Here is a 144,179-nt window from a genome sequence, read left to right as displayed (position 1 = left end):
TTTTTCTTCATCAACAAGAACACAAACGCACTCATTCGAAATATTGGTTTGAATAGGCTCTGTAACACTTTGGTTTCCAGTGGATATATCAGATTCAAATATCCTTTTGCGTTAAAATTCCTCTGGCAACATTAATCAGCCAGTAGCACACTCGAAAGAAACGAGAATCTGTCCCACCTTGAAAGTAGCTTTCTTGACTAGTTCACTGTCTTTCTCTGATAACAAGTCATCACCTTCTTCCTCATTGCCTTCAGTAGCCTTCCTCCCAAATTTTTTCTTCTCTTTGAATGACTCTTCCATCTTAGATCTGCGCTCAGCCGCTTTTTCTCTCAACACACGTCGTTTTTGGATCCGAGACAGAGGTTTTGGGAACTTTGGATGTTCTACATGCTTCCATACACCGTCGGGGATTGCTCTGGGAGGAACAACAAAACGGGATTTCTTTTCATATTTTTTATCGGTGTCTAGAGGTGGTGGCCTCTGTATTATCTTCTGGAATGATTGCCGGTCACTTCTTCTATCGTCGGCCTCTGTATTATCTTCTGGAATGATTGCCGGTCACTTCTTCTGTCGTCATTCACCGACCTATTAAACGAGCCCCGTCTGAGGTACTGGTTCTCCGGCATTTTGGCCATGGATCCCCCACCGTACCTCATATTCCTCCCCCAATAATACATATCATCCCCACTGTGATAACGATTTATTCGCTGAAAAGTTTCTGTTTTCTTCTCCTTAACCTCAAACATCATTTTCTAAGGCACCCAGCACTTTTTTATAGTAACTCCTGGCCAGATGGATCTGTCCTCACCTCCATTCCTTCTTCTTTCATTTATCAAGAAACGCAAATCGGTACTGCTCACATTCACATTGGCCACCATGGGAAAAGGATCTTCATCCATTATCATCGTTTCTTTCTTCTCGGGAAATTTCAGAACTCCCTTGTTGATTCTTTCCTGCAAGACGTTTTTGAAAGCCCAACAAGCATTAGTATTATGGTTGAAGGAATTGTTATACTTACAGTAATCTCTTCCTTTCATCTCTTCCCTAGTGGGCAGCTTATGATCTGGGGGAATTTTTATAAATTGCTCCTTCACCAACTGATCAAAGATTTCCTCCGTATTTGACGCATCGAAAGTATAAGGTTTTTGCACTGGGGGAATGTTTTTCTTGGAGACTTCTTCGCTCTTGCTTTTCAAGAAAGGAACAGTACGTGACCCAGAATTTATCACTTATGCCAATGCGACTTTCTCCACTTCTTGGAAGTAAGAGCCCACTGTAGATTTTCTTTTATGACTTTCTTCCCGTAACAATTCCTCATATTCTGATACTTTGGCAGCAAGCTCATAAAAATCACGGAATTCCATCCCTTAGAACTTCTTTCTAAGTTCAAAATCAAGCCCTCGTTGTGCCATCTTCACATACTCTGATTTAGGAAGGAACACTCGGCATCTACTTCGCACTTTCTTGAATTTATAAATGAAATCATTAGCGGATTTCCCCAATTTTTGGACCACCTTTGACAATTCCGCTATACTGATCTCAGGTACTGTTCGGAAGAATTGTGTATGGAATTGACGTTCCATATCATGCCAAGTCATAATAGAATTTCGAGGTAGCGTCGCATACCACGTGAAAGCAGTGCTAGTCAGAGAATTGGGGAACAATCGTAACTTGTAATTAGAAAATTCTCCAGATTTGCTAACTCCCCACACTGGATTGTAAACCTTGCTACATGTTCCACGCTAGATTGACCATCTTCCCTAGAGTATAAAGTGAAGTCTGGAATGCGGTATCCTCATGGATAAGGGTTGTCACGATCAACAATGTCAAGGTATGGCTTGTGAAACTCTGGTCGGTTGATTGGCCTCACTCATGGGCCATACAACTCTTGAATTCATCACGTACAGTCTCAAAATCTAACACTGGAGTATGTTGTAACTGGTGTGGAGGATAGACTGCCCCCCGGGCGTTATTCCCCGAATTTGGTACTGCATACCCCATATTTTCCCATCACCATACATCCCTGGATGCAAGTTAGGAGATGTCACAGAGAATATATTACCGGGCATTTGTTTACTGTTACTACAATTATGGTATTTCAACCCCAATTCCTCGTCCCTTTTGTGCGGAGGAGTGTACCTTCCTTCCTTATCCAATTCAGGAATTGGTGTTTTTTTCAAGTGGCGATTTTCACATGCTTGAGAAATCCCTGATCCCTAGCCTTGATCCTTAAACAGTTTAGTGTCAACATCTTGAAGTTTTTCATTTTCTGGTGCAACAATCTCGCCTTTTGCAGACTTCATCCATTCCTTCACTTCTGCCACAAACTCCATCATGACAGTAGCGAAAGCTTGGGTTATTTCTCTGAGATCACTACGGATATTTTTTTCCATGATCAACATGAAGTTTTTTGAAGGTCCGTCGCCGCCAGAAATGACAGCTCCTTCCTTCATAGTCTCTTCTTCAAACTGGTGTACAAGTCTTTCAACTTTTCCTCCATCTGCATCAGTTTCTTCTTCCTATGAGCGATGGCCTTTCCCCTGTGATGGAGGAATTCCCTCAGTCTTCTCAGTACGGTTTGGAGGCATTTGGTCCCACTTGGCGTGCCAATTTGTTTATCACGAAAATTGCGGGGCGTGCCAGGCACGTGTTCATGCCAAATGTGAATGATCTGACTTCGTTTATCAAGCGTTGCGAGTCTCGATTCGACCGTTATTTATAGTTCTTTCGATATGGCTTCAAAGCTAAACATATAAATTGAGGAAAATAAAGAAATTATAGGGAGAATCCATAGGCAACATCAAACTTAAATATGCTGTTATGAATTTTGACCAACATTCTACAATAAAGTTGAAGAAATTAGGAAATAAACTGCTTGGAAAATGGAAAATGGAAAATGAGCGAGAAATTGATGAAAGAATTCTGCAGAAGTTGGTGCAGATTTTTTGTGTTGATTTGTCTATCTTTTTTTCTGATTACTTGTTGGAAACTTAATTTCGGCTGTTTGACAAACAATTCATCTACGGAACCAACTGATAAAATTTCGTATTAAGCAACTGAAGTATCACGAGAAGTATCTAGGCAACCGAATCCAGCTGAACTGAACTGTCGAAGTTAACTGACTGATTAGTTAGAAACTGATCAGTTGCACCTAACTGGATTCCTGGAGACAGCTGACTGATCAGTTGGAAACTGATCAGTTGATTCACTCAGCGCAAGCTTATCAGCTACTTTCATTATCTGATCGCTCAGCCTTAACACGTCATCAAATGAAAGGGATGTTCAACCGACATCAGTACAAGCAGACTGCAACTTGTAGTGGAACACCGCATTTCAGAATCTACAGTGTACGATTGTCAGAAGAATATCGACGTGGCCAATCAACAGATATAAAATTCAAATATTATATCAAGTTACCGTTGGAAGAGATGCCTATAAATAGGCGAGCAGAGCAGCTGAAGAAATATACAAGAACTACTATTTTACTCAAGCTGTTACTCTGCTGAAATGAAAAGCTCACTCTCTTACTAAGTTTTATCTGTAGCATTAAAGGCTACCGTCTTTGAGCTTGTTAGCATACTGTAATCTCTGCTATATTATTAAGTTGTGCTAAGATCAGTCACGAACTAAGAGTTTCAGTTGTGGCATTGATAAGACCAAACTGAAGTGGGTCAGTACAAACAGTGTATTCGATCAAAGTCTTTTAGTAGAAATCCTATCTTCGTGATAGAAGGGGTGACGTAGGAGTTATTCCATTCTCCTAACATCCAGAAACAAATTGCGTGTTTTTTACTTCAGTTACCTTTTGTTTTAGTTATTCTATCTTTCATTCAGTTTACTTCCGCAACTGTTTCTCTGTTAAACTGATTGTCATTGAATTACGAGATATTTAGTTTCAGTTTATCATTAAAACTGAACTCAACTTTCGAAAAACGAACATAATCTTTGAGTGCTTATTCAACCCCCCTTCTAAACACATTTCACTTATTAACCGATCCTTTCATTACTCCTTCTGCCTTTGTCACACTCCACGGGAAGTTTCAACCGCATTCCACGATCACTCACGTTGGTTCATAGCTCAACTCCAAACATCGTGCTTTTCTTGGACCGAACTGAAACTCTTCTTGGGCTTTATCCGTAGGGCTATGGCTTGGAACTATATGATTTTATCTGTTGGGTTGTGGCTCGTGGGCTTCAAGAATTTTGGCTAAACAAACTGCCCCCTAAGCCAAGTTGGGTCATTGGCAAATTAATTGGGCTAAACACATACTTTTATTTAAAATAGCTTTTGAACATAAATAAACCATATAAAATCATTTTAGCATAATTAAATCATAAATGGTAAAATCATTTTAAAATAACTTTAAGCATAAACAAATCCTTTAAAACTCATTTAAAATAAGCTTTGAGCATAAATAAATCATTCTAAAAATAACTTTAATCATCATCATGAATCATATATCATAAAATCATTTTTATCATAAGCTTTCAATCATATATCATTTTGGGTGAAGTTTGATCTTTGAAAGTGACTAGCTTTTATCCTTTGGTCGACTGCAGTCTTAGCTCCACATGGTCCATGGGGTTGTGCACTAGGTTCCACCGTGGAAATACGATCGTCAGGGCTCTCTCGAGGGCTTTTTCCCATAGACGGGCTCCTTCTGGAGCCTTTTTCCATAAATGGGCTCTCTCTGGGACCTTCTCCCGTAAATGGGCTCCCTCTAGGGCTTTTTCCCCTCACGACATCCACACAAAATCATACATCATATATCATATCTTTCGTCACAGTCAATTCACTAGCATTTTAAACAGTATAAATTGCACAGCTTTACCATAAATTATAAAATACATATTATCATCCAAAATCATCATTTTAAATCATATAATATCATTTAACATGTGTTATGCTCGTTCGGGACGCTGCCAAGCTTTTTCGTATTTTCTTAAGTGTAAAAAGACCGTTTTGCTCCTGGACGTAAAAATTCTCGAATTTATCTTTTTCTCACTTTTAATGACATGGGATTATTCTAAATAATTATTTAAGTTTAAATATAATTTTCATAATTTTATAAAGTTTAAAACTAGGCTTTTCAATTAATTCTTTAATTAACGTTTCGTGAGGCGATAAAATCCTGGATAAATTCAAAACTTAATATTTTGATCCCAAATTTTAAGCATAAAATTTTTATTATTTATTCTACCCTTCCAAGTCATGAGCCACACCCGTGGACCCATGGATTCAATTTTTGCCTTTTAATTTCGAAATTGACCCTTAACCGATCAACCTGAGCCATCTCCTAATTTAGTCGAGCCACGCCCGAGCCACCTCAAGCCAAACCCTAACAAACCCACCTAGGCACCCTTCTGAGCAAGACCAGCTCATAGAACTAGCCTCTAAGTTGTGCACAAACCCAGCAACGTAAGCACCAGATTCTGCGCGTGACCCTTCTACACGACTAGGACTCCTAGCCAACTAGGAGACTTCCTGCCGAGCCACCACCGAGCCCACATGACCCTAACCAACCCTGGACAATGCCCAGACCCCTGGACCCACACACGAGCCACCAGAACAGCAGCAGCCGCGTGCCCCCTCTCCAAACGCGATGGAGTCTCCTTCTTGCGTGGTACTCCTTGCCTGAGCCACCACCGAGCCCGAGCCTCACTGACCCTCCCTGGACATTCCTAAGGCACCGACCAGACCCAGCCTAAGCCCAGCCCAGCCCCTGAACCCCTGCAGCGAACCACCTGAATGAAAGAACAACAATCCTGCACGCTACGGCTCCCTCACGCTCCCTCGAGCCAGTAGCCAGCCCAGCCACTCCAGCCCCTAGCCCAACCCTTGCCCATCATCCTTAGACCCTATAAGACCTACCTAGCTCGCCCAAGCCCCAGCAGCGAGCCCCCTTTGGCTGCTGTCAACTTTCCCAGCCTGCGCGAGGAGTCCCTACTTCATGGGACTCCTCCAATGCTGCACGCGAGGGGTCCTAGCCATGCTTGAAGGGGCTAGGACCCTTCCTGACCCACGTCTAGCACGAGCCCTTCTCGAGACCTGGTCGAACCCCTAAGCCCCATGCATAGTGTTCGAGCCACTTGAATATTGCACCACTCATAAAACTACGGTTCTTCTTTCTGAATTCTTCCTACGGTTCCAGCTTCTTCTTCCTTTAAATTTATCACGTTTCATCCAATTTTCATTCATATAGCATCCTAATTTGGCAGCGTACTCGTTGGATTCAAAACGTTTTTCATAAAAGCTCAAAAACGTCGTATTAACGTTCTACCGAAAAAATTATCGAATACCTATTTTTTTTCATGCATAAACAATTAAAACACACATATTATGATTTGTATGATGTTTAAAAAGGTTTAGAAAATGTGTCTTTGCGTTTATAACGCTCGAATTTTCAATCGTCGGCGAGGAAGGACGACTGGGCGACGAAGAACACAAGCTTTCCTTCTCCTTATTTTTCGAAAGTGTGGTGTGTGCTTTGATGTGTTTCACGGCTGATGGAGGTTGGTTTGTGGTGATTAAAAGACCTTGGTTGCATATTTATAATTTAATTAACAAGTTAAATGTGCTTTGGTTTTGGACTTGCATGCTTAAGAATAATTGGGCCTACTTAATTTAATTAAATTAGGCCCAATAACACTTAAGTAATTAAATAATAAGTTTATAAAATTATTTTCCATAAAATAATATTTTTGATCTTTTAAAACTCCTTATTTGCCCAAAACCGGCTTCTCGGGAAAAATCGAGCTCGACTCGTAAAATAATTCGAACTCCAACATTTTTAGGAAAAATTAAATCATTTTTAAATCATATTAGGAAGCCTTGACATTATTGTTAGAGTATGTGCACGTCGATCCAAGTGTTGGCCGAGTGTTCACAATGAAACTCTATGTATAAGCAATCTTTATTTTAATAATATTTGAAATTATTGTTTTGGCACATCTTTATCTATATACCCATGCTAGTTGCATAGATAAAGCCCTTGAATATACAAATAGTAGAAAGAATATGAGATGCTCATATGATGAGTATCATGAAACTCATATTTGGAATACTGTATATTCTAAACGGTTCCTAGTCGATTCAGCCGCCGCTAAGAAGGATATAGGCCGCTCGAGCTTGAGACTAGTATCTGCGATGTGAGTACCATGTTTCATTGGTAGGGGACATTGTGATGTCCGAGCATGCAGATAGGTGCTCCTGGTAGAGTGCACTGAACAACCCTCCATTAAAGGACTTTCCAAGTGGTTCTCACTTATCGAGTGGAAAAGTCCTAGTTTATGGTTGTACACCATTAGTCCTTATGACCCGGGACAACATTGAGACTCTATGTGCTAGAATTACACTTTGACTTGTTTACCGACTCTCATGGGGTCATCAGGTGGCAAGGTTGGGTGTTCTGTCGAAACATATAGGAGTCGATGCATTGTAGTCGGGGATTCACCGCTTACCTACGGGTATGGATATCCTATGTGTTTTTCATGTATATGTAGTTTGAAATCTCTGATCAGAGTATGGTGGTAATTATGAAAGGGGTTTCATAGATTACACCATCGATGCAACTACGACATGACACATAGTATCGATTCATTGACAACTCTCGATAAACCAATGGTTGTCGAATCGGTCGGGATATATGAGTTGAAGGGACCGTACTGTACGCTAACCATAATTGAATGGTTCTTGCAGGCACTATCATTTGATACCTAGGGAATCATGTAAGCGATGCTGCTAGGCGTTTAACATGATTGGTTGGGTACTATCAGACTTGAGTTCTGACGTTCTTATTATCAAGGAGTTGATAAATAAGAATGGAGCAATTGGGGTATGCTCATATAAGGACATGTTTAGTCCGAATCACATGGAGATGTGAACCCACGGCTAGTTGTATCAATGAACCATTGAGGGCCACACAAGTACTAGCTTTCTAGATCCCGTTGAGAAGTAAAATAGTTCAATGTGTTGAACGGCTTATAAAGGAGTTTATAAGCGTAAGGAAAATTAGAAGTATGACTTCTATAAAGGAGAAAATAGTTCAATGTGTTGAACGGCTTATAAATGAGTTTATAGGCGTAAGGAAAAATAGAAGTATGACTTCTATGAGAGAAATGTAAATTTTAATTTATGGAAGTGTTCCTAAATTAAAATTTGGCCAAGTGAATAATGTATTTGAAAATTGTGATTTTCATAAACATTATTATGGACTAAATTAAATTAATTCAAGTGTTGAATTAATTAAACACTAGTGGACCTAGTAGAGTCCAAATAATTAAATTAATTCAAGTGTTGAATTAATTAAATCATATTGAGTCTTGTAGAGCTCAATTTAAATAATTATTTAACTAGTGGGACTTGAGTAAATTCAAGTAATGTTTAATTAGTCTCAAATATGTTTGAGATAATTAAAATTAAGTCCATGGATTTTTAATTGTTAAAAATCAAATAAAACTTGCATGCATGGGAGGTGAAAGGTTGGGAGACAACTTTTTGTATAACCAAGGCTTGGCATGCAACTTTTTTACTTTAACTTTTCCCACAACCAAAAAAATGTCTCTCCTTCTCTCCTAGCATGAATAGTGGCCGAAAATACTATTCATTCTCTCCATTTTTTTTGTTCTTCAATGGTTGGAGAAAACACTCACTTCTCAAAGAAAAATCCTCATATTTTTCTAGTGCAAAATATGAGGGGATCTACCTAGTTGGTGGTGGGCTTTATTTTAGAGCAAGGAGTGCTCTTTGGAAGCTTGTAGAAGTTCTTGCCATACAAGAGCTAAGGTGTTTACACCTTAGTTGGAGCCATACATCAATCCTTGTGATTGATAGGTACATTTCTTAACACACTATATATGTCATTTTGTGTTTATTGTGTTTGCTACACCAGAATGTTGGTGGCCGAAAATTTTATGCTAAAATCAAAATTTTTGTGCTTCCGTTGCGTTTCCGGTCACCGTAACCGATCCCCTTTCAATTATTTAAGTAAAAATACATATTCTTGTCTTGGTCGTCCCCAGTCTCTTTTTCCCTGCCTATTATCGAATATTTGGGTAAAATCCTTAATTTCATTTAATCATGTCATATAATCATTTAATCATGCAATTATACATTTAATCATATAATAAAATATCATGCAAGCATTTAAAAACAATTAAATAAACCAATTAAGCAAGTAAAACAATTTTTTGCATGCATGTGGTTTACGTAGGTTGGTTTTTCGGACGTTACACACACTACCTCGTTTGAAGACTTCCAAAGCAATGGTCATCTTTCTTTTCAAAGTTTTTAATCTATTTTGCACGTTATCTTTATTTACTTTCATAGTGAATTTGGAATTAATAGCTTCGATAGCAGCATTGTACGCAGCTTGAGAAAAATTTCTATCTGATTTTTGTCCTTGATTCTTTTGTTCAAGTAAAAAATAAGCAAAAACCCATCCATCTGTTGAGTCCAACTTTTGTAGTGGACAACTTCAATAGCTGGAGCATCAATACTCATTTCCTAAGATGTGATAAACATTACAAAACTCAAATCATAAAAAAATAATTAAAATGTCTAATGATAAGACAATTAGGCAATTAGTTTGTTGAGTAAAACAATAAAAAAAATATAAATTCATAAAAAAAACAAATTTTACATATAAATCAAATAACTTTAATATTATTAAATTAAAATTATAGGACGACCAAAATATTCTAAGTAGGACCACACGCATAATATTCCCACATTTCTTGCGCAATTCTATTTCTTATCATTATTCCACGCCTACCACTTTCAGATCTACCACGAGAAGTTGTATTTTCTTCAGTCACAATATCTTCATTTGTTAGTTCACTATCGACTTCAACAATCAAGTCTTTCATCGGATCTACTCCCATGAGAAAATTATGCAAAATGCAGCATGCTAATATAATTTCGGAATGTGTCTCTACATTGTAGTTAGGCTCCGCACCACTAGCTAAAATTGAAAATCTCTTCTTTAAAACACTGAATGCTCTTTCAATGGAATTTCTCAAAGATGCATGTCTGTGATTAAATATTTATTTTTCGGATTCTGGCCCACGATTAGTGTATTCTTCTAGATGATATCGAGCTCTTCTGAAAGGAGCAATGAAACCATCTCTTAGCATAAATCCAGCATCGACAAGATAAAATTTACCTACAAAAAAAAATTGAGGATTAATAATATTTTTATGTACCATTTTTACATTTATTAGTATATGTATGATGAAATACCATTTGGAACTTTTAGCTTATCTTCTCTTTCGAGTGCATCCTCAAGGACACGTCCATCAGCTGCAGAACCTTCCCATCCAGGTAACACATATGTAAACCTCAAGTCAAAGGTACATGAAGCCAACACATTTTGTGTCTGGAAATCTTTTCTTCCTCTATATCTTGCAACATGTTCTTTAGATACTTAAACACGGAAATGTGTTCCATCAATTGCACCAACGCAATCCTATTATATGTATCAAAATTAAATTATTTTTTAATCATGTATGTCTTAAATTTTAATAAAACAATAAAAAAAAAGTTTTATCTATATATTTTACCTTGAAATATTGATAGAATCTATGATTATGAAAGATTTCAGGTGGGACCTCATTTCCATCAGGTTGTATAATGAATTGATCTTGAAGAGATATGATCGCCTTCAAGATATTGTGAAAATGTCGACTGATGGTTTCTCCAGATCGTAAAAATATAAATCCCATTGAGCGAGTACTTTCATTTTGCCCAACAACATACAAAAATTTTGCAAATTGTTCTTCTATGCTGCTATAAATAATATCTTTGAGGAAACTTTTCTCTCGTGATAGTATAACAAATTTCATAAATGTTGTTGGCCCCATACGAAGCACCCCATGAATTCTTTCATCAGTTTCAATACGATACATTAACTCCTTCCTAACTACATCTCTTTTTGAATCTTTTTCTGATATGATGCTACTTATGTAGCTCTTATTTTTATGAAATAACATATTCAAGTGAACAACACAAGCTACTATTGCTACAACCACAATATGTGATCGTCGAGTTGATTCTTTGACTCCATCCATCTATAAAATAAATTTTTTTATACAAAATAAAAGAACTATTGCAAAAATCCAACATATATCATAACCAGAAATAATAAAACAGTAGCACACAAAAGCTGTTAACAAAAATATAACAAAAACAAAAAAATATTTACCAGTATAAAGATCAAGCAACAAAAATTGATTTTGGACATCAACATGCACTCTATTTCATTTTTTTTAATCATAATCAAATTTCACCATAGGTCAAACGCATGAAGGTGATGAAATTTGTAGTCAAACTACAAACTTTAACATGAAATTAATTATTAAACGTAAAAAGAGACTTTGATAATTACTATAATTTTTATCATATCATAATAAATATTATATATTAGAATCATTTATGTTTTTTTTAAATCTATTTATAATATCTTTATGCTTTTCCCCCTGAAAATAGTTGAAAGGACGGCCAAATTTAACAAGAATACATTTTAATTTAAATTATAACTTTATTTTTTTGAGCCAATAACTTTATTTTCCGAGTCCACGTAAAGTTTATATTAAAAATAAAAGCCACAAAAACGCACTACGACTTTATGGTTTCGTAGATCTTTCATCAAAAGCGTGCTGAGGAACATTTCGGTGGTCATCTCTGAGCTTCCCTTTGCAAAGAGACGGCTTCAGCAATGGCGTCGGTGGTGAGAAGCTCTCTGAAATCGATCAGAGAAAAAGGTGTCAGAGGTTTCTTCCGTGAGCTTAAAGATGAAGGATTCCTGTAAGTCTCCATTCCCGTTTCTAATTGTTAACAAATTTTCCTTTACTTTTTTATCTACCTTCGCAACGATCGAAATTTTTTGGATCTGGGTATAATAACAAATTTTTATGTATTCTGAGTTCTTTCCTGTGTATTTTATTTGTTGATTTTTGTTTCGTTTTGTCGATTTGTTATTTAGTTAATTAGTTCCTAGGGTTCATGATTTAAAAATTCATTGCAGTGGAAGCGTGTTCAGCTGAAATCAATTGCTATATTAGCTACGCCTGGTTTTATGGCAACCATATTATTGAACCTGTGATTTGATGCTTTGTATGTTTTTTATTTTTACCCTTCTCAGCTTGAAATCTGTGATGGTTACTTATGTACTTATTTTGTTATTAATTATTAATATGTTCCACTGAGTTATGTATTCTTGCTTTTGTTCTCTGCAGGAGCGCTCTTCTGGATGGAAATCTTATGTAAGTAGTGTTCTGGGACCCTATCTTCATATGTAACTAGGTACTCGGAACATGCAATTCTTGCGAGTTATAAATAATTTAATTTGAGTCGTAGTTTTTATTTGATATTTATCCAATGGGACTGATTGAAAATTGTAATAAATTCCGTAAAATATTATTTTAGTTACTATTTTTTATGATGATGTCTAGAAAACAAACTTCAATTTCCAACTCAATCTAGACACTCTTTAAGAAGGATAACATTATTTTCGAAAATCGATTTTTTGACGCATCATATAGACAAAATTTGAGGTGCTCAAATTAAAATATAGTATTGATAACACAAACTTTGCGACAGTGAAATATATTTAGTGAAATAGTCTAATTGTGTGGTGCATAATTAATATCTGAGTTATTGAGATTATCCTGCTGACTGTTAGTCTGTAGATATTTCTTTTGAGTGTAATGGATTATCAGTGTTATGCTTTGATAAGAAACAAATTTCATTAATGTATGTATATTTATAAAAGTAATGTTTGAGGATAGTACATCATATCCAATTTTCAAAGATTAAAAGTGAGAACCAGCGCCTGGACCTAAACATTTATGTACATGAGTGGATCATTTCGGTCTGTGATAGGTTCTGAAGTGTGCTTTCGGTTTACTGATTGGGCCTCTTTTTTATGAGCATAAATAATTAGATTAATTGTTCCATATGTGAAAAGGCTGGATCTGAGGTTTGTGTGAAGCGACAGATTAAGATTGTCGTTTTCTTGTCATGTGTATGATGCCTACAATGGCCAAAATATATTTTTGTTCTCTGAATATTTAGGCTAGCAAGAAACTGAAAAATATATTGTCTAACCTTTTGACGACGAGAGATTGTGTGTAATTTAGTTGATGGATAACCTGAGGCATTGTATAATTGTCAGTTAGGAAAACAGCATAGAAAAGCCGTGTTCTTTGGGACATTTCCCCTAACTTGGTGTCTAGTCATCTGTAATCTGAACACATTTAAAGCAAAGTAATATTTCACACAGCTCAAATTCTTTTTTGAACTACTTTTTTTTATATAGCTCAGTCTTCCGGAATAAACAACTGCAATCGTCATCATAAAAAGAAGAAATTGTGCAAGGAATCAGATTGTACACAACACATAACGACTCATTGTATGCTTTTCAGTTTCCATGGATCCTGATTCCCGGATCCTACTTGTCGCCTTCACCTTATTCTCCTCGTTGGATTTTGAATGTTATTTGTTGTTCTTATCTATCAAAATTCTTTCTGGTCATCATACATGTTGAGGAGGCAAAATTATGATATGTGAATATCTGCTTTGTGATTTCTTGTTTCTTTTAGTGACATACTCTTATGGCATTTAAATTTTCACACCTCAGTTGTCTTTTTGGGGAAGTTGTGGCTGAAATCTTATGAATGTGTCAAATGTAGGAACAAGGCTAGTGATACTCTTCAAATGGTTTTTTATGCCCTATTCCTCCTTTTTGACGTATTCGCTTGTACCTTTTCTTTAGAACTGAGCAAAAATTGGCATCTCTTGTTTGTTTCTCTGAAGGTTTGATGGTTAGCCATTGTTATTTTTATTTATGCAGGCAGACAAAGATTCACAATATTGGAGCAACACTTATAGGCGTTGATAAATTTGGCAATAAGTACTATCAGAAACTTGGAGATACTCAATATGGTTAGCAGCTTTTTCTGTGCCTATCCTTTCTGCTAATTCTTTTCGTAGAGTTCGGTTACCATTCTCATTGCTCTATTTTGAAGCTCCACTTATCGCAAAGCGTACATGCTTTAGGTTATTGAGATAACTATTTTCTGTGGATGTAATTGCATTTGTTGCTCATGCTGAGAGCTCTCGAAGCTATATCTTGCAAACTGATTATTTATGCATATTACTCGATATTAGGGAGACATAGGTGGGTGGAATATGCTTCTAAGAATCGTTACAATGCTTCTCAAGTCCCACCGGAGTGGCATGGATGGCTTCATTTCGTAACTGATCATACTGGAGATGAGGTTAGTTAGCATACGACCATAATCACTGAATTGAATTTACGTATACGCAGAGAAGCTGAATTAAGAGTACATTTGATGTAGCTGCTCTTATTGAAACCGAAACGATATGGAATTGAGCACAAAGAAAACTTTTCCGGAGAGGGAGATGAATACATCTATCACTCCAAAGGACATAGCCTTAACCCTGGACAAAGAGATTGGACCAGATTCCAACCCTGGCAACCCAAAAAGGACTAATTCTTTGTTATGTTTCAGAGCCAGCTCCAACTGGACCCGGAAAAATGTGCATGGATATGGCATCCTCGTTTTCGTCAATAAATTTATCCATGTACTTGTTTTAAAACATGTGTGATTATCTCATCTCATCCTCAAATTGACAAGCTCACCGTATCGGTTTAATTTTTATAGTCTCATGGTTTCATCGACGTTCCTCCGGCGGAATGTATGTTACGACATGAAATAACTTTCGGGAATGACTTGATATGCTCAATAGGTGATTCAAGAAGTATCATTAGCGAATAACTGACCTTGCAATTTCACACGCTTCGTGGTTAGTCATCCATAGGAAGTTCAATATGTATGCATCCTTTAGGCGTGGAATCTTCTGCTCCAATACAAGTCATGTTTGACAACAACAAAAAAAAAAAAAAACTTATTAGCATGTGAAATAAAACTTGTCAAATTTTACCCAAATATCCTTCTTAAGATTCATGTGTTTACAAAAATAAAATATAATAAAATAAAAAACTTGAACACAAACATCCCACGAGAAACATTTTTTACAAAAATTTAGAATATTTGAAATTATTTTGTTATATTAAAATTTAGTGTGAACTAGTAACACAAATCGTTCAAATATTTTACGTAATGTCATGGACGTGAGCTGTATAAATCTAGGTATTAGTGATATTAATCTGAACCAGCCCAACTTGTTTTTGAGTTGGGCCCAGCCCAATAAGAGAAGACTCCTCCCGTATCAAAATGAGAATTTTAGGGGTTGGAGAAGAGGAGAAACTGAAGCTTGTGGAGATGGCCAAGTTCAACGAGGTTCAGAAGCGGCGCCGCGCTGCTGTCGCTATTTGGAAGAGGAAGGTACACGGGGATCCCTTCACTGGAAAGCTGCAACAGAAGCCTCAACCGCTCTCCATCTCCGGAAAACGCAAGCGCAAGCTCTTGAAAAAATGGCGACGGGTCCGTAAATTAGTTTAATGAGTGATATTTGTCTTTTCAAACTCTATCGTTCATCGATTTATTTATTTATTTTTTTGATACAGGAGCAAAAGGAGGCAGTGGAGAAAGGATTAATCACGATGCAAGATGTAGAGATGGCTGTTGCTGATGGTACGTAGTTGATATTTTCGATGTTTAATCCTGAATCATGGTGACAATTATCTTGCTATGTCGATGATGAGCTGAATTAGCTTGTTACTTTTTGAAAAATTTTGCTACCTATTTGCTGTCAAAACGTTCGCCTTGCTAATGTTTTGCCAGCGTTTGAATTCTTGCAATTTATTCATTCTTTGTAATGCTGTTTATCGTGAGAGGTTTTGAATTCGGTGAGATTGCATGATAATGTATAATTTTTGGCTTTTAACCTGAATTCGAACAGATGTCACTCCCCTAATTCCTTAGATTCTTGGGCACCTTTTGACTCTTGGGATGTCACGACAGAGGATTGGATGGACATAGCTATTTTTGAACTCTAGTTATGGTAAAACTTGAGCCAAACAAGGGATTATACAAGGACTTTGAATCTCATTCTTCACACCAACGATGTCTTAGTTTCAGATACTAATTGTCTAAGAATTAGAGAGATCCTAATGAAGTCTAAAAGTCTAATCATGTTAGAACCACTCATCTTCCTAATATTTTGACGGTCTCTGTGTACTCTACTTGAATGGTCTTTGATAGGATGTCTTTTGGTTTTGGTGGATTTTATTTCAGGGACTTCAAAAGATGCCTCGAAACCCTCTGTTAGATTTTCCATGAAGAAGAGTGCTAAACTTAAAGTTAAGCAATTGAAGAAGAACAAGAAAGGTGCGGTGATTCTGTACTTTACAGAGAATTTTTCATTTGTAAATGATCATTACTTCTTGTTTCTTGAAGTCATTCTCTTCATTATTTATGGCTTATTATTGGAATTGATCAGCTCGTCTCGTCAATTTTGTGATCCTTTTTACAGTTAAGAACACTGTAAAATCTCAAAAACCTGCTGGAGATGTTTCAAGTGATGCCATGGTGGAGTAAATGGGGTAAGCAGAGCGCATTCGAATAACCATTTAAGGGGATGCTATTTCCGTTTTGTACCGTGCTGCTATTTTCTAGTGTTCAATCAATTTTCAGAAATATATTAGAAATCTCCACTGTCGCATAAAGTTTTTTCAGCGATCGAAATGGCCATATGCTCCCATAATAAGTTTTCTCGCAGTCTCAAAATTTATATTGAATATTGGACGATTTAAAGTTTCTTAAGAATGAATCCGGTTTTCCCGAAATATGAAAATTTAAGATTACTCTTTATTTAACAGAACACCATTGATTATCTATGCTAGATCCCTTTGATGTATGACAAAGTGCCTCTGGAACCTCAAGGTGCAATTTGTAAGAAGTTCTATGGTTGTGAATCTGGTTTCAAATGGTTCATGTCATTTAATCAGGAATTAGTCTATAAGTTTTACTACTTGGCAAACACTGTCTTCCGTTAAAGAAAATTGAAATCTTTTGTTGACGTTGCATTGTATTTTCTGGATTCGCTTGCAGTTCACAAATGTGCAAATCGAAGAACCTGATTGTAGGACTTATACCCCTAGAGGGCTTTATAAGCAGGTGGCTGTGCTCATAACACGAGACCACCACTGTGTTGGAGTGGGAGCGCAAGCAAACTGTAGCCATACACAAGCTTTTTGCGTCAATTTAAATATTATTAGTTTTAGCTCAAGACAAAGGACATTCAAAGTAAATTTTAGCATGGATTAATTTGATGGTTTGAGTAACAAATTTTAGCTATTATTCGAATGATTGCTTGATAAATTTTCACAAGGCTTCAAAAGAGCTCGGCTCCAGTTCGAGAAGCCTTATTTTTCTAAGAGGAAATTATAGTCGACGTACTTATAGTGTTTATTTTAAGATAGTCATCCTTGAGAAGCCTTATTTTCTAAGGGGAAATTATGGTCAATGGACTCGTGTTTTGTTTTCTAAGACAAGTACACAGGATGGCTATTTTTTGACAAAGAACACACATAAGATCTTAAAAACTGTCCCATTTTTTATTTTTGAGCTTACAAAATTTGAGTATGCCCTTGACTACGAAAAAATTAACTACTATTCAACTAGCTTGGACCATGCAAACATAAGTTGGTGCTCCTGAATCCATTGATAAATAAAAGTGTAGACCTAGTTTACAAGAAAAAATAACAGCATCTCTGTTTCCGGGCACGCAGAAACAAAGCTACGATTTCCTAAATAGGCAAGAGCTCTTAAGTGTCGTGCAATAATCACCAACTGTTGGGGAGTTCTTAATGAATTCCCATATCTTGGCAGAATTCTTCAACCAATCACGTTCAGATACGGTCCTCAAAAATGATGGGCCACTCATGGACAAAACCTGCAAATTTTAGTGGGTACTTTCTCTAAAAAAGCTAGAAAGGGTAATGCTTCGATTTAGTTCAAATATTTAAGTTTGCATAGTAATGAAGATTAGAGATAGAGTAACCTGATCCCTTATTTTCCATAGAGCGCACATATAGCTTTCATATTGTGGCCTTGAGGAGTCATCTTTATCTTGGGATGGCACAAGAAACAACTTCAGGTCCGAACTCGAATCTTTGAGATTTTCAAAAGCTGTGGCTGAGGATTGAGACTCCTTAGATCCATCTTTCTGGCCTTCTGATCTTAGGAATGAAGAAGAGCGAAAACACTCCGCAAGCGCCTTTTTCATTTTTAGAAAATTACGTGGGGTGATATCTCGGTCACGAATCCTACGAACAAATGAAATGAGAAATATCTTAATCGATGTTTATCCTAAGTCCAGATCAAAATACCGAAAAGAAACGCTCACATTTGTTGTGAGTCGGTTATCTTGATTGTTATTCATTTGCGGCAATGTCTGCAAGTGGAAAGAGATTATATCAACTCACCTCGTGTGTACAAAAATTGGAGTGGCAATGTATTCTTCCCCACCATGTGGAAGTTTATCGAAGTTGCTCGAGCTCTGTGGATGTGAATGCATCACACAAGATGGGTCTGGTATGCCATGTTTCAACAAATCCACCTAGATGAAAGCAATGACGTTACTTAATCATGCCAGTGGATCAATACATCAAAGGATGATGACTAACTAAATTTATAGCCGTAGACAAACTCCCGTAAATATAAACCAATTCTCAAACGATAATGGCCAACTTATGATAGAACAACAATCACCAGAGAACTGCTAAAAAAAATCACCTGAGAAAAAAAGTGCATTTTCACAAAGTTAACGATACAGAAATGTGGAAGAAACGGATACCGTTAACATCAAGCGCCACATGCTAGCATCACGAACTCCATTGGACACCACGATGATTACATGACAAATAGATGCGAGGAGAATGCCAAGCTACAATAATTCCTTGCAGCAGATTAAACAAAAATGTTCCCTTCAAGATCTTTTCAATGAATTCAAAATAACTTAGCAATGCTGAAGATGCCAAGCTGGACTTGAGGAAAATAGATCAAATAATGCGTTATGGTACAAAACTTCCTAAGTGGAACATTTCAACATGATTACCTGGATACTCATCACTTCATGAGCTAATTCCGCAGATAGAGATTCTCCACTGATTACAGAGAGCGTAGACGACCCATCGGGCCGAATCATCTCTGCTAAAACAGAGGGACTAAATACAGGCTGCACAAGATAGATAACCGTAAGCAGCTAATCACACAATCTCTGAAAATGCAACTCCTGACAGTCTATAAACTTCGTGCAATAAAAAAACTAAACCCAATGGAAACAACCAATTTCTCAACCTGTGTGTCAAGAAGTATAATCCTCTCCGAAGAAATCCTCGGTTCGATCCCGACAGTACAATGCCTTGCCATTGCCCTTGTTTCCTCTGATTCTACCCCAAAAGGAGACATCATACCTGCATACAAATTACTCAAGCACGAGCCACAATTTGCATTAAATATCAAATTACAGTAGCGCTGCCAAGATTCAATGCAAGAGACATTGATTATCCCGGAAGAACAACACTACACACACATACCAGGTGAGGAAGAATCAGAACCATATATTTCATTCAAAATGGTCGATTTCCCGACCCCGGGAGGACCAATCACACCCACCACAGTAAACTCCGCGTTTTCCGTCAGAAACTGCACAATAATCACAAGGCCCCAAAAAATATCAGATAAAATCGAAAACCCACCCACGAAATACTACTGCGAACCGAGTGTGTTTTTGAGGAAGAAAGAGAACTTACTGGTAAAAGTCGATCGATCTGGAGATCCCAGGTATCTGACAAGAGGTTGAGTGAAGCAATAGAGGAAAGGCGCGAGCGTAGCGCGGCCTCCTCATCTGCGCCGCCGCGGTTAAATTTTCCGGAGGTGACGAGTCCGGGTTTCGCTAAAAGGATTTTGGGAGCAGGGGAAGGGTTTGCAGAGCCGTCGGCGGCCATTGTTGCTCTTTCTTAGCTCTAGCTAATGAACAGTAAGGTGCAAAACAATACGAAGAGGAATCAGAAATGAGTAAAAATTAGGCAAAAAAGGACTATATTGTGATTTTTTTAAAAAAAAAGATTCATGATTAAAATTATCTGTACTTACGTTTTAAGTTTAAAATCTCTAAACACGCCCATTTTCCCTAATTATCCCCGATTAAACATCCATAGCTATTTTCGAAAAAAATTTCAAAAGCTCTCCGACCGTTCCCATAAAATTCTCGAAAAACCCTTCCCTCAAGCCGACGCTTACTCAATCGAAGGAATGACAAACGAAAATGTGGTAAGATTCGCGTTTATTTCGATTTGTTGCTTCTGTGTTTTTGTCCATTTTTGTGATTTATGTATGCTGTGTGTGTGAATCGACGGTTTTTTTTTTTACTTTGATGGTCGACGATGAAAGGTCTACCATAACGTATGGTCGACCTCACATGGTCGACCATCCAAGTAAAAAAGCCAATAGATTATGGTCGACCACCCTTGTTTGTATGGTCGACCATGTAGTCAAATGGTCGACCATAGGTTATGATCGACCATTTTGCTAAAACTCGTTACAAGGGTGAATAAGTGCATTATATATGACTTTAATGATTCCTTGATGGCTGCCTGAAATTATCACCAATTCATCCTCGTCTGGTACTATTTCTAACAACTTCGTCAAAAACAAACTCCACGAAGAAGTACACTCGACATCTACGATTCCCCACGCCAAAGGATATTGGTGATAATTTCCATCTTGTGCCGATGCCACCAGTAAAACACCATTATACTTGCCCTTCAACCACGTACCATCAATTGATACAACTTTCCGCATATTTCGATATCCTCTGACGCATGCACCAAAGGCAAGAAACATATACTTGAATCGATTTTTCTCGTCGACAAAAATGTATGTTACGCTTCCTCGATTCATCTGCTCAACCATGTGCAAATAACAAGTCAATAAAGCAAAACTCTTCGTAGGATCACCTTTCAACATATTGTCTGCTAGTTCTTTCCCTTTCCAAGCCTTGTAGTATGATATATCAGCATTCATACTATTGCGCATCATCGCCATCACCGCTTTTGGTACAATTGGAACTGGATGACCTTGGAAATTATCCACCAACATATCACGAACAACAGCAGAACTCGTTCCACGGATTCTTTTTCGTCTCCCAGTCAAACCACATGTGTGTGTATTGCAATATGTCCGAACAGAAAATGCATGTGAATCATTCCTAATCTTTGAGGTCCAGATTCTCCACTTACAATCAGACACTACACATTTTACAGCGTACACTTTTTGACTACTTTTAACCGTCTCAAATTCAAAGCAAGCTTCCAAACTTATTCTAATTATCTCTTTTTTCACTGCTTCTCGGTTTGGAAATTCTTGACCAACAAACAAGTTTGAACCATCAGTGAATGAAAATGAGTCATTATCAATATTTACATCCGCAACCAAATTTGCGGCAACACTTGCAACAAGATTTGCCTCGACCTCGTTTGCGTCATTACATGCTTCATCATATAACTCGTCTTTGTTACTACAATCCACATGCATGGCATCCACGTTATGTGCTTCGTCGAAAAAGCCAGTGCTATTATTACCATCCACAGAAACAATATTCAAGTGAAAATAATCATCAAAATGTATCTGTTCGATAAAATTGCAATTGCTTTCGTGCACATTATCAAAAACATTAACAGAAGCAGCACGTTCAATTTCAACTTGAAGCACTGGCCTACTTCTCGGACAACCAAGATAAAAATATGCTTTCAAATCATGGTCATTCTCTATGTAAATTTGTTGAATGTTGCACGGCAAATCTAGAAGATAACTCATCCTCAAGATGACATTATCTTCTAATTTTTCAGCTCTATATAGTTCACTTTTTAAAATTTCAAAATCACAAATATCATCGTCCACTGGAATAGCAACAAACTTTGCATTGGGCCATGGATTCCATTTATATACCAGCTCCTCGTTTTCCCATTTCCCATCGAAATGAACAACAATAACTGTTGGCATATCTACAAAATTCACCAAAACATATGATAATTAGTCAACAAAACATATAATAATTAGAATGGACAAAATTTATTAAATTATAATTATAAAAAAAAGACAACATTATGTCCACCCGAAATTTGTTCGGTCGACCAAGAAGAATACTTCTTGGTCAAGGGTAATTCTTCTTGGTCGACCAAACTCCATTCTTGGTCGACCAAGAAGGAATTCTTCTTGGTCGACCAAGTTGAGGAAAAAAATTCTTCTTCAACGACAGACTTAATTTTCGGCGAGGTTAATTTTGGTAGATGGCTACACGAAGAAAACAATGAATGGAGTTCAATGGAAATGGAGAAAACTTACTGTGTTTTTTCTTCAAAAGGAGACGACTTGGTCTTCAAATACAGAAGAATCGGGCAATAGATGTAGATCTAGATCTGAAGAATGAGCAACAACAGATTGTCAACTTCTCTTTAATGTAATGCGGCAGCCGTTGATATGGTAGATGAGGTTTTTACACTATTTAATTAATGTAATGCGGCAGCCGTTGATGTGGTAGATGAGATTTTTACATTTGGACAGCTGGTAACCCAAATTTCCCAGAAACGAAGAGGAAGAAGCGGGTCGACTGAGAAGAAAGAGAAAAAACGAGAAGAGAACAATTAATTTATTAAGTTGACAGTTCAATTAAGGTTTAATATAATAATCAAGAGTCAACTCCTTCTTTTTTTTAAAAAAAGTCAGAGTCCTTCTTTTTTAAATCTTTTATGTATTAATCCTATTTTTTTAATTGTTCCGTGATTTTCACTATGTTTTTCCCCATCCAATTATAATTAAATTTATAATAAATTGCTATTTCATATATGATTGTATTAGTATTATTTTTTTAATCTAATATTGAGTTTAATTATTATTTTTTTAAAAGGCTAATAAGTGTGTTTGGGTGGAGAAACTAACATATTAATTTTTTTTTAAAAAAAGTGTTTTTATTAGATAACATATTATTTGGTTACAAAAATTGTTTTCTAAAAAATACTTCATTAAAAGTTAAAATTATGGTTTTTTCTTATGCTATATTTTTGTTTAAAAATAAAACAATTTCTTTTAACATTTATCAAAATTAAAAACTGTTCTTAATTTTTCTTAATAAAACATTTTGAAATTAAATTTATTTCTCAAATACATATGGAGGCGACGGTGGCACAATTTCGCAAATGCAACGAGTTTCCATTGAACAATGTTTTGAAATTGTGTTTTTTAATGGCGTTTTCATGATTTATTCAGGGCATCTCCAACCCTGCACGTCATTTTGATGCAGGGAAACCTTCTCCAACATAGCTTCATTTCCTCTTCTCCTCTCTTTATTTTTTTTATTTTTTTTGTTTTTATTTATTATTAATATTATTTAAATAATAATATAATATTATTATATTATTTTAATAATTAGATATATTTAAATAATAGTATAATATTTATTATATTATTTTAATAATTAGATATTTAATCATAAAAATTAAAATATTTAATTAAATATATATTTAAATATATTTTTAAATAATTTTATAATTAAGCATCAAACACACAAATTTATTGAATAATATTTAAACATTCAAGCACACAGTTAAAATAAAAATACGAATTCGAATTCATTTAATTTAAATATGAATATAATAAAAGATAAAAAAACAAAATCATCAATAATTTGGAAAATCGGATCTAGATCCAAATCCAGATCCTTCAAAATCACCAAAATATTTTCCAAATGCGCTGCCCTCATGTTGACGACGTTCTTCATCTCTTTTTTGCATTATTCTTGCTTGTTCGTTTTGAACAATTTGACGCATTTTTGGATCGCCAATTGTGCTTAGATTAATGTACAGAAAACTTTATTCTCCTCTTGAATTTTAGCCAATTCTATTTGTTGTTGACGAATTTCTAGTCTTTTTTGGTCATTTTTCAATGCTAACATCTTAATATCATAATTTTGTTGGATATCGGTAGATCCCTATTGCAATACATTGATAAGCTCGCAATGTCCTTCCATCATCGTAGAAATCAATTCCGAAAAATTTTCTTATCTTTTTTTCTTTAATTTGGATTTTTTCACTCCAAGAGGTCGTTGAGATGGAATTCCAGCTGCATTCTTATCACTACTTAAATTAATTGAAAATGAATTTACTGCAAGCGAACCTGATATTGGAGATTCTGGTTCTTGAGTATCCGACTGTGATGAATCCAGATTTGTGACATGTTGTTTGGATACTGGCATCGGTGCACTGTCATTGGCCGAAAATTTCTCCATATCTTTCATTATAGGCCAAACATGATCAAACTTGAATACTTTAATGAATTTTTTTTTTATCTTGCATCGTTAAATCTTTTGCCATGTTCAACTGCACAGAAATATCTTATTCCTATAAAAAAAATAGACTTAGAGTTTTCATGTAAATAAAATAATAAATAATTACAATATCTTCTTCAGATGCATCACTCGGCTTCATCTTTTCAATTATACTAACACATCCACATAATTTCTAACAGGACGGAGGATAACTTGCATGCGACATTGCAATGATATGATATTGTGTACTTGCATGTTATTCGATTTTCCGGCATTGAAAGCTTCTTCAATACGACTCCAAAATCGATCTTTGGATTGGTTTGTACCAAAAATAGGATTTTGCAAAATGTCAAGATAAACATGACACAAGAGTTTATCTTCTTCAATAGCGTAATTATTTGTTCAGAAAGTGGAGTCTATTGAATTTCTTTGAACAATGAGATTATTTAGTTGTAGATTGTAATGTTTATGATTTAATCAACCAACAAAGAAGGTTATTTATAGTGGGAAGGTGACCTACCAGTCAAAAGCGCATCTACCAGTCCAAACTCATATGTCAATCAAAACTTATCTACCAGTCCAAACTCATCTACCAATAAAAAACATATATACCAAACTCATCTACCAGTCGAAAATGCATCTACCAGTCAAAAACACATCTACCAGTCCAAAATGCATTTACCAAACTCACACACATCTATCAAACTCATATACTAGTCAAAAACGTATCTATCAGTCAAAACTCTTCTACCAGTCAAAAACACATATACCAAACTCATCTACCAACTCAAAATGCATCTACCAAACTCATATACTAGTAAAAAAACATATATATCAGTCCAAACTCATTTATCAGTCCAAAATGCATCTACCAAACTCAGCTACAAAAATAACTCATCACCAATCAAAGGCACATCTATATAATGTAACTATAGTATCATATTTTCCTACAGATTTTACCTTCTTTCTAAGTAAAAAAATCAATTCGTATTCTCTATTTGATGCAAACTCATCTAGCTCATCTTCATTGTCAGACAATGATGATGATATTCAATTTGTTGAAAACTTTGAAAATAGAAGAAGAGAAATATTGTCAACTATAGCTGATATGAATCCTCTTACGCAAGAAAAGCAAACACGATTAAATTCGAATCACATCCTCAATTCAATAACGAACAAGGATATTTGTTGTGTGTCCATACCTTTTGAATCAAGTATTGCGCAATCTTCACCCCTAAACTACGTGGTTTAATAATAAACGATCACAAAGAACAATCGGCATTCAAACGAACCTTCAAAGAACTCGTCTTTGACAATCCGTGTAAGAAACGAGCGACAAACGCCACAAAGTAAAACTTTGATAAGTTTGATTTTGAAAACAAAACAAAAGCATTGAAAGAGTTAAGAGAAAACTCAAAACTATTATATAAACTCAATGAATAATTTGAATTATCTTCAAAATTCGTCCAAAACATGTTTACATACTCAAAAAAATATCAAATCTAGTTATCAAATAATTAGGACTCTAAACAAGGAAACAAAGATTTTTCTCGCAGCAGGATGCGCTCAGGCGGTAGGATTTGACCGCTCGAGCGTCGAGTGTTCTGGAGTTTTGGCGCTCGAGCGGTAAGATTTGGTCGCTCGGGCACCGATGCTTCTGGACTCCTCATCATTTATCGCTCGAATAACGTTCCTATGACTCCCAAACTTACTCTCATGCATCACGAACCCTTCAACACTTTGCACCTCGCTTTTAAGCCCTTCCTGATTGCTCATGATTCTAAGAAGTGCCTCCTTGAATCTCTTTAGTCGTCCTCTCGTAATTGGTCCCTCCGACAACTGTAAAGGATCCCATGCATTACTTGGAGCTGGACCATCCGTGATCGCATCATCTTCCCTTCTTGAAAAGGATTTGTCCTCAAATCTTGTTCATCGCCTATATCAAACAACGAAAGATCACTAAAATTAAAAGTAGAACTGATATTATACTCACCTGGCTGATCGAGTTTGTAGGCTTTGTCATTGATCCTTTCAAGGACTTGAAATGGTCCATCACCTCTAGGTAAAAGCTTCGAACGTCGCTTCTCGGGAAACCTTTTCTTTCGCAAGTGTAGCCACATTAGTACAACTTCCCCCATTTATGATCATGTTGCAAACCTTTTGATTTACGAAAAACCTAGTATGGAACAAGTTCTCTCTTTGTTTAGCCTCCTCTTCCTTGACTTGGGCACTCATGATCCGCCTAGTCACTAGTGCTTCACCTACAACTGCTTCGCATCCCTCATCAAGATCCTCTAATGCAGGCATCTCATCATCACCACCCTCATCATCACTCTCACTTTGAGAATCATATTCACCATAGCCATTCAATATCATTACCCTCTTATTAGGACATTGGCTAGCAATATGACCAACTCTTGACACCTAAAACATTTAATATCTCTAGAACGATTAAGATGAGTTTTAGATTTACCTTGTTCTCCTTGTTTAGACGTCTCTTGCTTGGTCTCAGTCTTGGGTTTGGTCTTCACCTTACTCTCTTCACGTCTCACCGCATTTGGTCGCCAAGAAGATGACGAACTCCTAGTTTGATTGGTGCGGTCAACCCCTCGCCTCTTGAATTATTGCTCTACCTTTGTGGCCATTTGCACCATCTCGTCTAGATCCAAATAGTGCCTAAGCTCTATTTGGTCTTGAATCTCTCTGTTCAAACCACAAAGAAAACGGGCCCTTGTCACCTCACTATCCTTCTCTATATTTGCCCTAATCATGACTACTTCAAACTCTTTATAGTAGTCCTCGACACTCTTTACTTCTTGTCTCAAAGTTCGTAGCATCTTAAACATTTATCTATAGTAGTGACTGGGTACAAACCTCTTCCTCATGACCCTCTTCATCTCATCCCAAGTTTCAATGGGTCTCTCATTATATCTCATTCTAGTGGTCACTAGTAGATCCCACCAAATGAGAGCGTAGTCTAGAAATTCAACCACCGTCAACCTAACCTTTTTTTGTTCGGAATAGTGGTGACATTCAAACACAAATTCTATCCTCTTTTCTCACTCTAAATATTCCTTAGGTTCAGAGTTCCCATGGAACGATGTAATCTTCATCTTAATACTACTTATGTTACCAACTTCCTTATTCCCAATATCGTATCTACCCCGTACGGCTTCTCTTCTTCCTTTACCAAACCCTCTACCTCGTTCGTTCCTACCCCAATTCTCGTTTTGGCTCTCCTCGTCTCCCTCCAAATCATATCCCTCCTCTTCTTCTCCTTTAACCAAATCTTTAGGCTTAGATTTATTTCCACAAGTACTAACTTCAAGCCTACTCATCCTCTCATGTAACGGCTCCAACTCGACCCTCATCATCCTAGTGAAATGGCCGAACAACGCTTCCATTTGAACCTTAGACAACAATTGGTTTAAACTATCTCCTACCTCCTTCTCAATTTTTTCTTTCGGACATTGTACATGCAAGAAAACATTAGTAGAAATAAAAGATATTCCTCACTCGAATACTCACGGTCACTCCAAAGAAAATTCGCTCGTCTATCCTCTCTATTTTTTTTCTCAATGCAAATACTCACCGTTCACTCCAAATAAATAATGCTCGCACTCAAGTGTTTTCACTCGAATTTGATAGTTCTCTCGAAGGTGTGCTCAAGCTTTGTATTTGTATATATCAAACAATCAAGTTAAACTCGCGAACAATTGTGATCGACTCATTTGGACTGTGTAGACGAGAAATTTGAAATTTTTTTATTTTTACTCTGAGAGACACTTGAATATGACTCATAAAAAGGAATAGAACAAAATACTAAAACAAATTTGTAGCAAATTTTCGGATTTTTTGTATTTTTTTTATTGGCACAACGGTGATTGTGCAACTCGAAAATCCCAAGAAAAAAATTCACAAAATTTCGAGAATAACAGATTCACGAAAAAGACGAAAAACGATAGACAAAGCAGATCTGCAAACAAACGAAGGAATTATACAGATTTGAAAATTTAAGAACAAAATACTTACTTGAATTCAATGATCCAAAACTCAGATACCAAATGATATGAATCCTCTTACGCAAGAAAATCAAACACGATTAAATTCGAACCACGTCCTCAATTCAATAACGAACATGAATCGTTGTTGTGTGTCCCGACCTTTTGAATCAAGTATTGCGCGATCTTCACCCCTAAACTACGTGGTTTAGTAATAAATGATCACAAGAACAACCGACACTCAAACGAGCCTTCAAAAAACTCGTCTTTGACAATCCATGTAAGAAACGATCGATAAACGCCACAAAGTAAAACTTTGATAAGTTTGATTTTGGAAAAAAAAGCAAAAGCCTTGAAAGAGTTGAGAGAAAGCTCAAAACTATTATATAAACTCAATGAATAATCTGAATAGTCTTCGAAATTCGTCCAAAACATGTTTACATACTCAAAAAGATATCAAATATAGTTACCAAAATAATTAGGACTCTAAACAAGGAAACAAAGATTTTTCTCGCATTTATACCAATTTAGGTATCACATTTTAACTTCACAAACGACACATCTAAAGTCACTCAATATTACTTGAAATATTTTTTTATATGCCAAAATAATCAAAATTGAGTCTTCAAATGGTAAAATCAAGTATGCGTAGGATCGAATTAGGTACTATTTATATCAATTTAGATACCACATCTTTGTATTTGTGGAATCAAATTATGTCTTATTTGTATTAGTTTAGGTATCAAATTTTTTACTTCATTAATGTCATCATAAGTGCCACTCAATATTAACTTCAAACTATATTTTGACATCCCCAAATAATTGGATATGAGTATCTAGGGAGTAATATCATGTATTTGTTGACTCTAATTAGATACTCTTTGTACCAATTTAAGTATCACATTTTAACTTCACAAATGACATAATCAAAAGTAACTTAATATTATTTAAACTCGAGTATTTTCTTACACATTTGAAGTATTCAGATACCTAAATCAAATATCTGGAACCCAAAATAGGTATTTTATCGGTCAAAAAAAGTAATTTTCTAATTCCATGATTAGTGAGAAACTGTGTTTTTTTAAAAATTAGATGACATGAATAAGTCATCCTAACGCAATTTCAATGCTCGAAGATCCAGTACTTTCTTACGAATTTGGAGTATTCAAATAGCCAAATTATGCATTCGCAACTCTAAAATAGGTACTTTGTAGGTCAAAATAAATATATATTCTTATTTCATGATAAGTGGTGAATTATGTTTTTTTTTTTTAAAAAAAAATAAAATGACATGAATAAGTTATCACAATTCATTTTTCACGAAAAGACCGAAAATGACTGAATTTGTGGTGATTACTCGAAAATATAGTATTTTCTTATACATTTAGAGTATTCAAATAGCGAAATCAAGTATCCGAAATCCCATAATAGGTACTTTGTATGTCAAAATAAGTATTTACTCTTATTCCATGATAATTGAGAAATAAAATTTTGTTTAAAATTATATTTTAGATGAAGAAAACATGTGTAATTTTTGTGGATAAAATTATATATTTTTTAAATAATAAAAGGGCAAAATTGTAACTTTGTGTTTGTAGGGAGTTAAACTAAAATTATATTATTGTCAGGTACTGATTCTTAAAAAATTGTAGTGATATATTGAATTTTAATTAAAAAATGTGCAGATGGATTTTTCACAAATTTACCGTTATATTAATATACATATATTATATTGAAGATGGAACAAAAATTTACCTACAAAAACACAAAAAACTTCAAGTTAATTAAAAATTGCCGTGAAATGTTGAACAAAAAAAAAAATAAAAAATTTACGAGAATTTACGAATTAAAAGATGAATGAAGAGGAGAGGATGAAAAAATTCTATGCACAGCTATTCGATTTATAGAGAAAGAAAAATAGCAGTACATGTGTTTACTAATGTCACTGAATAATTATTTAGGCGGTAGTCTTATCAAATCAATCTTATTGGTGTGATACTTTTAGTTTCATAACACCTACATTTCAACTTCATTTTATTAAATCATTAAAATAAGTACCACAAACTGTTAAAAAGCCCTCATATCCTCATTGAAATGTGTTGTTTCTATTCATTTGAGAGTTTGCGATATTTTTTATTGTAGAAATTGTGATTTATATTGCTATTATTATAAGCTGAAGCTGAAGCTGAAGTAGTTGTATCTTGGGAGAAGATTATCATGACACCTTGATGTGTGCTAAGACAATTGTCTTGAATCGATGAGACTTGATGGCAGATCAATCGTTATATCTTATTGGAATGGATGATGGACGATTATTTTCAAAGTAAAAATAAAAAAGTAGAAAAAGAAAAATGATGTAGTTAAGTGAAAATAGATATACATTTAAATATTTTTAAAATAAAATAAAATTTCATTTTCGTTCCAAGTGAATTACAAGTTCTCATCATATCTATAAAGAAGATATATTTTAAATTAGTTTGTATATTGAAGTTTGAAACACTCCACACCCATGACATTTAAACTTAAAGAAATAACATGCACGTAAGCATTATTTTTTAAAGGAAAACATAACAAAATGACCTTCATATTAACAAAACTTAACTAAACTTTGATATAAGCATTTTTAAATTTTAGCACTAAACCATAATTCAAATATCATCAACAAAATATATAAGTCATTTCCCAAAAATTTGCATACTATAACACCTATATCTATCCAAAATTCAACCCAATAAAATAATTTTTACGTGCCAAAAGTTTCCCATCTTCATGCCATATGACTTCTTCCGCCTGGACAACCCATTTCATTCTTTCTTGTCACGTGCATCACATGACATTAACTGGAATGAGATAAAACTCAGTAAGTAGAAAGCTGTAAATAACAAATACATATACATAGGCTTGACTTGAAACATGGCTATAGCAATGACAATGAAAATTGAATGATACCATCTTCAATGAAAAATAAATATCAAGGCAATATAGATGGTATCTCGTGACATGAATTAAAGAAAAGGAATTGATAGTTCTGTGACCTGTGACCTGTGAGTAGTATCTCTATGATATAAATATCAAAACTGTGAGAGATACTCATAATCATAAAATTGGTCAATGACATGCATGTAATTACTATTAATAATTGGCTTTAATTATAGGGACTTTAATGAGGCAATTGAACAAACACTTGATAGACACAATGGATTACTAGCTCCTTTATCAATGAATTTAATGAAAATTCTTGATCAATGGATACATAACAACAATTATATCAAGAACATAGGAACTAGGCATCAATCAAAATGACTTTTGTACACACACACACACACACACACACACACACACACACACACACACACACACACATATATATATATATATCATGTGAGCACAATTGAAAGTTTCTACTTACAACCCAACAAACACTTGGTTGCTAAAATGATCTTGAAGGAATTCCTATAATAATACACATGAATTCAACCATTAATCATCACCAATAATTATAAGAATCCATCAATCTCACTTAGACCTTCAATACCTCAAACCCTTAACAACTCCAAAGATAGAATCCTTACCTTAGAGCTTGGAAACTTAGTAGAGGAAGCTAAGAAATCTAGCATGCTTCTTGAACTTGAAGTGTAAATGGAAGGAGAGAAAATCTTTGAGGGAGGTAAGCTTGAATCGATGGAATAGAAAGGAAAAGAGTAGGAAGTGAGTAGAATATTCTAGACAAGGTATTATAAAGCCTCTCCAAAGCTTAAAGTCGCGTTATCAAATAGCAACTTCGCCCAGACTAGCACCGCAGCGCTGGCAGCGCCGCGCTGCCTCTGCACGCCTAGCAGTGCTGCCCCTCCGGCGCTACGCCTGCACCACAATATCATCACCAACACACCTAAAATCCTTCCTCATCCCATGCCATGCAATACCAATGAAATTAAACATCCAAATACATCCTCAAATCATCCACAAAACCATTACAACAAAACTCATCCTCCTCCATAACCATCACCAATTATAAAACAGAACTCCAAAACAATAACCATAATTGTACCATTCTAATAAACATAACCATAACCATTCTATTACAATTTCAATAAACATCACCATAAACAATAACCATTTTCTCATAAACTCAATCACCAATAGCATATAAAATTATCATAATCAAAATAAACCATAAACATTCAATAATCATATGCTCTAACACAAAATCATATAAAAACATCAAAAACAATAACATGATAAAAAGTTGGGATATTACAAAATTAATTTATGACAAGGTATATATTTTTTTAAAGAAAACACTTCCTTTCATCCCATCAGAAGAGCAGTTAAAAATCAAACCCGTTTCAAATATTTTTGTAAGTTGCGGTTTTCAGTTAAAACATAAAATTAACAATATAGGTGAATAGTAAATACAAAACCTATCAATTTACATAAAAATAACAAAAACAATGAATCTCTAAGAAAATATAATAGAACACTACGATTATATATGAAATGAACGATTATGATTATTTAAAAAATATAACAGCGGTATTGTAATTTATTTTTGGGAAAGATGAGAAGCTAAGAGAATTTTCAGAGTTAGAAATACAAGACGACTAACAAAAGAATTATAATAACGTGAAAGTGATTTTTTTAGTAACTTATATATATTTTTTGGAACCACGTTTTATTTTTAGAAAATTAGATATAATGATATGATTCGATTTGGTTTGATCATTAGGACTAGGAGTGAGAAAAAATATCGAATTTTCGGTATACCAAGATTACCGTACCGAAAAATGTCGAATTTATCGAATTTTCAGTATACCGAAGATTTCGGTACGGTACGGTAACAATACTGAATTTTTCGGTACGGTAACGGTATGCAATTTGAAAATTTCGGTATATATCGGAATACCGAAAAAATATACAAAAAGTTTAAAATATATAATATTTTAAAACAATAAATTTATAAAAATTTTAAATTGTAAGGTTTTTTTCGTGATAAAACGGTATATATCGACGTCATACCGAAATCTCGGTATACCGTACAATTTCGGTATAATCGATATGCTAGTTATATGTACCGAAATTTTTGGTATAACGAAAATCGGCGTACCGAAATTTTCAGTACGGTATCGGTATGAATTTTCTAATACCGTAATTTTCAGTACGGTATACGGTATATGATTTTCGGTACGATATCATACGGTATATCACCCCTAATTAGGACAGTTTTTGAGAAATTTTGATCACCCCTATGCACCAGGGATTTTTAGCCCTTTAAAATAACGAATTGGGTTAACTAAAAAAAAAAAAAACGTATTTTGGTCAAATTATTTTAATTTGGCATCGACACACGAACGTTACATTATATATTCACATAGCATACTTTTCAATCTTAAAATAATATTTCATAATATATAAAATACTAAATTCTAAGAAATAGTTTTAAATTATATATATGTTACCAACATTAGAAAATATAGCTACACATATATTAAATTCCACAATTATTTATCAGAATATATATATAATTTTTTGAAATTATAACTTTTGTATCTTTTATTAGTACAAGCAGCATCAATAAAGTTTTATTCTAATTACCTTTCATTTTCAAATTCGGAATATTGATTAATTATAAAATATAATGTAGTTTGTTACACACACTTACGTATATGGACGATAAAATTTTTTTTTAAAAAAAACATAATGTGTTATAACATATCAGCTATTTAAGTTTATTCTTGAAAAAAAAAATAAAATTGCAAAGAATGATATTTAAGTGTATCAGTTAAAAATTAGTAAAATAACTAAAAGATCCAATAAAAATATTAAATATCCCAAAATCCTAATAATCACAATATCAAAATGTATGACTTATATAGGTAAAAAAAAAATTTGTATGACTTGTATTCATGTTTTTCATCTAAAAAAACAAAAATTTTGCAAGAAGATGTTAATTAAGTGGAATGTTTTTTCTTTTTTTTTTTAAAAATAATTCAATATATACACATTTATATAACAAAAAAAAAATCCGTGAGATGATTTCACAAGTTAATTTTTTAAGACAAATATTTGATGCGACATGAATCATGAAAAAAATAATATTTTTTATATAAAAAATATTATTTTTTTATTATAAATATGAATTGGATCGATCAGTCAAACGAGTAAGATAACTATTTTTTATAATTTTTTTAGAAATTAACCTGATTATATCATTAAATTATATTTAAACAGAATTATGTCATTTTTCTTGATTAAATTTCTTTTGTTAACACTAAAATATAAGAATTTAGTTGTGGTTTTAAATTGATTTTATACTAAATGTACATAATGATTAATGAGCATTTCTGGGGTCGAGATATAATTACTCAAATTTGTTGGTCCAGAAGTGCAAAATGTTATATTTTATTATTATTTCCAAAAAATTAAAATGAATTCCAATTCAGCATATCATTCATAAACAATCTGCCTGTGATCTCTCTTTCGCGAAGAAATTAAGAGCTGGAATTTGGATCAATGGCGGCCTTCGGGAGAAAAAATGGGTTTACGGCGGCGACGCAGCTCTTGAAAAACCTAACCGGGTCCTCCAATTCTCGGAGTCTCAGTGGCATCGTTGACAGGGAGGTTATCACCTCTCACACCGCAAAATGGATGCAGGTATCTGATTATTTTTTTCGATTACAAAAAATCAAATTATTTATCGTAGAATTCGCAGATGAGACTATCTACATATATGTCGATATACTTTTTATTATTATTTTTATCTGTATTCGAATCCCCCGGTTTTTTTTTGGGGGGATCGAGTATGTGAATTATTGGACAAGCAGTAAAGATGATGTTATCTGCTTCTCTTAATCGATTCATCTATTTGTATCACATGTCATAAAATATTTGGTGGTTAACTTTGCTATCCTCCCATGATTCAATGGAGGAGCTACGATTATGAAGTTGGGGAGAGGTCCAAAGCTTAAACTTCCATAAGTCTAGTGAAAATAAGTACACTATAATTTACAATCAGTACCTTTACAGTTTACAAGTGATCAAATTTGTTGAGATTATTATTTGTTACTTCAATTTTCTCTTGGCACCCTTACCGAATATCTCCATGTTATTTTATTCTGGTCTTGGGATTCAGTAGTTGTGACAGGCAAATCAGAAGAATAATAGATCTAGTTCAACTTGCATCCGAGGAAGACGAAGAATCCTTTAGCACTGGGTATTGACTTTTATATTAGTTCCTTTTCATGAATATCAGAGACGACAACATATGAAGAAAGTTTATTTCGTGAACTGGAGCAGACTATTTAGTATTATCCTGGGGCAAGCCATTAAGTTAAATACCATCTGTGAGTAACAAGTGTAATCAGTGTTTACATGCATCTGTTAAGACGTATAGTCCAGAGCACCTTGAAGTGCAGTTATAATAGATGAGATTGCAGTTTGCTAGCTAATTATTAAGGTACATATAAGAGAAATGATTTCATGTTCAATCTTGTCTGGTATGATTTTGGAGAACAAGACTCGCAGAGTAACCATACTTTCAATTTTGTACAATACTCTTAAGTCGTATTCATCCCTTGGGAGTATAAAATTTTTCCATGTCAAATTATTTGGTTTGACAGTAGGAAAAATTTGGTCCCTCAAGATACAAATCGTAACATATTTAGTCATTTCTGCTAGCCAACTCTTAAAACTAACATACCAAATGTTCACATGCAAAATGAATTATAAGGCTAATATATACATGCTCACCCCTAAAATCCCAAATTAAGTTGAAAGAGGATAAGCCCTGACTTTGAGAATTTCTATTTAGGGCTCAAATCGATTACAGAATTAGTGAGCAACAACTATCATTAAAAAAATAATTTGTTGATTTCCATGTATCTTTATGTTATGATATGTTTTTTGTACTTTTTAATCAGTTTTTGTTGATATCGATACTTTCCATAAAGTTTCCTTTGTCTTTCACGGATTGTTGTGTATATGTTACCAAATTGCGCGCTTAATTGAATTTGAAGAATTTCGATCAGTTAGTTTCATGATTATTGAAGAGCAACACAATAAATAAATATGACAACTTGGAAGAAGAAATGATTTTGGTGCTTTAAAAGAGGTAGGAGAATGGTGGCTTCAAATTCCAATGATAGGTGGAATGTGAAAATGGTGGAGATGACTTGTAGTGGTGATGCGTCAGGTGGATGTACAGAACTCAAAGAGTGCAAGATGAGGATAGGGAGCAACTTGTGATTGTTGTAAATAATGGCGATGCAAGACCATTAATACAGTGTTGGAGGAGCAAGAGTGGATGGGATAACAAATAATAGCCTTGAGCCGAAGAGTAGGCAAACAAGGGATTAGTATCTCAAGTTAGCATATAATTTAGATTGTAGCTGACTCTTTTAATTATATCGTCAAAAGGATTCTAGTGATACTAAAGTAATCATAATGTTTTTTCGTACTTGTTTTTTAATTGGTGATTTAATAAATTTTATTCTTTATAATCTCTCATTTGTAATGCATTCTTTTTCATCCCTTCATTTTCTTTTGGGTGTCCAATGCCTGATATTTTGTTTTCAAGATAAGGAATGGTGTTTGACTATGCATTCTTAGCTTCATAAAGCATGAGAAGATATTCTGCTAATATGAATTTGAGATCATTTTGAAAATGTACATTAATTTGATAATTGATTTTTTTTTACTTTGAAAGTTGTAATCTTCTCATTTTTTGAAGTAGTATATAATTGAGATTTGCGACCAAGGGCCAAAGCTTAAATGTTATACTATAGCTGATTTTGGTACTCAAATGGACCTAATTATTCCTTCAATTACTCCTACCGATGGTTTCTGATGGGTGACAAACATCAAGGATTATACATGTTTGATATTCATTCCTCGAGGTGCCCTATTGGTCAGTGGTGAAACCTAAGAGAGCGGTATTTGTTTCACTTCAAATTATTGGGATGAAAATTGTTTAGTGTCAAATTATAGTAACACAAAATGAAATTATCTTTAAAGTTTAAAATAATCTTCCAAGTCTCAACAGCTACTTCGACTTGCGTACTGTTTAGACTCGATGTAGGTACTTTTCCATCTGCCAAACCAACCATTATTTGTTTTACTTTGTTGTGGCTAGGCTCAACAGTCGTATCTTTCTCATAGTGAGACACATGTATGTTCTTATCCTGATTACTGTTCCATTCCACTGATATAGGACACAAGTAAGAAGTCCCCGATGGAGTTGATCAACGAAGTTCCACCTATCAAAGTAGAAGGCCGAATCGTTGCATGTGAAGGAGGTTAGTTTGAACAAGATCTTGGCCCCCAAAGTTCCCATTGAGTTGAAACCATTTTTCCCCATGGCAGAACTTTGTAATTATCCACTTCTGCTACCAACTACAATAAACACCAGGACAGTAATTTCTCTGTTAAAATGACATTTACCTTTAATGTTATCGTGGCTTCTGTTTTCACTTTGTTTATATCATCGTCCCCTTTGGTTGTAGACGATAATCCAGCTCTTGGGCATCCAATTGAGTTCATCTGCCTTGACAAGGACGAGCCTACCATGTGCAAATATTGTGGACTGCGCTATCAGCAAGACCATCATCACTAGATGATAGCTCATATCCTGTCATGTTTTTAGGACTGATCATACTGTTGGTCTCAAGATTCAATTCAGATAAGATATGGTATTACGGCGTGTTGTTTGCTGCCATGTTCATTTCAAGGTTAACAATAAGAATCATGTCTAATATTCAATCACATGTAACGATGTCGCAGCCTTTTTTTGTTTAACCATACAATCATGTTATTTTGCAATGAATCATACTTTCTGGGACTAGTTCCTCAAAAGTATATGGGGTTAAGTTAACCACGAGTATCTGTCGCTACAATTTATCAACTTAGAATTTAGGGTGGGTTACAAAATACAGAGAGAGATAATATGAAATTATTTGGTCTAGCACAATCGATCAAAATTGTCCTCCCACTTTCAAGAGGGAAAATAAATACGCATCCCCAGAAAGAAAAAATCTGGGCCATAAATGTAAAATTCCTACAAAAGCACATTTGAACTTCTCCCAAAAAGAACAATCAGTAAACTTATTATTCGCTCAAACATTTTCACTCGCGGCAAGTTTCCTTCTCTGTTGATGCTCTGCAACTTTATAATCTACAACTTCGCGAAACAGGTTAGGATCCAATACACAGTCATCACTACCATACACTGCCGCTTGAACACTGGCCATAAGCTTAGCTATCTCTCTACCTGAAAATCCATGAGTCTTTGCAGCTGCTTCCTTTAAAATATCGTCATTCACACCCTTTACCTCTATTTTCTGCTGCTGTTTCTGAAACAAATGTGAGAATAAGCCAGGTTTTCTTGCCCCAGCTTGCACAATGTACTTGTCAAGATAGAGTTTAATCAGCTTGAATCGCTCATCTTCACCGGGTAAAGGAAATTCTAAGACTTCATCAATACGGTCCGCTACAGCTGAATCAAGATCGCCAGGTCGGTTTGTAGCAAGGGCAAGAACTATATCCTTGGACTGGTCACCAGTTCGAAATAGGAGTGCATTGAGGGCACTTCTTTGAGCTTCACTCATATATGTTTTATTCCGCCTGAATTAACATATTACCGTTAGACGTCATTTTTATTTAAATAAGATCTCCATCAACAGTGCACGCACTAAACTGGCTACAAAGTTTTGAAAGCAAACAATAGAAATATGAATGTGAATTTCATATTTTGCCATGTTCTCTTTAGTAAGCCATCAACCACCCCTCCCCACCCCATCTATTACGCAATATAATTTGGATGGATCGAAGGAAGTGTGTTTTTTCAGAGATGAAAATCCATATTTGATTTTAGAGAAAACTCAATATCCGCCTGTACGTACACTCCATTTTTTAAGAAAACAATTTCATTAACACTGCCAAAAAGAAGCATTCTCGGAGGCGTTCAAGTGCTATGCGCTCCATCAGGTAATAAAAACTTGCATTTAAGACCATATCCTAATGAACCAAAAACAGTCATTTCCTACTACTTGATTTCAACACCTAGGGACGCAGCAATGACTTACAAAACATCAACATCAGCAATCCATGGTGCTAGAAAGATACGGAAGTGTAATCAAGGTAATTTAACTTACTCGCACAAAAATGCATCAGCTTCATCAATGAAAAGTAACAAACCCTTTTTGGACTTCTTGGACCAGTCAAACAATTGGTGGATCTTTGTAACAGCCTGAGAGCCCAGGGGAGCAACATCTCCTCCAGTCATCAACGCATAGTCAAGGCCCTAATAAGCATAATGTGTAATAAAATGATATTAGAGAATCATGTATTAAATTCCCTGTAAGCATAAGATAAAGCCACTCAAAGCATACAATCAATTGGATATTGATGTGATTCTTTTCGATTTTTAGGGTCATTACTTTAAAAGCTGAAACTCAAGAAGTTACAAAGGGAACACCTAGGTGTTGCCAAAAATATTAATGTCTAATCGTTGGGGAGGAGAAGCTTCTCATCAATTGACAGTGAAAACTGCGAAGCAATCAAGAAGGGGAAGAAGAACAGAGTTATCTAATTTAACATCCCATCCGTTGAACCTAAAGTAGCCACCACCTATTTAACCAGCTCTTCGGTCAAATCCTAGCACCTTAACCATTCAAGATCATTCCACTGTGAGAAAAGGTATGATTACTATTAGTAAGGACATCTTGCTGGCCACTTACTGAAGAAACGAATATAAAAAAAAAAAATTAACTCCAAATCAGAAATAATAGTTCCATGATGAGCAAGAAGCAAGGATTCATACAGATTTACGGGCGAGCTCCCTGGCAGCCATTGTTTTCCCTGTTCCTGGTGGCCCATAAAAAAGCATGTTTCTAAATGGAGCCTGATGAGCTTTTGTATTCGCAGTTGCATTTGCCAACTGCTCAATCCTTTTCTGAAGAGAAGGGTGTAAAATAACGTCGCCAAACCCATTTCCATTTTTGGAGCCAGAACTTTCGGTGGCATTACGAGAGAGGGTTCTCATGGAACTTGAAAACAAGCCAGACCATGGGTATTTCCCTCTGGAAGATTCTCTGATGAGAGATGGCTGTCCTAATATTCGGTCCACATAACTCCATATCACCCTAGCACCTTCTCTGAAATCGGAAAGGTAAATTTGCTTTAAGTGCTGAAAGAAGTACACAAAATAACTAGGTATGACGAGAGATAAATCAGAGACTTGTGGATCAATTAACAGCACACACATAAACACACAATGATATAAAATGCAATGTTCATATTAATGAAGGTCGATAGCCACATAGTTCAGATACGACTATATAAAAAATCAAAATGTCAAATGCTAAAAGGAAACCCATCAAATAAACAACTTGAGACATTATCACGTGTGCCCAATAAACAAATTTGTTGGCCCCTAAAGCAATTGAAGCGTGAGAGGAAAAAACATTATAGATATGAAAGGAGACCAAAAAAAAAGATAACACATGAAATTGCAAATGGATGAAAACCGATGCATCCTATACCCATGGAAAACATACTCCCATCACTCAGTTCGATATTTAACACTTTAGCCTTTTAAATACACCTTTTCAATGTTGCCTTACACAAGAATGTTTTCCATCACCACAACTGAAAGAAAAATAGTTTTTTGAAGTTTTTACCATAAAAATGACTTCTACCGAAAAACTTCTGCAGTATTGACTAAACAAGAATAAGTAAAATCCTCTCCATGTTTATCATTTGTTTCTACTTCCCATATACTATTTAAATAAAAAAACAATTAGCCACATGTCGCATTTTGCATATGACATGAAAGCCATTATGGTTCAACACCCTCTGGGGAGTGCACAGAAATAGCACAGCCTCTATTTTTAAGAGAGAGATCCGCGGTCATTTCCCTAATTGTAAATCTCAAAAAATTCAAGTCTCAAGTTTGACTAATGGACTTGTAGTTTGACTAATGGACTTGTGGTCTGACCCATTCCAATTATTCAAAATCGTGTTTATGCCTCAGTTTATATTCTATTTCACTTGCCCCGCCCCAGCCACTGTAAACACTGAACTCTACAGTCATTGAGATCTGACAATGATTGACAGCACACTGATATATTAAATCGTTGTGAAAATGCCTGATTCTACGGTATCAGATTGAGTATAATATCCATCACGCATGATCTAAAAAATGGATTATTAACATGTAAAAAAGCAATAAACTTGCCAAAAATGAAACTGTACCTAGTAGTGTATACACCTGCAGCAAGAGCTGTTATGCCTCCTACAGCTACAACCAGCTTATTTTGGTCGGTTAGAATTGCTCTCAAACCACCTGCATTAGATGGACAAGTCAGAAGGCGACTAGGTGGAGCCAAGAATTTAAATGAAGGTGTGAGAGCCATGGTTGAGAGAATAAGCCACCACCCTCTATTTAAATATTCAGTTAAGAGCTAAACAAAACAATGGAACATGGCCTATAACCATTGATGGGCAAGCAAATGTATATTAAAATAAGCTATCAACTAAGCCCCAAGTCTATAATTTGAAAGAAAGATATGGGTTATTGAATAAATTCAGAAGGATATATTTGAACACTTTCAACACAGACAATTTATAAAATTACATATAATGCATATCTGCATGAAAACAAAAACCAGCAGAGTATCAGGATGACATATTGGAAATCACAGTCAGCTTTTACATACACCAATGCAACAAAATATGTTGAATTTTAACATTAAACTATCATTAGAAAAAGAAAACCTCCAATGTGATCAAAAGTTGTATTAATAGCAGCGACCCATTTCTCTCGCTCTGCATTTGCACGATCAACTAACATTCTTCTATTAACATCTTCTGCAAGCTTTGCTTCATGGGCTCTTCCCTCCGCCTCTGCCAAAGCCCTCACCTTGATAGTCTCACGTTCTATTTCAGCTTTCTCTCTTTCAGTCTGACGGCGTTGTGCTTGAATTTGCTCCTCAGTAGCTCGTCTAGCCGCTTCTTGCCTCATAGCTGATTCCTCTTGCATTTTTACAAGCTCTTGATTTCTTGCTCTTTGATGTTCATTTTCTGCCTGCAAACTTGGTACTTTATTCACTGGAAATATCATTGCTACATTAATATGCACCAAAGGATTACACACCTGCATCCTTTTTCTTGCCAATTCATCCTCATAACGAGCCATCTGGGATTTAATTTGTGCTTGTTGCTGAGCCAGCTTTTTCTGTTCTTCATATACCACCTTTTGTCTCTCCTATAGTAACAAGCGACTTGTTGATTTTCAAACATAGACTTACATTATTTTTTCTAAGAATCTAATAAAAATGTCAGTTTCCATACAATCTTCAATCTTTATTCCAATAGCACATGTTATTGATATAATATACCATGCTCTGTCCCAACTCAACAACTGTTTTAAGCATTAAAATGATTTTCTGAACAAAAATGAGAAACTAACACCACAAACCAAATGCTTCAAGATACCAGAGGAAGCACACTACAACTACCGTTAACAGGAACTTCAAAACATAACTATTTAAGGTTTCAATATCAAGAAAAGTCTCATTTCAGATTCTCATATTGCATACGATTGAATTCAGTTGTTTGGTCCATAAATTATGGGACTGCAACTCGAGTTTCGATGTGCTTGGCCACAGCTCGCCCGCCCATGAAATCTTAATACATGTATGGAAAAGTGAGAGAAATTCAACATACACATCAAGCAATTATGCATTACAGTTATCCTAATGTAGTAATGTACTAGTATTTAACAATATCATAGGGCTAGCAAACAATCGCATAGGCAGCCAGAGAATGAAAGATCCTTTTTCCCATGTTACAACTTACAGAGCATAACATCTAAGACGTCTAAATAAATGAGTGAGATACCACATTCTTGGATTAAAGGTGAGAATAAAATAGACAGGAAAAAATTTATTCCAATCAATCCACAGACGTAACACGATGAGTCTCACCAAAAACATACAACTTATAACAATGTTGACAGAAATAGCTGTATTTATACTGCAATATACTGAACTTTTTAAGAAGAAACTCCATCTTACAGTTTCAGCTTGAGCTTGCAATGCCTTAAATTCTGTCGCTTTTACGTTCAATTCCTGCTGCCTTGTTTCTTCCTGCTTTTTCATCACTTCAAAAGCCTACACCAATAATGTTTTAGCTTCAGAAAATTCCAACCAGTCTGGTGCAGATACTTGGATACATACGACAGCACAATATATTCCTTGAAATAATGTCATAAAATTCATTCATATATGATTATCCAACACCAAGACGTAAACTTTATTGGTCTAACCATCCATATTGTCCAAAACGTACCTATGCACATCAAAATAGGCAGAATGGAAAAAAGCCCAACAAAAAACATCTCAAGCTTAAATCTCTTCGCAAACCTTCTCCCGCATGAAAATGAAGGTCATTAAAAAACAACAAAAACGTAAGTTTCAACACAGCTACTACAGAATGAGTAAAAACATATCGAAAAGAAAAAAAAAATTCAGCATGTGTCCCGAAATGGGTCATTACAATACCATAATCAATAATAGTCCCCCAAAATCCTTACCTTCTTAGCATGGGGAGAGCTATTAAACTCTCTCAAAGCCTTAGCACCCCTCTCCAATGCCTCAGGGTCGAACCCCGCTGAGGTCGTCCTCGGATTATCATTCCGAATCCGCGGAGCATCGGCCGGAGCAGGAGCAGCCGACTGAGTTGGCGAATTATCTGGTTCAGGAGCCTTGGTAGAAGCTGAAGAAGAGCTATCAAATGGCGAAAATTTGAAGGGTCCATCGGCATAAGAATGTTGTGCACCAAAAGCTGCATAAGCTAAGGCCGCTAAAGCCCCTGAGGCACCACTCTTAGCCATATTCGCAATGTAAATCAGGTAAACCCCAATTGACAGATAGTGATACAGATTGTAGGGTTTAACAATTCAAAAACACGAGAATTGGAAGGCCAGCAATGGTGGCTTGAGGGAGAAGAAAGGGGAAAAAGACTTCGGAGGAGGGTTTATGTAGGGTTTGTTGAGGCTTTTTTTACTTATTATTATTATTATTATTATTATTATTATTATTATTATTATTATCATCATCATCATCATCCAACATTTTTTCTCAAGTTTTACGATAATTAAAGTTGGAAAAATAAGTTATCCTTATATTTTAATTTATTAACACAATTGTAATTGAAACGTCTCATGCTAAAATTCTACGGAATGTTGTAACCGAAAATACACACAATCATAAACATTTAAATAAGTTACTAATGCGTTTTAAAATTCATCAAATCACTGACTAAAAATAACTGCAGATACACGAAATCTTAAAATGTAATCAATCTCCTAGTTTCTATTTTAAAAGAGAAACTCGAGCGTAATATCAAAAGTCTGACAACTCAACAACGTAAAAAAAGATTCAAAATCATTTTAAAATATTGCTTAAACCATGTCTCATTATCATATTATGCGGAAGATATGCAAGGTCCTCGGGTTTTCACGTACAGCGTCAGCTCAGTCTACTCAGTCTTCAGCGCATCCAGTGTCTACATCATCATGCTCACCTGCATCATTCACACCTATTGAGTCTAAAGGCTTAACACACCCGAAATGTGATAGCAAGTATACATACATCACATGTAACAGTAAAAAGTACTGTAATTAAAATACCTTTCATGATCTTAAAAGCATGAGTGTAAACATAACGTGTCAAAACATAAACGTGTCCATAATATATCTCATCATGTCAACATACACGTGTTCATTTTCTTTATTTGAATTCCGATAATTAGTTGTGACTTTCGTATCAGCTCTAATCGATAGATCCATCTACGTATAACCACGGTACTCGATAGCGGGGACATCAGCGACTGTTTTACCCATCCTGTTGGGGATCGATATAGAGTTTAGAGGGGGGAGGGGGGTGAATAAACTCTTTCCTTTGTTGGGTGATTTTGCAAAGGGTGCTAGAATCCTGTTAGAGATTAAAGCTGATCTTGTTCGAATGTAAGTCCAGCAGATCACAAAAATAAGTGCGGAAACGATCCGATGGAGTACGGTGAAATACAATAAAACAGTAGGCAGTAGAACAGTGGTTGTTTCTGGAAGTTCGAAGATAACATCTTCTACGTCTCCCCTTCTTATGTTTCCAGAAGGTATCACTAAAAGACTTCGGATATTACAGTACACACCCACTTCAGTAGGGCTTACCCTTAGCCTACTGAAACTCTTAGTTACACAACTTAGTAAAACAAATACAACAAGGTTCTGGAAAATACTCTTTCTCAAAGATATAGTAAAGTATTTAGCTTGAAGAGATTTAAGAAACAGCAGCACAATATGATCTCAGAAGATCGGATATTGATAATAGAGCATGTGCTGCTTTTCTGAATGTTGAGCTTCGAAGATAAGTACTTGAAGATAGCTCAAGTTCACGTTGGAATAATCGTTGTGTAGATAATGATAATAACGTTGTTTTCTATATAAGATTGAACCTAATATATATATAGAAAACTTGAGTCCAACGTCTATAATAAAAAAGGGCTTTTGAAACTCCTGAGCAAGTTCAGCTTTAGTACCTAAAATGGGTCCTGCAGAAATCTATGAAACAATCAGTCTTGTTTCCTACCAAAACTGGTAAGGAGCGTTAAATGTCTTTGTTCAACATTAATGATGCATTTAATACTCGTACTAGGTAAAATAACGGTAACATTTAATATATCTACGATATGTTCTGATCTTGTAAAAGCTAAGTTATGCTTCTGTTTATCTAAGCTGATAAGTACTCGAAGAGTACTGCTTTGTTAAGGCGATATGAGAACTTCTGCTTTTGTACTGTCTTCTGGTTTTACTAACGTCATCTACTGGTTTTGACTCTCATCACCACAATTAAATTAAGTCTAACAATTTCTCTTTTTGCGGTGATGCCAAAACCTAGAAGTTAGTATCGATGAATATGAAAGCATATAGAAATTAAAACCAAATAATCGATAAGTAAATAAGCAGTAAAACAGAGTTCAAAAGAGTATTAATTCAAGAAGTTTAGTCATCAGTTTCGATATCCCTGAACAGTGTATCCTCATCCTGAGGATATTGGCTTCTGAACAAAGATTCTGCTTGATTATGTCCTCCAGATCTACCTTCTTCTGTCTTTCCTTCTATCTTACCTACTGCTTCCCCCTTTTTGGCATCAATACGAGTGAGTAATTCATCCACTCGTCCAGTAAGATTGATAATGCTATCATTCATCATCTCCAGAAATTGGGCTTGATTCGAAACACGATCATTAAGGGCTTTAAGAGATTGAGATTGGGACTCAATCTTGGCATCAATGGTTTCAAGTTTCGAATCAGTAGCTTCAACTTTAGTTGAGATTGAGCGAAGAGACGAGTCATGATCTCACACAGTTCGAATAACATCAGATTGACTAAGAACGATGTTGGCGTGACTTGTTAAAATATTTTTCTTGAAAAGGTTGGATTCAATTTCAAGCTTTGCCAACGATTCTGCCGTGTTAATGACATATTTCGTTATGCGTTCTCGGAAGAATTTTGTGGCATCGACTTCACCACCATGTTCATAGGATAACTTCTTGACGATCTCTGAAAGTCTGTCAATATTCCATCCCAATGTATCAATCTCAGATTCAAGATTAAAGTGCTCTTCGTTTGGGGATGGACTTCTGGCAAGTTGTCGCTCTGTGATTTTAGCAAGATGGGCAATATGAGCAATGCGAGCTGGTGAATCAGTAGGAGGGACAATCAAGGTAGTAGAGGAGACAAGTTCTGTTGGAGCAGTAGTAACAGCAGTGGACTAATCAGCAAAAGTTCCTGCAGCAGTAGTAGATGGTTCAGGAGAAGCACTTTCTTCTGGTTCAGCAGCTTCCATGGCATCCAGTTGCTTAGCGGCTAGAATGGATTCAGATTGAACATTCAACATAGCTTTCATTTCCGCTTGATGTTCAGCAGAGAAAATCTCTAAATTCGATAGTGATTGAGACGAGACAGCATCTGATTCTGCCATGAGTTGGTCTACTGGTTGAGCTGCTGGTTGGGCCACATCATCAGCCTGAACTGCTTCTGGTGCAGTAGAGACAGTAAGAGCAATAGATTGAATGACTTCATCCACTGAAGCCAATTCTCGAACAGATAGAAGAGATGAAGATTGAGTAGGCTGCTTCGGAGATGCAGGAGTACTGAGAACCTTAGCTTATGAGGGAGCTACAGTCTTTTCCTTAAATGGCTTAGTCTGAATAAAGTCTGGAACGAAGCCTACTTGATATTGTACAGGTTCTTCAAATGCCTGTTCTTGAGCAAGAAGTTGCTCATTCATTATTCTCAATCTATCGGTCAAAATTTGGATGACATTCTGATCTTGAGCAGCAGTAGGAATCAATGAATCAAAATTAGACTTAAGAGTCTTTAATACAGATTCCAGCTTCTGACCATTCAGCTGCTCAAGAATGTAGCTTCGTCTTCTCATTGCTTCAATTACATTGTCAGTTTTGGCAAAATCAAAAACCTTCTTCTCATTCTTCACCATTTTTCCAAATACACCTGGTGTTCTAAAATATGTGAGAGGATGGAAAACTCGAACCTTATGGCAGTCATCAAAGAAAGTCATGCTTTCACTGGCAGATTTCTCAATCTCCTCCATGTGAAGCTCAATACCAGTTAAAACGGATGACTTGGCGCCGTGAAATTGTGGTTCGGCAACGAGTTTCCCTTTGCCTTTATCTGAAGAAGATACAGGCAGCACAGGTTTAAATGCAGAAGACCCTGCAGTAGATTCCGAATGACGACTCCAGATAAGGGTCTGAAATTCGGAGCAGTAGTTGAAGTGGTGGCAGTAGAAGTGGTTGCTGGTTTAGTGACAGGGATAGATTTTAGTTTGGAAGATGTGGCTTCTAGAAACACTTGTCTCAAAGGGACAGTGTCTAAATCAACAATGGCTGCTGATTTCTTGATGCGGAGAACCGTGCAAGTCTTCTTCTTGCTAAGGGTGGCAGGGAGTGATGCTTTGGTAGGAGCAGCAGACTCCTCAGATATTGTTTTATCTGAATCAGTGGAGATAACCACTCTTTTCCTTTTGATCTTCTTTTGAGGTCCTTGAACCTCAGTCTGAGCATCTCCAACCTCCTTCTTCAGGGCAATAAACTCAGCCACAGTTGGCTTGGGCCTCAAGGCAAGTACATTGTCAGCATCGGCCATTGTTACATAAGAAGTGTCCTGTTCAGAAGTGAAAGGAAAACCAGCATCCTTAAGCATTGTGCTGATCTGAACAGAAAAGCCAGTACCCTTCCTCACAACCATTTCCTTCATTATTCTAAATAAAAATCGACTCCAATCAACCTTAAAATCTGAAGTGATAGCAACCATCACTTGTACCTTTTCTTTGGTCAGCCTATCAAACGTACCGGCTTTGACCAATAATGCCTTTGCCACAATATCGGCAAGCACTTGATATTCCATCTTCAGAAGCTTCTTGAAGCATGAGGGAGAGAGTTCCTCTCCAGAAGCTGATAAAGAAGAGAAAGCAGTAGACATCTCTTCCTTAGAGATACCCGAAAGTTCAGAAGTACCTGAGAATGGGAGAAAGAACGTCGATCCCAAAAGTGCAGTATCAATGGAGATAGATGCATCTCCCTGAGAATAGATGATTTTCCCATCCTCAACAATTGCTTTCGCATAGAAATCGAGAAGGGTAGATTTGTAGATGACAACAGGTGAAACGTCTGCTATTCATTTTCTTTAATCGTGCTAGAAAATTATTATTATTTTTTCAAACCTCACTAAATCGACCGAGATGCATAATCACATGCATAAAATATTTTGTAACCATTTTTAAAAAAAACAATCCACTATATATTTGAGAAATACAGCCCCTACTATAATCTCTCAAAAACCTCTCAAAACATAAATAAAAAGTCGTAAAATATTTTTAACATAACTTGAAATCATAAATCATAACTAGTGCGGAAAACTAGCGTCGGTCCTCGGGTTATGTGCACTTTCAATCCAGTCAGATCAACCATCAAGACCTCCATAAACATAATCGTCCTAACCCCTGCATCAATCACACCTAGTGAGTCTACAGACTCAACAGACCGTAATCTTGATAACATGTAATACGTATAAAATCACATGCAACAGTGAAAAATACTTTTACTTAAAATAACATTTTCATGATAATGCATAATCTTTAAACCATAAACGTTTTCATAAACTTTTCATAAACATTTTCGTAGCAACATAAACATATTCATATTCATCGTAAACATATTCATATTCATATCCATATCCATGTTCATATCAACATATTCATATTCATGTTCATATTCATATTCGTGTTTGTTGAATTTCGATCGTGATTGTGACTCGTATTCTTAAACGTATTGGGCGATGGATCCATCTACATGTAACCACAGTACTGGATAGCGGGGACTCCAGCAACACTCTTATCGGTCAACTGGGCCTTGGCCTTACGTATTAACATATTCGTGTCATTGGAAATACGATCGTTGGGCTCCCTCTGGGGCGTTCTCCCGTAAACGGGTTCCCTCTGGGGCCTTCTCCCTCACGATATCTCTAATCTTATTCGTATCAATAGAAATACGATCGTCGGGCTCCCACTGGGACCATAACCCTCACGATATCTCCAACATATTTAGTCCCAATCCCTTCACGTCTTTCAACATTTCGTATTTCCATCACTTAATAAAAACATGCATATAATATCGTTTTTCTTCTAAACCAAGCATGCAACATATCTTTTAAATGTCAATGTTAAATCATAAAAATTCATAAATATTTAAAATAAATATTTTAACATATAAAAATCATAAAAAGCCATAACGTCTTAAAATCATCATTTTAACATATTAAATTATAAACATTTAAAATAAAAATTTTGACATAAAAATCCTTGAACATATAAAATTGCACAAACATTTAAAACAATCATTGTAACATATAAAATTCCATAAACATCAATAACCATTGAAAATAATCATATTAGCATATAAAACATCATTCAGAGCAATGCCATGACGTTTACTAATTTCTAGGTTTAAAAATTTTACCCATGGACGTAAAATTTTTTCGTATTTATCCTTAAACCTCGAAACGACATCCCAATTCATTCCAAACTTAACATATGACCTTAAAATACACCCATAATTATTTCTTAGACGTAAACTTATGCCCTCGACTAATTTCCCAAATCGCTTTTAAAACTTAGACGTACATCCCAGTTTTGACTCGTATGAACCCGAAACTTAACCAAATTTTCCCCAATTTGAACCAAAGCTTAATAACACCTAAATAAACTATTTTCAAGCCAATACAAGCCAATTAAAGCCCCTGGACAGCCTATGCTACCTACTGAAAATTTCTGCACAAACCCTATCCCATACTTGGTTTGTTTCTTGGCTTGCCTCGCCTCCAAACCCTTAGCCTCCTGTCCAGACCTTCACAGCCCCCTTCGAACCATCCTACAGCCTCTTTTTGTCCACTTAACACATCCTAACAACAACTAGTACCCTTGGCCCTTAAAGAGTCCTCATCGAAGAGTCCTTGCACACAAGGACTCTATTTTCGAGCAGCCCCTTCCTACCCCATTTCTAGCCCTTGTTTCAACTTGTCTAGGACCTTAAACCCCCTCAAATTCATCCCTTCTCACAGCCCTATGATGGCAGCCCCTTTATGCATTAATATCACAAGTTTTAGAACCTAAAAACATGAGTTTTTGACATGCTATGAAATAAAAACGAAAATAAGAAAAAGGCCAACATATTTATATGCACACATAATTAAAACATGTAATATGATGTGATAGATGAGAAAAAAGAGATTTATGGCGTGCCTTTGCATTTAAAACGCTCGAAAGACGAATATCGTAGCGGTGAAAGTCGGCGACTAACGGAGGACAATTTCTATTTTTTTCCCACCCTTTTCTCTTGTCAAAACTCCACCAAAAACCCACCTTGGGATGCACGGGAGTCGGTGATCGTTGTTGGAAGGAAGAACGAGGAAGAAAGTCAAAGAACGAAGGATTAAAAAAATTCAAAACTACTTTGCCCCAAGAACTAAAGTCTCGGCCGATTCCTTCTTCACTTTACAATTTACATAACTTTTAGTGTGTGTAGGTGATTAGGTGTGTGTGTGTGTGTGCGGGTTTAGGTATAAATAAAAAAACAAAAAGACTTTTTAACTCTTAAATTAATAGGCTTAATCAACACTGGTTTTTTTAATTAATAATTTAAGCGCATTAAAATTAATAAAATCATTAAAAAACAAAAAGGCTTTTTAACTCTTAAATTAATAGACTTAATCAACACTGGTTTTTTAATTAATAATTTAGGCCCATTAAAATTAATAAAATCATTAGGCTTAAATTAAAAGATTTAAAATATATAAATCGAAAAATCCCTTATAAATTAAATAAAATCCCTTGTTCCTACAAATTAATTTAAACCTGATCTTAAAATGCTAAAATTCTTAAAATATTTAAAATAACTATTTTCTTAACTAAAAATAAAATTTTAGCTTTTAAAATTTTAACACCTTAGTCGTCTCCGTTCCGGCCAACCACAGATATTCGTCTGAAAATCTTTAAACCATGAATCAAACAAAATTACACAATTAATCATTTAGTCAATCAAAATAGATCATTCATGCATCTAAAATCATTTAATTAAAATATTTTAGCAATTTAATAATTTTCATACATGCGGTCTGCGTGGACTGATTTCCGGACGTTACAACAGGTGCTTCCAGAAATCTTCTAATCCCTGATTTCTCGATGGCTTTGAACATCTTAACAAGATTTTCATCCTTGATGGTCAGAACCGAAGCAAAGTTAACTTGATATGCATTGAGTGCGTATGCTCCAGCCATTTTTGCAAATAGAATGAGTTCGAAGTAGATTCTGTAAAAGATATGAGTGCGAGAGAAAGCAGTAGTTAGAATCAAAAGTCTGGAAACGTAAAAGTGAAACGATATGGAAGAGGCGGTTAATATTCAAAAACGTACAGCCGTCAGTGAAACATAAGGACACGTGTCAATATGTTTGCGGTTGAATTTGAAAAGTTTAAACAGAGAGTGTCAGGTACGACAAAATTTTAAAATACACTAAAATAGGCGGGATGTCCGAGTAGTTATTAAGGAAAATCAGAAGAGGATTTGTCGTCTTATGATAATATCTACTGGAAGTCATAAAGTACTGAAGTATAACCAGCACTTTGATAAAAACCAGTAGACACATTGTTTTATCGAAAAGACAAACCTCCTTCCGCTTCTTACAAAACAAGCGAATATCATTCTGAATAGAAAAATGTTCCCCTTCGATTAATTCAACTAATAAATGCAAAGATACGAGATCTGAGGGAAAGACATGTGACTCTTGATATTCGTGCAGGATGAGTAGATGGATGTCTATCCGCTTCCCCGAGGCTTTCTATAAATACCTGCAAGTTCACAAACTAAGTCATTTACACAAATAACAAATCAAAACAAATGGATGATGCAAGTATTCTCTCGGAGTCTTCTCCAGAGTCTGATTCAGCAGAAGAGTTCCAAAGGCAACTTCCAGCTTCTCGTAAGATGATGTTTGAAGACATCTTTTTTCAAGATATGAAGACTTGTAAGAAATTCCTTGACCTGTAATCTGAACAATTAGTTAGATTGTTCAAAATTAGAAGGATTAAGATGCGGAATAATCCCTTTCACAAACCACGATCATGTCAAGAGAGGGGATTCCAGCAGATCTTAGTTAGATTCCTGCTGAAGTACTCAGTACTACTGAAGTACTAAGTACTGCTGAAATCAACAAATGTAGTAAATAAAGACAATGTAATGCATCTGGTTTTATGAATGAAAAGTCTCATTTTGGCATTACTCTCGTTTATATACTGCTTTTACTTAATGCAAATAACAAGAAGGGATAAAAAAAAAAAACTCAGTCTGAGTAAGTTGGAAGATGTTTCGGTTGACTTGAGACTCTTCATCTCCTTCATCATTAAATGTAGCATGTCTATAAGTAAGATAAAAAAAATTAGATAACAACAATTCAATATGTCTTGTTCAAGCAATTCCGATGCCTGCAGCAGTACACATGTTCAAGTCACAGCAGATTGAAATCTTGCACAGATGCAAATAGCAAACATAATATCAGGTCTACTGACAGTAAGATATAACAGTGGGCCAATAAGACCCCGATACCGAGTTACCTCTACTGAAATTCCATTTTCATCCTTGTCAAGTTTAGTAGATGAGCTCATAGGAGTAGAAGCAGCAGAGCATGTTTTCATGCCAAACTTTTTCAGTAGTTCCTTAGTATACTTAGCCTGATTTATGAAGATTCCAGTATCAAGTTGCTTGATCTGCAGTCCTAGGAATAATGTTAATTCTCCCATCATGCTCATTTCAAATTGTTCCTGCATTAATTTAGAAAACTTTGCACACAATTTAGGGCTAGTTGACCCAAAAATAATGTCATCAACATAAATCTGCACTAACAGGATGTGCTTATTCTTAACTAAAGTGAACAAGGTCTTGTCTATTGTGCCGATTGTAAAATCATGATTGACAAAAAATTGTGAGAGCGTATCATACCAAGCTCGAGGTACCTGTTTCAAACCATACAGGGCTTTGTGTAATTTAAATACATGATGTGGTAAGAAATGATTGGTAAAACCTGGAGGTTGTTCAACTTAGACCTCTTCTTGTAGTAGACCATTTAGGAAGACGTTTTTCACGGCCATCTGATAAACTTTTATGTTCTTGAAAGCAGCAAAGGCTAAAAATATTATGATAGCTTCAAGTCTTGCTACTGGTGCATAGGTTTTATCATAGTCTATTCCTTCTTCTTGTCTGAAATCGTGAGCTACCAGTCTTGCTTTATTTCTGACTATAGTGCCTTCTTCAGTTAGCTTGTTTCTAAATACCCACCGGGTTCCAATAACAGCTTGATGAGATGGTCTAGGTACAAGAAACCAAACTTCATTTCTTTTAAATTGATTTAACTCCTCTTGCATTGCTTCAATCCAACTAGGATCCAGAAGAGCTTCTTCAATCTTCTTTGGCTCAACCTGAGAAATAAAAGCAGCATGCATATATTCATTAAGCATTTGTCTTCTGGTTCTTAATGGTGATGCTGGATTACCGATAACCAAAGATGGAGGATGATATTTTCTCCAAATAAAAGGGTTTAGAGGGATTTCTTCCTGGTTTGAACAATTTGGGTCATGCTCAGGTAAAGCAGTAGCAGGTTCTGGAATGTTCACTTCTGGTTCTGGTATATCCTGCATCTGAACAATTGGTTCTACCAGAGGAATGTCTGGTTCTGGATTTTGAGCATCTTTAACACTAGGTACTGCATCATCTTCACTATCCAGTTCCAGATGAATCTTGTCTAACATGTTACTTAGATTTGACACGTTAGAAATTCCAGGAGCATTGCTATCTTCATCAAAAACAGCATGAATAGATTCTTCAACATTAAGAGTTTTATTATTGAAAATTCTGAATGCTTTGCTTACTGCTGAATATCCAAGAAAAAGTCCAGCATCTGATTTTGAGTCAAAATTAGACCAATAATTTTTACCGTTATTATGCACAAAGCATCTACAGCCAAACACATGAAAATAAGATACATTAGGCTTACTCCCTTTCCATATCTCATATGGAGTCTGATTGCGTCTTTTGTTGATCATGGTTCTGTTCTGCGTATAGCATGCTGTGTTGATTGCTTCTGCCCAAAAGTGCTGAGAGATGTCTGCATATGCTAGCATTGTTCTAGCAGTTTCTTTAAGAGTTCTGTTTATCCTCTTAGCCACTCCATTTTGTTGAGGCGTTCTGGTAGCTGAATATTCATGGTGAATACCATGTTCATCCAAATATAACTCAAGAACTTTGTTAGTATACTCAGTGCCCCGATCACTTCTGATTTTTATGATAGAAACTATTTTTTTATTTTGAATCTTTTTCAGAAGCTTAGTCAGGAGGCTACTAGTTTGATCTTTTCCAGCAAGAAATATTACCCAAGTAAATCTAGAAAAGTCATCAACAACAAGTGTATACTTCATTCCCCCTAAGCTCATGATAGGGATTGGACCAAACAATTCCATATGCAATAATTCCAAACACCTTGAAGTTGATTTACTACCTTTATTCTTGAAGCTAGATCTCACCTGCTTACCAAGTTGACATGCAGAACAAAGATGATTCTTAATAAAAGTAATATCAGGCAAACCATCAACTATGTTCTGCTTCTTAAGATTATTGATAGACTTGAAATTCAAGTGATTCAATCTCTTGTGCCATAGCCAATGTTTATCATTATGAGAGGCAACTAAACATGTAGTAATATTAGCATGATCTTTATTCCATGAAACTTTGTATGTGTTGCCTTCTCTTTTTCCAATTAATACAGTAGACTCATCAGCATTTTTAACTGTGCATGTGCGCTTCTGAAAAGCTACAGAGTAGCCATTATCACACAGTTGGCTAATGCTAATTTAGTTGTAACAAAGATTTTCAACCAAGAGTACGTCATTTATAGTAATGTTACCATGGATAATCTTACCCTTACCCACAGTTTTACCTTTTGAGTTGTCTCCAAAGGTTATTTTTGGTCTAGTACAACTCATTACTTCTGAAAGTAGATTCTTTTGTCCAGTCATATGTCTGGAACATCTACTGTCTAGATACCATATGGAGCTGCTGATTTTTGATTTCTTCTCCTGTTCCTGCAAACACAAATTGTAGTATCTGGTATGCAATCTATTTGGATCCAAGCCTTATTAGCCCTTTAGGAACCCACATTTGTACAATTCGAGGTGACCTTGTACTTCGGGTATCTAAAGAGGTGTGTGCAGCAGAAGGTTTGTTATTTCTAACAGAATGCATCTTAGAATGATGTTCTTCCCTTCTGTTATTGTTGTCTGGCCTGTATCTCTTCTTAACAGGTCTAGAATTATGGTACTGATAGTTTTTAACCTTCATAGGGGGTTGTCCTCCTGAGTTGAATCCTCTACTGGATCTAGAACTCTGGTGGGCTCTTCCCTTAGGTTCAACATATCACAACCCATAATGCTTCCTTCTGTTCGTCTGATCTATAGTCCTTTCAACTCGAACAGTTGGTACTACTGGTTCATATACCACACTGGATTTGACAAAGTGAATGAGTTTCCCTTTGCCTTTATCCAGTTCTGGCTTAGTACTTGTTTCAGAAGTGTTTTCACTATTGCTGAATCCGAGACCACTTCTGTCACCGAATTGCTTCTGCAATTCTTGCATCTTCTTTAAAGAAACAGAAGACTTATTTCATGCATTTACCAGAGCCGAAAACTTCTGATTCTCAGACTTCATTGTCTGGTAGCTTGCATTTACCCTGTCATTCTCAGTTCTTAACTTACTCATCTCAACTTTGAGATCATTGCAGCTGTTTTCTTGCAAGCAAGTAAACTTACTGATTTGTTCTTTTATGTTTTGATTTTCAGTTTTGAATTCCTCGAATGACTGAGAAAGTCTCGAGTATTCTTCCACCATGTCATGCAGTGCTTTAACCAAATCAGTTCGTGTAAATTCATTCGAGTCAAAGTCAAATACCTCTCCAGATGTCGAGGTTGATTAAGTATCTGCCATGAGACATTTGATCTCTTCTGCATTGCTATCACTGGAATGACTTTCTGAGTCAGAAGACTCAGAACTTGAATCCGCCCATTTAGATTTGCTTTCTTCTGCAATCATCGCTTTACGATATCTTCTGGAGTTCTTGTCATTCCTCTTGTATTCCTTTTTCTTCTGATCATCTTTCTTTGGCTTTGGGCAATCAGCAATGAAATTTCCAACTTTTCCACAATTGAAACACGCCATATCACCAGATGGTGAATCTTTGTTAAAGCTTCGGTTAGAACCCTAGTAAGCTCGATGATTCTTCTTCATAAATCTGGAAAACTTCTTCACAAATAAAGACATTGCATCGTTGCTGATCTGTTCAGCAGTTCTTTCAGGTGTGCTTTCAATGGCAGTAGCAGGTGATGCACTTGGAACAACTGCAGCAGTAGCAGTAGTAGTAGCAGTAGTGGTAGCAGTGAGAGCCTTGGTAGGTGGATTCGTTGAGGGCTCTTCTCCACTTCTCACTTCAAGTTCAAACTCATAGGCTTTTTAAGTCTGCAAACAAGTCGTGTAGTTCTAAGTTGTTCAGATCCTTAGATACTCTCATAGCCATAGTTTTTACATCCCATTCTCTGGGAAGAGCTCTCATAACTTTGAGTGATATTTCTCTGTTGCCTTATTCCTTTCCCAGAGCTGCTAGTTCATTCACAAAACTGTTGAAACGTTCATCAAACTCGCTTAGAGTTTCTCTGGCTTTCATCTTGATATTTTCAAATTTTTGCATAGCCACAGACAGCTTGTTCTCATTCGTCTATTCATTTATTTCACAGATTTGGATGAGTTTTTCCCAAATCCCTTTTGCAGTAGAACACATCTTGATCTTACTGAAAGTGTTTTTGTCGAGAGTTTTATAGAGAATGTCCTTCGCAACATTATCAAGATTGGCTTTCTTTTTATCTTCGCCAGTCCATTCACTTCTGTGCTTCTCAACCATCTGGGATGCCCCTCATTAACAGCAATAGCAGTGTTAGGCTTTAAAATCTTTAGTGGACCATCTGTGATAACAAACCACATGTCATCGTCTTGAGCTACAAGGTGAGCTTGCATCTGGATCTTCCAGTCATCAAAGTCTTCTTTTGAAAACATGGGAACCTTGCTGAAGTGTGCCATATCTGTTGTAAATATTGAACAAGAAAAATCTGCTCTGATACCACTTGTTGGGGATCGATATAGAGTTTAGTTAGGGGGGGGGGTTGAATAAAATCTTTCCTTTGTTGGGTGATTTTGCAAAGGGTGCTAGAATCCTGTTAGAGATTAAAGCTGATCTTAATCGAATGTAAGTCCAGCAGATCACAAAAATAAGTGAGGAAACGATCCGATGGAGTACGGTGAAATACAATAAAAAGTAGGCGGTAGAATAGTGGTTGTTTCTGAAAGTTCGAAGATAAAATCTTCTACGTCTCCCCTTCTTATTTTTCCAGAAGGTATCACTAAAAGACTTTGGATATTACGATACACACTTGTACACACCCACTTCAGTAGGGCTTACCCTTAGCCTACTGAAACTCTTAGTTACACAACTTAGTAAAACAAATACAACAAGGTTCTGGAAAAGACTCTTTTCCAGTTTACAAACTCTTCTCAAAGATATAGTAAAGTATTTAGCTTGAAGAGATTTAAGAAACATCAGCACAATACGATCTCAGAAGATCGGATATTGATAATAGAGCGTGTGCTGCTTTTCTGAATGTTGAGCTTCGAAGATAAGTACTTGAAGATAGATCAAGTTTACTTTGGAATAATCGTTGCGTAGATAATGATAATAACGTTGTTTTCTATATAGGATTGAACCTAATATATATAGAAAACTTGAGTCCAACGTCTATAATCAAAAAAGGCTTCTGAAACTCCTGAGCAAGATCATCTTTAGTACCTAAAATGGGTCTTGCAAAAAGCTATGAAACAATCAGTCTTGTTTCATACCAAAACTGGTAAAGAGCGTTAAATGTCTTAGTTCAGCATTAATGGTGCATTTAATACTCGTATTAGGTAAAGTAACGGTAACATTTAATATATCAACGATAGGTTCTGATCTTGTTAAAGCTAAGTTCTGCTTCTGTTTATCTCTAGTACTGCTTTTGTAATGTCTTCTGGTTTTACTAACGCGATCTACTGGTTTTGACTCTCATCACCACAATTAAATTAAGTCTAACACATCCACCGAGCCTTGGCCTTACATGTTCATGTTCGTGTTAGTACTAGTCACAACCAACTCCCATCTTTCAAAACATAACATCATATTCCTCACTTAAAAAAATCATGAATATACGTAAATTTCCTTAAAATCAAGCATGCAACGTTTTTTTTTCATATTTCCATAAAAAGTCATGTTCGTGATAACACAAACATTTAAAACATGAAATTTTGTGTTAAGGACGCTGCCAGGACTGCTAACTCGATCCGGATGCAAAATGATCATTTGGTCCCTAGAAACCTTAAATGACCATTTTACCCCTGGACCTCAAAATTTCGACCCGAAGCCAACCAAACTCCTCAAAACATCTCAAAACATAATTATAATAATTTCCTAGATGTAACCTCGAGCCCATTCCGTAACTTCTATGATTCGTTTTAAAACTTGAACCGGGGTCCCGGTTTTAACCCGAATCAACCCGAAACTTAACCAAACTTTCCCAAATTATAACCACAACTTATTCACACCCTACCAGCTCCTAAATAACACAATCCCAACCATTCCGTTAAAACCCGCTGCTACCTTCTGGAATTTTCAGCAAACATGCACCAAAAACCCTAGTGCACTAAACCTTCCATTTTTCAATCCTAGACCTAACCAACCCGAACCAGCTTAAACCAACGTTACCTAGGACCTAGATCAAACCGTGGAAACCCTACTGGACCAACCCTAACCACGCCTACAGCTCCAAGCACGCGCATTGTATGATCTTGCCAAGGAGTGATCGGACTAGCCCTTCACCCTTCCTGTCACTCTACTGTAATGTTCTTAAAATTTGAAGGTCCACGTAAACCACATATATGCAAGTCATTAAATTTATTTTATTTTATTAAATTGTTTTAATGCATTAAATGTATGTTTATTTCATAAATATGTAGTTTTAATTCTTGGTTTGTTAAAGTTCATGCATTAGGGTTTTAAGTTGCATTTCGCGCTTGAACGAGTAACGGAGACCGGGGATAATTATGAAAAATATTTTTATTGAATAATTATTTTAATTAATTAATATGAAGTGTTTTAAGGCAGTATTTCGAAAATTGGGCTTTGGTGGGTATTTTTACTCTTCGGGTCATATTTTTAAACCGGTACGCAAAATTTAGCAAGTCGGGGGACTTTTTGAGGGATCGGGCATGTTTCATGACAAAAATCATATAAATCTTACACCACATGATAGATCAAATGATTCTCATGCAAAAACACATAAAAATGTATGATTTGGGATTTTAAGTATTGATGGAAATGTAAGATTGGTTATAAGAATTGATTTTGGGTTTAATAAGCTTAAGATTATTGAACATTATGATACGAAAAACCTATAAAATAGAATTAAGAATGCCAAGAACTTATGGGTAATTGAGGAATTTTCGAAATTTAAAGAACGAGTGGATAATTTTCGAGAAAACTAGGAATTAATTTTGCAATTGTTAAGAAATTCGAGGATGGTTTAGCAATAAGTGAGAACTGAATTGTTTAAATTATATGAATTTTCGAAGATTTAGACTTCAAAGGATATTTAGAACTTTGAAATATTTTGGTTATAATGTTATGAGGAATAGTAATCAAGGGCATTATAGGATGAATCAATATTGGGCATGAAAATCGAAGTGTTAGTAGAATAATATTGTGACAAATTAAGAATTTAGAGTGATGACCATTTAAGGTAAAGTTGATCAATTAGTTAAGTTATAAGATTAGACATTAATTTGACTTATTTTTGGGAACTTAAGGTTTAATGTAGCATGAGTTTTAATCATGATCTTAAGAGCTAAAATTATACCTTTGTTAAGGTTAAATTTTTCTAAAAAGTTGGGTATGATTGATGGTTAGGTTACTTGAAAGACGCATGTGAGAAGTGAGATAGACATCATGTCTTGAGGAGTTTTTGAAAGTCATTAAGAAACTTGAGATTAAGTAGATATGTGTGTTGGAATTGTGTTATCTAAAGACTACTTGGGTTATGTAGGTGAATTACAAGTTTACGGGATAGGCGTTTATACGAAAATTTCGGGTGAAATAAAACCAAAATGGAATTACTTGTGTTCAACATAGGTTATCAATGAACGAACATCTAGATTTTTATCGAGTAAGAAATCAAAAATTTTGATATGGAGATTCTAGAATTCTATGAGTTATAAGTGAAACTGATTTATTAGAGTTAGTCCATCATTAACAAGGAAGAACTCATTAAGTTTTATACGCTAGTATTAATTAAGCATTGAGGATGCGTCAGGATGCGACAGTAGTTCCAATGAGAAAGATCCAAGTGTCTTAGGCCTCAACTATATTGTAATTGAGAAGAAAATAGTTTAAGCATGTAATTGATGCTAGAAAGGTTTCATTAATTAAGTATAAGATCGATATTGTGTATTTTGGGTTTTTTGGATTATCGATACTCGAAATTTAAGATTGGCAACAATTTTATATTTGGGATGTACTTGTAAATAGCTAAGTTACGTAAGTTTGGTGCCGTAAGGTAAAGATTCGATTCATGGATCTTAGGCAAATATCATTATGGGGTTGAGATAAGGTTTCACTTTTAAGTGTATTATCGATGATAGAAATATTTCTTAGGTTGAACTGCATAAATGTTAATGTAATAGGTCGATGAATATTTTGGATATAGTGTAAGAAAAGTAAGGTGCGATAAGTTTGGACATTCATATCTAGTATGAGAAATTGCGAGATAAGTCAAAATTCGAGGCCATAGTAGAATAGAATTAAGTCACCATGGGTCACTTTAAGTTGAGATTCGCATCAAGGATTTTGGTAGGCAAATTTATTTAGGATTGAGGAGACATAAGGATAGGCTAAAACTTATTTTACCAGAGTGGCACAGCGGAAGCTTGGATTACTGAGATACTAGGATTTAGAGCCTAAGCTTTTGATTAGCAAGGATAAGTGAATTTCAGAGACGAAATTCAATTTAAGGGGGATAGATTGTAATGTCACGAAAATTTGAAGGTACACGTAAACCACATATATGAAAGTTATTAAATTTATGTTATTTTATTAAATTGTTTTAATGCATTAAATGCATGTTTATTTCATAAATATGTAGTTTCAATTCTTTGTTTGTTAAAGTTTCATGCATTAGGGTTTTAAGTTGCATTTTGCGCTTGAACGAGTAACGGAGACCGATGATAATTAGAAAAAATATTTTTATTGAATAATTAATTTTAATTAATTAATATGAAGTGTTTTAAGGCAGTATTTCGAAAATTGGGCTTTGGTGGGTATTTTTACTCGTCGGTCGTATTTTTAAACCGGTACGCAAAATTTAGCAAGTCGGGGGACTTTTTGAGGGTTCGGGCATATTTCATGACAAAAATCGTATAAATCTTACACCACATGATAGATCAAATGATTCTCATGCAAAAACACATAAAAATGTATGATTTGGGATTTTAAGTATTGATGGAAATGTAAGATTGGTTATAAGAATTGATTTTGGGTTTAATAAGCTTAAGATTATTGAACATTATGATACGCAAAACCTATAAAATAGAATTAGGAATGCCAAGAACTTATGAGTAATTGAGGAATTTTCGAAATTTAAAGAACGAGTGGATAATTTTCGAGAAAACTAGGAATTAATTTTGCAATTGTTAAGAAATTTGAGGATGGTTTAGCAATAAGTGAAAATTGAATTGTTTAAATTATATGAATTTTCGAAGATTTAGACTTCAAGGGATATTTAGAACTTTGAAATATTTTGGTTATAATGTTATGAGGAATAGTAATCAAGGGCATTGTAGAATGAATCAATATTGGGCATTAAAATCGAAGTGTTAGTAGAATAATGTTGTGACAAATTTAGAATTTAGAGTGATGACCATTTAAGGTAAAATTGATCAATTAGTTAAGTTATAAGATTAGACATTAAGTTGACTTATTTTTGGGAACTTAAGGTTTAATGTAGCATGAGTTTTAATCATGATTTTAAGAGCTAAAATTATACCTTTGTTAAAGTTAAATTTTTCTAGAAAGCTGGGTATGATTGATGGTTAGGTTACTTGAAAGACGCATGTAAGAAGTGAGATAGACATCATGTCTTGAGGAGTTTTTGAAAGTCATTAAGAAACTTGAGATTAAGTAGATATGTGTGTTGGAATTGTGTTATCTAAAGACTATTTGGGTTATGTAGGTGAATTACAAGTTTAAGGGATAGGCGTTTATACGAAAATTTTGGGTGAAATAAAACCAAAATGGAATTACTTGTGTTCAACATAGGTTATCAATGAACGAACATCTAGATTTTTATCGAGTAAGAAATCAAAAATTTTGATATGGAGATTCTAGAATTCTATGAGTTATAAGTGAAACTGATTTATTAGAGTTAGTCCATCATTAACAAGGAAGAACTCATTAAGTTTTATACGCTAGTATTAATTAAGCATTGAGGATGCGTCAAGATGCGACAGTTGTTCCAATGAGAAAGATCCAAGTGTCTTAGGCCTCAACTATATTATAATTGAGAAGCAAATAGTTTAAGCATGTAATTGATGCTAGAAAGGTTTCTTTAATTAATTATAAGATAAATATTGTGTATTTTGGGTTTTTTTGGATTATCGATACTCGAAATTTAAGATTGACAACAATTTTATATTTGGGATGTACTTGTAAATAGCTAAGTTACGTAAGTTTGGTGCCGTAAGCTAAAGATTCGATTCAAGGATCTTAGGCTAATATTATTATGGGGTTGAGATAAGGTTTCACTTTTAAGTGTATTACCGAGGATAGAAATATTTCTTAGGTTGAACTGCATAAATGTTAATGTAATAGGTCGATGAATATTTTGGATATATTGTAAGAAAAGTAAGGTGCGATAAGTTTGGACATCCATCTCTAGTATGAGAAATTGCGAGATGAGTCAAAATTCGAGGCCATAGTAGAATAGAACTAAGTCACCATGGGTCGTTTTAAGTTGAGATTCGCATCGAGGATTTTGGTAGGAAAATTTAATTAGGATTGAGGAGACATAAGGATAGCCTAAAACTTATTTTACCAGAGTGGCGCAGCGGAAGCGTGGATTATTGGGATACTAGGATTTAGAGCCTAAGATTTTGATTAGCGAGGATAAGCGAATTTCGGGGACGAAATTCAATTTAAGGGGGATAGATTGTAATGTCCCGAAAATTTGAAGGTTCACGTAAACCACATATATGCAAGTTATTAAATTTATTTTACTTTATTAAATTGTTTTAATGCATTAAACACATGTTTATTTCATAAATATGTAGTTTCAATTCTTGGTTTGTTAAAGTTTCATGCATTAGGGTTTTAAGTTGCATTTCACGTTTGAACGAGTAACGGAGACCGGAGATAATTAGGAAAAATATTTTTATTGAATAATTAATTTTAATTAATTATTATGAAGTGTTTTAAGGGAGTATTTTGAAAATTGTGCTTTGGTAGGTATTTTTACTCGTCGGGTCGTATTTTTAAACCAGTACGCTAAATTTAGCAATTCGAGGGACTTTTTGATGGTTCGGGCATATTTTATGACAAAAATCGTATAAAGCTTACACCACATGATAGATCGAATGATTCTCATGCAAAAACATACAAAAAATGTATATTGATGTGAATGATGCAAAGAAACGAGATAAAGGCGTGTATTTGCGATTATACGCTCGAAACCCTTAAGTTATTCGCGTAGAAAGTGCACGGGAGCGCGAGAGCGAAAGCGGAGGATTTTTTTGAAAAGCTTGAAGAAAATTCGAAGCTGTTGCTATATTTTTCGAGCGGGAGCTGCTGCTGAATACTATGGAGGGGTCGGCCAAATAAGGGTAATGAAATTAGGTTTAGGGTTGAGTGTAGGCTTAATAATATAATTAGTGCTAATAGGCTTTTAATTAAAAATAAAAAGATTAAAAGGATTTTAGGCCCATTAAGAAATAAAATAATCCCATTAAGCCCAAAAACACTCCCAAAAAATATTTCATTTAGGTACGTTTTTGAAAATATTGTCCGAGTCCTCAAAAAGTCCCCCGACTCGCTAAATTTTGCGCGCCAGCTAAAATATGACCCGTAGAGTAAAAATACTCACCAAGGCCCATTTTCGAAACAATCACTTAATTATACCATATATTAAATAATTAAAAATAATTATTTAATAAAAATATTTTTCCTTAATTGTCCCGATCTCCATTCCTCGTTCGAGCGTGAAATACTGCTAAAAGCCTTATATCATGCAATCTTGATGAACAAATAATTAGACATATATGTTAAAATCATGCATTAATGCTTAAAAATAAATTAATTAAAATACATAAGAAATTTGATAGCTTGCATGCATTTGGTTCACGTGGACTTTCAAATTTTGGGACGTTACAATCTATCTCCCTTAAATTGAATTTCGTCTCCGAATTTCGTTGATCCTCGATAATTAAAAAGTCTATACTCTTAATTTTAGTATTCCAATAATCCACACTTCCGCTGCGTCTCTCTGATAAAATAAGTGTTATGGTGTTCTTATGTCTCCTCAATCCTAATTAAATTTAACTCTTAAGATCATGACTAAAACTTATTATACATGTGAATCAAACCATAAGTTCCCGAAAATATGTTAACTTAATGTCTAATCATATAACTTAACTAGTTGATCAAATTTATCTTAAATTGATATCATTCTAAATTCTTAATTTGCCACAACATTATTCCACTAACGCTTAGATTTTCAATCCCAATATTGAATCATACTATAATGCCCTTGATTACCATTCCTTATTATAACCCAGATATTTCAAGGTTCTAATTATCCCTTCATGCCTAAATCATCGAAAATTCCTATCATTTAACCATTCAATTCTCACTTATTGCTAAAACACTCCCCAAATTTCTTAACAATGGCAAAATTAATTGCTATTTTCCTCGAAAATTATCCAATTGGTCCTTAATTTCAAAATTCTACAATTATCCATAAGTTCTCGGCGTTCTTAATTTCATTTTATAGGTTTATCGTAACATAAAGTTCAATAATCTTAAACTTATTAAACTCAAAATCAATTCACATAGCCAATCTTACATTTACATCAATACCTAAAATCCCAAATTATACATTTTTATACTTCTAAAGATCATCGTAGTCTTCGAATCATTATTCCTTATATGAAATTCTCAAAAATTAACTCAACTATTAATAGAGATGTCAATGGGTCCGGGTTTTACCCAGACCCGCAATGGACCCGCCCCGTTTGGGGCGTGTTTGGGCATACTAAATGGGTCATGGGGTGGGTCTCGGGTCCAATATTTCAGACCCATCTGGGTATGGGGCGGGTCATGAGTTCTATAATACCCGCCCCATATATGTGGATATAAATGATAAATTTGATAAATATTGGGATAATTGTCATATTATGATGAGGGTTGCTAATGTATTGGATCCTATATATAAGATGAAGTTTGTTGAATTTTATTTTCCCCTAATTTATGATGAAATATCACAATCTAAAATTGATGAAGTTCGACAAAATTGTTGTGATTTATTGGTGGATTACCAATCCAAGACAAAAAAATCATTGGAAAATAGTGGTGGTTCAGGGATTGATGGGACTTCGTCTGTTTCTAATATTGATGCATCTGATATTAATATTTTAGATATGTATGATAAATTTGTGGCTTCAAGTTCAAGCCAAGCTGCGTCAAAAGCCCTAACCGAGTTGGATATGTATTTGGAAGAAACTGTCTTGCCACGAACTCAACATTTTGATATTCTTAGTTGGTGGAAGGCGAGTGGGGTCAAATATCCAAATTTACATAAAATGGCAAAGGATATTTTAGATATTCATGTGTCAACTGTTGCATCTGAATCTACTTTTGCAATAGTGGAAGAATAGTTGATCCTCATCGTAGTAGGCTTCATCCAAAGACTTTGGAGGCATTGATGTGCTCACGAAGATGGTTGTGAGGTGAGGTGGAAGGTTATTTTGTTATTGTACTTTCATTTTAATTTTGATACTGTACTTTTTCTCTTTAAATTACATTTTTTTACGGTTTTAAATTACAGTTTTATATTTTCAATGTACTTTCTCTCTTTAATTTTGTAGGTAATTCTTCAAGTAATTACCAACTTGTCCCACCATTCTTGATGAAGAAGAAGATGATCCTGAAGAATGTGTCTGAAATCATGCTTACTCGCTGATTTTATATTGATCTGTTTAAATTCTGTTATGAATTATTTTTGGAGATGTCAAGACTTTTTTTTGGAGAGCTAGTAACTCTTTTTTTTATGTAATTCATTATGTTATGAAAGTACTTTGTTTGTTATTATTAAGTGTGGTCGGAGATATGAATTAGTTTTCTATTGTGTTATATTTAGAGGCTTGTTTGTTTCATAATTCAATCATGTGATAATAAGATTACTGTTTTCATATAAAAAAAATTCGGGTCTCATGGGTCTGGCGGGTCTACCCGACCCCATTTCGTATACAGGATGGGGAGGGTTCGAAGAATATTTAATCGGGGTGGGGCGGGTAATGGTTCCGAATTTTCTTTATAGGGCGGGTCTTGGGTTTAGCCATACCCGCCCCATACCCACCCCATTGACATATCTAACTATTAATCATGTATCATCCCTATTTTCTTAGAAAATCTACATCTCCCAAAAGTATTCATAATCTTCATGACTAACTTATGATCCAAAAAATAGATCATCAGTACTGTTAATCAAAAATCAATATAGTCAAATCATTTTCAATATTTCCTAATGCCCATTAGCGAAATTCTTAATCATGTTCAATTCCACCACAAAGCCAGCATGCATGAAAATCATATAATTTCTTATTTCATGTCGTAACATGTATATAGACAGATAAACATGTACTGTAAAACATATATCATGTAAACATGTAGGTGATATCATAAAACATTCAAAACAATTAAAATATGTAAACTTACAAACTTGAGGCCTGACGACTGAGCTTCTGAAGCTGGCGGTGGCACATTCTTTTACAAGAACTTTTGCTTTGATACCAACTGAAACGTCTCGTGCTAAAATTCTATTGAACAAAAAAATGTTTAACCGAAAATACACACACTCATAAACATTTAAATAAGTTACTTATGCGTTTTAAAATTCATCCAATCACTGACTAAAAAAAACTGCAGATATATGAAATCTTAAAATATAATCAATCTCCTAGTCTTCTGTTTTAAATAGAAACTCGAGCGTATTATCAAAAGTCTGACAACTCAACAACATAAAACAAGATTCAAAATCATTTAAAAATATTGCTTAAACCATGTCTTATAATCATATTATGCGAAAGAAATGCAAGGTCCTCGGGTTTTCATGTGCACCGCCAGCTCAGCCTACTCAGCCTTCAGCGCCTCCAGTCTCCACATAATCATGCTCACCTACATCATTTACACCTAGTGAGTCTAAAGACTCAACACACCTGAAATGTGATAGCAAATACATATACATCATAGGCAACAGTAAAAAGTACTGTAATTAAAATACCTTTCATGATATTAAAAGCATGAGCTTAAACATAACGTGTCAAAACATAAACGTGTCCATAACATATCTCATCATGTCAACATATACGTGTTCATTTTCTTTATTTGAATTCAGATAATTAGTTGTGACTTTCGTATCAGCTCTAATCGATGGATTAATCTACGTATAACCGTGGTACCCGACAGCGGGGACATCAGCAACTGTTTTACCCATCCTTTGAGCCTTGGCCTTACATGTTCATGTTCGTATTCGTATTAGTCATAATGAACTCCCATCATTCAAAACATATCATCATATTCATCAATTATAAAAATCATGCATATACGTAAATTTCCTTAAAATCAAGAATGCGACGTATTTTTCATATTTACATAAAAGTCATGTTCGTGATAACTTAAGCATCTAAAACATGAAATTTTGTATTAAGGGTGCTGTCAGGACTGCTAACTCAATTCGGGTGCAAAATGACCATTTTGTCCCTAGAAACCTTAAATGACCATTTTACCCTTGGACCTCAAAATTTCGACCCGAAGCCAACCAAACTCCTTAAAACACCTCAAAACATAATTATAATCATTTCCTAGATATAACCTTGAGCCTGTTCCGTAACTTCTACGATTCGTTTTAAAATTTGGACCAGGGTCCCGGTTTTAACCCGAAACTTAACCAAACTTTCCCAAATTATAACCACAACTTATTCACACCCTATCAGCCCCTAAACAACACAATTCCAGTCATTTTGAACCCCTTAAAACCTGCTACCTACTGGAATTTTTGGCACACATGCACCGAAAACCCTAGTGCACTAAACCTTCCATTTTTCAATCCTAGACCTAACCAACCTGAACCAACCTTGAACCGACATTACCTAGGACCAAGATCAGACTGTGGAAACCCTACTGGACTAACCTTAACCATGCCTACAGCTCCAAGCATGTGCATTGTACGATCTTGCCAAGGAGTGACTCGACTAGCCCTTCTCCCTTCCCGTCACCTCTACCCTCATGTCCAGCTGCTCACGGCCCCTTCCCAGCCCTGTCATGGACCCACTAGGGTCTGGTGCACGGCTGGAATCAAGCCATGCACGGCTGCACCGCCCCTTTCTCCCGATATAGTTGTGGAAACCCTAGCCTCTCAAAAACCGATCGGCCCTCACCCAAGCCCGACCAAGTCTCGACTCCAGCACCTTGACACCTTAACTCTCGACATGTACAACCCCCTAGCACCTCAAATCGGCAGCCCCTTACACAAGAACAACAAGAACGTGAGTTACATGCAAATAACATGCATATTTCATGACAAAAATCGTATAAAGCTTACACCACATGATAGATCCAATGATTCTCATGCAAAAACATATTAACAACATATAATGATGTGAATGATGCAAAGAAACGAGATATAGGCGTACCTTTGCGATTATACTGTAGAACCCGTAACTTGGACTGCGTATAAGCCATGCATAATTTCTAGTATTTAAATTAAAATGATTTTTATTGCATGAGTATTTAAATTCTTTTCTTTAAATTTATTTATTTTACGTAGTAGTTTAATTGTCACCTTTTCAGTTAAATAAGTGAGGCCGGACTGGAGATGGAGTATTGAGATAAGTTAATAAAGACTTATTTAAGAAGTGGTAATTTAGCATGTTAGTAAATATAATTTAAAAAGTTGGCATGCATGCAAGTTATTAAATTTCTTTGGTATTTTATTAATTTCTTTTAAAGCATAAAATGCATGTTTATTTTATTAATTTGTGTTTAATTATTTTCATGCGTTTTAGGCATAATTATTGCATGATAGGGATTTATTTCATGAATTTTATCAGTTCATGCATTAGGATTTCTAGATGCATTTCACGCTCGAACGAGGATCGGAGACCGGAGAATTTTCAGGAAAATTATTTTTATTACACGATTAATTTTTATTAATTAATATAAGATGTTTTAAAAGTATTTTTCAAGAATTGGGATTTATTGGGTATTTTTAACCACATGGTTTTATTTATAATGGTATGTAAATTTTATTGAATCGAGGGACTTTTTGAGGGTTCGGCTAATGTTTTCAAAAACTTTCCAACACAAAATATTTTTCAGGAGTATGTTTAGATTTAATGGACCTATTTTTAAATTTATCGGACTTAAAAATCTTTTAATTCCTTTTAATTTAAATTAAGAGCTCATTAAACTAATAGATAACTATTTAAATATTACATATTGACCCTACACTCATTATCACCTTCCCAACAGCAGACATCCCTATTCAAATTCCCTTATCCTCGGTTTCAGAATTAAAACCAGCTGGTGGCCTTGATTTTCAATCATACTTGCAAAGGAAAAAAGTTCTCTCGGGTTCCCTCACCTCGTTCTTGCTCTTCAATCAACAAAGGCACGCTTTGTATCATTCTTTATGCATCATATACGTTTTATATACTGAGGTTTGTGTTCATGCATGAAAAGTTTCGATCCAAGCTAGTCCATGGAAGATCTTCGATTTTCTTGGGTTTATTGCCTTCTTTTTGTTATAAGTCTCACGTTTTCTTGATTTGTGCAAGGGGGCTGCCGTTTGTTTGATGCTAAGGGACTGTTCAGAGCAGGTTAGTGAAGTCATGAGGCTGGTGTAAGGTTCAGTAGGGTTGGAGTGAAGGCCGAGAGGTGTAGTGGCTAGGGGTTTCTTGGTTTCTTTGTCTAGATCGGTGGGTAGGCGAAGGCTGGTGGTACAAGGATGACTCTAGACGTCGTACAGACTCGTGGTGGGTCTGAAACCTGGTCTGGAAATGCATGAACGCTGCTGGTCTTGCCTTTGAAGCTGTTGGCTTCACGGATTGGGTGTTGGCCGAGTGAGGGTGTCCTTCGAAGGCTATCGAGTATAAGGAAGTTGCGGGCTGCTTGAGGGGTGGCCGTAGGCTCAAGCTGTTTCAGAGGGGTCCTAGGCTGGTCTAGATGAGGTGATTTAGTAGCTAGTTCCATTCTTGGTAGCCTAGGATCGAAGAAGGGGAAGATGGGACAACTAGAATTTTTGCTCGGCAACTTGCAGAATTTTTCAGTAGCCTTAAGGGTCTGTTTAGAAAGGTTTAAGGGTTGAGTCTTGATGGTAAGTGTTTATTAGGTGTGGTAAAAAGTTGGAAAAAATTCGGTTAAGTTTCGAGTTGATTCGGGTTAAAACCGAGACACCGCTTCAAGTTTTAAAACAATTCGGTTAAGTTATGAAATGAGCTCGAGTTTATATATAGGGATGCTTTTAAATATGTTTTGGGATATTTTAAGGAGTTTGGTAAGCTTCGGATCAAAATAATGAGTTTTGGATTTATTACGGATTTAGACGCCGCACGAAACGTAAATTAAAAAATTAATTGAAACGCCTAGATTTAAGCTTAATAAAATTATGAAAAATTATATTTAAGCTCAAATAATTGTTGGAAGTCTAAGTTTTTAAATTGGAAATTTTATGCTAAAGTTTGGTTTAAATCGGGATTAAAACGCATTAATATGTTATATTTAAATATTAATTTAAAAGTCATCGATTTAAGCCAAATAAAAATACGAAAAAATTCATGTAGGCTTAAATAATTATTTGGGACATGTTTGAGTCATTGAAATTAGGAAAATGTCAAAAACGTGAAATTTCGTCTAGGGGTGAAACGATAATTTTCGGGTTTCCAGGGGCAAAATGGTCATTTTGCACCCGATGTGAGATTTTGGACTTGGCAACGCCCTGAGCACAAATTTATGATATTTTAAATGTTCATGCATCATGTTTACGATTTTTTCGCTATTATAATAATTATGGTGCATGTTTGGTTTAAAGGAATTAAGAGAGAAAAAGTAAGAAAGTGAAGAGCACTCCGTCTCCGCTGCGCCGCGTCGTTATTTCGTTTGTTTTCTGTCAAAACAAACCAAGGCATGTTTATATCTTCTTTCACTCTTCAATCAAGCCATATAGGTATTTTTAAATATCGCAAGTACATGATTTTAATGCAAGAAAATCGAAATTGTTCATATTCAATTATGTTATTTAATTATATTACGTGCAAAATATTCATTTTGAGATTTATGCGATATTGCTTGTGGTCACTTTACTATCATGGGATTATTACTTCACCCGGTCGCCAGTTACCGGTCAGTTCAGTTTGGTACCACCCGGTCGCCAGTTACCGGTCAGTTCAGTTCAGTTCAGGGGCCACTTGCGTAGACCATAATCTCACCAAGAAAATTATTACAAGTTATTTCATTACAGGGCTCCAAGGAGCAAACATTTTCACTATGATTTTCAGTTCAGTTATGCACGTATTATAATTAATCATGACACGATATTTTACGTTATGCCTCACGACATGATATTTTCACTTGCATGCAATTTTATTATTTATTTACTCGTTATTTACGATATATGCATGCTGAGTCTTTAGACTCACTAGACTTGATTGTTGTAGGTACCGATGATGCAGGGACCGAGGGAGGGGACCAGTGAGCTAGCTTGGGTCGGCAGTAGTGGAACCCGAGGACCTCATGTTTTTAGCATTTACTATTTTGACTCAAACAAATTTCTTCGTTGTTGAATTGTTTTAAATTATTATCTTGCAAACAAACATTTACTTCCGCTGCTATTTTGAATGGTTAAACTTTTATCAGTTATTTATTTATGAATGATGCATTTTAATTAATTAAAAAGAAAAATTTTAAATTTTCCGCAAATTTTCAAGTACGTATTCAGAGGCCGTTACATATACGCTCGAAACCCTTGAGTTATACGTGTAGAACGTGCACCGGAGCGAAGGGGGAGGATTTTTTGAAATGCTTAAGGAAAATTCGAGGGTGCTGCTGTATTTTTCGAGGGAGAGTTGTTATTGAATACTATGGAGGGGGCGGCCAAATGAGGGTAATGAAATTAGGTTTAGGGTTGAGTGTAGGCTTAATAATATAATTAGTGCTAATGGGCTTTTTGAAACTTCCATTACTCGTTTATCTTAAAAAGTACTAGAAATATTTTTTCTATTCTAATAGTTTCGGCCGATACATATATATATATATATACTTTAAAATACTTTGACACCATTTTAAAATTAAAACAACCAACTGTTTGAAAATTCAAAGGAAAGAGTTCAAAACATAAGATCGTCAAACGTTAACAACCTAACTTAGCAATATTTCAAAATAAGACTAACTCTAACAACCTCTCAAAACTACTCAAAAAGCATCATAAAAGTTGTAAAAATCTTTATCATAAACTTAAACATAAATCATAACCATAATGCGGAAAATCTAGCACTGGTCCTCGGGTTATGTGCACCTTCAATCCAACAAGATCAACCATCGAAACCTCCATCAACATTAATATCATGCTCACCTGCACCCATCACACCTAGTGAGTCTAATGACTCAGCAAACCTTAATCTTGATAACAAGTAATATGTATAAAATCGCATGCAACAGTAAAATATTTTTACTTAAAATAACTTTTCATGAACATGCATAAACATAAACATTTTTTCTTTCAATATATCATATCATATATCATTTCATCATTACATTTTCCTTTTATTGAATTCAGATCGTTAATTGTGACTTTTGTTTCATCATAAGGTCGATTGATCCATCTACATATAACCACAGTACTGGACGACAGGGACATTACCGACACTCTCACCCGTCAACTGAGCTTTGTCTTATCATCATCATATGGAAATACGATCGTCGGGCTCCCTCTAGGGCCTTCTCCCATAAATGGGCTCTCTTTGGGGCCTTTTCCCTCAAGATATTCCCAATCATATTATCATAACATCATAATAGTCACAATTACTTCACGTTCTCCAACGTTTCGTATTTTCATCACTTATAAAAATCACGCATATAAATATCATTTTTCTTTTAAAACCAAGCATGCACATATCTTTTAGCTTTAACATTTTATCATAAAATTCCATAAAAAATTAAAATAATCATATTAACATATATTACAGCATTCAGGGCACTGCCATGACGTTTAATATTTTTCAGGTGTAAAATGACCATTTTACCCATAGACGTAAAATTTCTCGATTTTGACTTTTTTTTACTTTCGTTGACATTATACCATCCCAAATAATGATTTAAGCTTACATAAATTTTCTGATATTTTTATTTAGTTTAGATTCGAGGCTTTTGATTTTAATTCGAAATTATTAATTCGTGGAGCGTTTTAATTCCAAATTAATTCAAATTTTAATATTTTCTTTCCAAATTTTAAACATAGACTTTTTATACCTAAGCTACCCTCGTGAACTATGATTTGGCCCCCATGGACTATGGTTTGACCCTTAGCCCTTAAAACCCTAAAAATGAACCATCCCTAGCACCCTCGAGCCATCTCACGTTTTCTTCGAGCCGAGCCCGAGCCACACCAAGCCAAGCACTTTCCCAACCGTCTATGGACCTTACTGACTCGCCATAACCCCTTGAACCATCCCCTAGCCCGCTGCAACCTCCTGCACGAAGACAAGAAGCCAGGCGATTGCTTTCCCTTACGCCTATGGATTCCAACTCGACAAAGCCCCTTCGCCCTAGCCACCACCCAAGCCCTCACCCTCGTGACCCTCACTGGACCACCCTCAAACCTATCCTAGCCCTGCCCTGACAACCCTGGCCGAGCCACGTTCCCTGCGCACAGCTACACTATCGGCTTGCATGGGAGGAGTCTTATCACGCAAAGACTCCTTCCTAGCCGATGTGCACGAGTCCTAGCGTGGCTAGGACACTTCCTCACCTTCACCCACGCCTAGCCCAAGCCTTGTTCCAGCCCTAGATGAGCCGTGCACTGGTGTACATCCTAGCCGAAACCTATGAACCAACATGCACCAATTGCGTTCCAGCTTGTTCCAGTTTTGTGTGCTTCCCTAACCGTGCATCGTGCGGCCCTAAAATTCGTTTAAAAGCATCCCTCTATGATCCTTTAACATGGCAGCCCCTTCACGCAAATATATATCAAGTTTTGGAACATAAAATCATATACCAATGCATTAAAATGAAAATAATCAAGAGTTGAACATGTTTCTCAAGCAAACACAATTCAAAACAATATTTTGGTGTGATAGATGAGAAAAGAAAGGTTTATGGTGTGCCTTTACGTATATTACTCACGAAAACGTTGTGGCGATTCGAAGAACGGCGGCGTAAAAGACCCTAGGCTGTTTTTCCTTCAAAACTGTGGCTATTTCCTCTTCAAAAGTTACGTGTGTGCGTGTGTTTTGCTGGTAGGAGACTTCGTGTGTTTTGTGAGGGGAGGGGGCGTGTGGTATGAAGGGTTTTGGGCTTATTTATTCAAATTAAAAAGTGTATTGTTAGCTTGGGCCCATTAGTATGGTATACTAGGCCCATTAAACTCATTAGTGCATATTTAAAATATTTCGTTTAGGGAAGTTCGTGAAATTATTAGCCAAGTTGTCAAAAAGTTCATATTTTCGTTGAAACTCGAATACCTTTAAAAATTACGACTCGGCGTATAAAATCACCTCAAAACGCTTTATTTTAAAAAAAATACCATTTAGCATCAATCTTATTTTCAATAATTGAAAACCGTTATTTAATAAAAATATTTTCTCTTTTTCAGCCCCCGGTTTCCGTTCCTCGATCGCATCTCAAATAACCTTTGAAAATACAGTTTTATGCCTTTAAATAATAAAATCCTATCTTAACATGTAATCATGCATATCTCAATTAACTCATGTCATTAAAATCATTTAATTGGTCATTTCTCATTTTCCCTAGATTTGCATGCAGTTGGATTACGTTATTTTAAATTTCGGACCTTACAATTCCTCTCTCCCATAAATAAAATTTCGTCATCGAAATTAGAACTTACCGAATAACTCCGGGTAGCGACTCCTCATGTCCCTCTCGGTTTCTCAAGTAGCTTCTTCCTCCGAGTGATTTAGCCACTTGACCTTGATCATTAGTATGACTTTGTTTCGGAGTCTTCTTTCTTGTCTAGCCAAGTTTGTATAAATCTTTCCTCATATGTCATATTTGGAGTCAATTGCAGTGGTTCATGATTTAGTACATGTGAAGGATTTGACATGTACTTGCGCAGCATAGATATGTGGAACACATTGTGTACTCCGGATAGCATTGGTGGCAATGCCACTCTATAGGCTAGTGTTCCAATCCTCTCCAAAATCTCAAATGGCCCTATGAATCTTGGACAAAGTTTGTCTTTCTTGCCAAATCACTTAACACCCTTCATAGGTGCTATTTTTACAAAAACGTGATCGCCTACTGCAAACTCTAACTCTCTTCGACGTTTATCTGCATAGCTTTTCTGTCGACTCTGAGTAGTTTTCATCTTATCTCGAATCTTGACTATTAACTCGGCGGTGTGCTTGATCAAGTCCGGTCCAAACTCTCCTCGTTCGCCAACCTCGTCCCAATGTATGAGTGATCTACATTTCCTTCCATATAGTGCCTCGTATGGAGCCATCTCTATTGATGATTGATAGCTATTATTATAGGTACTAGAGGTAATTTGGACTCCCAACTCCCTTGAAAATCAATCACACATGCTCGCAGTAGATCCTCCAAAATTTGAATTACTCTCTCAAACTGACCATCGGTTTGAGGATGGAATGCTTTACTGAATAATAATTTAGTCTCCATCGCTGCATGCAGACTCTTGCAGAAGGATGATGTAAATCTCGGATCTCTATCAAAAACAATATACGGGAATCCCATGCAGTCGAACAATCTCTCGAATATACAAATCGACATACTGTGTCATAGTGAATGTCGTCTTGATAGGTAGAAAGTGCGCTGATTTCGTAAGACGATCTACTATCACCCATATAGCATTAAATCCCTTTATAGTTCTTGGTAATCCCACGACAAAGTCCATAGTGATATTTTCCCATTTCTACTCGGGATTAGGAAGTGGCTTAAGTTTTCCTGTTGGCCTCTGATGCTCTGCTTTAACTTGTTGACATGTGAAACATTCGGATAAAAATCGCAGGATATCACGCTTAATGCACGGCCACCAATATAATAATTGCAAGTCTTTATACATCTTCGTACTTCCAGGATGTATGGAGTATGGAGTATCATGAGCTTCTTTCATAATGAATTTTATCAAAGAATTGCCACTAGGAACCCATAGTCAATCTCGGTATCAAACTATGCCATCTTCTTCAGAATATAGTTTCCGACTCTTGGCTTCATCTCTCAATCTCCACTTTTGCAATTACTCATCAGTAGACTGACCCTCACGGGTCCTATCTCGCAAAGTCGACTGTATTGTCATGGTGGCAAGATTAGGGGCCTCGGACCTAGCATACACTGTAAGCTCAAACCGCTGTATCTCGGACTGCAGAGGTCTCTGAAGTGATAATTGAGTAATAACTGTTGTCTTCCTACTCAATGTGTCTGCTACCACATTAGCTTCTCTCGGTGGTAGCTAATGTCACAGTCGTAGTCTTTTACCAACTCTAGCCATCTTCTTTACCACATATTCAGCTTTTTTTGGGTGAAGAAGTATTTCAAACTTTTATGGTCGATGAAAATCTTGCACTTCTCCCCATATAAGTAATGTCTCCAAATCTTCAGTGCAAATACCACTACTGCAAGCTCGAGATCATGAGTGGGGTAATTTTTCTCGCGAACCTTCTACTGTCTCGACGCATAGGCTATAACTCGGTCCTTTTGCATCAGAACTGCACCCAAACCAAGTTTCGAAGCATCGGTATAAAGAACATACTCCCCTTGCTCCGATGGCATCGATAATACTGGCGCTGAAATCAGAGCTTGCTTCAACTTGTCAAAAATGTTCTTCTTAGAACAACCAGCTCTGATACCAATTGAAGGATCGTGTGCTGGGCACCAGATGTGCTTCAAACAAAATATTCTCCAAGAGCTGCAATAGCTCGTGTTCTAAGAATGTTAACACCAATGAATTAAATCGAGTTTGGTTAAAGTACCAAGCGGAAAATACTCAAAGTAATCTTTCGTGAAGAAAGCTGCTATATTTGGAAGTCTTTTAACTTGTGTAATCTGAATAACTGAAAAGCAAGATATCAGTTTTACCATATATCAGTTTAGTTATAGTGAAAGCTGAACTGACAGATGCTCTAACAGATCAAATCAGTTTGAAAACATTAGTTAAACAGGAAAATACACAAGATATGTTTATGGATGTTCAGAGACTTTAACTGCTCCTACGTCACCCCTTCTACCACCTCGGGTAGGATTCACTAGAAGACTTTGATTTATACAACACCTTGTACAAACTCACTCAGCTTAGGAATTACCCACTGCCTAACTGAACTCCTAAACTAGACTGAAGGCAGCTGAAACTTCTGCTATTCGTTTTCTTAAAAAGTACTGGAATTTTTTTTCCTCCTTAATCTCCATAATTCAAAATATATATATATATATACTTTAAAATAACTTGACACCCTTTTAAAAATAAACATCCCACTAACATTTAAAAATCCAAAGGAAAATATTTTAAAGTATAAAATCGTCAAACGTTTTACGAACCTAAAAACATTATTTGAAAAGTATAGCCCATACTATAACCTCTCAAAAACCACTCATAAACATAAATAAAAATTCGTAAAAATATTTTTAATATAACTTAAAATCATAATTCATAACTAGTGCGAAAAACTAGCGTCGGTCCTCGGGTTATGTGCACCTTCAGTCCAGCAAAGTTAACCATCAAGACCTCCATTAACATATTATCATAATCACTTGCATCAATCACACCTAGTGAGTCTAAAGACTCAGCACATCATATTCTTGATAACAAGTACTACATATACAGATCACATGCATCGTAAAAATACTTGTACTTAAAATATAATTTTCATCGTGATGCATAAACTTTAAACAAAAGCATTTTTCATAAACTTTTCATGATGCATAAACTTTAAATAAAACATTTTCATAAACATGTAGAATCATAAATATTTTCATATCATCATAAACATATCCATATCATCATCAACATATACATATTCATATTCATGTTCATATACGTGTTTTGTTGAATTAAGATCGTTGATTGTGATTTTCGTGTTCATATACGTGTTGGGCGATGGATCCATCTACATGTAACCACAGTACTGGGCGGCGGGGACACAAATGACACTCTCACCGGTCAACTGGGCCTTGTCCTTACATCATAATATGGAAATACGATCGTCGGGGCTCCCTCAGAGGCCTTCTTCCATAGACGGGCTCCCTCTGGGGCCTTTTTCCACGCATGGGCTCCCTCTGGGACCTTCTCCCGAAAATGGGCTCCCTCTGGGGCCTTTTCCTCTCACGTATCCCAAAGCATATCATCATATACATATACATATCCATATCTAAGGAAATACAATCGTCGGGCTCTCACTGGGACCATAACCCTCACGATATCTCCAACATATCATCGTATTAGTCACAATCCCTTCACGTCCTTCAACATGTTATAATCACTTAATAAAAATCATGCATATACGTATCATTTTGATTTTGCGAAACCAAGCATGCAACATGTCTTTTAATTTCCATATTAAATCATAAAAATCCATAATCATTTAAACATCATAATTTAACATATAAAAATTCATAAACATTTAAAACCAATATTTAAACCTACCCAAAATCCATAAACATTTTAAAATAAATATTTAAACATATAAAAATCCAAAACAAGCCATAAATGTTTTAAAATAAACATTTTAACATCATAAATCTTTTAAGTAAACATTTAAATCATACACATTTAAAATAAACGTTTTGGTATATTAAATCATGAAAACATCCATAAACATTTAAAATAATCATATTAGCATATAAAACAACATTCAGGACACTGTCATGACGTTTACTAATTTTTAAGTGTGAAAAGACCTTTTACCCCTAGACGTAAAATTTCACGTTTTTGACTTTTTTTTAATTCCATTGACTCTAACAAGTCCCAAATAATTATTTAAGTCTACATGAATTTTCTCATATTTTTATTTAGCTTAAATCTAGGACTTTTAAATTAATCTTTAAATGCGACGTATTAATGCGTTTTAATCTCGAATTAAACCAAACCTTAATATAAAACTCCCAAATTAAAAACTTAGACTTTTAATAATTATTTGATCTTAAATATAATTTTTCATAATTTTATAAAGCTTAAAAGTAGGCTTTTCGATTAATTCTTTAATTAGCGTTTCGGCGATTAAATCCCGGATAAATCCAAAACTCGTTATTTTGATCCCAAAATTTAAACATAGCATTTTTATTATTTATTCTACCCTTCCAAGTCATGAGCCACACCCTTGGACCCATGGTTTCAATTTTAGCCTTTTAATTTTTGTTTTTGACACATTAATGAACACATCGAGTCATCACCCAAAATACTCGAGCCACGCCCGAGCCACCTCAAGCCACACCCAAGCCAACCCACCTAGGGATCCTACTGAACCATTATAACCCATAGGACCTGAACTTAACTGCCAAAACCGCAGCCCTACAGAAGCTGCAAAATAGCCGAGAAACCCTCTTAGACTACCCTTGAGCCAACTTGAATTTTCATCGAGCCATGCTCGAACCACCATGAGCCAACCTCAACCCAGACCACATATGGACCCTACTGGACCCTTATCACCCCTAGGAACTGACCACAAGCTCGAACCAAGGCCACACCAGCAGATGCAAGCCATGGCCAAGACTCCTCCTTGGATAGGACTCCACGTTTTTGCTGCTAGGGCCCCAACCACAGAGCCACCCCTTGAACCAGCCCCTCAAGCACCCTCCTAGGACCCTAAAGAGTTGACCTAGCCCAGCACAAAGCCCCCAGGCCTAGCCATCTCTCCTGCACAAGCTGCTGCAAATCTGCGCCACTTCCTTGACACTCACGGGAAGGAGTCCTAGCTTGCTAGGACTCTTTTCCAGCCTCTTGTATCGAGTCCTATCATGGCTAGGACTCTTCTCTTGACCCACCCATGACCTTAGCTAGCCCTGGCCCCAGCCGAGCTGAGCCACACCCCAAGTTTCCCCCTTAACCGATCACCTTGACCCCTAAACACCATATTTCTGTCCAGCTTGCAAGTTTCTGGTTCGCTGTTTTGTGTGTCTGTTCTAGGCCTTTAAAATTCTGTAAATACATGCTTATTCATATCCTAATTCATGGCAGTCCCTAAACCACATAATAAACAAGTTTTTGGATGAAAACACAAGACTTAAAAATCACCTATGATGCAAATCCGAAAATATAACATGATGCAACTTGTCTTTCATGCAAAACACAATTAGATAAATACTATGGTGTGATGGATGAGTAAAAGGAGAATTATGACGTGCCTTTACGTTTTAAACGCAAGATTTTTACGTTGACGAATCGAAGAACGACGAAGATCAACCTTGGCTTGATTTCCTTTTGAAATTCGAAACTCTTGCTCTTGAAGTTTGATGTGTGTGCCGTGACTTGTGTTTAAGGGGAGAGTTTTGATTGAATTGGCGAGGTGGGGCGTGGGTTATGGGGATTATGGGGTGAATTTTTTGTTTAAATAATGCTTAGAATCCTAATTAAACTCTATTTACTAGCTTAGACCCATTAACCATATTAATTAGGCCCAATTAGTCCATTAGTGTTTAATAAAAATTAATTTTGTTTAATAAAGGTTGTCAAAACGTTTGTATTTTTGTTGAAAAACCAACACTAATAAAAATTACGTCCCGGCGTATAAATTCATCTCAAAACCCTTTATTTTCAAAAAAATAATAAAAAGCATCACCCATATAATTAAAAATAATTATTTAACAAATCATTTTCTATTTTTCAGCCATCGGTCTCCGTTCCTCGATCGCAACTCGAATAATCTTTAAAAATACATTTTAATGCAATCATGTATAAAAATATATTTTAAACATGCAAATATGCACAACATAATTAATCCATGTAATTAAAACATTTAATTATCATACAAAGAAATTTAATAATTGCATGCATGTGGTTCGCGTGGACATTAAAATTTTCGGGGCGTTACAACAACACCTCCCAGCCAACACTTGTTTAACGTCTGTGTGTCAAAGACTACATACACAAGTTTAATGTCTTTGTGCAAGACTATATTTTGGGTGGTGGATGTGAGTGAGTGTGGGTGAGAACTGAACAATGAATACACTAGAAAGGTGTTCTCACACACTGAGGGAAAAGAGCTTTTAAACTAAGCTTATATGTCTTTGTGTATTCTCTTTGGACTGATTGCTTTTTGAAGCTGATATGCAGTAAGCGTGCCCTCTCTTCTTTTACTCACATAATTTTTTTGCTCTTCAATGATCTTCTAGTTATAGGCGTGAAGGCTTGATCGTACAGTGAGACTCAATTATTGTATCCGTTGCAGCTTGAACGTGTTCCTTGAAATTTGTGTCTCGACTTTTCCGACAGTCTTCTGGAACATTTTGGCTTTATACTTTGCTTCAACGTCCATTATTGTACTCTCAATAGTACATATGCTTTGTACCCTTGTGCGTAGCTGGAATCCACTTTAGATCAGCTTGTCTTGATCTGCAACTGATTGATTCCTAACTGGTCATCTGAACTGATATTCAGTTGGGTTGGTGAAATCAGTTGACTCGTCAGTTGAACTGATCAGCTGGGCTCTTCATCAGTCGAGTTCTTCATCAGCTGGCTGGGCTTCTAAACTTCTCCTGCTAAACCACCTATCAGCTGGACATCAGCTGAACTGTTCTTTGATATGTCAGTTGAGCTGATTCAGTTTGGGCAATCAGCTGGTACTTTCAATTGCGTCTCAATAGCTTCATTTTTGGCTCAATTAAATGATCAGTTCGAAACCTGATCAGTTCCAGCTTTATACGCACTACAATAAATTATTAGAAACAAAATAACAAGTTTTGTTAATATCAAAATCAAGATTGTGAACATGAAATGTTCAAAAAAAAACCATTTAGCATCAATCTTATTTTCAATAATTGAAAACAGTTATTTAATAAAGATATTTTTCTTTTTTCAGCCATCGATCTCCGTTCCTCGATCGAATCTTGAATAACCTTTGAAAATACAGTTTTATGCCTTTAAATAATAAAATCATATCTTAACATGTAATCATGCATATCTCAATTAACTCATGTCATTAAAATCATTTAATTGGTCATTTCTCATTTTTCCTAAATTCACATGCAGTTGGATTATGTCATTTGAAATTTTGGACCTTACACTTTTAATTAAAAATAAATATGTTAAAGTGATTTTAGGCTCATTAATTAATAAAATAATCTAATTAAGCCCAAAAATACTCCCGAAAAATATTTCGTTTGGTACATTTAAATATTGCGCAAGTCCTCAAAAAATCCCTCAACTCGTTAAATTTTGCGTACCGATTAAAAATATGACCCGACGAATAAAAATACTCCACCAAGACTCATTTCAAAAATCTCAATTAATTACACTATATTTTAATTATTTAATAAAAACATTTTTTCTTAATTTTTCTCAGTCTCTGTTCCTCGTCAGAGTGTGAAATATTGTTAAAATCCTTATATCATGCAATTTTAATCAATAAAGAATTAAACATATATATTCATGTTAAAATCATGCATTAATGCGTTAAAAATAATAAATTAATTAAAATACATAAAAAATTTATAATTTGCATGCAATTGTTCATACGAACCTTCAAATTTTTGGAACGTTACAATAATCATATATCATATATGATGACTTCCAAAATATCTAAACATTGATATCCCAATAACTAATAGTCGATATATATATATAGACTATGTTAATATTTGATTCGTTTCTTGCACATTAATAAGAAATTGGATGGAAAAAGAGGATTTAGCCACTTGGTCCATATATATATATGTATATATTCAAAAGTAAAGAAGCTCTAAAATTACTGATCTCTTCAAACAAAAAATAATTTACAGAGAAAATAAATACTTGCGTCCACAAATGAAATAATTAATTATCGATCGAGGCATGTTGTATATAATATTTCAGTTTTATACAAATAGTCCTCAACAAATTTACTAGATATTAATCTTAATTAACTCCTTTTTATGGGTAAATTGTAAATAAATCCCTAACACCCAACTCAAATTCATTCCAACTCCCTACACCTAAAAACATTTGTTTAAACTCCCTAGAAGTTTAAAAAAGACAAAAATACCTCTTATTCCCTATTTTATTTTAATTGATCCCCACGCGGTCCGAAAATGGTATCAGAGCATGGTTAATTTATTACAAACACATTATTTATTATTATAAAGAAACGAAATGTTTGAGGAAGAGAATTTCGAAAATTATGAATCCGGACTTAGGTTCGAAAAAAATAATTTACAAGACTTATTCCAATATTTTGGAGTATAGACAAGAGTTTCTAACTATTGTTAGATACCAGGAACAGAAAGGGAAGCCTCAGCACCCTCAGGTAAACTTATGATTCAATCAAATAAGTTTATAGAAATAGTACCAGATTCCTCTAAGCTCTCTTTAGATCTTAGAGAAATTCAAAAGACAGTACAAAATTATGGCAACATGCTATATTTTGTACCGCAAAAAGTAGAAAAAATCCTTGAAAACCAGGAAGAAATTCTTGGAATATTAAAGGATATTCAAACAAGAATTCAAAAACTAGAACTGTGGGGACCCGGACGCTAATCATATTCTTAATCATCATTGAGACAATTTAATCAATTATAATAAACAGGGTTTAAAATTTTTTTTCTAAAATACAAAGCGGAAACGTAATGTAAATCAATCTGAAATACATATTAAACATAAACATACAAATATTGTATTGTCTATAATAATTCAACTAGGTCCAACTACATATCAGTGATGAATCCTAATTTACTTCTGAGCCCGGATCTCCACGCTAACTAGTCCTGTCTCGTTCTCTGCTTGACCCTGATCCTGTCTCACCTGTTGTCATGCACACATACAAACAAGACAACAGCCGGATAACTCCGGTGAGAATTACATTCTCAGTATAAACCATGTATACATGCAATCATATAATCCATGTAAAAGCATATAAAAGATATTCATAACATGCATCCTAATCAAAACATGAATCAAGTATTCATCGCATGTATCATAATCCGAAACATGGATCAATATCAATAAAAATTCATAGTCTAAACATGTACCAAAATCAGGAACATAAATCAATATCAATCAATGAATTACTCTTCGTGATTCTCAGACTCAGACTCGACTCAGTCTTAATCTAGGGATCTCGATCTGAATAATAACATACACCCACCTACACTCCCGATCGGGGTGGTGGTACGTTCTTATTCATGGACTTTGGCCCTTTCCATATCGAACATCAGTAATAGAAGCAACTCCAATTCTATCCACTTCGATATGACCAAACGTCCGATGTCCTGACCTATCCGTCAAAGACTCTGGCACTTCCGCTATATTCCTATCATGTGACAATGTGCAATATGCCAGTGACGATTCTATCACTATCCGGCACTTATGTCACAAGATGACTCATCTAATACTCGTCTAAACTCAATAGAGCAAGCATATCAATTCATTAATTGCAAATATTAATGCAATAAAATAAAGTATGTGATTTAGGGAAACTCGAGTCAAACCTCACTCGAGTTATGCAATCCCAACTCAACATTAATTTATACCTTTATCTTCTCGCTCTGACGAAGGCGAAGTCTCGCACTCCAATCTGTCCATACCCAATCTGGCAATGACAATATCAATATGCACAATATCAATGTACAACTCAATTTAAGACCTGTTCTGATCAATACTCAAATCAAGACATACTCTGATCAATGTCAATAAAGTACGATACAATCTCAATCAATACTGAATCTGATCAATATCGATCTACTGATGTTTCGACGGCATACTAATACAATCTCAATAACCCCGTCAATCTCAACATCACAGATATAATACCAGAACTCATACTCGATATCGGTATAACTCATAATCTCAACTATAATACAAATCTGATATCGAATCTCAATCAAATCAACTTCAAAAATCATAACAATTACATACACAGTCCGTTCTTCGATCTGACTTCAAATATACGATGTCTACTGTATCAAAACACCATATATCATTCATATTCGATTCTGACAATATCATAATTTCAAAATATATCAAAACGTAGCAAAACTTACGTCCAGTTGTAGCCTGCGTCGATAGGAACACGGCACTGAAGTCGGATTCAAAATCTAACGTAGCAAATGGCTCACCCTAAGTGCAACACGTCTCGCGCATATGCGCGTCCTCTACCGGCGCATATGCGCGAGACCTATTGGTCTCGGCTCTCAAGTGTTCTGCTACTCGCGCATGTGCGCGCACCTTCTCGGCGCATATGCGCGAGAATCTCTGTTCTCTCAGGTGGCTGTTCGAACCTCTCGCGCATATGCGCGCTCTGTCTCGCGCGTATGCGCTAGGTCTTCGCCTCGGCATATCCTGGACCCGAACAGCTCGCGCATGTGCGCGCATACTTCTCGCGCATATGCGCGAGACCTTCTGGTCACGCACACTTGCCCTTCGCGTATATGCGCGCATCTTCTCGCGCATGTGCGCGCGCGCAAATCTCTGCCCACCACTCATGTTCATGCATTTTCTTCTCAAATTCATTCCAATCCCACTATTTGCACTTTAACCCCTGAAATCTTCATTAATTACAATTCTGGAAATTAATTCAGGATTAAGTACAGTGATATAATCTCGGGCATTACAAGAACAACAACCTAGTTCTAGTAAAAGAACTTCAGGAGGTTGGTTACCACCATCATTCGGTACTGAACCTTTGTTACATCAACAAGGGAAAGCCAGAGTGGTGTCGAAACCATTGACTGAAGAAGAAAAGATGATCAATCTAATCAAGTCTGTCTCAGAAAAGAAATTAATCTGATGACAATTTTAGAAAGGATTGGTCTGGAGGATCTACAAGAACTTGCGGAATCTTTCGCAAATCTTAAAGTTGTAGATCTAAAGATGAACACAGCAGGAGGTGAAACACCTGTTATAACTTGGTCATCTTCTCAAGAACCACCAAGGCAGTACTATTCAAGGGAAAGTGTGGGATCTCAAAATATAAACATGAGAGAATTTCAAACTGATTTCCATACTGGTGGAGGATCACACCCTGTGGGAACAAGGGCAAGGAGAAATCAAATTCCCTTACACCAAACACCCTATGGGAAAACTGTTTTAGATCATATACATCCTTACGGGGTTATGCTTAACCTTGATGTATTAGATTTCAAAAATAGAGAAGAACTCATAGACGATTGGACATCTGCTATGAGAATTGCAGCAGAAACACTTGATCTCAATAGAGAAGGATTCATAAAACTTCTGGAAATGAGTCTTATGGGATCAGTAAAAATTGCCTGGGACATGACTTTGATGGAAACTAAAGAGTCAGTCCTAGCTGGTGAATCTCTTAGTGAGATCGCTGGAAGAATGGCTACCCTATTTAAAGCACAATTTATAGGGGTTGACTATTTTAACAGTCAAGACACAGAGAAGAGGAAGAAATATACTCAAGCTCTGTATAGTCTTGAATTACATGATATATGTTTGGTGGATGAATTTATTATGTTATTCACTAAATATAGATGGAATTCAGGAGTCGAAGAAGATATAGCCATGCAGTTATTCTTCGCGAAGATGCCAAGTCCCTGGAGAGAAATGCTTATAAGGGAATATGTGTATGGAAATCCAGATACATTGGCACGAAGAGCCTCTTTCCTTAAAGGAAAATTGGGGGAATGGTGCCATATGGCAGCATTACAAAAGAATTACAAATGCTTAAGGAGTATAAACAAACGAACTCCTTCGTGTTGTAAAGAAAATGATCTTCCAACAATTATTGGAAGTAAACCACAGAAGCATAGAAGGAAAAGTTTCAGGACTCATCCTTATGCTAAAGGTGGAAGAAGTTCTTGGAAACCAAGAACAGTATGGTCTAGACAAAAAGTCAGATCTTACAAATCTAGACAAAGAAATGGACCATCGAGAAGTAGGACATCTTCGCAAGCATCGAGTACATCTCGAAGCACAGGAAGAACACCTACAAAGAAAACTTTCAGAAGAGCTCATACTCAAGCTAATGAAATTGTCAAAGATTGTAATTGCTGGACATGTGGAGCAAGAGGTCATATCTCAACCAACTGTCCGGAAAATGAAAAAAGAGGTATTAAATGCTTCGATCCAAACCCGGATATTGAAGAAGCAATTTATTATCAAGATCTTATTCAGGTCTACCAATTTGAGGATATTGCCTCAGATGAGAGTATATATGAAGAGGAAGAAGTTCTAAGTCAGGGAGGATCCGATGCAACTGAATCGGAATCTGACTGAAGACGAGGTGTTTCAACACGAAACACAGGAGGATTTGTCTGGATTCTTTAGTCAGACAACAATATCTCATAACATGGTTCAAAGAATCATGAAAGAAAATCTTAGTCTACAGAGATATCAAAGATTCTCTGCAGGACAGGTAGAAAAGTTCTTAGGAAATATTGGTCTAAAAAACAAAAAGCATCATCTAATCTATAAAGTTTCCAGAAGGGAAATGGCAATTCCAATGGAACTTACTGGAAATAGAATGGAGATGCAATTAATTCCTTCTGAAGAAATTAAGGAGGAATTACAAAAACTCAAGATAGAAATGGCAAAGACTATGTCTTGGATTCATATTGGAGCAATCCAAATTATGATAAAAGCTACTTTTAAAGAATGTATAGATTCACCCATTGAAATTGCTATATGCGATAAAAGAATGGGGAACCTTCAAGATTCAGTACTGGAAACTATCTCAGGAAATCTCTGTGCAGGAAAGATTGTAGGAGTAATCTATCCAAGGATAGCCTACAACCTGGCAGATCGATATTTCAGTCGAGCCCTGACATTGCATCAAAATTTCAGGGAAAAAAGGCTGACGAAAGAAGGTAATAGACCATATTCTATTATCTATCAAATCTCAAATGCTCTATCTAATACACATCATTCAGAGTTGTTTATTAGAAATGAGTTTATTGAGATACCAAAAATATTAGGAAAAGTTGCTCAGGCAATTTATCCAGAACGAGTTGAGTTTTCGGTAATACAAGAAACAGATATTCAAATACAAGACAAACCGATTCTACAAAGGAATCAAAATCTTAGATTGGAATCAAGAAGACTATCTTTTCAAGGAGATAGGATTACAAGCTACAAATGGGGAAAAAACCCTGTCCAAGAAACCCAAAAGGAGCTAAAGAGCTTTTCAACAACAGGAAAACTTAAATGCCCCGAAGGGTGGAAGGAGGTTGAAATAGTATTTGATATTAAAAAACAGAGGAATCAATTTCCTTGTAATACCATTTACTATTTAGAACAACTTATGATAGGAACTTACCAAGGAATGATCCAAGTTGGAGAATTGGAAGTTCATATAACAGGGATTCCAGGGAAAGAACCAGATCAATTGGTTCTTGGACTAGAGTATCTCGAGGAACATAAATCTTGGAAACGTTTAGAGTATGGAATGGAGTTTATGGCAGAAGATAAGATGTGGAAATTCCATTAGGAATGTTATATGAAAAATATAAGGCAGAATATTTTTCTGCTTATATTGATTCAGGTGCTAGAATCTGTACATCAAAACGAGGAATTTTTCCAAATAATTTGGAAGAAGAATTACCCAATATTGCTGAAAGAGATTTTTCCAGAAGAATCTTAATCTTATGTAAAGGGATTAAGATGATCGAAATAATGATTGGCGGTGCTGGGCAAACACCTTGGTATAAGATAAAGACACCACCAAGTTATTTTCATGATACAGGAGCTGATATTTTGTTAGGAAACAATTTCCTACAAATGTTTAAATCCTTTACTCAAGAAAATGAGACTAGACGATTAGTGTTTACAACTCCTTGTAACCACAAAATCATAGTCCAACGACTAAGAGAGGCATTTTATAAAAAAATTGTCAATCCAGTTTCGCAGCAAGCGTGGTGATTCAGGACAACTTCTGAACCCAAAAATGAAAGATTCTAGAAGGTTTGGAGAAATAATGCTCCAGTTGAGAGCAGATAAAACACTCCAACCAGAAGAAATAGAATACCTTAAGATAACTCTGCATAAGAATGAAGTAGAGTTTGAATCTAAGGTATCTTTGGAAGAGGTCAAGAAAAAGATCAAAGAAAACTTCAATGAAGATCCCTTGGCATGGTGGGACAGAAATCAACTTAAAGCTTGCCTTAAAATTAAGGAAGACAAAGAGTATGAATCTGTCCGTTGTAAGCCTATCCTAATGAATATTATTGATCAAAGAGATATGCAAATTATAATCAAGGAACATTTAGACATTGGTTTAATCAAAGCAGGAATGTCACCATATAGCAGTCCAGGTTTTTTGGTAAGAAATCATGGCGAGATAAAACGAGGAAAACCCAGATTAGTTATTAATTATTAAGAAATTAATAAGATTCTGGAGTTTGATGGGTATTTTATACCTAGTAGAGAACATCTAATAAGTTGCATACACAATGCCAAGATATTTTCTAAGTTCGACTGTAAGTATGGATTTTACCAGATTAGGATGCAAGAAGAAAACAAGAAATTCACAGCTTTCTCTACACCACAAGGACATTATATTTGGGAGGTATTACCAATGGGATTGGCTAATTCACCTCAGATATTTCAAAGAAAGATGGATAATCTTTTTAAAGATTATTTTAAGTTTATATTTGTTTATACTGACGATGTTTTAATAGGGTCTAAAGATATGAATGAACATGTTAAACATTTGGAGATTTTCTCCAATGTTTGTAAAAAAGAAGGACTGGTCTTATCTGAAAAGAAAGCAGTCATTGCTACAAGAAAGATTGAATTCCTTGGAATTGAAATCAATGAGTCAGGAATTATTCTGCAAGAACACATAGTGGAAAAAGTGCAGAATTTTCCAGAAAGTTTCAAAGACAAGAAGCAACTTCAAAGTTTTTTAGGAGTTGTTAATTTTGCTGGGATGTGTATAAAAAACCTAGCAAAACACAGGAAAGTGTTTAGTCCATTATTGAAAAAAGATGCTAGATTTTTATGGACGGATGAACACACAAAGGGACAATGCCAATTAAAGGAGATTTGTAAGAATCTTCCAAAAATGGCTATTCCTCAAGATGAGGATGATCTCGTATTATACACAGATGTCAGTGATCATTGGTGGGCAGCAGTTCTTACTAAGCTCACACCAGATGGAGAACAACCATGCAGGTATTGTAGTGGGTTATTCTCAGACGCAGAAGCCATAAGATGGCATATCAACGAGAAGGAATTTTATGCAGTAAAAAAGACTTTTGAAAATTGGTCATTATTTTTACTTGCAAAGAAATTCACTTTGAAAGTTGATAACACACAGGTGAAAGCTTTTTTAAGGAATATAATAGAATCTAAACCTGAGAAGGCCATATTATTAAGATGGCAGACATTATGTCAAAATTATATTTTTTAAATCTCATGAGAATATTCTTGCAAATTTTTTAACAAGAGATGGACAACATTGACATTGATGCTATTATCAAGAAGCAGAGGCATTTAAGGGAACACCTTGAAATGCTTCAAACCGAGTTCAACAAGTTAGCACTGAACGCAGAAATTGCGGGAAGGCTTCAACAAGCTGATAAGAGAATTGTCTCTGATCGAATTAGAGGATGTCTACAGGCATATACTCAATTATGGTCTGTAATGCAAAGGCCTATCCTCCAAGGCATTGAGAAACCACTGGTTTCCTAAATGGAGAGTTTTCGTGTACAGGACTCTATACCTGGAGCAGGGGATTCAAGTACCCCTAGCACAAGTGTTAAGACAAGATCATCTTCTGATGAGTCGTCTAAAACAAAAATTGAAACTCCAGATTTTAATCTCGAGTCTTCAAGTCAACCCTTCACCTCGGGGATTGAAGAGAAAAAGATCGACCTTAGGCCTCGAACTGACAAAAGCAAAACTAAGGTTGGTACTAATGAAGCTGTAATTTCTCCATTTCAGATATACCAACAGAATTGGGAGAAATTAAAAACAAGAATTGGCATTAACCCAAACACCAACCGGGTTGATATTTCAGGAAAATACCCAAGGATATGGATGAAACCTAATTCATATCCAAAGGATGTCAAGACATGGTATGAATTTGGGGCTTTAGCCTCAGTTTATACTACATCACCCAGCTTTCCAGAAATTTCAGGACTACCTAAATGGATTCAGGAAGCTGTTCATGAAACTTGGGCGAATAATTATTATTTGTCCAGAGGAGATGTTTTGGAGCTATATTTTTTTAGTGCAGCACCAGAACCTGCAGGGAAAGGTTCACACGAAGCCTTTCATTTCATCAAGTTAAGGAGGCCAGATACAAATATTCAAAAATTTATCAAGGACCCTCCAACAGAAGAAACACCCCTAGTCGCTTCAATTACTGAAGACGATATTTCTATCAGAAGAGCTTGGGGTATATGGGTCTGTCTCACAGAGATGGACAAAGTCAAGTTTCCATTTAAGTTTTATCAAAATTCTTTAAATGGATCATTCCATGTTAAATACAATGACAGGGAAAACCACAAGTTTTGCAGAAGAATTATTTGAAAAGAAAAGAAATCTTCTGTGGAACAGCAAGCTGACGGCCAGTAAAGAGACTCGTCGAAAGTTCTGTAATATGGCACACATAGGAAGATGGTCAGAAAAAATTTGTCCTAAATGCCAGAATCAGAAAGAACCGGAGTTCGGTAAAGGTTTTAAACCGAGATCTGATCGAAATCATTTTACCGAAACATGGACAAGTGGGGAAGGACCACAAGAACATTTTCCTCGAGGATACAAAAAGCCAAAGATTCCTCGACAAAGTTGAAAAGAGACATGTGACCAGCCCACAAACCTAAAAGTAAACCCATCATGTGAGTGGAAGGACATGACCACCAATAATCGGTGGTAAGTAACAAAAGAACATTGGATACTCTATGTAAAAAGGAATCCAATAAAGAAAACAAGACAACTCGTCCCAAAATTCACACTATAAATAAGGGTAAATGGAACCAGTTAAACATACAAGAACGAAACTTAAAGAAAATGTATTCTACAAGATCAGCTTCCAGCCCTTAGAACTCTAATCCAACATTTTAAAGAAAAGGGAGATGAGATCACCGCAGATCTATTTCAAACTCATCTCTACTGGTATTGTCATCAAATCAAAGAAGAGGAACACTTGTTTAACGTCTGTATATATATATATATATACACACACCTCCCAGCCAACACTTGTTTAACGTTTGTATGTCAAAGACTACATAAACAAGTTTAATGTCTTTGTGCAAGACTATATTTTGGGTGGTGGAGGTGAGTGAGCGTGTGTGAGAATTGAACAATGAATACACTAGAAAGGTGTTCTCACACACTGAGGGAAAAGAGCTTCTAAACTAAGCTGATATGTCTTTGTGTATTCTCTTTGGACTGATTGCTTTTTGAAGCTGATATGCAGTAAGCGTGCCCTCTCTTCTTTTACTCACATAATTTTTTTGGTCTTCAATGATCTTCTATTTATCGGCGTGAAGGCTTAATCGTACAGTGAGACTCAATTATTGTATCCGTTGCAGCTTGAACGTGTTCCTTGAACTTTGTGTCTCGACTTTTCCGACAGTCTTCTGGAACATTTTTGCTTTATGCTTTGCTGCAACGTCCATTATTGTACTCTCAATATTACAGATGCTTTGTACCCTTTTTCGTAGTGGGAATCCACTTTAGATAAGCTTGTCTTGATCTGCAACTGATTGATTCCTAACTGATGCTCCTAACTGGACATCTGAACTGATTTTTAGTTGGGTTGGTGAAATCAGTTGACTTGTCAGTTGAACTGATTTCGCTCTTTCTGTTGAACTGATCTGCTGGGCTCTACATCAGTCCAATTCTTCATCAGCTGGTCGGGTTTCTGAAGTTCTCCTGCTGAACCACATATCAGCTGGACATCAGATTAACTGTTCATTGATATGTTAGTTGAGCTGATTCAGTTTGGGCAATCAGCTGGTACTTTCAGTTGCGTCTCCATAGCTTCAATTTTGGCTCAATTAACTGATCATTTCGAAGCCTGATCACTTCCAGCTTCCTCCGCACTACAATAAATTATTATAAACAAAATAACAAGTTTTGTTAACATCAAAATCAAGATTGCGAACATGAAATGATCCAACAAAAATACCATTTAGCATCAATCTTATTTTCAATAATTGAAAACAGTTATTTAATAAAGATATTTTCTCTTTTTCAGCTATCGGTCTCCGTTCCTTGATCGAATTTCGAATAACCTTTGAAAATATAGTTTTATGCCTTTAAATAATAAAATCCTATCTTAACATGTAATCATGCATATCTCAATTAACTCATGTCATTAAAATCATGTAATTGGTCATTTCTCATTTTTCCTAGATTCACGTCATTTTAAATTTTGGACTTTACACTTTTAATAAAATAAAGATATTAAAGTGATTTTAGACTCATTAAGTAGTAAAATAATTTATTTAATAACAAAAACACTATCGAAAAATATTTAGTTTGGATTCATATTTAAAAATATTGTCCGAGTCCTCAAAAAATCCCTCAACTCGCTAAATTTTGCGTACCGATTAAAATATGACCGGACGAATAAAAATACTCTACCAAGACTCATTTTCAAAAATCTCAATTAATTACACTATATTTTAACTATTTAATAAAAACGTTTTTTTTTAATTGTCAACTCTCCATTCCTCGTCGGACTCATCGGAGCGTGAAAAATTACTAAAAACCTTATATATATATATTCAAAAGTAAAGAAGCTCTAAAATTACTCTCTTCAACCAAAAAATAATTTACAGAGAAAATAAATACTTGCGACCATAAATGAAATAATTAATTATTGATCGAGGCATGTTGTATATGATCATTTCAGTTTTATACAAATAGTCCTCAACAAATTTACTAGATATTAATCTTNATATTATACACAATGCATCATGAATATATATCATGATGCATTGTGCAGCTTGGCCCTGAGCTCTCTTCTCAAAATTTTGCCCGCAGGAGACTTGGGAATCGCATTTACAAAGTGCACTTTATGCAACCTCTTGTAGAAAACCACCTGTTTCGCGACGAATTCTTTCACTTCTTCTTCCGTCACTTGACACTCACTTGCCGCAACAACAAATGCCACTGGAACTTCACCAGCTGCTTCATCGTTTTGCCTGTCAATACAAATCATTTTTACGTATATATAAACCAACTCTACTATATATCATGACTATAATTAACATAATATATATATATATATATATATATTATGTTAATGTACTTACGGTACGACGGCAGCATCGGCAATGTTGGGGTGGCTAAGGAGAAGAGACTCGAGCTCGGCTGGTGGCACTTGGAAGCCTTTGAATTTAATGAGTTCTTTAAGTCTGTCTATGATGAAAACATCGTCGTCTTCGTCTACGTAGCCTATGTCCCCGGTATGAAGCCAACCATCTACGTCAATGGTTCTGGCTGTTGCCTCGGCATCATTCAAGTACCCTAAAATTTAAATAAACAAACAAGTGATATGCATACATGCATAAACTAGCTTGATGACTGGCATGGTTTAAACGACATATACAACATTCGATCCTACAATTATATAAATTTTAGTCGTATAAAATTAATAAACCAACACACAAACAGATAATATACCTTTCATGATCTGCGATCCGCGGATGCATATTTCACCGGGTTGATTGCGGGGGAGGGAATGGCCGGTTTCGGGGCTGACCACCTTAAGCTCGGCATTCCGAACTACGTTGCCACACGAACCAGATTTAGTTGGAAATGGTTGTTTTGCAAATAATGGGGATAAACATAGCACCGGACCAGCCTCGGTCATACCGTACCCCTATACAAACATATCATGATTTAATAAAATTCAAATTATTGAATAATTTATTGTATATATTTGTATTCCATAAAACAATAAATATTAGATGTACTATTTGGGAAACACGTGTTTTTTATATCTAAAAATGTATATNTATTTTTATCGGTGACATTTTGTAATATATTAGTTGACGGTCAACAAAGGAAGCTGGAAATTTAGGTGACGTACCAAACGTTGAAAATGAAACGTGTCCAAACTCACATCACATCTTATTAAAAAATAAAATATATCAAACCAGATACTAAATTAGTTCTGATATTATTTTGAAAAAATTCACCATAAATTTGTAACTTGATTTCACTTTAATTATCACAAATAATTATATAAAATAAATAAAATACTATTCTAAAAATAACAAGTTTTGTGTTTGGTAGTTATATGTGTGTAAAATTAATATATATAAATATTATGGAAATTTATGTGTGTGATTAAGTAATATTCGTTTTAAAGAAATTAATTTAGTTGATTTATTTTATAAAATCATCGACACATTATTGAAATTGACTGACAAAAACGTAAAGAAATTAAAAGAATATTTACGGGGATTTTATTTTTTTTTTAAAAAAAAACCAAAGTTCTTATATTTGAAAAAGTTTTGGATAGATAGATATATTTACACAACATTATGACCATTTATATACGCAATTAACACAACAAAAATCGTATTATTGTGAAAACATTTCCTGCCTAGCTAGAAAATATATTATTTTTTATTATAAAAATATATTTTTGGTATGGATCGGACCAACCCTTCTACAAATATACATATTTAAACAATTAATTAAGTTAGACAAATAACAAAAAAAGTTAGTTGCACCTCCCACCAACAATCATGACCAATTAAATGAATCCATTAATTCAAACTTTATTTTTCTCGTTTCATTAAGGCGAAATGAATGAGAATCAACAACAGCAAGTTGTTGAAAAAATTCAAACTTTATTTTTATCGTTTTATTAAGGCGAAATGAATGAGAATCAACAACAGCAAGTTGTTGAAATATATATATATATATATCATTAAGTATACCATTTAGATCGATGGATTTTAAATTCATTTAACTTGTTTTGGATGAATTTAATTTTTGGGGTATTTCGAATTCCTTCTACATTATTTTTAAAATTTTGTTAAAAAAAATTAAAGTGGATTTCAAAGTTATCCTCGAAGAATAACTACTCGAACACGGCTCGAATTATTATTATTATTATTATTATTATTATTATTATTATTATTATTATTATTAAGCATCATCATCAACAATGAGTGATAATGAATTATTTATTGTATCGATATAAAGTATGATAAAGAAGTACTAATTTATTTATTTTATATAGAAAAAGACATTTGGGAAAAAATAATATCAGTCCATGAAAAGGATTTATATGTATTATGCTAATAATAATAAATAAATAAATAAAAAAGATGTAAATCAAACCAACTGAAAAGGACCATTTTCCCTATTCTTAGATAAGACTAAATTTTGTGAAAACATACATGACATTTCTAAACTTTTAGTGACAAGTATTGCAATGCAACATGAAGACATCCAAACTCAATCTAAAACATAAATTTTTTAAATCGATCAATCCAAACATTAATATAATTTAAATCAATGATTTTTCAAATCGATCGATCCAAATACTAACATAATTTAAGTCAATTTCATCTGAACTTAAATGACTCCAAAAACCAGAGTTTTAGTCGGGAGATGTATTAAAAATAATATATACGATTTTAATATTTTGATAAAGCGTATAAATTAATTATAGAAAAATAATACAATTTGATAGCATATCCCATTCGAATAACATGAAATTTAGTTGCGGTGGTTGTTGAGTTAGTAGCGTGACGTACCTGTCCGAATACCGCCTGCGGCAAACGTCGGAGAAGCGCTTCCTCCAGCTCCGTCCCAAGCGGAGCAGCCCCGGACTGCACCAGCCGAATCGAGGTCAGGTCGAAATTACCCACCACCGGATTCTTAGCCAGGGCCAGCACAAGCGGCGGAACCACCGCCGCCACCGACACTCGGTGCCTCTGTATGAGCTCCAGAAGCAAACCCATCTCGAATTTCTGCACCAACAGGATCCCGGCGCCCACCCTCAACGAACACAGCAGCGCCGCATTCAATGCGAATATGTGAAATAATGGCAGAACGCAGAGGACGACGTCGTCTTCTTTGACATGCCAATTGGGGTTCTCGCCGTCCACTTGCTGAGCTATGCTGGTGATCAAACTCTTGTGGGTTAGAATCACGCCCTTGGGTAGCCCGGTGGTGCCGGAGGAGAACGGCAGCGCGACGGCGTCGTCCGGGTCTATTTCCACTTCCGGAACATCGTTTTCGTCTGCTTCACATAATACAGAGAAAGGCAAGCAACCCTCTGGAGGATCGTCGATGGTGACTACAGAGAAATCCCGGCCGAGCTTCGGTGAATCATTACCACTATCGACTGGATCGCGGAGCTTGTCCACGTACAGCGACTGCGTGACGATCAACTTCGAATTCGATGCGTTGAATTGCTTGAAAATCTCAGCCCTGGTGAGAAAAGGATTCGCTGTAGTAGTAACCCCGCCGATCATCGAAGCACCCATGAAACAGAACGCGAACTCGGCGCAGTTCTGGAGCAGCAGCATGATGACATCGCCTTTCTTGACCCCAAGTTTGGACAGACCGGCGGCGGTTCTCTGGCAGATGAGATGAACCTCGGTGTAGGTGTAGCTTCTGCCGGTGTTTCCGACTAAGAGACAAGTCCTGTCGGATTTCTGCGACAGATTTTGGAAACAGAAACTGTGAAGAGGAATGTGATTGGGAATCGGGATCGGTGGCAGTTTGGATACGAAAATATGGCCTTCTTGATCCGATGCCGATTGTTTCTGGGATGAAACAAGATCAGAAGGAATCTCTGGATTCTGGGTTTCAACAGAAGCCATTGACGGCATGCGCTGTGGTTGTTGAAGCTTTTCTTGGCACTTTTTCCGAATTGATACGAGGAGTACAAGTGTTACAGTAAGAAAAAAAAAAAAAGAAAAAAAGAGGGTTGGTCTGAATTAGTTGCAGAGTTTAGAGTAATAATTTGTTGAATAAATACCGATGGGGATCAATGGAGACGCTGAGTTAGGTGGGAGGAGTGGAGGAGGAAAGACTACCAGGGGAGTAGGTTTGACCTGTGGAGGCGATTAATAAGAACAATATTATGAGAGAGAAGATTACCATTTTATCCCTCACCTACTCTTTGGTTATATCCATCTCAAATATATTATAATTATATAATTATTTTCACGTGATTCATTCAATATATAAATACACTTGAAATTTTAATCGATCATATTCTAAAGATTTGATCGTAACATAAAATGAGTCATATATGATTTTTCAAACGAATTTATACATTGAAACACGTGAAAAATCATATATATCTCATTAAAATATTGTACCAATGACATAATGTGACAAGTTCAACTTGTTTGGTAGGTATATATTACCAGCATAGAACCAAGTAGGTGAGTTCACTTATGGATATCGAGATTCACAAGAAATTTGATTGAGGAGGCAAGTATACAGAGCAAGGGAATCCTATTGCATTGATTGTCTTAAAAAAAGTGGCATTTAACAAGAAAATATTTGTTCTTCTTAGACCGTTAGCTACTATTATGAGTAAAACATCTATTTTGGGGTTAGGTTCACAGGCAAACCCCTCTAGCTTGTTTGACAAGCGGAGGAAAACTCTTGGTGTAGCATAACAATATGAGGACATGTATTAGCAAATATAGATAATGTCTTGTGTATACACATTACACATGAAGCTCACTTGATTTATCATGTAACGATAGTTTGAAAAACATGAATAAACGATAATAACATAGCGAAATCCTCCAAATCGAGAATTGTTATAGAAGGGAAGATAAATCTATGTGGGTATTAGTAGGCGAGATAAGGTATTTAATTTTAATATGAAATCACTGATAAACTTGAAACCTCAATTTCTAATGTCCATATATATGATTTTGCGAGATTTATTGACTTTTTAATACAATTGACATACTGTGATTATCTTTGAGTTTTTATTAAATGTTTAAAATCGAAAGATCAAGTCGGATTGTAAATTTTGGTTAATATGATTCAATTTAAAACTTTTTTTTTTCTCGAATTTTATTTTAGTTTTGCTGATTTCGGGTTATCTGCTTGGTTTTCGCTTTCTGAAATAAGTAAACAATGGAAGTCGAACTATGCAGTATATGCTAAAATAGCTAATAGGGTAACTGATCCTAAAGATTTTCCTTGGAAGAATTGATTGATTGAGTGCTGAAAATATTATCCTAAACTATTTTTGAATTCTTGATTTTGATGTGTAAAATAATTAAAAACACACGATGCTTGAATTTGGATTTGATTTTTTTTTTTGGTCTAAAATTATCATATAAATACTTATAAAAATATTTTTATAAAAACGTTGTTTACAAAATTTTTATAAAAAATTTTAAAAGATGTTTTTAGAATTAAATATTCGTTTGAACAATTATTCTATTAAAATATTTTTATATTTAAAAATAATTAATTTGTTTATACAATTATTCTATAAAACCATTATAATCGTGATTTTTGTTGTGAAAAAGTAAAAATTTATGGTAAAAAGTAAAAATCTCAAACTCTCAAAATTATCACACTACACACTTTATAATATTTTTCTCTCGACTAAATTGTATCAAATCTTTACAAATGGAGACCTATTTATAGGATTTCTTTGGAAAACAATCCAAAAATAATTTCATCATTACATACATCATCACACACTAATTTTCAATATTCAACACCTAATTTTACCTAATTTTCAACATTCAACATTATAATTTTCAACACAAATATTTCACATTTTCAACACTCTCCCTTGTGATGATGATCATAATATAATGATTGTTTTCATTACGTGTTTTTATACTGCCTCGTTAAAAACCTTACTAAAAAAAACTCGTTGGGATAAAAACCATAGTAAGGGAAAAAGAGTGCAGTCACGTAAACTCCCCCTCATGTTGACACGAACAATTCTTCACAGATTTCGTAGATTGCGCATCCCAATATTATATATGTGCTTTCTAAATATTGTCGTAGGAAGTGCTTTTGTGAAAAGATCTGATGAGTTTTTACTTGATTAAATGTGACGAACATCAATATATTTATTCTTCTCAAGCTCCTTGGTGAATGCGAAGAACTTAGGAGGAATATGTTTAGTTCTGTCGCTTTTTATGTATCCTTCTTTCATTTGAGCAACACATGCATCATTATCTTCATATAATATTACATGCTTCTCGTCGAATGATAATCCACATGAGATTTAGATATGTTGGGTCATTGATTTTAACCACACACATTCACGGCTTGCTTCATGTAGTGCGATAATCTCGACATGATTTGATGAAGTTGTTACGAGCGTTTGTTTCTGTGAACGCCAAGAAATTGCAGTGCCTCCACGAGTAAATACATATCCAGTTTAGGAACGTGCCTTGTATGGATCATATAAGTATGCATAACCAATTATACTTGGATTAGCATCTTTTGAATACAAAAGTCCCAAGTCTGTCATTTCTCGTAGATAACGGAATATATGTTTAATTCCGTTCCAGTATCTCTTTGTTGGATATGTGCTAAATCTTGCCAATAAAGTTACGGCAAAAGATATATCAGGCCTTGTACAATTTGTAAGATACATAAGGGCACCGATAGCACTTAAATATGGTACTTCTGGACCAAGAATATCTTCATCATCTTCACATGGACGGAATGAATCATTTTCTATGTTTAATGATCTAACAACCATTGGAGTACTTAAAGGATTTGATTTATCCATATTAAAACGTTAAAGGATATTTTCTGTATAATTTGTCTTGTGAATAAATATTCCACATTCTTTTTATTCAATTTGTAAACCCAGACAATACTAGGGGTGTCAAAATGTGACACGGCCCGTCAACCCGACACGACCCAACACGAAAAAAATCAGGTTCGGGTTAGTACTAGGTTAGACGGGTTTCGGGTTGGGTCGCGGGTTGACCCGAAATTTTTTTTTTTGAAAATATTACCTATATTTTTATATATTGTATGTTTGAACAAAATTTATATGATAAATTTTCATCATTTAATATTTATTTGTATTTTTTTTAACAATTGTTTATTTAATTTAGTAAATATACTTTTAATTTTCTACCATTAAACTTTGAAATTTAAATCGAAAATTTTGTTATTATGTGTTTAAATTAAAATATTACTATTATTTTTTATTTTTTCGAATTTTTTCATTAATTTTTTTTTAAAAAAATAAAAAAAATTTGGGTTTTGCGGGTTAGAGTGGTTGAGTCGGGTTAGACGTGTTCGTGTTCGGGTTGGGGGTTTTCGGGTTGCTTCGGGTTCGGGTTGGGAAAAAAAATAAAAAATTTCGCGGGTTGACCCAAAACCCGACCCACCCGACCCGATTGACACCCCTAGACAATACTTTGTTTTTCCAAGATCCTTCATTTTAAATTTCTCCTTCAAGTATGACACAACTTCTTGAATTTATTTATTTATTCCAATGATGTTTAAATTATCAACATATACAGCAATAATTACGCATCCGGATGTTGTTTTTTTAATGAAAACACAAGGGTAAATTGCATTATTTGCATATCTCTTTTTCATCAAGTGATCACTTAGCCGATTATACCACATTCGGCCGGATTGCTTTAACCTATATAATGATCTTTGTAATTTCACAGAATAATTAACATTATCTGGGTTTTGAACTTTGTGCTTCAGGCATCTTAAATCCTTCAGGGATTTTCATATATATATTACTATCAAGTTATCCATATAAGTAAGGTGTAACAACATCCATAAGACGCATTTCTAAATTTTCAGATACCGCCAAACTAATCAAATACCGAAACGTAATTGCATCCATCACGGGAGAATACGTTTCTTCATAATCAATTCCAGGCCTTTGAGAAAAACCTTGTGCAACAAGTCGAGCTTTATATCTCACTATTTCATTTTTCTCATTTCGCTTTCGAATAAAAACCCATTTGTATCCAACAGGTTTTACACCTTCAGGTATAAGGACTATAGGTCCAAAAACATTACGTTTATTTAGCGAATCCAATTCAACATGGATTTCATCTTTCCATTTTATCCAATCATGCCGATTTTTACATTCACCAAAAGATTTTGGTTCATGATCTTCATTATCATTTATGATGTCTATTGCCACTTTATAAGAAAATATATCATCAATTTCTTCTATATCTTTTCGGTTTCATATTTTTCCAGTATTAATATAATTGATAAAGATTTCACGATTCTCGTCAGTTTGTGGTTCTGACAGAACATTTTCGTCATCATGTGTTTCTTCAGGAACATCATTCTTTATTTTGTGATCATCATATGTTTCTTCAAGAACATCATTCTTTATTTTGTGATCATCGTGTTTCTCTATGAATTTTCTTTTTCGAGGATTTTTATCCTTGGAACCGACTGGCCTTCCACGCTTCAGGCGTTTAATGACATCATGAGTATCTTCAATTTGTTTCTTCGAAATTTCAATTCGAGCAGAGGCATTTGCAGCATGTATATATGATTTAGTTACCCCTTTTGTGTCTGCAAATGCATCTGGTATTTGATTTGTTATTCTTTGCAAGTGCACAATTTGCTGTACATCTTTTTCACATTGTTTTGTTCTTGGATCCATATGTAACAATGATGATACATACCATGTAATTTCCTTTTCGATATGTTTCTGTTCTCCCCCTAACATTGGGAAGATTTCCTCATTAAAATGACAATCAGCAAAACGTGCTGTGAACACGTCGCCTGTCTGTGGTTCAAGATATCGAATGATCGATGGACTATCATAACCAATATAAATTCCAATCTTTCTTTGAGGTCCCATTTTCTTTCGTTGAGGTGGTGCAATAGGCACATACACCATACATCCAAAAATTCTCAGATGAGAAATGTCTGGTTCTTTACCAAATGCAAGCTGCAATGGGGAGTATTTATGATATGCACTTGGTCTGATGCGAATTAATGAAGCAGCATGTAAAATTGCATGTCCCCATATAGAAATAGGGAGCTTTGTTTTCATAATCATTGGTCTAGCAATCATTTGCAGACGTTTAATCAATGATTCAGCCAATCCATTTTGAGTATGTACATGAGCAACAGGATGCTCAACAATGATTCCCATAGACATACAATAATCATTGAAAGTCTGGGAAGTAAATTCACCAGCATTATCAAGTCTAATTTTCTTGATTGTATAATCGGGAAATTGATTCCTCAATTTTATTATTTGAGCAAGTAATCTTGCAAATGCAACATTTCGAGTTGACAATAAACATACATGTGACCATCTGCTGGAGGCATCAATCAATACCATAAAGTATCTGAATGGTCCACATGGTGGATGGATTGGTCCACAAATATCACCCTGAATACGTTCAAGAAACATTGGTGATTCAGTTTGGATTTTGGCTGGTGATTGTCTTATAATAAGTTTTCCAAGAGAACATGCTTTACATTGAAACTTATTATTCTGAAAGATCTTCTGGTCTTTCAACGGATGACCATGTGTATTTTCTATAATTCTTTGCATCATTGTTGAATCAGGATGTCCTAATCGATCATGCCAATTAGTTAATATTGAAGAATTATCAATTACCATGTTTGATTCAATGAGACTTATATGTGTATAATGCAATCCAGTAGGGAGCATTGGTAGTTTTTCAATCACATATTTCTTTCCTGATTTATATGTGATAAGACACATATATTTCTCATTCCCTTCATTTATTGTTTGAGTATCATACCAATGGAAATATATATCATTAAAACTCAACAAATTTCTTTTCGATTGTGGTGAATACAAAGCATCATTGATCAAAAATTTTGTACCATTAGGTAACAAAAATTGTGCTTTACCACAACCTTTAATCAAGTTTACAGGACCTGATATAGTATTCACCATTGTTTTTGTTGGTTTTAGTTCCAAGAAATATATTTTATCTCGTAGAATAGTGTGCGTTGTACCACTATCAGGTATGCAAACTTCCATAGGATTAGTTCCTTGTTTAGCTTTGTTCATGGCATTTTCCATATTTGAACTTCAAAAATATGCAATGAAAAAAAAATTACTGACAATATATATGTAAATATAACACATATCATAATTGTACAATAAAACATTATCATATGAATACAAGAAAAATAAATTATTGTACATTTATATTCCACCAGTATATTGTTAATTTTCAGAGAAATCATTAAGAAAATCTGCAGCATCAATATTTTTCATTTCTATCCCACCAACATATTGATCATTTCCAGAGAAATCATTCAGAAAATCAGCAGCATCAAAATGAGTTGAATTACTCAAACGGTCACTGCGTTCAGTGAAGTTGGTCTCTTTTTATTTCCCCTTTATCGATCCTTTATAGAGCTTGCAAAGGTGCTCGGGGGCTTGACAAATACGAGACCAATGTCCTGGAGTACCGCATCTGAAACAAGAACTTTCAAATCTTTTCGAGTGGTTTTCATTAACACTCATGTTCTCTTGATGCCTTTTCAGTGGCTGGTTCTTGACGCCCTTTTGAGATGAGTTATAAAAATAACTATCTCGATTGTTTTCACAACCACGGCCTCGACCACGACCACGACCAATTCCACGTCCACATCCACGACCACAACCTCGACCTCGACCTCGACCTCGACCAATGCCTTGTCTTTGAATTTGATATGGGTTTCCAGGTTTAAATTCATTTTTACTTACAGCATTTACTTCTGGAAATGCTGTTGATCCAGTGGGTCGGGACTGATGATTTCTCATTAATAGCTCGTTGTTCTTTTCCGCCACAAGAAGACAGGCGATAATTTCAGAATATCTCGCAAATCCACGTACTCTATATTGTTGCTGTAGAGTTATATTTGATGCGTAAAACGTGAAAAATGTTTTTTTAATCATTTTCCGATTATGTAACCTCATGTCCACAAAAATTTAATTGCGAGATTATTCTATACATCGCCGAATTGTAATCACTTACTTTCTTAAAATCTTGGAATCTCAACATATTCCATTCATCACGGACGGTCGGAAGTATAACTTCCTTTTTATGTTCAAATCTTTCTTTTAATCCTTTCCACAGAGTCATTGGATCTTTTTCGATGAGATATTCACATTTCAAACCTTCATCAAGATGTCGGCGCAAAAATATTATAGCTTTTGCTTTTTCTTGTGATGAAGATATACCATTTTCTTTAATAGTCTCGCTTAGACCCAATGACTCAAGATGCATTTCTACATCGAGAGTCCATGGCATATAATTTTTCCCCGTAATGTCGAGTGCAACAAATTCGAGCTTTGCCAAGTTTGACATGGTGGTACTAAAAAAAATTATGATGTATTTTATTAGTTAATGAATATTGCAATACAAAGTAATGGATAAACAACAAATACAAGCATTCGTAAAAATAAAGAAAACACACGAGGAGGATATTCTCCGATAAAAACAAGATTCGTGAGTATTATAATCAAAATAATTAAAAATAACCTTGAGAAAGGCATCTTCTTTTTTCTTCGAAAATTTGATGAATAATAATTTTTAGAGAAGAAGAGAAAGTTGGAGTGATTGAATGTGTTTGTGAGATCATATTTATAGGGCAAAAACTAGCCGTTTTGTTACCGTTTATGACCGTTGGTGTACAAAAAAATAAATGCATGTATTTATATAATTTTATGATAATAATATGTTGTATATAATATTAGTAATGTTTGAATAATTATGTATATCATATCACATTATTATAATGAGGTGTCATAAGGTATTTTGTTTAAAAATCTTATAAGCTTTTATACTTGTCGTATCCCTTACCAGGAGTGTGGGATGTCGTCTTAACATCCTCCCAGGATTTATAACAAGTTTTTTGAAAAATTTATTTTTATTATTTATAATAACATTATATTATATATTAAATATATACACAATAAATAAATAAACAATAAAATAAATATTATTACTTTTGTTATTTTTTTCTTCTGTTTTGGAGCTTGGAAAAATATGGAGGACTTTTAGAGCTTCGTGTTGATAACGTGTTGCGAAAAAGTAAAAATTTACGGTAAAAAAATAAAAATCTCAAACTCTCAAAATTATCACACTACACACTTTATAATATTTTTCTTTCAACTCAATTGTATCAAATCTTTACAAATGGAGACCTATTTATAGGATTTCTTTGGAAAACAATCCGAAAATAATTTCATCATTACATACATCATCACACACTAATTTTCAATATTCAACACATAATTTTACCTAATTTTCAACATTCAACATTATAATTTTCAACACAAATATTTTTCACATTTTCAACAATTTTATTTTTCTTGTTTTCAATTTATTTTCCATTTGACCCCGCGTTTTTCTTTTTAAACATCAAAAAACCTTTTTAATTATTCTTTAGAAATTATATTTGGAGTACAGTTTTAATTTTAAAAAAATCATAAACTCTTTACAAAAAATCTAGTTCAATTTTTTCACTTTTAAAATACTAAACGTTTTAAAATACTTGTCCAAGCAAATCTTATATTTAAAAAAAAAAATTAATTTCAGAAGTAATTTATTAGTATTGTTATTTTAAAACATATTCACTTAATCTACTTCCATGTATTAATGAAGAAAGTTCTTTTGTAATTTACTTGATCTCTTTCGTTGAAATATTATTTTCTCATAATATACTTGGTGAAGGAAATATCTTCATATTTTTCCAACATTTTTCATTCAATAAACTTGTTTCTATCTAATAATGGTACAAAATACTAAAATTTTATTTTGATAGCGTCTAAAGATGTCAATTTTCTCAACGAAATTCTGAGAAAAAAAATCAAAACAAAGATGAGAATCCTCGTTTTTTTAAAGTTGGACAGAGGTGTAGGGAGGAAGATGGAATTCAGATATGAACTGTCCCACCCACCCTACTGTCATCCCTAACAACGCCTTTATTTCTACTATATTTTTTTCTTTCCTAAAATATCATTCATTCCAATAGTAATATCATATCATAGTTTGATATTTTGAATAATTAATTGTTTATATACATAATTTATTTTCACACTTACAAATTACAATGCACAAATAGAAAATACCATTCTTTGACATTTTACAAAATTTTATATGAGATCGTTTTATGGATCAATTTTGTGAGTCGAACCTTCTATCTAACCTGATCGATTAAAAAATGTTACTTTTAAACCAAAAAATATTACTTTTTATTTTAGATATAGATCTGTTCAAAGTCATCTCACAAATATAAATCCATGAGATCATATCACAATATACCTATTCATGATATTTTGATTTTTTTTTTTAAATCGTGAAATTCACTTGGATAAGCATTATTAGTAGATGTGTTTTGTACTTGTGTTCCAAGTGCATCTGTCCTAATCCCATGTCACTATTAGTAGACGTCATTGCGAGACAAGCTTATTAAAGATGGGTCTGAGCCAAGACAAATTTAATTTTGAGGTAAAGAATTATTTGTAGTTTCGTTTAATTTTTTGCACTCACCTAAATCATTTGGGAAATTAAAAGTTGATATGCAGTTGCGATTAAATTAGGATCATAATATTCATTTTGTTAATTGTGGAGTCATCAATATCCTATACTAATAATTAAACTCTAGAAAACAACCATGTTTCCACTATAAACATCAGCAATGTAATTAACAAATCAACAGAACTTGTAGCATTGCATGTCTTGGGAGAACTTGATGTAGGAGCAGATGGCAGTGGTGCGGCTACCGTCGCGACTGGAAATGGCGTTGGAGGGGCTGAGACCACCGGATGACCCGTGCTATTCGGGCAAGAGAGTACTGGTTGTGTACTCGACTGAGGGGATAGCGAAGTAGGCTGCACCACTCCATCTACACCATGGCATCTTATTGAAGACCCTTTGGTGCATACGTTAGGACTAATGATTCTCACATTGTTGAGATAAAACCGCTCCCTCCCATCATTATCGACCTTGAAAACATAACCGGGCCTGGACGTTGGGATCATGGAGCCAGTTGGGAAATGCTCGAGGTGCTCGAAAAGCAGAGGCGACGGGATGGATTGACGGAGCAACAGATCAACAAGGGAGGTTTCAGGTATATTGGTTCTCGACAAGATCCGATCGTTAGGCATCAAGAAAGTGACGTTGGACTGAAATAGGTCGGGAGGGGCCATGTTAATGAGGGTGACAAAAGTGAAGTAATTGGCTTTCTGCATCTCTTCCATTGCTACAACAATATCTTGGTTTCTTGAAGGAAGATTTGTTGCTGCCGCTGATATAGATGAGATGGATAACAGTATAACTTGAACAAGCAACATCGTAGACGGAGTCTGTCGTTACCCCGAAGAAATGGAGCATTAATTATTTTCTTGGGGTTGATAGATTATTGTTAAAGATTGGAGACTTGGTATATTTGGCTTTGTTATAGATGATGATAATTATATTACGTGACCACTAAAATTAGCTTGAACACGCATTCTTGCTGCTGTAACAACTTGCTTACAATGCTCATCCCTCTTGCATGAATACCATGTAATAGGAGTTTCTGGTGGGTTGAAATTTATCACACTTCCTTTGGGAACCACCAAACCAAAAATCCCTTTGCATACAACCACCAAACCCAAAATCTCTTTGCATACAACCACCAAACCCAAAATCTCTTTGCACCAAAAGCAACACCAACACCAGCACCAACACAAATAATTAACCCATGTGGTGACAATGTGAAGTGAAGTGTGCCAAACTGTCTGGACAGCATTTGTTAACTATGTTTATAATGTTAGATTGTTGTCGTTTTCCTAGCATAGAGGGACCATTCCTATCACTGTTTGAACCTCGAACTGTCGAAATATAAACTAAATTTCTCCATATTGTGATGTTTAGTCACAAAAATAAAAGGCATACACCAAGGTCCAAGGCTCAAGATTCGTCGCTCTGACACAAGGTAATGCAGCCCTTTAATGATGCTCGAGCATTAACCATAAACCCTAGGTCTTGGTGTGCTATACAGTTCAAGGCCACTTTTAAACACGTCTTCAATGTGAAACTAGTAAATCAGCAATGAAATGCAAGATAATGAACATCTATTTTCACCTATATAGTAATGAATTTTATTTTAATGTTCTTTAATAATTCGTAAACTAGATATAACATTATATGTGATACCATTATTTACGGCACTTCAATAGAGTGTGCACATACCATTATTTACGGCACTGCGATTGAGTGTGCGCCCCACCTTGCATCTTGTGCTTGAATGTTACAATACTTATAAGCCTTAGAGCGCGCCTTGAACTTTCTAATAAATGAAAGAATTCATTCATGACAAATCTATCCAAAAAGAATGAGGTCAAACATTCTAGTTCAGAAGTAACAAGTGAAATGGCACAAGGGCAACAAACGATAACATAAAACAGGAAGCTAGTATCAGGGATAAGAAAAAAGCAAAAAGAAAAATGAAAATTAGATATTTTAGGAAGTATCTGTAATGACAACTAGGAGAAAGGTATCGTGCTGCTAGTAATATTGGGATGCCTGCAGTCACAAGTACATAGGCTTCTAGATCCTTTCACTACACGTTGGGATCTTCGCACGTAAAGCTTTATGTTTAGCAACTTTCCTGCGATCTGTGCAAAAGGATAATATCTTAGATGAACGATACACTTCAAGTGAGTGAATTCAAAAAAGTGCTACAAGTTCACTCAATGTGGACAAATTTTCAGCAAGGATGATAAAACATTTGGAGTCACTGTTCTATATTGTTCAACATCTGTATGGCTTCAGCAGCAAGACAGTGATTTTCTATTTCATCATCCTAATTTTTTCACCAGGGCAATTAAGAACTGAAATCGTACAGATCGAAAACAACACTATACGCAAACTGGCGATATATTTAGGGAAATCAATGATAGAGGGACAAACCATTCTCCAAACCAAGTCTTCCGGACCCATTGGCAATGCCGGATGGGAATATAAAAAATGCTTCGAGTGCTGAAATATATGAAAAATAATCAGTCTCGATTTGAAACCAATGAAACCTAAAAATCTCTAGAAAAATGTGTACAATCATTAAGGTTGATTCTTAATATAAAAGGGTACATAATAATTCTAATGAATCAGGTTAAGATTGCACGAAGTTGAAACAAGATTCACAAACAGTATGTGATTCATGAAATGCACAGGCACATACCTTAGCTAGATTCATTTGCATCTCTCTAATTTGTGTGCGAGGAATGCTTCTTAAAAATGATAAGAGCCATCCAGGCTGCATCACATCGCTAGAATCGACAAATACAGCTATCTGTCACAGAAACATCAGCTTCGCTATCAAACAAAAAAGCTAATAACTGTATTTTATCACTGATCAGAATCACAAGTTATACACTGTTTTATCCCCATGGAATTAACTTTATATCTTACAAAATACCCTGTAAACAACTTTCTCAAATTACCTAGTGAATGCATAAAATGTGTTGAAACAAATGCCAACTCAATTCTGAACTTTGACAGCAAAAATCACAGGTGAGAGAGTTAATAACTTGTACAGTCAGACATCCATAAAAAAGGTATATACCTTGCGATAGTCAAGAATTCCTTCAAAGGGAAGCTCCAGTTCATCGCTAACAATAACAGGGATGCACCCACTGACAATTGCATCAAACAACCTAGCAGATGAAGGAGTGTCGCCTGCTGGATTAAGGCAAAAGGTAGACCTGGTCAATAGGAAGAAAAAGCATAGATAAGATAATTCAGTTTTGCAGGAATAATGACAAAGCAATTGTATCACTGAACTAAATTATACTTCTGCATGCCAATCTGAGCTGCAGCCTTTCCTCCCTCTCCTGCAGTACCCTCCTCTATTATCACATCATTAGCGCCAGTGAGTTCTGTTACAAGTTTAGCACGAATTTTCCCACCCTGGAATCAAAATAAGAAACAACACTTAATTCAACAAAATATTCATTGCTAAAACCCTCGTGTCTGTCTCCCCATGAACAAGCCTTATATTTTGCGACAAGCTCCCAATATGAAGACCCAGACAACTAAAAAAAGTCACTAGTGAGGATGGTTAAGCAGAGCTCACAGCATTTCTTTTCAGCCTCCCACGAAAAAACAGAAGTGTTGTTCTCTTTGCTTCTGACAAACATTTTGAATCACACACATCAACATTGGGAACATATGGAAGTATCACGTCTTTCTCAAGGTAAACTTGTCCTGGTTTATACCTGCAATGCCAGAAACAGTCACATAAATGCACCCACAAATCGACATAACATATTTGGGACAATGAAGAGCTTCAGGCATATTATCACCAATTTCCTGTTGAATCCATATCAGGAAGGAGCCAGATTGCATTCTTCATAGACTTTCGAACAGATTTAAATGACCAGGGATGATGAACTGGAAGGATGTGATCTCTACCCTCAGATCTCTTCCAAGCTGGTTGTTCTGTTACCCACTTCAGAGCTTCCTACATAGACAGATTGATTAATTAAATTTTCTAGATGATAACTCAACTGCTATACGTTAATCAATTATTCTGATAACATTCTTGATCTGTACCTGAGATGCTAATACAGAAAGTGACATGGAAAAGGCAAAAATCTTTCTTAGACCCCTTAACTCAACCCATTTCACATCCATGTTATAAAAAAGGCATTTACAATTGTTAGATTCATGATACATACAATTAAATAGCATTATAATTAAGAAAAAATTCCAGCACCTGGAGGACTAACTTTTTGTCATTATCACATGCAATAACAACTGAAAATTTTGATAATCCAGAATCTTATAACTTCTTCCACAGAGCTTAAGGCATACGGTGGCTTCAATGTGGCCTCAATTTAAGAAGCCAGAGCAAGCAGCCATTATTGACACTACCCATCACAGGGGAGTTGACAAAAAACAAATGTATCACAACATGGTAATGAAAATAAGTTCACTAAATTTCATCCCAGAAATGGATCTCACTATAGAAAGCTTTTTTTGGTAGTTCATGATCAATGACAGGTACAAACCAATGAAAACGCCTAAAATAACGAACCATCCAAAGAGCTCCAGCATGCTTCATGACCATGTAAATTTAATAAAAATCTAAAGAACAAGACATTTGGAAACACACTCACACCCTGTAAAGTGCCTTGCACTCTTGCTTCTCAAGCAAGAAAAAGCTAATCGTCGTGAAGAACGGAATGTAAAACAAGTCAGCCTCCTCATGTTTATGAACTCTCACGACATTCTTCAATAATCTTTCCGTCTCCGGCGCTATCAAATCGGCCCACAACCAGTAATCAACAGAATGCTACGGCAACAAACAAATCATCAAAAAAGACACTAACACAGCATACGGCAAACAAGAGAGAATAAGAATACTTGTCGCACATTCGGAGCATTAGATCGGAAATTAAACTAATAAAGATCTATTTTTATTCGAATGTTAGTATTTCTTACACACATCCCAAGCTTTTTGCAGCTATATAAAATGAAGTGTACTCACTTGCTCGATCAATCGATGGACGGGACTGCCATTAGAAGTGACAGTAGTAGTGTCTTTGTAAGTACTTTGAAACAACCGGAGTAAATCGTAGGTGAATTTCGAGGGCATATCGTAGACGTAAACCTTGAGAGGTGGAGACAACGGATAGAACCAATTTTCACCTCCATAGAGCCTTTTTTCCTCGTTAAGCGCGATCAAATCATCAAAAATCTTGACTTGCTGCTCTGTGACATTGCCACTAACAGTGTCATCGGGAGCCGTAGAGGATTTCACGTTAGCTAGGAACTTTTGAAGTGAGGAAACAAATGAATAGTCGGCGTTAGGGTTTGGAGCGACGTAGACCGTGTCGTGTGAGAGAGTGGAGGATGGGGATGACGAGGAGGTGAAGATGTAGAAGAGGAGGGAGAGAAAAAACAGAGAGATCAAGAAGTAGAGAAATGGGGAACGACGGGATTTGATTCCGCCGGATGCAGAGGCGGAGGTGGAGGCGGAGTGGTGTCTACCGGCCATTTCCCGGGGGCTGAATCAATGGGACTCCGCCGTCATCGTCATTCTCATATGAATGATTATGAATTTAATTAATTAATTTAACAAGAAACATAATCCATTATCATGTAAACATCAATTCAAACAAAAATAAATTATTATTTAAATAGTAACTGTAATTTTTTTTTTTACCATTATTCGTAATAAAGTTTTAGGGGCAAAAGTGTATATAAGTTATATTCATTTTATTTTTCGGCACTGATTATAAAAAGTGAATATATATACTACTTTTATTTCATTTCAATATTAATTTATTCAATTATATCAAGCATGATCTTATAGTTTATTTATATAAACATGTTGGCCATCTTATATAAAAAGACAAAAATCGTTTTATGGATCAAAATTGGTTGTATGGTTCACAATCTTTTTAATATATATATATATATATTGTTGAAAAATTATTTAAAAATGTGTTAAATATTTGTGTTGAAAATGTGAATGTTGAATGTTGAAAATTAGGTAAAATTAGGTGTTGAATATTGAAAATTAGTGTGTGATGATGTAGGTAATGATGTATTTTATTTTTGGATTATTTGTAAAAATTTTCTATAAATAGATCTCTCATTTGTGAAGAAAATCACAATTGAGTTGAGAGAAAAATATTATAAAGTGTGTAGTGTGATAATTTTGAGAGTTTGAGATTTTTACTTTTTTACCGTAAATTTTTACTTTTTCACAACACGTTATCAGCACGAAGCTCTAAAAGTCCTCCATATTTTTCCAAGCTCCGAACAGAAGAAAAAGGTAACAAAAGTAATAATATTTATTTTACTGTTATTTATTTATTGTTTATATATGTAATATATAATATAATGTTATTGTTAGAAATAATAAAAATAATTTTTTCAAAAACTTGTTATAAATCCTGGGAGGATGTTAAGACGACATCCCACACTCCCGGTAAGGGATACGACAAGTATAAAAGCCTATAAGGTTTTTTAAACAAAATAACTTATGACACCTAATTATAATAATGTGATATGATATACATAATTATTTAAATATGACTAATATTATATACACCATATTATTACCATAAAATTATACAAATACATACATTTATTTTCTTATACACCAACGGTAATAAACGGTAACAAAACGGCTAGTTTTTGCTCTATAAATACAATCTCACAAATACATTCAATCACTCCAACTTTCTCTTCTTCTCTAAAAATTATTCTTCATCAAATTTTCGAAGAAAAAAAGAAGATGGCTTTCACGAGGTTATTTTTAATTATTTTGGTTATCATACTCACCAGTCTTGTATTTATCGGAGAATATCCTCCTCGTGTGTTTTCTTTATTTTTACGAATACTTGTACTTGTTGTTTATCCATTACTTTGTATTGCAATATTCATTAACTAATAAAATGCATCGTAATTTTTAGTACCACCATGGCAAACTTGGCAAAGCTCGAATTCATCGCTCTTGATATTACTGGGAAAAACTATATGCCATGGACTCTTGATGTAGAAATGCATCTTGAGTCATTGGGTCTAAGCGAGACCATTAAAGAAAATGGTATATCTTCATCACAAGAAAAAGCAAAAGCTATAATATTTTTACGACGACACCTTGATGAAGGTTTAAAATGTGAATATCTCATCGAAAAAGATCCCATGGCTCTGTGGAAAGGATTAAAAGAGAGATTTGAACATATAAGGGAAGTTATACTTCCGACCGCCCGTGATGAATGGAATATGTTAAGATTCCAAGACTTTAAAAAAGTCAGTGATTACAATTCAGCGATGTATAGAATAATCTCGCAGTTAAAATTTTGTGGACATGAGGTTACAGAATCGGAAATGCTTGAAAAAACATTTTCCACGTTTCACGCATCAAATATAACACTACAGCAACAATATAGAGTGCGTGGATTTGCGAGATATTCTGAACTCATCGCCTGTCTTCTTGTGGCGGAAAAGAACAACGAGCTATTAATGAGAAATCATCAGTCCCGACCCACTGGATCAACAGCATTTCCAGAAGTAAATGCTGTAAGCAAAAATGAATTTAAACCTGGAAACCAAAATCAAAGTTACAGACAAGATTTTGGTCGAGGACAAAATCGAGGTCGTGGTCGTGGTCGTGGACGTGGACGTGGACGTGGAAGTGGTCGTGGTCGTGGACGCGGCCGTGGTTTTGAAAATAATCGAGATAGTTATTTCTATAACTCATCTCAAAATAACGTCCCAAACCATCCACAGAAAAGGCATCAAGAAAACATGAGTGTTAATGAAAATCACTCGAAAAGATTTGAAAGTTCTTGTTTCAGATGCGGCACTCCAGGACATTGGTCTCGTATTTGTCGAGCCCCTGAGCATCTTTGCAAACTTTATAAAGAATCGATAAAGGGGAAAGAAAAGGAGACCAACTTCACTGAGCGAAGTGACCGTTTGAGTGATTCAACTCATTTTGATGCTGCTGATTTTATGAATGATTTCTCTGGAAATGATCAATATGTTGGTGGGATAGAAATGAACAATATTGATGCTGCAGATTTTCTCAATGATTTCTCTGAAAATGAACAATATAGTGGTAGAATATAAATGTACAATAATTTATTTTTCATGTATTTATATGATAATGTTTTATTGTACAATTATGATATGTGTTATATTTAAATATGTATTGTCATTAATTTTTTTTCATTGCATATTTTTTGAAGTTCAAATATGGAAAATGCTATGAGCAAAGCTGAAGTTTGCATACCCGATAGTGGTACAACGCACACTATCCTCCGAGATAAAAGATATTTCTTGGAACTAAAACCAACAAAAACAACGGTGAATACAATATCAGGTCCTGTAGACTTGATTAAAGGATGTGGTAAAGCACAATTTTTGTTACCTAATGGTACAAAATTTTTGATCAATGATGCTTTATATTCACCACAATCGAAAAGAAATTTGTTGAGTTTTAATGATATATATTCCCATGGGTATGATACTCAAACAATGAATGAAGGGAATGAGAAATATATGTGTCTTACCACATATAAATCAGGAAAGAAATATGTGATTGAAAAACTACCAATGCTCCCTACTGGATTGCATTATACACATATACGTCCCATTGAATCAAACATGGTAATTGATAATTCTTCAATATTAACCAATTGGCATGATCGATTAGGACATCCTGGTTCAACAATGATGCGAAGAATTATAGAAAATACACATGGTCATCCATTGAAAGACCAGAAGATCTTTCAGAATAATAAGTTTCAATGTAAAGCATGTTCTCTTGGAAAACTTATTATAAGACCATCACCAGCCAAAATCCAAACTGAATCACCAATGTTTCTTGAACGTATTCAGGGTGATATTTGTGGACCAATCCATCCACCATGTGGACCATTCAGATACTTTATGGTATTGATTGATGCCTCCAGCAGATGGTCACATGTATGTTTATTGTCAACTCGAAATGTTGCATTTGCAAGATTACTTGCTCAAATAATAAAATTGAGGAATCAATTTCCCGATTATACAATCAAGAAAATTAGACTTGATAATGCTGGTGAATTTACTTCCCAGACTTTCAATGATTATTGTATGTCTATGGGAATCATTGTTGAGCATCCTGTTGCTCATGTACATACTCAAAATGGATTGGCTGAATCATTGATTAAACGTCTGCAAATGATTGCTAGACCAATGATTATGAAAACAAAGCTCCCTATTTCTATATGGGGACATGCAATTTTACATGCTGCTTCATTAATTCGCATCAGACCAAGTGCATATCATAAATACTCCCCATTGCAGCTTGCATTTGGTAAAGAACCAGACATTTCTCATCTGAGAATTTTTGGATGTATGGTGTATGTGCCTATTGCACCACCTCAACGAAAGAAAATGGGACCTCAAAGAAAGATTGGAATTTATATTGGTTATGATAGTCCATCGATCATTCGATATCTTGAACCACAGACAGGCGACGTGTTCACAGCACGTTTTGCTGATTGTCATTTTAATGAGGAAATCTTCCCAATGTTAGGGGGAGAACAGAAACATACCGAAAAAGAAATTACATGGTATGTATCATCATTGTTACATCTGGATCCAAGAACAAAACAATGTGAAAAAGATGTACAGCAAATTGTGCACTTGCAAAGAATAGCAAATCAAATACCAGATGCATTTGCAGACACAAAAGGGGTAACTAAATCATATATACATGCTGCAAATGCCCCTGCTCGAATTGAAATTCCGAAGAAACAAATTGAAGATAGTCATGATGTCATTAAACGCCTGAAGCGTGGAAGGCCAGTTGGTTCCAAGGATAAAAATCCTCGAAAAAGAAAATTCATAGAGAAACACAATGATCACAAAATAGAGAATGATGTTCCTGAAGAAACACATAATGATCACAAAATAGAGAATGATGTTCCTGAAGAAACACATGATGATGAAAATGTTTTGTCAGAACCACAAACTGACGAGAATCATGAAATCTCTATCAATTATATTAATACTGGAAAAATATGGAACCGAAAAGATATAGAAGAAATTGATGATATATTTTCTTATAATGTGGCAATCGACATCATAAATGATAATGAAGATCATGAACCAAAATCTTTTGGTGAATGTAAAAATCGGCAGGATTGGATAAAATGGAAAGATGCCATCCAGGTTGAATTGGATTCGCTAAATAAACGTAATGTTTTTGGACCTATAGTCCTTACACCTGAAGGTGTAAAACCTGTTGGATACAAATGGGTTTTTATTCGAAAGCGAAATGAGAAAAATGAAATAGTAAGATATAAAGCTCGACTTGTTGCACAAGGTTTTTCTCAAAGGCCTGGAATTGATTATGAAGAAACGTATTCTCCTGTGATGGATGCAATTACGTTTCGGTATTTGATTAGCTTGGCAGTATCTGAAAATTTAGAAATGCGTCTTATGGATGTTGTTACAGCCTACTTATATGGATCACTTGATAGTAATATATATATGAAAATCCCTGAAGGATTTAAGATGCCTGAAGCACAAAGTTCAAAACCCAGAGAATGTTATTCTGTGAAATTACTAAGATCATTATATGGGTTGAAGCAATCCGGCAGAATGTGGTATAATAGGCTAAGTGATCACTTGATGAAAAAGGGATATGTAAATAATTCAATATGCCCTTGTGTTTTCATTAAGAAAACAACATCCGGATGCGTAATTATTGCTGTATATGTTGATGATTTAAACATCATTGGAACAAATAAGGAAATTCAAGAAGTTGTGTCATACTTGAAAGAAGAATTTGAAATGAAGGATCTTGGAAAAACCAAGTATTGTCTGGGTTTACAAATTGAACAAAAAGAATGTGGAATATTTGTTCACCAGACAAATTATACAGAAAAGATCCTTAAACGTTTTAATATGGACAAATCAAATCCTTTAAGTACTCCAATGGTTGTTAGATCATTAAACATAGAAAAGGATCCATTCCGTCCATGTGAAGATGATGAAGATATTCTTGGTCCAGAAGTACCATATCTAAGTGCTATCGGTGCCCTTATGTATCTTACAAATTGTACAAGGCCTGATATATCTTTTGCCGTAAATTTATTGGCAAGATTTAGCACATATCCAACAAAGAGACATTGGAACGGAATTAAACATATATTCCGTTATCTACGAGGAACGACAGACTTGGGACTTTTGTATTCAAAAGATGCTAATCCAAGTATAATTGGTTATGCCGATGCTGGATACTTATCTGATCCACACAAAGCACGTTCTCAAACTGGATATGTATTTACTCGTGGAGGCACTGCAATTTCTTGGCGTTCACAGAAACAAACACTTGTAACAACTTCATCAAATCATGCCGAGATTATTGCACTACATGAAGCAAGCCGTGAATGTGTGTGGTTAAAATCAATGACTCAACATATCCAAATCTCATGCGGATTATCATTCGACGAGAAGCCTGTGATACTATATGAAGATAATGCTGCATGTGTTGCTCAAATGAAAGAAGGATACATAAAAAGCGACAGAACTAAACATATTCCTCCTAAGTTCTTCGCATTCACCAAGGAGCTTGAGAAGAATAAATGTATTGATGTTCGTCACATTCAATCAAGTGAAAACTCATCAGATCTCTTCACAAAGGCACTTCCTACGACAATATTCAGAAAGCACATATATAATATTGGGATGCGCAATCTACGAAATTTGTGAAGAATTGTTCGTGTCAACATGAGGGGGAGTTTACGTGACTGCACTCTTTTTCCCTTACTATGGTTTTTATCCCAATGGGTTTTTCCTAGTAAGGTTTTTAACGAGGCAGTATAAAAACACGTAATGTATACAATCATTATGATCATCATCACAAGGGGGAGTGTTGAAAAATTATTTAAAAATGTGTTAAATATTTGTGTTGAAAATGTGAATGTTGAATGTTGAAAATTAGGTAAAATTAGGTGTTGAATATTGAAAATTAGTGTGTGATGATGTAGGTAATGATGTATTTTATTTTTGGATTATTTGTAAAAATTTTCTATAAATAGATCTCTCATTTGTGAAGAAAATCACAATTGAGTTGAGAGAAAAATATTATAAAGTGTGTAGTGTGATAATTTTGAGAGTTTGAGATTTTTACTTTTTTACCGTAAATTTTTACTTTTTCACAACATATATATATATATATATATATATATGATTATTTTTTATTTTGAAATTTGTTAAAATTATTATTTTAGTAGTATTAGAGCTTATTTAATTTTTGATTGGTATCAGACCAATTATTTGTTGGGTTAATAAAATCAATTGAGTTTAGCACTATTGAGGTCCAAAATATTGATTATGTTTGCAGAAGCTCAAGCCCATTAGACGCTCTTAAAAATTTACAAATTGAGGAATTTTCGGACAATTCAAGGTATGCTATCATTTTTATAAAAGTTCTGTAGTTCTCTGAGTTTTCTTTGAACTTCTTACTGACGTGAGCGTCGGAGTGTCTAGGCCGAGAACCCTCCCGACGCCCACTTAACAAGTGTTCGTGACGCAAGTGATGCCCCGCAAATTAACTGTCTATTGGTTATGTGGATCCGTTTACCAGCAAGGTGAGCTCAGTTACCTGCGAAGTGGATCAGTTTACTGACCAATCGGATCTTGCGTCCGCAGTCTATACGACTCATTAATTTTAGCTGCAACAGCTTGGTACCATCCGTGGGAAAATAGTCACTTTGTCACTCGAGGATGCACACTCGTTCACACACCTCTCGCAACGTTCGGGGTGAGAGACACCCGCCTATTAATCATTCGCAGTCAGAGATGCTCATCACCCAAGAAGAGCTAAAAGCCATGATGGAAGAGACAGCCACTCGCGCAGCAGCTGAAGCAGTGGCCCAGATACTCGTACATCATCCACGCACTGATACTGGTGAAACAACTCCCAACGATCATTCGACTTCCCATAACCCCAAAGACGCAATGATGAAACATGCAAGGAAGATGAATTAGATGGCCGTACACATCGCCCCTTCCACGGAGTGAAAGTATCTCGCTCCACACTTACGCACAAGGATCTCACACTTTGAATGAACAAGACAGCCGGTTGGCCATTTTACTTGCACGGCTTAGCCTTTTTACCATTGCCATCTTAGCTGAGTCGGTACCAGTGGGAGTGAAAATACCCAACTTGCCAGAGTATGAGGGAATGGGCAACCCGCAAGATCATCTCGACAAATTCTATGCGAAGGCAGATTTGTACGATATTAGTGAGGCCGCTTACTGCAAAATCTTCCGAACTACGCTATCTGGTCTTGCGCTTACTTGGTTCAACAAGCTCCCTCCAGGAACATAGGTAGCTTGGAGCAACTAACTCAGTGTTTTCTCTATCAATCCTCTATCAACAAGAAATACCCAATGTTAGCTGGAATAATGCAGCAGAACCTCCGCCATCGAAAATTCAAGGAATCTATAGCTGGAAAGCCCCCAAACACTCTAGAGGAATTGTTAGAAAGAGCCAAAAAACATATACGCATTGAAGAGGCCATCGAACCACGATACTTAGGGAAAAGAAGAAGGGAAGAACAGAGACCGGAATGGACAAATAGGGAGGAAAAACGAACAGCCCAAAGTCTGAGACTCCAGTACACTCCCTTAAAGGCACGCTTGTCAGACATACTGGTAGTAGCAGAGCAGCGAGGTTTACTGCAACCCCCGCGCCCGATGAAAAAAAAATCCTACGCATCAGAAATTTGACAAATACTGTCGTTTCCACAAAGATAAAGGTCATTCCACTGAAGATTGTTTCAGTCTACGGACTGAGATAGAAAAGTTGATCAAACGAGGATATTTAGGTGACTATGTGGATATATTCCGCCGTCAATAGAGAGGCAACAAGCGTCCTAATGACAACCGCCCAAGCGAGCAGCAACGAGAACGGGGCGAGAGGGGCAAAAAACCCAAGCAGAGGGAGGAGCACATGCCCACATGAGGTATAATATGAAACGTTTGCTCATTTTAAAATTCTACTGAACTTTTTTTTTTCTTTTAAAACCTAAGGCGGAAAATACACACGCTCAAAAATATTTAAATATTGAACAAGCTTTTAAAAGGTCATCCAACCTCTAAATAAAAATAACTGCATTTAGTTAAATCTTAAAATGAAATCAACAACGTAAACCAAGATTCAAAACATTTAACTATATTTCTTAAAACCATGTCTCGTAAACATAATATGCGGAAGAACGCAAGGCCCTCGGGTTATCCAGTGCACCCCCAGCTCAGCCTACTCAGTCTTCGACGCCTCCAAACTCCTCATCGATATGCTCACCCGCATCATTCACACTTAGTGAGTCTAAAGATTCAACACACCTGTAATGTTATAACAAATACATATACATAACATGCAACAATGAAAAATACTGTAATCAACATACATTTCATGATCTTAAAAGCATAACGTAAACATGTCATAGAATAGCATAACGTGTCAAAACATGTCTCATCATATCATCATATACGTATACATTTTCTTTAATCTAATTCAGTTCATTAGTTGTGACTTTCGTATCAGCTCTATTCGATGGATCCATCTACGCATAACCACGGTACCGGATGGCGGGGACATCAGCGACACTCTCACCCGTCAACTAAGCCTTGGCCTATCATATCATCATATCATATCAATGGAAATACAATTGTCGGGATACCTCTGGGGCCTTCTCCTGTAAACGGGCTCCTTCTGGGGCTTTTTCCCTCACGATATCTCCAATCATATCATCGTATACATGTCGTCAGTCACAACCAACTCCTATATTTCAAAAACATCATCATTTTCATCATTTATCAAAATCATGCATATACGTAAATTTTCTTTAAAATCAAGCATGCAACGTATTTTCATAATTTGATAAAAAGTCGTATTCGTGATAACATATACATTTAAAACATGATAAATTTGTGCTCATGGCGCTGCCAGGACAAAAATCTCGACTCCCCAAAATGACCGTTTTAACCTTGGACCACAACATTTCGACCCGAAGCTTACTAAAGTCCTTAAAACATTCCAAAACATATTTATAAGAATTTCTTAGACGTAAACTCAATCTCATTTCAAAACTTAACCGATTCGTTTTAAAACTTAGACCGGAGTCCCGGTTTTAGCCTGAATCAACCCGAAACTTAACCAAAATTTTTCCAACTTAAACCGTGACTTAAACCTAGATGACCAGCCTATAAACAACGCATTCTAGACCACTTATGACCCACGAAACAAGCCCAAAGGCTGCTGGAAATATCCAGCGTATGCACACAATTTTCACAGCTTGAGCGATTTTACGTTAAAAATAATATCTCTCTCATTTCTTATCAAAAAATTATGAATTTGCTATCAAATCGAAGATAACACGGAGTGCTACAAATCATATGTTGAACACATTTCCAAAAAACTAACTTGCAAGTCGCAGAATTCAAAATAACCGAGGGTGACGGGTTTTGTGACACATAAATTCACAGCTTTCTTATCAAAAAATTACGAATTTACTATTGAATCGAATATAACACTGAGTACTACAAACCATATGTTGAACACATTTCCAGAAAATCAAACTATAAGTTGTAGAATTCAAAATAACCGAGGGTGATAGGTTTTGTGACAAACTTCAACAAAAAAAAAATGATCGACCCTTGACTTACCCCATCTAACCATCGACTCCAGCCTATTGACACCCTCTCATCATCGTGTACATCCCTTAGAAACACAAAAACCGGCAACCCCTTGGACATATATAAGAACACGTGAGTTTTTAACAAAAAGAATGCATATTCATGTCAATTCTTGCATTGCGACTTTACGGCAAAAATCATACCTCCCTAATTTCTTATCAAAAAATTACGAATTTACTATTGAATCGAATATAACACTGAGTACTACAAATCATATGTTGAACACATTTCCAGAAAAACCAAACTATAAGTTGTAGAATTCAAAATAACCGAGGGTGATAGGTTTTGTGACAAACTTCAACAAAAAAAAATGATCGACCCTCGACTTACCCCATCTAACCATCGACTCCAGCCTATTGACACCCTCTCATCATCGTGTACATCCCTTAGAAACACAAAAACCGGCAACCCCTTGGACATATATAAGAACACGTGAGTTTTTAACAAAAAGAATGCATATTCATGTCAATTCTTGCATAAAACCGAAGCTTCAACTAGCCGAAATAAATCCTCATGCATTCATACAAATATCAGTAATAATATTGGTAAGTCCAAACACAATCTCAAAAAATATTTTGTTTTGGTAAGTTTTTAAAACTATTGCCCGAGCCCTCAAAAAGTCCAATGACTCGCTAAAATTTGCGTACCGGCTAAAAATATAACCTGACGGATAAAAATACCCAACCAAGACCCAATTTTTAAAATCATACTTAAAAACACCTCATATTAAATAATTAAAAATAATTATTCAATAAAAATATTTTTACTGAATATCCCCGGTCTCCGTTCCTTGTTCGAACGCGAAATGCAACTTAAAATCTTAATGCATGAAACTTTAAATAAACCATGAATTAAAACACAAATTCATGAAATACACATGCATTTAATGCATTAAAACAATTTAATAAATACAAAAGAAATTTAATAACTTGCATGCATGTTGTTTATGTGAACCTTCAAATTTTCGGGAAGTTACATAATATCTGTTATAACCGGAAGGGCCCGCCTGTGGTGATTCAAACAATGCAAGAAAAAATATCACGCGTGCCGCAAGACGTGATCAAAATTCCTCACGCTTAGCTGTAACTCAGTCGATTAACGAGATATCAATGAAAGATGAAGAAGTGTTTTTTGGAGAAGAGGACTTGGAAGCCTCTCGGGGGGAACACATTGACGCCTTAATCATTTCCGCCACAATTTCTAACTTTTGGGTAAAGAAAATATTAATGGACTCAAGAAGCTCTGCAGATATCATTTTTCATGGGGCATTCCAAAAATTGGATCTGAGTAATGTGCAATTAACGCAAGTGAATACTCCCCTCGTCGGTTTTGCCGAAGAAATAGTTGAAGCAATTGGAGAAATCGCTCTACCCATATCCTTGGGATCTTAGCCGCGGCGGAGCACAAAAATGGTGAAGTTCATAGTGGTGAAAGCCCCCTCGGCTTACCACGTGATCCTTGGCCGTCCAGGTCTCAATCTGTTTCGCGCCACTGCATCCACATACCACATGAAGCTAAAATTCCCGACACTAGAAGGGGCAGGAGAGACGGTCGGAGATAGCAGACTCGCAAGAGAATGGTCATGCGTCTATTTTGCTAAATGATGTGGAGGCTCGAAGAAGACAGAGACCCGACATAGATTCCCTGAAGGGAAAGAAACAAAAAATCTAACAAGTTTCAAATGAAAAGGGAATTGTAAGGTCCAAAATTAAGACAACGTAATCCAACTGCATGCAAATCTAGGGAATATGAAAAATTGTTAATTAATTGATTTTAATTGCTAAACTGATTAGGTGACATGTTTATATGATTTTTTAGTAGTTTTTCTACGTACATGCATTAAAATATATTTTTAAGGGTTGTTCGAGTTGCGATCGAGGAACGGAGGCTGATGGCTGAAAAATGAAAAATGTTTTTATTAAATAATTGTTTTTAAGTATTTAAAATATGATTGATGCTTTTTCTATTTTTGAAAATAAAGAGTTTTGAGGTGATTTTATATGCCGGGATGTAAATTTTATCGGTGTTGGATTTTCAACAAAAATACGAACGTGTTGGCAATCCGGCTAATAATTTCACAAACTTTCCTAAACAGAATATATTTTAATTAAACATTAATGGGCTAAGTGGACCTATTAAATATTGTTAATGGGTCTAAGCTAGCAATTAGTGCTTGGTTAGTATTTTATTAACTATATAGTATGCAAAACCCTCCCATAACCTACTCAAAACCCACGCCTCACTCTCCTAGCACACACAAACACTTCTCTCAATACACCACACACACACACACACACACACAAGCATCAATCAAGGAAAAGTTCGAATTCTTCAAGGGAGAATCAAGCCAAGGTCGTTCGTCGTCGTTCTTCCATCGTCAACGTATATACGTGTGTAAAATACGCAAAGTCACGCCATAATTCTTTCTTTTCTCATATATCAAACCCTAATATGTATTTGTTTATGATTTGCATGAAAAACATGTTCACCTTTTTATTTATTTTGTTTTTATGCATATACATGTGTTTAAAGTATGATTTTTTCATCAAAAACTTGATAATTATTTACATGAAGGGGCTGCCATGAATAAGGATCAACATGGGTTGTTTTTATTTAAGTCTAGGAGTCCTTAGAGACACTGTAATAGGGTGCACGAGAATAATAACAAGCTGGAACAAAAATAAAACGTTGTATTGTCAAGGGTACGATTTTGAGGGAACAACCATGCATGGCTCGGCTTTGGCTCAACCAGGGCTGGCTTGGGACGTGGTTGGGTCAGTATAGGAGTCCTAGCCATGCTAGGACTCGAGCACAGCGGCTGGGAAGGAGTCCTAGCAAGCTAGGACTCTTCCCGAGCCCTAGTGCGAGGGTGCAGTTGTGCGCGGTGGGTTGTGGCTCATACAGGGCGGTCAGGGCTAGTCTAAGTTAGGTCCTGAGGGTCCTAAGAGGGTGCAAATGGGTATGGGCTTGGGGCTGGTCCAGGGGTTAGATTCCTAGGCGAGTCGAAGTGTCCTAGTGTCCTAAGGAGTCTCGGCCACTGCTCTTCAGATTGTTGGGGCTTCGGTTGGAGCTTGGGTTCATGTCCAAGGGGTTCTAAGGGTCTAGTAGGGTCCATAGAGGGGCTGGCTTGAATTTGGCTCAGGGTGGTCCGAGCTTGGCTCGAGAAAAAAAGAAGGTGGCTTGAGAGGTAGTATAGGCGCTCGGTTAGGGTTCTCATGGAACAAAAGAATTCGAAACATGGCTCACGGGGGTCGAGTCGTGGTTCACGAGGGCTAAAATAATATAAAAAGTCTAAGTTTTTAATTTAAAAATTTTATATTAAAGTTTGAATTAATTCGGGATTAAAACGCATTAAAAAACGAATAATTAAGGATTAATTGAAAAGTCTTGTATTTAAGCTAAATAAAATTAGAGAAAATTAATTTAAGCTTAAATAATTATTTGAGACATGTTAGACTCAATGGAATTAAGAAAATCTCCAAAGCGTGAAATTTTACGTCAGGGGTAAAACGGTAATTTTACACTCGAAAATTAGTAAACTCCATGACAGTGCTCAGAATGCTGTTTTATATGTTAAAATGTTTATTTTAAATGTTTATGGATTTTAATATGTTAAAATGTTTATTTTAAATGTTTATGTATTTTACTATGTTAAAATGTTTATGGATTTTTATATTTTATTATGGACACTAAAAGATATGTTGCATGTTTGGTTTGAAAAAAAACGTTACATGCATGTTTAATTTTTATAAAGTGATGAGAATACGAAACATTGAAGGAAGTGAAGTAATTGTGACTAATACGATGATATGTTGGAGATATCGTGAGGGAGAATGTCCCAGTGGGAGCCCGACTATCGTATTTACATTGATACGAATACGATGATATGTTAATACGTAAGGTCAAGACTCAGTTGATGGGTGAGAGTGTCGCTGATGTCCCCGCCGTCCAGTACTGTGGTTACATATAGATGGATCTATCTCCCAACACGTAGACGAAGACGAAAGTCACAGTTAACGATCTGAATTCAACGAAAGGAAAAAAAGAATACATATATGTTGATTATAATATGTATATGAATATGCTGATGATAATATTAATATGGACATGTTGATGATGATACGAAAAGGTTTATGTTAATTTTATTCATCTCCAAGAAATGTTATTTTAAGTACAAGTATTTTTCACTGTTGTATGTGATCTGTATATGTATCATGTTGTTATCAAAATTATGGTGTGTTAAGTCTTTAGACTCACTAGGTGTGATCGATGCAGGTGTGTATGATGTTGAGGGTAGTGGAGGTCTTGATGATTGATCTGACTTGACTGGAGGTGCACATGACCCGAAGACCAACGCTTCTATTTTTCCGCACTTACGTTTATGATTTATTTTAAAGATTTTACGACTATTTATTTATTATTTTGATAAGTGATAGTATGAGCTATACTTTTCAAATTTTTGCTTTTAAGGTTTGGTAAAACGTTTGACGATTTCACGTTTTGACTTTTCTCTTTGATTTTCAATTATTAGTTGGTTGTTTTATTTTAAAAACGGTGTCAAAATATTTTATATATTTGTATGGGTTTTCGGCCGAATGTTAGTGGGTGTTTAAAAAAATAAAAATTTCCAGTACTTTTAAAGAAAACGAGTAGTGGACGTTTCAGTTGATATCAGAGCAATGGTTCTGTAAAGGGTTGTGCCACCATCAGTGCCGGGAAGCTCAGTCGTCAAGCCGCAATTTGTAAGTTTACATGCTTTATAGGATTTTTATGTTCCTACCTGCATGATTACATGAATTATATGTTTACGTCACATGTTTACTAGCTTTTTGAGAATATATGATTTATATGCTTAAATTGCTAAAATGGATTATAATATGTTACATGATTAGAAAACTTAGATTTAAATGCATGTAGGTTACGTTAGAATTTGGAAAAATTCAGATATAATGCCTCCTAGACGCACACTTATTGATAGACAGACAGAGACCACTGAGGATCATAATGCTAATGCCTCCTAATAGGGATGCTTCTACACGTGCATTAGAGGGGATGGCTCGTTTATTCGAGCAACAATTACAGCAGGCACCTAGGCCACAGCATGATATGTATGATCAGTTCCGAAGGCTAGAGTCGAAGGAATTTTCTGGCACCACAGGCCCGTTTGCTGCGGAGGCATGGATTCGAGCACTTGAGGTGCATTTTCGCTACTTAAATATGAGGGATGCTGATCGTGTGAGGTGTGCTACTCACATGTTTAGGGACGACGCTTCTTTATGGTGGGAAGGAGCCGAGTACGGTATTAATCTTTCTACACTTACTTGGGCTCGATTCAAGGAGATCTTCTATGACAAGTATTTCACTGCGGATGTGCGAGGGCGATTGAAGAGAGAATTTATGACTCTCCGTCGGGGAGACGCTGCTGTTGCTGAATATGTAAGGAAATTTGATAGGGGTTGCCACTTTGTACACCTTATTGCGAGGGATGCTGCGGAGAAGCTTAGACATTTCATAGATGGTTTACGACCTTCCATACGAAATAATGTGATGATGATGATGCATTTCAATTTGAGCAATCTTTGAAAGACATTGATTTTGAGATGCAGCACAAGAGACAACAACACCAACATAATTCGCAGCCAAATAAGAAGTTGTACACGTGTCCTCCTAGACCTCAAGGGCCTCAAAAGCCCAAGGTCAAGGCAAGAAGCAAACCACAAAAGCCACCAAATCTTTGAACACCAAAGCCTATTGATAGGCAACCATGCAAGGAGTGCAATTGCTTTCACTTTGGCAAATGCATGTGGGGATCTTTTAGCTTCATATGCAAGGAAGAAGGGCACAAAGCTGCTGATTGCTAAAACAAAAATGCACCTATTGTGGGACGAGCATATGTGATGAACGCAGAGAAAGCAGAAGAGGAGCCAGACACGACTCTTATCACGGGCAACCTAGTCATTTAACATTTTTATATTGCTTTTACTGCATGAAATGTTAAAATGGTTATTATAATTGAATTGGGATCAAGATTAACCTAGTAGAAAATTAGGTTGCATGCTCTACCTTAGTTGGAAATCAAAATATGATTTTAGAAACCACAGAATTGGTATTGATTTTTTAGCCTTATTTTATGTAAAGGATGTAATAATTCCAAATAAAAAGTTTCATGGCCAAAAATTTAAAGAAAAATCATAATTAAGGGTTTGTAACGGTTTCGAATTTATGGAGGGGTCATTGTGCAATTTTCGAAACTTTTGGGGCAAGATTGTAATTTTCAAAAAGTTCAAGGACTAAATTGAAATTATCCGGAAGTTAAGGGACTTTAATGCAATTACCGAAAAATTTAAGGGACCAAAATGTAAATTTTCAAAAGTATTAAGGAACAAATTGTAAATATTCGAAACTTTGGGGACTAAATTGCAAATTTTGAGAAAATTTGAAGGGATAAAATGAAATTTTTCGAGAAATGCTTAAGTTCAACACGTAATCTTCACATAACCTTGGGAAATTAATGATAGAAATTCCTTAAGCTTCAACACGAAAAGATTTAAAAAGACGTTTTTGCCCCATGGAGGATTATCATTCAAGGCGTAGCAACCTATGCACTGCTAGATTCAAAAGCTACATAATCATTTATATCTGAAACATTCATCAAACGACTAAATATTATTCCTGAGGATATGAGTTTGGGTTTCAAAATTTCTATTCCTTCCGGTGATCAAATGCTCACGTCTAAAATTGTCAATAATCTAGAGCTTCGTTTATTCAAAGATATGGCTCGGGCAGATCTTATTGTACTTCCTATGCATGAATTTGATATCATACTTGGTATGGATTGGTTATCAGCGAATGCAGCTTCGATCGGTTTTTGTCAGAGATCAGTGTCTATTCGACCACCTAATGGTAAATCTTTTGTATTTGTGGCGGCGAGAAACAAGCAAATGCCTCACATTATCTCTTGTCTATGTGCGAGGAAACTTATGAGGCGAGGATGCCAAGCTTTTCTAGCATGTGTCACTACCGCACATGCTCCTATCAGTCAGAATTTGGAGGATGTAGATATTGTCAAAGACTTTCCTAGCGTCTTTCCCGAGGACGTTTTTGGCATTCCACCCGATCGTAAGGTAGAGTTTTCCATTGAGTTAATGCCGGGCACAGTACCTATATCGAAAGCACCTTATCGTCTTGCACCTGTCGAAATAAAAGAATTAAAAGATCAAATTCAAGAATTGCTAGACAAGGGTTTTATTCGCCCTAGTTATTCTCCATGGGGCGCACCGGTATTATTTGTGAAGAAGAAAGATGGTAGTATGTGACTATGTATTGATTATCGAGAGCTGAATAGAGTCATTATCAAGAATAAGTATCATCTACCAAGAATCGAAGATTTATTTGATCAGTTGCAAGGAGCATCGATATTCTCGAAAATTGATCTTCGTTCTGGATACCATCAGTTGAAAGTGAAAGAGTCTGATGTTCACAAGACAGCGTTTTGGACGAGATATGGGCACTACGAGTTTATGATCATGTCATTTGGGTTGACCAATGCGCCGTCGATTTTCATGGATCTCATGAATCGCGTATTTCAGCCGTATCTAGATCAATTCGTGATAGTCTTCATCTATGATATTTTTATCTATTCGAAGAGTAAAGAGGAGCATAGTCGACATCTGAGGACATCACTGCAAGTACTGCAAGACAGAAAGTTATATGCAAAATTCATCAAGTGCGAGTTTTGGCTTGATAGAGTGGTTTTCTTAGGCCACATCATTTCTAGTGATGACGTTGAAGTTGATCCAAGTAAAGTTGAGGCAGTGAGAGAGAGGCCAGTACCGAAGAGCGTCACCGAGATTCGCAGTTTCTTGGGACTAGTTGGCTATTATCGCAAGTTTATTCAAGGGTTCTCATCTATTGTGGTACCTTTGACCTCCTTGACAAAGAAAAATACCAAGTTTATATGGGGACCCGAGTGTCAAGACAGTTTTGACAAGTTGAAGCAAGCCTTAATATCAACGCCAATGTTATCTATGCCATCAGGGCAAGGAGAGTATGTTCTCTATACCGACGCTTCTAAACTTGGTTTGGGTGCAGTTCTCATGCAAAATGACCGAGTTATAGCCTATGCGTCGAGACAGTTGAAAGTTCACGAGAAAAAATACCCTACTCATGATCTTGAGCTTGCAGCGGTAGTTTTTGCATTGAAGATTTGGAGACATTACTTGTATGTCACCAAGTGGTGGCGCTCATCAATCACCCTCTAAAGCAAGTGCTATCTAGTCCAGAGGCGTCGGGCCAAATGGTCAAGTGTGCTGTTGAGCTGAGCGAATTCGGACTTGAGTTTAAATATCGCCCAGCTATTAAAGCACAAGTTCTCACGGATTTTCTTGTTGAAATGACCACTAATAGGGAAGAATGCTCCGTCCCGACTTGGGTGGTCCACTTCGATGGATCCTCAACTTCGCACGGAAGCGGAGTCGGGGTGTTTCTAGAAAGCCTTCAAGGTGATAAATTGATGTGTTCCATCAAATTTCAATTCCCTGCGTCAAATAATGAGGCCGAATATGAAGCACTCGTAGCAGGAATTAAGTTGTACCCTTGGTGGGCATCCGGGAAAAGCTAATGTAGTGGCGGATGCATTGAGTCAGCAAGCAGCAGTTATCACTCAATTATCACTCCAAACACCGTTACAGTTTGAGATACAACGGTTTGAGCTTACAATATGTGCTAGGGGCGAAGCCCTTAATCTTGCCACATTATCAGTGTAGTCAACTTTGAGAGATAGAATCCGTGAGGGACTATCCACGGATGAGCAATTGCAAAAGTGGAGAGCTAGAGATGAGGCCAAGGGCCGGAAGTTATATCTGAAGTGGATGGTATAGTTCGCTATCGAGATTGTTTATGGGTTCTTAGTGACGATTCTTTGAGGGATCTCATCATGAAGGAAGCTCATGACACGTCGTATTCCATTCATCCTGGAAGCACAAAGATGTACAAAGATTTGCAGTTATTATATTGGTGGTCGGGCATGAAGAGAGATATCATGCGATTTGTATCCGAGTGTTTGACATGTCAGCAAGTAAAAGCAGAGCATCAGAGACCAGCGGGAAAGCTTAAGCCACTTCCTATTCCCAAGTGGAAATGAGAAAATATTACGATGGACTTTGTTGTGGGATTGCCGAAGACTGTGAAGGGATTTAATGCTATATGGGTGATAGTGGATCGTCTTACGAAATCAGCGCAATTTCTACCTATTAAGACGACATTCACCATGATTCAGTATGCAAAGTTGTATATTCGAGAGATAGTTCGTCTGCATGGGATTCTTGTGTCTATTGTTTCCGACAGAGATCCGAGATTTACGTCATCATTCTGGAAAAGTCTGCATGCAGCGATGGGGACCAAGTTATTATTCAGTACAGCATTCCATCCCCAAACCGACGGTTAGTTAGAGAGAGTTATTCAAATTCTAGAAGATCTACTGCGATCTTGTGTGATCGATTTCCAAAGCATTTGGGAACCGAAATTACCTCTAGTGGAGTTCACCTACAATAATAGCTATCAATCATCAATCGGCATGGCTCTTTTCGAGGCACTTTATGGAAGAAAATGTAGATCTACTATTCATTGGGACGAGGTTGGGGAAAGAAGAGAGGTTGGTCCGGATGTGATTGAAGAGACTGCCAAGCTTGTAGTCAAAATTCGAGATAGAATGAAAACTACACAAAGCCGACAGAAGAGTTATGCCGACAAGAGACGAAAGGACTTAGAGTTTGCAGTGGGAGACCACGTATTCGTGAAAATAGCACCTATGAAAGGTGTTATACGTTTTGGAAAGAAAGGCAAGTTTAGTCCAAGATTTATAGGTCCGTTTGAGATTTTGGAGATGATTGGAACACTAGCCTATAGAGTGGCATTGCCACCGATGATTTCTGGAGGTCACAATGTGTTCCATATTTCGATGCTGTGAAAGTAATTGTCGAATCCATCACATGTGCTAAATTATGAACCTATACAATTGACTCCAAATATGATTTATGAAGAAAGACCTGTCAAAATCTTGGCAAGACAAGAAAGAAGACTTCGAAACAAAGTCATTCCAATGGTCAAGGTCAAGTGGCTGAATCACTCGGAAGAAGAAGCTACTTGAGAAACCGAGAGGGACTTGAGGAGTCGTTACCCAGAGCTATTCGGTAAGTTCTAATTTCGAGGACGAAATTTTATTTAAGGAAGGGGGGAGTAATTGTAAGTTTCAAAATTAAGACAACGTAATCCAATTGCATGCAAAGCTAGGGAATATGAAAAATGGTTAATTAATTGATTTTAATCGCTAAAATGATTAGATGACATGTTTATATGATGTTTTAGTAGTTTTCTACGTACATGCATTAAAATGTATTTTTAAGGGTTATTCGAGTTGTGATCAAGGAGCGGAGGTCGATGGCTGAAAAATGGAAAATGAGGAGTTTTGAGGCGATTTTATACGCCGGGACGTAAATTTTTGAGGTGTTGGATTTTCAATAAAAATATGAACGCGTTGGCAACCCAGCTAATAATTTCACAAACTTTCTTAAACAAAATATTTTATTAAACACTAATAGGCTAAGTGGGCCTAATTAACATTGTTAATAGGCCTAACCTAGCAATTAGTGTTTGGTTAGTATTTTATTAACTATATAGTATGCAAAACCCTCCCATAACCTACTCAAAACCCACGCCTCACTCTCCTAGCACACACAAACACTTCTCTCAATAGACGACACACACACACAAGCATCGATCAAGGAAAAGTTCGAATTCTTCAAGGGAAAATCAAGCCAAGGTCGTTCGTCTTCGTTCTTCAATCGTCAATATATATTCGTGCGTATCACGTCATAATTCTTTCTTTTCTCATCTATCACACCCTAATATGTATTTGTTTATTATTTGCATGAAAAACATGTTCCCCTTTTATTTATTTCGTTTTTATGCATATACATGTGTTTAAAGTATGATTTTTGCATCAAAAACTTGATAATTATTTACATCAAGGGGCTGCCATGAATAAGGATCAACATGGGTTGTTTTTACACAAGTATAGGAGTCCTAAGAGGCACGGTAATAGGCTGCAAGAGAATCAGAACAAGCTGGAACAAAAATAAAACGTTGTATTGTCAAGGGTGCGGTTTTGAGGGAACAACCATGCATGGCTTGGCTTTGGCTCGACCAGGGCTGGCTTGGGACGTGATTGGGTCAGTAGAGGAGTCCTAGCCATGCTAGGACTCGAGCACAGCAGCTGGGAAGAAGTCTTAGCTTGTTAGGACTTTTCCCGAGCCCTAGTGCGAGGGTGCAGCTGTGCACGGTGGGTTGTGGCTCGGCCAAGGTGGTCAGGGCTGGTCTAGGTTAGGTCTTTAGGGTCCTAAGAGGATGCACATGGGTCTGGGCTAGGAGTCTCGGCCGCTGCTCTTCAGATTGTTGGGGCTTCGGTTGGAGCCGAGTTCCGATATACCAACATTGAGAAATTTGCACTTGCCATAGTAATTGCCACAAGAAAATTATGGCCATATTTGCTATGTCACCAAGTGGTGCGCTCACCAATCACCCTCTAAAGCAAGTGCTATCTAGTCCAGAGGCGTCGGGCCGAATGGTTAAGTGGGCCGTTGAGCTGAGCGAATTCGGACTTGAGTTTAAACATCGCCCACCTATTAAAGCACAAGTTCTCGCTGATTTTCTTGTTGAAATGACCACTAATGGGGCAGAATGCTCCATCCCGACTTGGGTGGTCCATGTCGATGGATCCTCAACTTCGCACGGGAGCGGAGTCGGGGTGTAGTTAGAAAGCCCTCAAGGTGATAAATTGATGTATTCCATCAAATTTCAATTCCCCGCGTCAAATAATGAGGCCGAATATGAAGCACTCGTAACAGGAATTAAGTTGGCTATGTCGGCGGAGCAAGAAGTCTGGTGGTGCACAGTGATTCCCAGCTAGTCGTTAACAATTATTCGCTCTACTGGAGAGCTACGAGATAAAACAAGTGCCCAGGGAAAATAATGAAGTGGCAGACCGTCTGGCCAAGATAGCCAGTTCCTGGACTAACATAGACAACATAACGATAACTTTCGTGACAATCAGTAAGGAGGAGGCTGAGAAGGCCGGCTGCAACATCTTTTGCGTAGAATGAGAAGAACCAAGCTGGAAAGAAGAGATTGTTAACTATTTAATGTGTGACAATGTAGAGCCCGTGTTTCGTATTTGTAAATTTGCGGAATAATTTAAAATTTTCTTTTAAAAATAAATAACTTGCCTCATTCATAAAATATACTGATAAAAGATCCAATGTTTAAAGTAGCAGCGGAAGTGAATAATGTTTTCAAAATAACAACTTAAAATAATTTGATAAAATAAAAACTGAGTTTGGAATAAATGTAGTAAGTGCTGAAAATGAGGTCCTCGGGTTCTTACTACTACCGAACCAAGCTAGCTCACTGGTCCCCGCCCTCGGTCTCGACCTCATCAGTACCTACAAAAATCAAGTCTAGTGAGTCTAAAGACTCAGCATGCATATATCGTGAAATAAAAAGTAAATATATAATAAAATCGCATGCAACTTAAAAATATCGTGTCGTAACGTAAACATGGAAATAGTGTCATGATTAATTATAAATACGTGCATAACTGAAAATCGTACGTAAAATGTTTGCTCGATAGAGCCCTGTCATAAAATAGCATATCATAATTTTCTGTTGAGAATATGTTCTACGCGAGTGGCCCATAACGTAATGTAACATAACATAACATGAATCGTCTGATCAGACTAAACCAAAGTATACTGGGCGGTAGAGATCATCACAGCCCTTGGACTGGATATCCGTACCCATACATGAACATGAACCGGTCGTAGGTCACCGGGTGAAGTAATAATCCCATAAGCTGCAATCACATGAACGTGAGGTGGCCACAAGCAATATCGCATATATCTCAAAAAAATTAACTTTTATATTTTATGCACGTAATATAATTAAATATCATTTTTTATTTTATCGAATGGGTTGGATCGTTTCCAGGCTCGCTGTGACCTAATTCTAACATGAAAATATGCAAATGATTTTTCCCTTGAAAATAACTTAGTCAGTGAACCCAAACACGGGGCCAACTAGAGCAACAACTTAATTTCGAACCATGACTCCGTACCAACCCGAACCGACATCAAACCATCATTTAGTCATGGTCAAAATACGCCTAACATGATGAAATGACGCTCCTAAAAATTGAAACTCACGAAATTTGGTGAATGGAGGCCAAAACATGAAACGCTCTTTCGAGAGTCACTTTGGCACATTGCACCGTAGATTCTCGTACGACCTCTAAACTTAACCAAATCACAAACGGCCAATAACATGACCTTTCTAACTCATTGAGGTACTGTCCAGTCCAAGGCCATAGGCTAAAGGCCAACCAAGAACTCGAAACACACCTCTGAACCAAAGGCACAGTTGTTGTCCATAAAATTACAGCAGCAGCTGTTGCGCTTCCTTGCTTCGTTTTTGAGACTATTGGCCATTGGAGCTTGAACCACCAAACAGAGCTAGCCTCTTACCAACATCCTAAGGTATGGCTTGAACCATGGCTAAGGGCCCCAGGCCAGCCACAATCCAAGCAGCCACCCAAACCATCACCACGCTTCACCCGAGAACGCATACTGCACGTGTGGGGTGTTGCGATTGTTTTGCTGTCATGGATCATTCCAGTGGCCATTTTATTGACCATGTCATGATCTAGACATCATGAGGTATTGTTTGAACCATGGCTAAGGGCTAAAAAGCCAACCGAGATCCACCACAACCTCAAAACCGAAACTACACTTGCAGGAAAAGAAAAGGGAATCGAAGAGGGCTGTCGTGTGTTGTTTGGTTTAAAACCGATGGGACCATGAACCAAGCCATGAAAGGTCATCTTGGTCATGTCCTAGACATGCTAGGGAAAGGTTCTAACCATGGCTACAGCCTCTAGGGCAGCCAAGATCAGAACACTTGCCTTAGCCAGAAAAACATGCAAATCGAGACACCCTATGACAGTTTGGAGAGTTGCTGTCAAAACGTGTTGCTGGTGGAAAAAAGGAGTGAAACAAACAGACTAACACCTTCCTAGCACACCTTATATTGTGTCTAAAAGCAGCCTTGAAAGCCTGGGCGCGAGCCAACCCCTGAAATAATAAAAAACAACAAAACCGTGAAGGCACAATGGAAGAGGCGAGAATCTGCACTATGTTTTTCAAAAATGTATTGGCATAAATTCGGTTTTGCTTCATGATTCATGCACATATGATGTTTTAAAATAATAATATGACTTGATTGAAGAGAAAAGAATGGTATAAACATGCCTGAATTTCGTTTAAAAAAGAAAATGAACACTACGACGAACACGGCGCGGCGGAGGCGGAGTTCTTTTCTTTTATACTTTTCTCTCTTGTTTTCTTTCTTATTTTTCCTTGGAGACTCGCGATTTCTTGAGAGGTTTTGCTACTGAATTCTTGAAAATGAGGAGAGGAAAATGCCTAGGAGGTGAATGAGGAAGTTGCAAAATAAATGGGAGATAGAAAGGCAAGATAGAAACTTTTCCATCCTTGAGTTGAGAGATTAGGGAAATGATTGATTTGAAGGAGATTTAAAATGAGGTGACCGATTTTTTTTAGCTATCAAATAAAGGTAGATATATTGCTTAAGTCTTTAATTATTGGTGATTAAAAAGGTGGGGGAATTATCTACCAATAAAAGATTAAAGAAAGAATCAAAATGGTGAGATGTCAAAAATTTAAATCTTTTAAAGTGGGGTGGCCGAATTCTTTTAAATAAATGAGGTGAAATATTGCTTAAATTATGAATTTTAAATCTTTAAAGTTTTATCTACCCATTAGGTATTTTAGTGAATTAAATAAATTAGTTTAGGATGGTAATTATCTTGCATGCATGGATAATTCTTTTAAATTAAATTACTAACATGTTAAGTTATAATTTCTTAAATAAAATAAGCCTAGATTAAGTTATCTCAATTGGTCACATATTTTATTTTAGGCTTTTAATTAAATTATTGGACACAAAAGAATTTATTTACTACTTGTCTCTAATTAATTAATTAAATTCTTAAACTTTCTTTTACATTAAAATAAATTATTATTTATCTTAAATAAATTTTAGGAATGTTTTCTTATCATTAAATTTTATCTTCAATACTCCAACTCCAGTCCGACCTTGCTTATTTTATTTAACCGAAAAGATCATAACTAAACTACTGAGGAAAATAACTCAACAAATTTAAAGAAAAGAATTTAAATCATCATGCATAAAAATCATTTTAATTTAAATAATAGTAATTATGCATGGCTTATACATAGTCTGATTTAACAGGTTCTACAACTCTCCCCCCCTTAAAAGAAATTTCGTCCTCGAAATTAAAACTTACTGAATAACTCGGGATACCGACTCCTCATCTCTGGCTCAGATTCCCACGTAGCTTCCTCCTCCGAATGATTAATCCATTTGACCTTCACTAGCTTCACCAGTTTGTTCCGAAGCTTTTTCTCCTGTCTGTCTAAGATCTGCACTGGTCTTTCCTCATAAGTCAGGTTCGGAGTGAGCTGCAATGGTTCGAAATTCAAGACATGCGAAGGATTTGCCATATACTTCCTCGGCATAGGCGGAAGAGCAACACGATAAGCTAACGTCCCAACCCTGTCGAGGATCTCAAATGGTCCAATGAATCTCGGACTGAGGTTTCTTTTCTTTCCGAACCGCATGACACCCTTCATAGGTGCTACCTTCACGAAAACATAGTAATTATGCATGGCTTATACGTAGTCTGATTTAACGGGTTCTACAGACAATCTCCCTCGAGATCCCGTTGCTGCACGTAAGCTAAGGATAAGAGCTGCGCGATTCACAATTATAGATGGAGAGATTAATAAACGAGGTTACTCTCATCCGTTCTTGAAGTGTCTCAATCCAAGCAAGGTAGACTACGTTCTCCGTGAGATCAACGAAGGAATTTGTGGAAACCACTTGGGAAGGAAAGCATTGGCCGACAAAACCTTACGACAAGGTTACTTTTGGCCAACCATGAGGAAAGATGCCATGGAATTGGTTAAACGGTGTCGATCTTGCCAAGAGCACGCCAATCTCCATCACCAACCCGCGACGTTGTTTTAACCACTTGGAAGCCTCCTACCCTTTGCCTAGTAGGGAATAGACCTGGTGGGACCTTTCCCCACAACTACGGGACATAGAAAATTTCTCATAGTTGCCGTAGATTATTTCACGAAGTGGGTCGAGGCAGAGCCATTGGCGAAAATTTCGGAGAAAGACGTCATAGTTTTCATGTGGAAAAACGTGGTGTGCAGGTTTGGGATTCCCCGAGCACTGATCTCGGACAACGGCACCCAGATCTCTAGAGCAAAATTAAAGGAGTGGTGTCAGGGTCTTTCTATCAAACAACTATTTACGTCGGTTGACAACCCACAAGCCAATGGGCAAACAGAGATAACTAACCGAACTATCTTGCAGCACCTGAAGACCCGTCTCGGCAACGCTAAAGGAAACTGGGTGGAAGAATTGCCGAGCGCATTGTGGGCGTACCGAAATATGCCCGCACGTCGACATGGGAATCACCTTTCAATCTAGCTTACGGTGTTGAAGCTGTAGCCCCCAAAACTGAGATAAGAAAAACTTCATTGAGGGTGAAACAGTACAAACAGCTTGAGAACGATCAGGCCCTTCGAGCCTCCTTGGATTTAATCGACGAACTACGAGAGGAAACATCTATTCGGGCAAAAAGGTATAGGGCACGCATGGCTAAGGTTTACAATGACCGAGTAAATCAAAGATCCTTCCAAGTAGGAGACCTTGCGATGAGAAAAGCCGATGTCTTGCGCCCCGTCGGAAAACTTGACCCAAAGTGGGAAGGCCCTTATAAAGTGGTAGAGATAATCAAGATGGGAACTTATCGCCTCCAACACAAAAATGGGAAAATACTACCTCGGCCATGGAATGTAGCAAATCTGAAGAAGTTTTATGCATAGAGGGACGTAGTTGAAAAATAAAATAATAATTTATGTTTTGTTGTTTCTTGTGTCATCATTTTGACCATGTATCTCCACCATTACAGTATTCAATAAGATTGTCAGTTATTATCCAATGTTAGCAAGAACTTTTTTCATGTGAAATACTCCGAATATGTATGCTTATATCGTCACCGACCCATGTAGTTGTCGAAGACACGCAAAAAAAAAAACAAAAAAAAGAGGTTTGACCAACCTCATGGGATTGCTGACATGACGGCTCCAAAGAAGGTCAATGATGAAACAAGTCCCAGGATATCTCACCACTCTTAATGAGGTTTAGGACTTCTATTTGAGACAAAATCTTGGGAGATTGATCCCCTCCCAAGTACACATGAAAACAAGCATTCCGTCATCACAAACGAAGCTACCACACGTGGCACAATATGAAAGAAATCATATATAAAGTCAGCAAATATGAAAGTACCGCGGCCATAGAGCTCAAATGAAACGATTATCCAATCCATGCGAAAGCACAATAAAAGATATTACGATAAATAACAAATGAAAATAAACAACTCTAAGGAATAGTAATATATATATATATATATTCTCAATTCCAAGGAAAGGTATATAACGAAATAAAAAATGTTTACGTATGTACTATTTTGATTTTTGAAATACTATGCAATATTGATTTCAAAAACAAAGAAAACTTAGGATTAATTAAAAAAAAAGAAAAGAAAAGAAAAGGAAAGACCGAAAACGAAGAAATCAAGGGTCACTATTTACAGTCATACCAATTACATGGTTAATATTTTCAACTGATAATCTATATAAATATGGTACGTAATAATAATACTAATATTTGCAAGGGAGAGAAAGTAAAATATAAGACAAAAATCCTGCAGCATATTTCTCAAAATCTCCAAATCAACGACACTCTTGTAACAAAGTCTGGATATTTGATTGTGCGATTTCTTTATGAATTTTATACTCTCCATCACCTCCATTTACCTGCAGCTGCTCGAATGTGGAGGGCCTATGATGGGTATAAGACCAATTATTTGTTGGGTTAATAAAATAAATTGGGTTTAGCACTATTGAGGTCCAAATTATTGATTATGCTTGCAGAAGTCCAAGCCCATTAGACGCTCTTAAAAATTTATAAATAGAAAATTTTTCGGACAATTCAAGGTATGCTATCATTTTTATAAAAGTTATGTAGCTCTCTGAGTTTTCTTTGAACTGCTTACTAACTTGAGCGTCAGAGTGTCTACGTAGGGAACCCTCTCGGCGTCCACTTAACGATTGTTCGTGATGCAGGTGACGTCCCGCAAATTAACTCTATATTGCCTACGTGGATCCGTTTACCAGTCATGTGAGCTCATTTACCGGCCAAGTGGACCAGTTTACTAACTAATCGGATCTCGCGTCCGCAGTCTACACGACTAAAATTAATGAGTCACGTAGACTGCGGACGCAAGATCCGATTGTTTAGTAAACTGGTCCACTTGGCCAGTAAATGAGCTCACCTGGCTGGTAAACGGATCCACATAGGCAATATACAGTTAATTTGTGGGGCGTCACCTATGTCACGAACACTCGTTAAGTGGGCGCCGGGAGGGTTCTCGGCGTAGACACCCCGACGCTCAAGTCAGTAAACAGTTCAAAGAAAACTTAGAGAACTACAGAACTTTTATAAAAATGATAGCATACATTGAATTGTCCGGAAATTTATCTATTTATAGATTTTTAAGAGCGTCTAATGGGCTTGGGTTTCTGCAAGCATAATCAATATTTTGGATCTCAATAGTGCTAAACTCAATTGATTTTATTATCTCAACAAATAATTGGTCGTATACCCATCATAGGCCCTCCACTCTCGAGCAGCTGCAGGTAAATGGAGGTGACGGAGAGTATAAAATTCATAAGAAAATCACACAATCAAATATCCAAACTTTGGTACAAGAGTGTCGTTGATTTGGAGATCTTGAGAAATATACTGCAGGATATTTATCTTATATTTTACTTTCTCTCCCTTGCAAATATTAGTATTATTATTACGTACCATATTTATATACATTATCAGTTGAAAATATTAACCACGTAATTGGTATGACTGTAAATAGTGACCATTGATTTCTTCGTTTCCGGTCTTTCCTTTTCTTTCCTTTTTTAATTAATTCTATGTTTTCTTTGTTTTTGAAATCAATATTGCANTCTGCTTCCATCTCAATTAAAAAGGTATATATATATTTTTGGAA

At 35.7% G+C, this 144,179-nt stretch overlaps 10 protein-coding genes across 15 annotated transcripts; 4 read left to right on the top strand and 6 right to left on the bottom strand.

Moving 5' to 3' along the window:
• Window positions 1-10,164: 10,164 nt before the first annotated feature.
• On the bottom strand, window positions 10,165-11,067 carry LOC140989393 (uncharacterized). Its single transcript, XM_073458598.1, has 3 exons — window positions 10,561-11,067; window positions 10,457-10,466; window positions 10,165-10,414 (listed from the first exon to the last, which is right to left on the bottom strand). The coding sequence occupies exons 1-3, from the start codon at window positions 11,065-11,067 to the stop codon at window positions 10,218-10,220; spliced, it is 714 nt and encodes a 237-aa protein (XP_073314699.1). The 3' UTR covers window positions 10,165-10,217.
• A 541-nt stretch (window positions 11,068-11,608) lies between these two features.
• On the top strand, window positions 11,609-14,700 carry LOC140989604 (probable NADH dehydrogenase [ubiquinone] 1 alpha subcomplex subunit 12). The gene is made up of 5 exons (XM_073458881.1): window positions 11,609-11,803; window positions 12,235-12,261; window positions 13,851-13,942; window positions 14,168-14,277; window positions 14,359-14,700. Exons 1-5 carry the CDS (start codon window positions 11,715-11,717, stop codon window positions 14,512-14,514), a joined length of 474 nt encoding a protein of 157 aa, XP_073314982.1. The 5' UTR covers window positions 11,609-11,714; the 3' UTR covers window positions 14,515-14,700.
• A 528-nt stretch (window positions 14,701-15,228) lies between these two features.
• Window positions 15,229-17,452, top strand: LOC140989605 (uncharacterized). Of its 2 annotated transcripts, none has more exons than XM_073458883.1 (5): window positions 15,229-15,468; window positions 15,552-15,618; window positions 16,222-16,314; window positions 16,460-16,529; window positions 17,073-17,452. In XM_073458883.1, exons 1-4 carry the CDS (start codon window positions 15,259-15,261, stop codon window positions 16,522-16,524), a joined length of 435 nt encoding a protein of 144 aa, XP_073314984.1. In that variant the 5' UTR covers window positions 15,229-15,258; the 3' UTR covers window positions 16,525-16,529; window positions 17,073-17,452. The 2 variants fall into 2 exon arrangements, with proteins under 2 accessions (XP_073314984.1, XP_073314983.1); XM_073458882.1 differs by having other exon boundaries at window positions 17,038-17,452.
• A 125-nt stretch (window positions 17,453-17,577) lies between these two features.
• On the bottom strand, window positions 17,578-20,006 carry LOC140989602 (uncharacterized). 2 transcript variants are annotated; one of them, XM_073458880.1, is made up of 9 exons: window positions 19,743-20,006; window positions 19,527-19,635; window positions 19,288-19,403; window positions 19,046-19,165; window positions 18,785-18,874; window positions 18,414-18,547; window positions 17,990-18,254; window positions 17,680-17,881; window positions 17,578-17,595 (listed from the first exon to the last, which is right to left on the bottom strand). In XM_073458880.1, the coding sequence occupies exons 1-8, from the start codon at window positions 19,935-19,937 to the stop codon at window positions 17,726-17,728; spliced, it is 1,185 nt and encodes a 394-aa protein (XP_073314981.1). In that variant the 5' UTR covers window positions 19,938-20,006; the 3' UTR covers window positions 17,578-17,595; window positions 17,680-17,725. The 2 variants fall into 2 exon arrangements, with proteins under 2 accessions (XP_073314981.1, XP_073314980.1); XM_073458879.1 differs by lacking the exon at window positions 17,578-17,595 and having other exon boundaries at window positions 17,624-17,881.
• A 14,738-nt stretch (window positions 20,007-34,744) lies between these two features.
• Window positions 34,745-38,149, top strand: LOC140989748 (NADH dehydrogenase [ubiquinone] iron-sulfur protein 6, mitochondrial). Its single transcript, XM_073459130.1, has 3 exons — window positions 34,745-34,965; window positions 37,520-37,604; window positions 37,812-38,149. Exons 1-3 carry the CDS (start codon window positions 34,825-34,827, stop codon window positions 37,919-37,921), a joined length of 336 nt encoding a protein of 111 aa, XP_073315231.1. The 5' UTR covers window positions 34,745-34,824; the 3' UTR covers window positions 37,922-38,149.
• Window positions 38,150-38,247: 98 nt separating this feature from the next.
• On the bottom strand, window positions 38,248-44,361 carry LOC140989747 (uncharacterized). 2 transcript variants are annotated; one of them, XM_073459129.1, is made up of 8 exons: window positions 43,901-44,361; window positions 43,383-43,478; window positions 42,461-42,571; window positions 42,082-42,391; window positions 41,560-41,650; window positions 40,127-40,460; window positions 39,459-39,607; window positions 38,248-38,928 (listed from the first exon to the last, which is right to left on the bottom strand). In XM_073459129.1, exons 1-8 carry the CDS (start codon window positions 44,198-44,200, stop codon window positions 38,421-38,423), a joined length of 1,899 nt encoding a protein of 632 aa, XP_073315230.1. In that variant the 5' UTR covers window positions 44,201-44,361; the 3' UTR covers window positions 38,248-38,420. The 2 variants fall into 2 exon arrangements, with proteins under 2 accessions (XP_073315230.1, XP_073315229.1); XM_073459128.1 differs by having other exon boundaries at window positions 42,082-42,571.
• A 22,059-nt stretch (window positions 44,362-66,420) lies between these two features.
• Window positions 66,421-67,038, top strand: LOC140989392 (zinc finger BED domain-containing protein DAYSLEEPER-like). Its single transcript, XM_073458597.1, has one exon. The coding sequence runs from the start codon at window positions 66,421-66,423 to the stop codon at window positions 67,036-67,038; it is 618 nt and encodes a 205-aa protein (XP_073314698.1).
• A 28,487-nt stretch (window positions 67,039-95,525) lies between these two features.
• On the bottom strand, window positions 95,526-99,759 carry LOC140989845 (4-coumarate--CoA ligase 2-like). The gene is made up of 4 exons (XM_073459296.1): window positions 98,447-99,759; window positions 96,354-96,552; window positions 95,984-96,197; window positions 95,526-95,872 (listed from the first exon to the last, which is right to left on the bottom strand). Exons 1-4 carry the CDS (start codon window positions 99,527-99,529, stop codon window positions 95,656-95,658), a joined length of 1,713 nt encoding a protein of 570 aa, XP_073315397.1. The 5' UTR covers window positions 99,530-99,759; the 3' UTR covers window positions 95,526-95,655.
• Window positions 99,760-109,220: 9,461 nt separating this feature from the next.
• On the bottom strand, window positions 109,221-110,971 carry LOC140990439 (uncharacterized). 2 transcript variants are annotated; one of them, XM_073460121.1, is made up of 2 exons: window positions 110,861-110,971; window positions 109,221-109,989 (listed from the first exon to the last, which is right to left on the bottom strand). In XM_073460121.1, exons 1-2 carry the CDS (start codon window positions 110,861-110,863, stop codon window positions 109,279-109,281), a joined length of 714 nt encoding a protein of 237 aa, XP_073316222.1. In that variant the 5' UTR covers window positions 110,864-110,971; the 3' UTR covers window positions 109,221-109,278. The 2 variants fall into 2 exon arrangements, with proteins under 2 accessions (XP_073316222.1, XP_073316223.1); XM_073460122.1 differs by lacking the exon at window positions 110,861-110,971 and adding an exon at window positions 110,825-110,854.
• Window positions 110,972-111,036: 65 nt separating this feature from the next.
• On the bottom strand, window positions 111,037-114,713 carry LOC140990438 (probable arabinosyltransferase ARAD1). 2 transcript variants are annotated; one of them, XM_073460119.1, is made up of 9 exons: window positions 114,159-114,713; window positions 113,790-113,963; window positions 112,972-113,129; window positions 112,743-112,884; window positions 112,461-112,576; window positions 112,233-112,371; window positions 111,849-111,959; window positions 111,581-111,649; window positions 111,037-111,285 (listed from the first exon to the last, which is right to left on the bottom strand). In XM_073460119.1, the coding sequence occupies exons 1-9, from the start codon at window positions 114,666-114,668 to the stop codon at window positions 111,154-111,156; spliced, it is 1,551 nt and encodes a 516-aa protein (XP_073316220.1). In that variant the 5' UTR covers window positions 114,669-114,713; the 3' UTR covers window positions 111,037-111,153. The 2 variants fall into 2 exon arrangements, with proteins under 2 accessions (XP_073316220.1, XP_073316221.1); XM_073460120.1 differs by lacking the exon at window positions 113,790-113,963.
• Window positions 114,714-144,179: the final 29,466 nt, after the last annotated feature.

This window comes from Primulina huaijiensis, chromosome 12 (assembly GCF_012295235.1).
Source record: "Primulina huaijiensis isolate GDHJ02 chromosome 12, ASM1229523v2, whole genome shotgun sequence".
Lineage (NCBI taxonomy): Eukaryota > Viridiplantae > Streptophyta > Magnoliopsida > Lamiales > Gesneriaceae > Primulina > Primulina huaijiensis.
The sequence above is the reverse complement of the archived record's forward strand: the minus strand, read 5'-3'. Positions and strand labels throughout refer to the sequence as shown.

What these genes read in the sequence shown, in the direction of transcription:
- LOC140989393 (XM_073458598.1), bottom strand. Translation starts at nt 11,067, where the DNA reads ATGGATGGAGTCAAAGAATCAACTCGACGATCACATATTGTGGTTGTA.
- LOC140989604 (XM_073458881.1), top strand. Translation starts at nt 11,715, where the DNA reads ATGGCGTCGGTGGTGAGAAGCTCTCTGAAATCGATCAGAGAAAAAGGT. An exon ending in CTTCTGGATGGAAATCTTAT is followed by an intron (nt 12,262 to 13,850) that starts GTAAGTAGTGTT and finishes TTATTTATGCAG; the next exon opens with GCAGACAAAGATTCACAATA. An exon ending in ACTTGGAGATACTCAATATG is followed by an intron (nt 13,943 to 14,167) that starts GTTAGCAGCTTT and finishes ACTCGATATTAG; the next exon opens with GGAGACATAGGTGGGTGGAA.
- LOC140989605 (XM_073458883.1), top strand. Translation starts at nt 15,259, where the DNA reads ATGAGAATTTTAGGGGTTGGAGAAGAGGAGAAACTGAAGCTTGTGGAG. An exon ending in TCTTGAAAAAATGGCGACGG is followed by an intron (nt 15,469 to 15,551) that starts GTCCGTAAATTA and finishes TTTTTGATACAG; the next exon opens with GAGCAAAAGGAGGCAGTGGA. An exon ending in ATTGAAGAAGAACAAGAAAG is followed by an intron (nt 16,315 to 16,459) that starts GTGCGGTGATTC and finishes TCCTTTTTACAG; the next exon opens with TTAAGAACACTGTAAAATCT.
- LOC140989602 (XM_073458880.1), bottom strand. Translation starts at nt 19,937, where the DNA reads ATGGCCGCCGACGGCTCTGCAAACCCTTCCCCTGCTCCCAAAATCCTT. An exon ending in TTCTGATTCTTCCTCACCTG is followed by an intron (nt 19,404 to 19,526) that starts GTATGTGTGTGT and finishes ATTTGTATGCAG; the next exon opens with GTATGATGTCTCCTTTTGGG. An exon ending in CCAATTTTTGTACACACGAG is followed by an intron (nt 18,255 to 18,413) that starts GTGAGTTGATAT and finishes ATTTGTTCGTAG; the next exon opens with GATTCGTGACCGAGATATCA.
- LOC140989748 (XM_073459130.1), top strand. Translation starts at nt 34,825, where the DNA reads ATGGCGGCCTTCGGGAGAAAAAATGGGTTTACGGCGGCGACGCAGCTC. An exon ending in ACACCGCAAAATGGATGCAG is followed by an intron (nt 34,966 to 37,519) that starts GTATCTGATTAT and finishes CCACTGATATAG; the next exon opens with GACACAAGTAAGAAGTCCCC. An exon ending in AATCGTTGCATGTGAAGGAG is followed by an intron (nt 37,605 to 37,811) that starts GTTAGTTTGAAC and finishes CTTTGGTTGTAG; the next exon opens with ACGATAATCCAGCTCTTGGG.
- LOC140989747 (XM_073459128.1), bottom strand. Translation starts at nt 44,200, where the DNA reads ATGGCTAAGAGTGGTGCCTCAGGGGCTTTAGCGGCCTTAGCTTATGCA. An exon ending in GCAGGTGTATACACTACTAG is followed by an intron (nt 40,461 to 41,559) that starts GTACAGTTTCAT and finishes TTCCGATTTCAG; the next exon opens with AGAAGGTGCTAGGGTGATAT. An exon ending in GGGAGCTCGCCCGTAAATCT is followed by an intron (nt 39,608 to 40,126) that starts GTATGAATCCTT and finishes TATGCTTATTAG; the next exon opens with GGCCTTGACTATGCGTTGAT.
- LOC140989392 (XM_073458597.1), top strand. Translation starts at nt 66,421, where the DNA reads ATGGGTCATGGGGTGGGTCTCGGGTCCAATATTTCAGACCCATCTGGG.
- LOC140989845 (XM_073459296.1), bottom strand. Translation starts at nt 99,529, where the DNA reads ATGCCGTCAATGGCTTCTGTTGAAACCCAGAATCCAGAGATTCCTTCT. An exon ending in CGGATCGCAGATCATGAAAG is followed by an intron (nt 96,198 to 96,353) that starts GTATATTATCTG and finishes TTTAAATTTTAG; the next exon opens with GGTACTTGAATGATGCCGAG. An exon ending in GCCGATGCTGCCGTCGTACC is followed by an intron (nt 95,873 to 95,983) that starts GTAAGTACATTA and finishes TTGTATTGACAG; the next exon opens with GCAAAACGATGAAGCAGCTG.
- LOC140990438 (XM_073460119.1), bottom strand. Translation starts at nt 114,668, where the DNA reads ATGGCCGGTAGACACCACTCCGCCTCCACCTCCGCCTCTGCATCCGGC. An exon ending in GGAGGCTGAAAAGAAATGCT is followed by an intron (nt 112,577 to 112,742) that starts GTGAGCTCTGCT and finishes TTTTGATTCCAG; the next exon opens with GGTGGGAAAATTCGTGCTAA. An exon ending in AAGACTTGGTTTGGAGAATG is followed by an intron (nt 111,286 to 111,580) that starts GTTTGTCCCTCT and finishes CCTTTTGCACAG; the next exon opens with ATCGCAGGAAAGTTGCTAAA.